The following is a 126704-nucleotide window of genomic DNA, read 5'->3' on the forward strand; positions in this document are numbered from 1 at the left end:
TTACAGAGCAGGTTGTTAAAGCGGCCAAGAAACTAGTCCTCAAGTCCAACTTCCTCTTGTCCTGGGTAAGCTGGGTCAAAGACAGAATTCTGCGGGGAAGAAAAAGGAATAGGGCCTTCAAGATGACTCAGCAGGCACAGACTGACGCCTGAGTTCAGTCCTAAGATGCAAGGGCACAACTGACTCCCATGAGCTGTCCTTTGGCTTCTGTACGTGCGCTGTGGCGTATGTTTACACCCGTGTATGTGTGTGCATGCAGACATACATGCAAACAAATTAATGTGAAAAAAAAAATTCTTTTAAGAAAAAAAAAAAAATGGGCCAGGCCGTGGTGGCACACACCTCTAATGCCAGCACTCGGGAAGCAGAGCCAGACGGATCTCTGTGAGTTCAAGGCCAGCCTGGGCTACAGAGAGAGATCCAGGACAGGCTCCAAAACAACACAGAAAAACCCTGTCTCAAAAAACCAAAAGAAAAAATTGGGACTGGGAGATGGCTCAGCACTTAAGAATGTGTGTACTGTTCTTCCTAAAGATCAGTTCAGGTGGTTGAACCACGATGTGGTGGCTCATGATAGCCTGAAGCTGCAGCTCCAAGGCATCCATGCTTCTGGTCTCCACAGGCACATGCACATCCTGTCCTCCCCCCCACCCACACACACAATATAATTTCAATAAAAGAAGTATTTTTCAAAAGATAGACCAGCACGTGCATTCCCAAACATCTCAACTTAGCTGCAGATAAAGTCATTCACGGCCTTGGATCGCACAGGAGGTCACTGAGGTGCTTGGAGGCAGCCTTGTGCTGACATCCACATTTGACGCTCTTCAAGGACCTTCTGTCCTTCTGCTTTGACAGTAAGTTTACTAGCTTGTTTTACTTTGACTCATCCTGAAAGTATTTTCTGCAGCAGAGTCCGAGGAGCAGGGTGCCTCTGACTGGAGCCCTGGCTCTAAGGGGGTGCTGGCGTCGCTGACAGCCCTGGAGTTTCCTGCTACTGACAACACACTGACTCACTCAGCAAACATCCTGACTTCTTGAACCAAGCACCAGAGGGGCAAACATCATAAACTGCTGCCAGGGATGGGAAGGGAAGGGGCTTGTGAGGAGGGCCTAAAGGGTTAGCCAGCCCTGCACACCCTACTCCAGCATGGACTTTCTGAGTGTCTATCTGTTGGACAGAGATGTGTCATCACTCCAAGTGTAAAGAAGAGGTTCTGGAAGGAGTCAACCCACAGGGCGTGGCATAGCTTTCCCCGACTCCCAGACAGCAGATCCGGCAGTGGCTCCATCACAACCTGGGTCTGGTGCTGGGGTTGGGGTGAGATGCCCAGAAGGACTCACTATGAAAAGGCTCAGTATAGCATCTGGCACCTGCCCATCCCACTCATGGGTTTCTGGGGCTCAGCACACAGATTTCCTAAAGCCCAGTGAATAGTATCATGTGCTACCACTATCCCTCTCAATCCTGTTATCACAGGTAATGAAATGACACCAATTTCATTCACAAATAAGGCCAAGGTAATATGGTGTGAGCGGAAAAACAGGAGTGAGACACGAGCTGGAGAGGCAGCAAGGATGCTGCAGGTCGAGAGGGGAAGCAGCAGACATGTTCAGGCCCAGGAAGAGGACTTGAGAGAAGGACCTAGCAGAGCCTCATCCCAGGCACAGAGTGCTGCCGGCCACAGCATAAGGGATGAGCCTCCAATTCGAGTCTGAAAACTGTCTCTGCCTGGAGAACTAAGATGCAAAGGACCCTTTCCCCTGAAAGTAAAGCTCAGAGGTGGCCGGGGCAAAGCAGGGCCAAGCCATGTGTTATCTTGGGATGAGCAGGTGGGTGCAGTGTATAGGGACCTGGGGCAGGACCCAGAGGTGCCTGTCATGCAGGTAAGGAATGATTCAGACCAGTAGTCACCCATGAACAAGGCAGGGGGTCCCATCAAGCTGGGAAGCAAGCTGTATGAGGAGCAGTCATAAGTCCTGTCTAGCAATAAGACTGGAGGGCAAACGTTACGTAAGAACTAGATGTTCTCAACTCACTCCATTCAGGATGTGTATTGGGCAACCAGCCCAAGCCCCAAGGAAAGCCAGGGTGGCTGCTGGCCAGCACCCCAGCACAGGGGTATTAGCAGCCATGCAACAACACCCTTGCTTCTTTTTGCCCCAGGCCATCCTAGGATTGAGTGTGAAGAGGAAGTCAGCAAACCCCGGGGTTATCTGGGGCTCACTGGACTTTGTTTAGACGTGGGGGTATGTCCAGGACTGGCTCAGCATCACTCAGGCAAGTTGGTACAGCACACAGGGCCCCACCAAGAAGGGACCATCCGTCCCGTGGGTCCCCGTGTACTCTGTAAAGCAAGGATCTCGGTGCCTATGTGGATGGGTGTGGTTGTTCCCTGAAGATTAAGCAATCACAGGCAATCAAGTAACCGACTTATATCTGTGATTTAAATTAAATGAAAGTGTTAGCTTGCCTTTGTAGACAATATTAGAGTTTTGTGCTAAATTTATGTAGAGTGTGTGTGTGTGTGTGTGTGTGTGTGTGTGTGTGTGTGTTGGTGTGTACTTTCCGTGAGTTCCACTCATCAGGCCTGGTGGCAATGCCTTTACACATTGAACCATCTCAATGACCTATAGTAGGATTTTTCTCTTTAGTTTTAATGTTTTTAATTTTATTTTATAGCTGTGAGTATTTTGCCTGCATGTGTATATATACCACATTTTCGGGCCTGGTGCTTGTGGAGGTCAGAGCCTTTGTAACTGGAGTTAAAAATGGTGTGAAACACCATGCAGGTGCTCTGCAAAAGCAACAAGCACTGTTACCCACCAAGTCGTCTTTCTAGCTCACCATAGCAGGGCTCTTAAAGGGACTTGAGACTGACGCTGTTTGATGTCAGGTCTGATGCTTGGTGTGCTGGCAAGATAGGTCATGCGTATTTCAATCATGAATGCATCTGAAAATGGAAGTAAAGCCCTAGCAAATGATTGATAGAGTTTACTGGGTTAGTAAGCACAATAAGACTGGTCAAATAAAGAGCCGTAATGTGACGTGTGCTGCTGCAATATAGTGAGTGTCAACCTTGAAAACTCATAGGTGAGGCAACCCTGGGTCCTATAAAACACAGTGACCCGAGACAGGGCGCAAGAGCAGGTGTAGGGACAGAATAGCTGAGGTGCTCCATAACCACTGGGTGACCTCTTGATATCCCCGTTAGCCACATGGCATAGCTCTCTTCCTATCCTACAGACTGGGGTCCATGCCCTATGTTTACTGTTGTCTTAATGACCTGGTGTCTTGGAGTGTCTGTACCATCAGCCAGGTGTGGCAGGGCAGAGAGGGTTGTCCATAGTGATCAGGAGACCTGAAGCCAGTATCGTAAGTGGGAAGAGATATTCAGGGAGCCACAGAGACATGGTGGGTGTGTGGAGAGCAAGTCTAGAGTGTTGGGGTGCATCAGGAAGAGCTGAGACCAGTAAGATTGTTGGGAGTCAGCCCACAGTAGTGTCCCTTCGCTTCAGGATGACATTCATCAGTACTGTCACATGCCTCAAGATGCTTTCCAAGACCTAGGAACCCAACCCTCAGCCAGCCCATGGGCAAGACAGCAGAGAGGACATGTAGACTCTGTTCATATCACTTGAAGAACACAGATGTGGTCCCAGCCTTAACCTAGGTGCCCCTGTGTTTCTTTGCTCCAGCCCTCTCCCTTCCTGCCTGGCCCTGCCCCCTGAAAGTCCATAGGTTCAAGACTAGTAAGAATAAAGATACTTTCCTTTGGAGGCCAGGGTTGAGGCAAGGGTGGGACCTAAACACACTCCATTCAAAGCTGCAATGGGATGCATCAAGGGATTTCATCTTGTGCACATGTCTCTCCCCCTACCCCTAATTCCTAGTATCCAAGCTGCGGACCCAGTGGTTTCTCACGTTTCTCACAGAACTAACCAAAGAACCCCCCTTTTAGCAAAAGATGACCCAACCACATCAAAAAGTTAAAACTGAGGGGCTCCCCACCCCTATTGCACTAAGCATGTCTTTGGGCTATGCTCTGTGGAGGGCAACCAGAGGCTTCAGACAAGGAGAAGAGGTACAGTGTGTGTCAGTGTGTGGAGGGGTAGAGTTATGACTTGGGTTCATTGAAGGTCTGCAGAAAGGCCCAGACTATGCTCTGGACATGGTCATAGGTATTACCACAGCTGGCCAGGGGACTGGGATGGGGAAAGCCACCAAGTAGTTAGTGATCCATGCACAGCTGTCTAGCTCAGAGCCCAGCTGTGAGGTGTCACTCTTAGAGCAGAAGAAGAAGCCAGGGGCAAGGATGAGTACTTGTGCCTGCAACCCCATGCTGGGTGTCCACCTAAGAGCAGAGGCTAGCCCCTACCAGCAAGCATGTCCCGGTGTGTAAGGTGCACATCCTAATGGCTGACTGCACCAACCCCACTGACCACCAGCAGTCTAATGGCTGTATAGGTTGTGATGTGTTTAATGATGGTATATTTCAAAACGATGGAAAAGAGTGAGCCTAGGACTTTTGCTGTTAGATAGTGTCCACTAGACATGACAAGGGAGAGGGATTTGTGAACTCTCAACAATGTGGTTGCCTCAACAAGACTAGCATAATGACAATACCGGTTGACATGCCAGCTTGATCAGGAGTAAGTCCACAAGGTCCTACCCCTAAATAAAGAACTACAGGTAGCCAGTGGTTGCTGGGAGAAGGAGAATCTGTTTCCTCCAGGGATGAGCTCCTACATAGGCTGTCCAATCTCGAGTGGTCAGTCCTGGACACATGTACATACCAGCCAAGCTAAACGAACTCTGTTGGGGCTGGAGACATGGCTCAGCAGCTAAGAACACTGGCTGCTGTTCCAGCGGACCCTGGTTCAGTTCTCAGCACCCACGTGGCAGCTCACAACCATCTGTCACTTTTTTGTTTGTTTGTTTGGTTTTTGAGACAGGGTTTCCCTGTGTTGCTTTGTGCCTTTCCTGGAACTCACTCTGTAGCCCAGGCTGGCCTCAAACTCACAGAGAGCCACCTGCCTCTGCCTCCTGAGTGCTGGGATTACAGGCATGCGCCACCACCGCCCGGTCCCCATCTGTCACTCTTTCAGGTGACCTCTTCTGGCCTCTGCAAGCACTTCAGTCACATGGTGCACAGACATACAGGGCAGGCAAAAATGTCCGTATTTGGAAGTCAAATAAAATACAAATATTTTAAATGGACTCAGTAGGTTATATATACACATGTGAGTATATATATATATTAAAAAGAGATCGTGAATTTGGGGGGAACACAAGGAGAGTTAGTGGGTAGGAGAGGGAGGACTGGAATGATATAGGTGCAGTGTTCATGTGTAAAGTTCTTTTAAAAATATAGAGAGAAGCCAGGCGCTGGTGGCACACGCCTGTAATCCCAGCACTCGGGAGGCAGAGGCAGGCAGATCTCTGTGAGTTCAAGGCCAGCCTGGGCTACCAAGTGAGTTCCAGGAAAGACGCAAAGCTACACAAAGAAACTCTGTCTCAAAAAACCAAAAAAAAAAAAAAGAGAGAGAGAGAGAGAGAGAGAGAGGAGGTGGAGAAGGAGGAGGAGGAGGAGGAGGAGGGGAAGAAGAAGAAGAAGAAGAAGAAGAAGAAGAAGAAGAAGAAGAAGAAGAAGAAGAAGAAGAAGAAATGAGTTAGAAATGCAGGAAAGCACACAATGAGCCACAGGTTTCTGTAGAAAGAAGCAATTAAATACAAGAGTCGACTTGCTATACAATTCTAGTCCTGGCCTCCCCTCCTCCCAAAAAATCTGAAAATGAAGAGGCAAGAAAAATGACCTCATCTTTGGAGGTACAAATTTAGGGGCAGAGGATACAGTGAAACTTCCAGAGATCTAGAATGTTTCATGGCTGGTAGGTGGCTCCATGGGTACATAAGAATGAAAACTCACCGTGCTATAAACAAATATTTGATTACACCTCATCTAAATGCACACATTGTTTTATCATCCTTTATGTCCCATAAAGCTGCCGACATAATAAAGACCGACGTGTCTCAGCTATAGACCATTAGCCAGGTGTGGCTAACAAAGACTGAGCCATGCTTCTGAGAAAATACGAGTGTAGGTGTCTGTGAGCCTCTGGGTCACATGTTCCGGACTCCCTGTTCAATATGCTGTTGCTCAGTACTGACTCAGGACCCAGCACTAGAACTCATACATGGGCCGATGCTCATGCTGTCTGCCTAAGACACAGTATGGCCTTTTTGAGCTCATGCCTGGGGCCTCTTTAACGGTAAGATCACCAATAAGAAGCACAAAAATGCAAGCTCATGCCCTAAATAGATAGAGAAAATTTCCACCTGTCCATTAGTGAGCCTGACTTTCTCAAGGTGTACATGTCTGTGAAGGACTGCAAATGCACTTCCAGTATTGATCTTAGGGCTGTAGATAAATCTCACTGAGTAGGCATATCCACAAACACGGATTCTGCAGTTCTGAAATGCTCTGATGTGTTGTGCAATATCCAAACACGTAGGATAGAGACCTCACCTGAGCCCAGCCTCTGGCTAACCCACCTGACAGGGCCCCCTTTCAAAGCAGATGTTTAGTCCTTGCTCCAACCTTCCCCCTCCCTGGGTCAGGGGTGAGCCCTCTCCAGTGTCTCCCTCCTGCAGACAAGCACTTAGGGGCTTTCGGAGCATTCATGCTGACACACAGGAGAAAAGGTGAATACAAAGGCTGCTGTGAGGGGTGTGGAGGCCTTTGCAAGCTGCACGGCAGAGCTCACACCAAGGGTATGGGCCTGGGGCCAGAACCAACGATGGCCTTCTCACTAAGGCCAAGGTAGCTGGACTGGTCTTGTCTGTCAGAACACCTGATCAAGGGTGGGTGGATGAGTGGGTGTGTGGGCATGCTTTCACTTACTTCATTCTATAACGGCATCAGAAGGCATCTCAGGGCACCCAGGAGGAAGAGAAAAGAAATGGTTTCAAAGGCAAAAGATAAAAAGCATCTCAGGAACAGAGATGAAGGAAGAAATGAAACCCAAACCTAGCTGTTGCTTGGGGTCCCAGGGTCAAGTATCCCCTCTGGGCCTTCAAGAAGTCACCTGCTGCACCTACTGTTTGTCTGGGCCCTGTACACCATGCCAACCATCCCACCCGGCTGGAAGACTTCTCTTTTGGAAACACCCACGCCTGCTCGCTTTGTTCCCAGCTCAAGCTGGCAGTACTGAGGTCTGCTCCTCCCTTGTTCCCATCACAGCTGGTCTCTGGTTCCTGATGAGGCAGTAGTGAGCTCTCTTCAGGCGGTGGCCCTGACATGTCAGCATGGGGCACACTCTCAGTGTGGGCAGGTGTATGGGCGGGCCTCTGCCTCGCTGTACTGTTGGCACAGGGCGTGTTTGGCTAGTGCATACGCACATGTCTATAGGCATCTAGTGTTGAGGTGTGAGAACACTCTGGTGCTCTTCCAGCTTCAAGGACAGATCCACACCCCAGGATATGTGCCGTCCATAGCGATGACTTCTAGAAAGAAATTCCTAAAGTCATATAGGGCCCTGTGTGCTGAGCATGGCCACAGGAGCAAATTTCTGAGGTTACTTCATCTTCCTCTTAACCCTTGGGTGCAGAAAGAAAGCTCAGGATGGGGTTGAGGTGCCTGGTGATGCAGAGGGTGGCAGTGGAGAAAAGAGAGAGAGAGAGAGAGAGAGAGAGAGAGAGAGAGAGAGAGAGATCAGGTATTGTGGCACAAGCCTGTAATCCTATAATTTCCCAAGAGCTGAGACAGGAAATCAAGATTTCTAGACTACATGGTACAACAACTCAAAAAAATAAAGAAAAAAGAAAATGGGGAGGGGCTGAGAATATCAGTCATCAACGCAGGTGGTGTTCCTGAAGCTGAGATTTCCTCTCTGCTCTGGCCAGAGAGCCCAAGCTAAGGTCCAAAGGAAAGCTCCAATCCTCCAGCATCCAGAGCTACAAAATACCAGATCTCCAACCCCTCACGCCAGCTACCCACTACCTACGTTGCCCTCTTCATCCTGCTCTGGCCTCTTGTGGCCTGGCCTGACCTTGGGGTGTAGCTCCAATGGGCCCCCAGCAGTGCCCATGGCGCCTGGAATGTAACCTGGTCCTTGGGTCCAGCCAACCCCACTCAGGGGAGAAAGCCTTGGGCAGAGGCCAACGAGGAGGAGTAGGGGTGGGATGGTTTTCCGCCTCTGTCGGGGCTACTGCAGAAGATCCTGGAAAGATGGCACTGCCCCTCACTGGGCCTCTCAAGGTGGCTCAGGTAGATAAGGAATGATGCTCAGGCTGAAGCCAGCAGGCCTGCAGGCTGGGGCTGAAGTCACATCCCTCCTTCCAGATAAATAAACACACCCACTGACCAAAGGCAGCCCAAGACAGAGGCAAGGTAACCTTGATGACCCCTATCCCAAAGGTGCCAGACCTAGGTAATATTAGGTAACCAGAATTGCAGTTCGGACAAGTCAGGAAGGTCTCTGTGCTGAGGGTTAGTGGGGCTGACTGGCTTCTTAGGTAGAAGCTACAAGGACTGTGCTTCTAAGAACAGCTGAGTCCCAGCACAGGAATGGCCACAGCTTACACCCCAGACTGGACAGTGGCCAACAGCCAGTCAGCGCCTGCCTTGGCAGGCTCTCCAGTGCACACCCTGCACTCAGAGGCCATCCCAGTACTGGCTGGCTATCAAAGGCTACTCCTGCCCACCCTGGGGCCCAGCCAGGGTTTCCAGGGATTGAGATGATGGGGCCAATCAAGAGACATTTACAGGCAGCCAAGGGTGGGCTTAATCCCAGGTGGCTGGGGAGCACACTGAGCACCCCAGGCATGAGATTATGTCCAGGATGGAAGTAGCTACAAGGCTAAACAGAGACCCAAAGTCCTTCAATCTGCCCATCGACCCCATGCCCTCTACCCAGCTTGGGGGATTCAAGACACAAGTGAGTGGAGATCCTTGATTCATGTTCATAAACCTCTTAGAGGTACTATTTCAAACTGGAGAAATTGAAGCTCCGCTGGGGTATAGCCCAGACTCAGGCCAGGGAGAGGACTTCAGAGCCTCAGGACAGAGTTGGAAACTGGAAAGAGCTATCTCCCATGAAGGATGAGGGTTGGGCCATCACAGGACTCAAGGTCAGCAGCCGAGAGCAGGGCTCGAGGGTTGGAGGCAGAGTGGGACCAGGGGTGGCGGGGAACCTGACCAGATGGCCAGCATAGGGGGCAGACCAGGAACGTTCTAGGGAGCCCCGGAGGGGACTGACAGTGGTATCCGAGGCAATGGGGTCACTCTCAGCGGGTCCCCAGCCCCGCCCTGGAATGTCCCACTCCTTCCAGTCTCTCCGCCCCTGCAGCCAAACCCGGCTGGGCAGGGCCTCCTTAGAGACCCCACCCCGCCCCGCCCCGGGCAGCACCGCCCCCCACGTGGCCGCCGCCGGGCGGGGCCGCACCTCCCCTTCCTCCCGCCCGCCCCGCCTGGCCCGCGAGCGCGGTTAGACCGTGCGGAAAGCAGCCGCCGGGCCGCCGCCCGCAGCACCAGACGCTCCGGCGCCAGGACCCAGGACCCTCTGCATCACCTCTCACTGAGCCTCCACCCGGTAAGTCTGAGGCTTGCTTCGGGCTAGTCTGGAACCCTTAGGGAAACTGAGTCTAGAGGCGGTGAGGGAAACGGTTGGGATTGAGAAGAGGGCTCGGAGCTGCCGCGTGTGCACCAAGGTAGCCAAGAATCCGGTCCCGCTCTCTCGGCTTAGACTACGGGCTGTTCACGGCGACGCCGCTCACTGCCCGCAGAGTGTTTGCCCAGGGTCTGACTGAAGGAGTTCCCCCACCTTGCAGCTACCACATCCTGACCATGAATCAGCCACAGTTGTGAAAATAAACTTCAACTCGAGGTCCGCCTCCCGGTTAGCACAGAGTGGGCTTGCTGCCCCGCCTTATTGGCTCGCTTCTAAAGATGCCCGCGCCCGTGGAATAATGCAGGCCATTGCATCCCACTGGCCGACCTGAGTGAGTGACACAGCTCTGTTTCTTGTGGCGACACCTGTCAACCCTATCCTGGGCAAGGATGCTGGGAATGAAGGTGATCTTAGCAGGAAAGCTGAGTGACCCCCAACTATGCCTTGGTGGATTCCCCAGAGGACCATGGGGTGGAGAGTGGTCTATAGGCCTGTCCGTCCAGGCCTCTAACCACCCAGGGCCTCATGTCACATAGCGGCAGGTTGGGCACACTAGGAGTCAGCGGCAAAAATGGCCCTGATCCTACCTGGGCTCCAGGTCAGTGCACCTACTCCAAAGACCGAACACCCACGCTGAAGCTAGTTGGGAAGTCCCTTCTCACTAGGCCTCCTGTGGCATTTGCTTTCCCTGGGCCTCAGTTTCTTCACCTGTACTGGAAGGGTGAGGACAGTGGCTCAGACATGAGCAAACATCTAGATCTCTTCAGGGTGTCACCCAGGGCAGGGGGCATTTGGAGAGCAGACACTTGTAGTAGAAATGGGTGTTTGTTCCAAGGCTGGGGACTGAGACTTCTCCCTGTCCCCACCCATTGGCTCAGGGGCAGCTGTTCAAGTTGACCTAGCAGGGTCCTCCGGGACCAGGTGGGAGTTGACCCTGCCCGGTTCTACCTCCTACCCCTTCCCTAAGGTAGAGACCTTCAGTCCAACACTACCAGGAGGGGCTGCCCTCCACCACCCTACCCAAGCACCACTGCTAGCAAGGGTTCTGCTCCTGAACAGCAATGAGTTAACCTTCAGGTGAGGCCCCTCACTTTGTGGGGGTGCTGATGGCTGTCGGAGCTAATTGCACACATCTCCCTGTGCGGGGACCTGAAAGCACCTACCTTAAATAGACTTGTTCACCTTCTACCAAAGTGCACTTGTTACAGAGGGGAAAGTTTTTGGGCTCCTGAAAGCTCTTGGGGGAGGCAGGAGAATTGCTACATGGTGGGTGCAGGCAGGCAGCTGCTGGCCCATTCTGGGCCAGAATGATGGTGTTTTCTGGAGTCAGCGGAACCCCTGGGCTCTGTGAGGGTGATGGTATGTTGGTTCCTGTGGTCACTACCTGACTCCCCTACTCTGTCTTGCACACAGCAAGTGTCTAATAAGTTCCTCGGCCAGTGGACTTCCTGTGTTGGAGAGGGCATGCCTGCCTCTTTCTAGAGTGAGCTTCAGAGTCAGTCCCCCCAGGCATCCCCCAGGGGCCATAAGAGAATGGGCTGAGGAGCATCTGGTGTGGCTAGGGAGGATGGACTCCCTGTCACTGGAGATGTGAAAATGGGGCCCTATTACGTAGCCTTACCCTGGTAGCCTGATCTACGTGAAGAAGGTCTTGTTGAGAAAGTTCAGACAGCCTGGGCCTTGAGCCAAAGTAGGATCTGTTCAGAGCTACCCACCTGCCCAGCACCCAGCACATGTCACCTCCAGCTGTACAGGAACTGGGTAGGGGAACGTGCCAGCTGCGCCTATGTCCCCTTATGCCCCTTTCCTAAAGTGTGATTACATAAGGAACAGGGCAGGGCTGGTCAGGGTCTCTGCTGGGGCCACCTTCATGCTCCCTCAAGCACTGACCCCAAGCCTGCTTTCCTTCTTCTGATGGTCTGTGAGCAGGTCTGTGTGCTGAGAGCAGACAGGCCGAGGGCTGACGGGACCCATCCGGCCCTTTGGCTCTCATGCCGTCTGGAGAGTATGAGAGCTACCATCTATTTTGACTAGAGGCCCTTAGGATGCCTGTGCTGTAGGCATCAATTCCTTGTACCCACGTCACCTCCTAGGAGGTGGTACCCAGTGATATGACATACAAAACTCTCATAACTTCTCTGCCCCTTATTATGGAGCTGTGAGGATGGGGCCCTAATATGTGGCCTTCACCCTGGTAGCCTGACCTAAGTGAGCAAGTACTCACCCCAGGACAGTGTCTTAGGATGGGGCACTATAGCTCAGAGAATCAGAAGGTCTTGCCCTGGTCAGGTAGCTCCTGCTGAGTCTCTAAATAGGGTGAAGCAAGCCTTCCTCTAGCCTCCCTCTCCCCCAGTGACTATAATTGGACCTGCTGACCCAGATCCCTGGGGCCTGAGCTCATGGGGCACTGGTTGGTACAGTAGAGTATGACTGAGGGGGGTGTCATAGTTCAGGTTCCTATTGCTGTGATAAAACACCAAAAAAACAACCTGAGGAGGAAAGAGTTTATTTCCTCTTACAACTCTCAGGTTCCATCGCTGAAGGGCAGGAACTCAGGCAGGAACCTAAAGGCAGGAACTGAAGCAGAAGCCATGGAGGAGTGCTGCTTACTGGCTTGTTTCTCCTGGCTTGCTCATCCTGCTTTCTTAGGGTACCCAGGACCACCTGTCCAGTGATGGCATCACCCTCTGTGGGCTGGGCCTACCTACATCAATCTATCAAGAAAAATGCCCTATAGACTTGTCCACAGGCAGTCTGATGGAGGCGTTTTCTCCGTTGAAGATCCTCTTCCCATATCAGGCTTGTGTCAAGTTGACTGATAACCAGTCAGGACAGAGGGTGTGCCCTGCATCCCAGTACCCTTCACCACTGTTTGCGGACAGGATGGCCAAGGCTGTTTTCCCGCCTCACCTTCATCATGGCTTTCCTTTCTATGGGAAGCAGACATAGGACAGAGGGAATGGAAGACTCCAGAGGAGGCCAGGTAGCCTCGGCCAGTCTCCTGCCTCTGGCTCACTCCTGTGGCATGTGGACTCCTGGAAGGACAAATGGGCTTGAGGAGAGCAGGCTAGTCCCCTGCAGAGGCCTTGGCAGAGTCAGAATCCCAGGGCAGCAGACCCTGCCAATGCTGTCACGGCATTCCACATGTTTCCAGAGCTGGACTTGGTCAGAGCATCCCAGATCCACATGGCTACTGTATTCCCATGGGCTTGGCCTCATCAGCGAGTGTGGCCTGCACTGACAGAGTTCAGGCTGAGTGGGGTCTGGGGTGTGAGGCTCTTCATGGGTGAGGGGGCCAATGGAAAATTCACATGAAGGAATGGAGCCAGAATCAAAGCCAAGCACTAGGCCAGCCAGGGCCCGGTGGGTCAGGAGGGACTCACATCCCAGCTTAGCATCCCTGACCATGGTAGGCAGAGGCTAGCCTAGGGCCCCAAGCCAGGACTATCTCACATAGGCCCCACCAGCACTGAACAGGATGTTGGCCCTTGCTGGGGGTTGGATGTGGCCTAAAAGCCATCTGGACCCCTCCAAACTTGGTAGAGCAAACTGGCATATCAGTGACTCAGTCTCCCTGCTGGCTGGTCCAGGCTCCATGAAGCCCCGGGCTGTGGTCCTCACGTGCAAACTCAGTCCCTCATCATCCCCATGTCCTCTTTCCTGCTCCAGACACAGCTCTACTGCTCTCTGTACCCACAGCAGGGAGGTAGACATCTGTTCCCGCCTGGCCCAGGCTGGGAGGAGGGTGCTACCTGTCCCACGCCTCTCTCTGCCCCACTTCATGTACAGACACGAGTGGTCTGAGAACAAGACTTACCTCTCTCAGGGGCACCTGCACAGACAGCCTAGAGCTACAGACAAGAGGGGCTGGCCCCTGGCGACCCTGCAGAATCCTGCAGCTGATTGCAGGGAGGTGGGCTGTCTCTCTAAGAGGGATCGGAGACGGGGGTCACCTCTGAGAAGAGTGAAGGGTAAGCAATAGAGATGTGGTGCTTGCAGGCCTGACAGTTGTCAGACGGACAGTGCTGGGTCAGCCAATCCATGCTGAGTGCCCAGAGCTCCCTGGTGACCGTCCTGGCTACTGCACAAATCAGAAAACCCAAGTCCAGAGTGGGCTGGCTCTTGCAGGAGCTCTGGTGTCCTCATTTTCCAGCCAGTACTGTGAGCAAAACATGCACCTAGGCTGAGGATCTTGCTCGCCCGGTTGGGCCTGACAGGCTCCCTGGCTGTGGGGCCGGGTGGCTGAGGAATGCTGAGCAGGGGCCCGGGAGACTGGAGCACTAAGCCAAGTAGATGGAGTCAGACTGTCGGGGCAGAGCTGACCCTGTGCGGTAGTTACAGTTAGAGTGGCATTATTTTCTGACAACCAAGTGACCGTGGCACTGGCAGTGACGGTGACGCGCTTGTCGTCCTATGGAGACAGAAACGGGAAGTCCGTAGGGTTGTCCAGCAGGTCGGAGGTGAAGCCCTCCTCACATGGGCACAGCCTTGTCTTCTCCGTGAGCCCTGGCTGCTGCCCCTGGCCGTGCTGGAGGACACAGCGCAGTCCTCTCTGTTCTCAGTACATCTTTGTTCTCCTCGCCCCTGGAAGGGAAGCTTGGAGCTGGACACTGGCAGAGGGTGGAGACCGTGGTCTGGCATGTGGGTGGACAGGACAGCTTTCCCATCCTGGGCATGGGCAGGGCTGAGGCCCAACTCTCTGAGGGCAGACCAGCACACAACACTTGCCACGTGAATCCTGAGGAAAGTCTGTCCTACCCAGGTTGGGAGAGGCCCTGCCAAAAACATCTGTGGGATCAGAGGGCACACGGGGCCTGTTGGAGGAGGAATTTCCAAGTATATCTGATTTTGGAGAGAGAGAACCAAAGCAGATGGATTCTAGGGTGAGGCTGAGATCCCCATGGCCACAAACCCCTGCATGCAACCCTGCAGTTGGGAGGAAGCTGAGGTTAGGAGCTGGGGTCAGTAGCACACTAGCCCACAGCGGTACCCTGCCTTCCCGTGGAGCCTGGCAAACCCAGAACCTCAGATCTGCACACCTCTCCTGTCCACTGGAGGGGCTTGGCCACAGGAGGAGCTGCCCAGGCCCCTGTGCTCAGAAAGTGCCCTCACGAAGGGCCACTAGATTCCTCTGTCCCCTATGCCTCTCTTCAGCCCCCAGAACTTCAGGAATGTCTGGGGGGGCCATGCTGTCCTTGTACTTCATGCAGCTGGGGAGACAGGCAGAGAAAGGGGCCTCTCTCTGGTGACATCGCAAGCCTGGGACAGCTGGAGTCCCCACATCATCCCAGAGCGGGTGGAAGTGAAAACAGCTTCCTGGCGTGGGTGCCTCCACCCTTCCTGTCTCCACCTTGCCTGAGTGAACCTCCTGCAGAGGAGGAGGACGGAGACCACCCCAGCCTGCCCACAGGACCCCAGCACCAGCTGCTCTGTGCACACCCTTCTCAGCGGGAGCAGGGCAGAGGGGAGCCCCCTAGCCCTAGCAGGCATTTCCTGTTTACTATTTCTGTGGCCATTCAGGCAGGTATCTTGGTGACAGTCCAAGTGTTAACTCTAGTTCAAGTCCCACAGCCCTGTCTGTTCTTTCCCTGACAGTGCCGAGGGCCCCTTCGTGCACACTTCCTCCTTGGGACCCTATATCCTGGGCCGTATACTAAGGTGGTCCAGTGCGATCCTCACTCTCCTTGCATACCATAGGGAACCCATTCTGAGCCACGGTGACAAGTGGAAGTGGGCTGTTGCGCTGCTTGGACAGCCACCGGGCCTTACACGTTCCATGTCTGTGGATGGAGGGACGTGGATGGATTAAGTCTTTTGCTCCCTTGAGGCCTGCTGTGCATATAGGCTGCCTTACCCGGAGTTGAGCCTTAGGCTAGCTGAGGTCCCCAAGGGGCTCACAGTCTGGTAGGAAGATGACCTACCTGCTGAGAACTGAGACTGGATGGGAGAGGAGGTAATAGGTTAGGGTAGGACAGGGGCTGTCCTTGAGCCTCAGGAAGCTACCCCGAATGTGTGCACTTCTGTAAAACCAAGGGTTGTCAAGCAGTGGAAAATCTGGGCTCCTCAAAGAGCTAAAAATACAGTGTGGCAGCCCCTGCCACCCAGTTCCGGAATCCCGCTTCTGCGTTTCTCCCTCCCACCCATGGAAGACAAGCTCACTCCTTTGTGTTCCCCCCAACCCTCCACTGGCTCTGAGCCCAGAAACACCCCAGGCCTTATTCTGGTGCTGGCAAGGTTCGCCCCCAGAGCTGCCTCTCTACCCCTAGGCAGCAGCCCCTCCAGGGGTCCCCTACCTAGCCTGTGCCTGCCCTAGCCACTTACCCCTGCATTGGCTCATCAGCTCCTCAGTGCTAGCAGTCTCTTGCAGGGGTGCAGATGGCAGCACCTACCTCCCCAGGGCTTAGGTGCAAAGCCTGGCCTGCTGCTCCTCAAGGGATACCTGAACTGTCTGACATATCTGAAAGTCCCAATGTAACTGGCTGCAGGGCCTTCTGGCTCCTGGAACTATATATAGTCTATGTTTCCTGGATGTAGCAATGAGGAAGTTGAGATGTGGGGTCCTGTGGCTCACTCAGATTCCCTAATGTGTTGGGACACTACCACCACCCTTTTGGGTGCCAGGGGACCCATGCAGGGCTTCCTGCTACTCTGTGTGCCTTGGTTTCTCTGTTTGCGTGGCATGCTGGGTAAGTGGAGTTGGTCCTCCACGCCCACTCAGCTCACATCTGATTACTAGGCAGGGGCGGAAGCCTCTGGAGTTCCATGAGTCAGAGTAGCTGCCCAGGCATGTGGGATGGAGGTGCGGGCAGCTCCATGCCAGCCTGGCCTAGAGCTTGTGGAGGAGGCAGCCAACTATTACTGAGAGCCACCCTCCCAGGAAGTGCCCTGAGGCCTGCAGGTCCCAATCCTCTCCTTTCTGGGAGTCTTGTCAGTGCTCAGATCTGGCTGGTCACCATAGACCCTGAGGGAGACCCCGACTTCATGAGTAGTCTGTAAGTGGAAGGCCTAGCCTGTGCCTGTAGAATAAGAAAAAGTAACCCTTAAAAACCATGTATGTGGGCCGGGTGGTAGTGGCACACGCCTTTAATCCCAGCACACAGGAGGCAGAAGCAGGTGGATCTCTGTGAGTTCAAGGCCAGCCTGGGCTACAGAGTGAGTTCCAGGAAAGCTGCCAAAGCTACACAGAGAAAACCCTGTCTCCAAAAAACAAACACACACACACACACACACACACACACACACACACACACACACACGCATGTATGTGGACTGGGGAGATGGCCACTGTTAAGAGCACTGGCTGCTCTTCCAGAGGACCCTAGTTCAATTCCCAGCACCCACATGGTGGCTCACAACTGTAACTCCAGTTCCAGGAGATCTAGCATCTTCACACAGACATACATACAGGCAAAACACCAATACACATAAAATAAAGACAAATTTTATATATATAAAAGAACCTTGTGTAAGATGGGCATGGTAGTGTGCACCTTTAATCCCAGTACTCTGTAAGTTCAATGTCAGCCTGGACTGTTTAGCCATTCACAGGCTAGCCTGGGGTACATAGTGATACCCTGCTTTTAAAAGAGAAAAAAAGCCCACAAAACAATAACAACACATACATGAGTAAAGGACACGCTGCCCTGAGCCCCTGGATCTAGGAATTTTATATGCAGAGGCCCCACCTACTGCAGTCTCATTAGTGCTGAGTGAACTGTGTAGGCAGATGGGACAGTCTCCGTGTCCTGGTCCCCATCTGCCCAAGTTTGGGCTGCAGAGCTAGCCCTTCCACCCTGGGATGCTGACTGGGGAAGATGGGGCCATCCCCTACACCTTGGGCAAAGCCAGGGTATCCAGCCCCTCTGAGTCTCTACCAGGTCACTTGGCCCCAGAGCTGGCAGTGGGAGGGCCGGTCATCCCCAGATGCCATTAAAACAGCTTCATGCCAGCTGTGGTGGCACACGCCTATACTCCCAGCACTTCAGAGGCACGGGTAAAAGGTCAGGAGTTTGAGGGGCAGTCTCAGCTACATAATAAGTTTGGGTCCAGCCAAGAGGACATGAGACCCTGTCACAAAACAAAACCAGCTGCAGGTATTCCACCTGTGCACTCTGACCCCTGGCTCTGGTTCCGTGTGGGTCCCACTGCCACCAACCCATTCTGCAGTGAGAGCAGAGAGAGGCCAGTGAATTTCCCTGAGACACACAGGCAACAAACAGAGAGGTTCCGCCCCAGCCTTGTTTGGTACCAGTACCTTCCTGGGTATTGTTCCCCAGGTCCCCCCCATGCAGGTGAGTCTTCTATGCAGAAGCTGTGCTCAGTCTGCAGTAGTGAAGGAGTGGGCCCCAGGTTTGAGAGCAGGTAGGAGAGGGGGAGCTTTGTAGTTCTGGGCGGGGTTGGGGGGCGGAGACGAAGGCTCAGGATGCCTCATGGAGGCCAGCCAGAAATGGGACACCCTATTGCTTAGATTTGCCTTTCTCTGGTTGGTCCTGAGTTGGCGCCATGGACACAGGTGATGAAGGCTGTCAGTCATTAATCAGGTCCCAGCTGTTGACCTTCCCGGCCAAAGCTGATGGACTGTGGAGTGCCCAGGTGCTGTCACAGTGCTGGGCCATGTCACCTGTGCACATTCAGGGTCATCCTACAGAGAGGTAGGAAGCCTGGCAGATGCCACAGAGGAAGGAGAGTGCTCCTCACTTTGGCACCCTGGTTTCCAGCCAGACTGGCTCTCCCAGGTGGACACAGTCATCGCTAGGGCTTTTGGGACATAGCCTGGTTACCCGGACACAAGTTGCCCAGGAAAGCGAGCATGAATCTCCAGGGCCCACCCCGACAAGCACAGGGAGGAGCCCATCAGGGAGTGAATCCACAGTCCTTGGACAGGGTACACACAGGGCAGGAAGACTGGGTGGTGCCAGAGGGGCAGTTGTGAAGCAAGCAGGGTACCCTGACCTTTGTGTCTGGGGGCCTCAGGCCTGGGGCACAGTGACTCTGCTGATCCTGTTGTCCCAGAAAGATTGGGTGGGTTCAGCATGAAACTGGGGCTCCTGGCCAGAGAACTCTGGATGCCAGGGGCCAGGTCTGGGTGAGTTCATACTCTGGCCACTCAGCCTGTGCCAAGGGGACAGGGCCTCTGGCCAATGGAGGCAGGGATGGGCGTGGAGAGGCCAGTTCTAGGCACCTCTTCAGGCAGCACAGAAGCTGGGGAGTATGCAGAGAATGTGAACACAGTACCAGACTCCCTTCACCAGCTTCGTTCTGTGATAAAGCTCCCACACCTACTACCAAGACGTACTTCAAGGGTGTAATGCTGCCCAAGAGACCATGTCCAGGCTGGCAGCTGGCAGCGGGGATGAGAAGTTGGAGTCAGGGCCCTGAATGGGTAGACAGAGGTGGCCGGAAAGTCTTGCGCATCTGGGTGAGTAGATTGCTGAGTGGCTGAAAGGGCCTAGGACTTGGTGGAAGCAGAGATCAAGGGTGGGACCCTGGGTTCCCCACCCAGTGAGGTGTAGCACAGGACCAGACTGATCTCCCTGGACATTACCCTTACCTACAGGCAAGAAGAACAACCCAGCCCAGTTTCAGGCAGAGACGCAGGGGAAGAAACTGAAGATAAAACAGGAGTAGCTGGATTGAAACCCACCAGTAGGTCTCCAGGCCAATCCCTGCTACTCACCGGGCTGCTTGTAAAAGGGACCTACTGGCCACCAGCATTTGAACAGGTGGAGAACGGGGAACCAGGCAGGGGCTCGGGCAGGCATGTTCTCCATCCGTGACACCCACCCAAGGCAGCAGGGCCTCAAGTGAGGACAGCAGACACCTGGGACCCAGAACCACACTGGCAAAGTGCCTGAGCTCACTCCATTCAGAGGATGGGCTTCTGGGTACCTCTTTGGCCTGAGGTCTCCCCTTCCGTGAGAGAGCTGAGTAAAACCCGATACCAGCCTCCCAGCATTCAGTGGGTTCCAGGAACACTTGCAGGGTCCAGAATTGTGAATGTGAGCATAGTACCAGCCTCCCTTCACCTGTTCAGCAGGTAAAATGTCTGTCCTGAGTCCAGTGGAGAGTGCAGGACTGGGCCCTTGGGATGGGTACGACTGTGGGAGTTTGTCCCACTAAGCCCTTTCCCTCAGTATTTTCCTCCCACGGCTCCATGATGCCTTTCGCAGATGCTAAATATAAGATCCCAGCCATACATGGTTGCAGGAGAGCCTGGGATGCCCCTGACCTTTGAAGCTGTCCCCAGGGGCTGTGAGGGGCCAGCGGGGCCTAGGAGATGGCCCAGGAGAATTGCATGGATGGAGGAGACAACAAGAGTGCAGTCTGTTTGTCTGCAGTTACTCTTTGAGGAAAGGCATGACTTGGAGAGTGTTTTAGGCCAGACTTGCTCCCCGCACTCTACTAAGTTGGAGTTAGGCCTGTTGCTAGTGAACCAGGTAAAACTCTCTGTGTCCAGGGACTTACTTTCTCTCTGGGTACACCCACCCACAGACAAGCCGAGACCAGGGGAAGCTGCCACCCCCTCCATTAAGCCCTGGGCACCACACTGTGTCCTCAGCCTGCTCCTGTGACTCGCCCCTCCTCCCACCCCCACCATCACCCCCACCCCCACTTTGGCTGTGGGCAGTAGGGAAGTGCCTGGAGCCAGATAAGGGAGCCTCAGAGATGCTGTTTTTATTGCACCATCACCATGATGCCATGGCATTCCAGCTAGTATGGCGGCCTGCTGCCTCCCCCTGGCTCTCCCAGTTGAACTGGGGTTTGTCAGGACAGCACAAGCTCATGCCTCCATACCCAGGCACAGGTCTCTAACGGAGCTGCCTCTCATTGAGCCTTGGGGTCTTTGTGCATATGCTACGACTTTCCTGTCTGTTATTCAATTCAGATGGAGCAAGAAGAGACCTTTGTCAGGGTCAGGAACAAAGTACCTGTCCCAACTTTCCACTATTGACTGGGCCACAAGCCAGAAACCTAAAAGAGAAACTGAGGCAGCAAACAGTGCCTCCACTTGTCAGTTATGGCCAAGCTGGCCTCCGAGCTCTTAATCTGTGGGTCATTTCTATCCTCTGGTCAGGCTGATGGCCCTGTCCTTCTCTGTTCCTGCAGTTCAGCAAGATGTCTGTAAAGGAAGGCGCGCAGCGCAAGTGGGCGGCGCTGAAGGAGAAGCTGGGGTCTCCAGAATCTGACCCCACAGAGGCCAACCTGGAGAGCGCAGAGCCTGAGTTGTGCATCCGGCTGCTACAGATGCCCTCCGTGGTCAACTACTCGGGCCTGCGCAAGCGCCTGGAGAGCAGTGATGGCGGCTGGATGGTGCAGTTCCTGGAGCAGAGCGGCCTGGACCTGCTGTTAGAGGCTCTGGCGCGACTGTCAGGGCGTGGTGTGGCCCGCATTGCAGACGCCCTGCTGCAGCTCACCTGCATCAGCTGTGTGCGTGCAGTCATGAACTCACAGCAGGGCATCGAGTACATCCTCAGCAACCAGGGTTACGTGCGCCAGCTCTCCCAGGGTAAGCAGTAGGCCAGTGTGTGAGGGCAGAGGGACCTGGGGGCTGGTCAGGGAAAGCTCAGCCCTCAGGTGAGGAAGGTGGAGACAGCTCACCCCATTCAGGCCACCTGAGGCCTTCCACCAGCTGCCTCTAGTGTGCTCAGTTCTGTGACCTTATGCTGGCTCCACCCTCTGGCCTCTAGGTCCTGGGTACACAGAACAGGTCCTCACATACACTGCTTGGCTCCAAGCCTGGTAACAGTGTAGCCACTGTCCTGCAGGCCTGGTCCACACCTGCTAAAGATATCACCCTCTGCCTTTCAGCACCATCTCTGGTCCCCACCCCTCTCTCTATACCCAGTTGGCCACCCCTGGCCACGCCTCCTGATTCTGCCTTTGCATACCTCAAGACCAGCTTTATCTTCTGGCTTATTGCAATGCCTTGTCTGTGACAAGAAAACCAAAGTAGATAGTAGTCTCTGTCCCTCAGTGGAAGCAGCTAGGTCCCACTGGGGCTGAAGACCTTCTATAGAGCAGTGACTGGTGAGATGGTGTCTGTGTGAGCAAGGGAACCAGAGGTTACCACATGTATCTAACCCAGGACCCACACCAACTGTACTCTGTCTCCCCAGCCTAGACCTGATTGTACCCCTCCATCAAGTCCTTTGTGGCTGTTCTCAGTACAGCCAGATGAGAAAGCACCCAAAGACTTCCTTTGCTCAGGATAGTGAAGGCAGGGGCTCACGGGATGATGAGGCATCCCAGGCTGTCAGGATTGCAATTGCTGTCCAGTTTGGAAAACATAGAACCTGGAGCTAGCTGCAAGGGTGGCACCAGACTGGGCTGGGCCAGGCCGGACCAGGCTCTGTAGACTCTGGAAACCTACCCTTGCCTTCAAGCCCTTTCCTGAAAGGGCCTGTCTGTGGCCCAAGAGGCAAAGTCAGGGTACTGGGAAAGATGGGTATGGCAAAGCCTGGGCCTGGAACTTTAGCTGGGGTTGGCATCCAAGGCTGCAGCACTGGATTCAGATCACAGGTGTGGTAAAGACCGATGGGGAAAGCGAGACAGTGGGCCTGCTGAGACGTTCCTGACCCTCCACAGCCCTGGATACATCCAATGTGATGGTCAAGAAGCAGGTGTTTGAGCTGCTGGCTGCTCTGTGCATCTATTCCCCTGAGGGCCATGCGCTGACCCTAGATGCCCTGGACCATTACAAGGTGAGTAGTGGGGGCCTGGGCCAGTGGCACCGGATCTGCTGGAGCATATCCTGATCCTGCCCAACCTACAGACGGTGTGTAGCCAGCAGTACCGCTTCAGCGTCATCATGAATGAGCTCTCAGACAGTGACAACGTGCCCTACGTGGTCACCCTGCTCAGCGTCATCAACGCCATCATTCTGGGTCCCGAGGATCTCCGCACTCGTGCCCAGCTGCGGAGCGAGTTCATTGGTAAGTGCCCTCACCTGCTGGCCAGGCATCTAGAAGACCTCCAAAGTGCCTCCTGGGCCACACTCCCTGAAGAAATGGGACCTGCAACAGATCCTGCCCCTACCCCACAGCCCCTGGGACTCCAGGGTAAGGCGCTGTTCCAGGGTCTGCGTCCTTCCTACCACCACCTCCTAGGGCAGATAGGACAGCAGTGCTGAGGGTTCTGTTTTGAAGCTGGCTGGGTGGTGGGGCAGATGGGTGGCCTGCTTCCAACTCCAGCTCTACTCCTTCAGGCAGTGGCCACTGACAGGCACTAGCTTGTGTCTAGACCTTGTCCCCTCTGGAACTTTAAGACTCCCTGATGGCCTTAAAGGAGGGAGAGGGGACATAAAGGAGAGTCAGGAGGCATGTGGCCAGGAGCTGGAGGCAGGGAGAGGCCAAAGGCAGTTTCCAGACTTTTCTAACCCCATCCATCCATCCCAGGGCTCCAGCTGCTGGATATTCTGACCCGGCTACGGTGAGTCCCTGTTGTGGCTGGCTGTAACAGCTGCCCCCTCCCCAACCCTTCCTTGGGGTTCCGGCCACCTGGCCCAAGCAGTGTCTCCAGAGGGCCTAGGGGTTTCTTCCAGGAGTGAACCTAGGACTCAGGCACTGCCCAGAGCCAGATTGCCAGGTTAGCTCAGGATTCAGATGCACAGCTGGCCATAGCTGTGGCATAGGACTTACTTCTGCTGACGGTTGCTCACCTCGCCCTGAAACTCGGGTGTAACACAGCCCGGAGTTTGTCTGTAGACCCTGGAGTCTCCAAAGGCAGCCCATGTAGTCGAGAACCCTAGTCCTGACTACAGTCAAGACAGACCCCACTGGGGGCTCTTTGCCTCCAAGAAGTCAGCATGAGCAACCTTACAGACTCTGCTGTGTGTAACTAGCCCAGTGCAAAGCTCTGGGGCCTGTCCCCAGGTGGGTAGTGAGGGGGTCAGTTATTGGCCAGGCTGAGGTGATGGCAGCACCTGGCACCAGTATACACTCTTGGCATCTGACTCAGGCTAAGCCCATCCCCTCTCAAGTTTCATGGTGGTCTGTCTCAAGTGTGATCTTGCCTGTGTTTTCTTTAACCCTCTCCATGAGGGCCAAACCTCACCTGTACCTGTCATGAGAATCTATGCTGCCCCATCCCTGAACATACCCAGGTGGCCCCTGGGCAGCCTGGCAGGGTGGGAGACTCAGATCCACTAATTACCATTCAAACTGCCCTTCTTGCTGCCATGCCACAGGCTGGCTGCGGCACACTGGGCCCGGCTAGGAACCCTGCCCAGTGTGCTCAGGGGGGCTGAGTAGAGGTAGCTACATGCAGCCTGGATCTGTGGGGAAGGGTCCCGTGGGACAGCAGCTCAACTGGTTGTCCTTGTCCCCTAGAGATTTAGAGGATGCTGACCTGCTGATCCAGCTGGAAGCCTTCGAAGAGGCCAAGGCAGAGGATGAGGAGGAATTGCAGCGTGTCTGCGATGGCGTCAACATGAACAGCCACCAGGAAGTCTTTGCCTCCCTCTTCCACAAGGTGGGGCTTGGCTGTCTAGGGCCAGGGCCTCTGCTTCCGTCAGATGGCCCCCACGATGGCCGGGCACAGAGCTGGGGTTGTAAGGCAGAGGCTGTGTTGTCCTGGTAATGGTGGCATGCAGGACAAGCCTCCAGAGGTCAAAGCTGTCCAAGTTGGCCGTGCCTTCCTGTGCCTCAGCTAGGCAGTCATTACTGGGGACTTTAGAGAGTTTCAGTGCCAGGTGAGGGGTCAGGAGATGGAGTTTACGCGCCCCCCAGTCCCCATCATTGAACATGACAGCTCTCATTTGGGGATGACGGTGATAGGTAGAAATTAGGGATGCCACTTAACATCTCATGGCATGTAGGGCGACGTGTTACCACCAGTAACACAAAGAGCTCTGCCTCTGAGTCACCCATCACAAGGACTTTAATGAAGTGAAGGGGCCATAGGATAGGATGCCCCCGGCCCACAGGCTGGTGGGAATCAGCCTGCCCACGGGAGGGGATAGCCATCTACCTGTCTGTTTTGGTTAACACAGGTGAGCTGTTCCCCAGTGTCAGCCCAGCTGCTGTCGGTACTGCAGGGACTCATGCACCTGGAGCCTGCTGGCCGCTCGGGCCGGCTGCTCTGGGAGGCCCTGGAGAACCTGGTGAACCGGGCTGTGCTCCTGGCCAGTGATGGTGAGAAGCTGGGAGGGCATGGCATTCGGGGCCACACAGCCTGGTGGGGAGACCTGAGGTCTTTGGCCGCGTCGTGGGGGCCCTGTGGGGAGGTGGCCTCCCTTTGCCCATTTCCCTCTCTGGCCCTCTCCCTTGACCTTGCATATTTCCTTCCTGCAGCCCAGGCTTGCACCCTGGAGGAGGTGGTTGAGCGGTTGCTGTCCATCAAAGGGCGGCCCCGACCAAGCCCCCTGGACAAGGCCCACAAGAGTGTCCAGGCCAACCTAGGCCAGAATCAGGGCAGTTCCTCCCCAAACACTACCACTCCCACAGCCAAAGTGGAAGGCCAGCAGCCACTAGTGGTTTCTACCTGCCAACACGTGGGCAGCATCCAGACCTCCAGTGATGACGTAGCTCCACAGCCAACAGCCCTTGAACAGGCAGCCTCACCTCTACCTACCCCACCGCTCTCCAGCTCCACCCCTGTACTCCCCTCACCCCCCCCCCCCCCCCCCCTGCCAGGCCCAGGGGCCATATCTCTCCGCCCAGCACCCCCAGCACCCCCTCCACCCCCACCCTTGCCACCCCCCTTGCCAGCCTCAGGGACCATATCTACTCCCCTACCCCCCCCACCACCTCCCCTACCAGGCTCAAAGGCCATATCTCCCCCAGCACCTCCGCCACCTCCACCTCTGTCTGACGCCTGGAGGACCCTGCCCCCCCCCCCCCCCCCACTCCCTGGCATGGGGTGCCCACCTCTCCCCCCTCCCCCTCCCCCACTGCCTGGAGCAGGCGGGATCCCTCCCCCACCTCCTCCCTTGCCTGGTTCCTCTGTCCCCTCTATGGTGGGTGCTGTGGAGGAGATCATTGTGGCTCAGGTGGACCACAGCCTGGGCTCAGCCTGGGTCCCCAGTCACCGAAGGGTGAATCCACCCACACTGCGTATGAAGAAGCTGAACTGGCAGAAGCTGCCATCCAATGTGGCACGAGGTGAGCCCATGTTCCCAGCCAGCCTCCGAGCGGGGTAGGCGCATACTGGTCATCTCTCCTGTGAGTACTCACCATTCATGCAACCACCTTTGCTCAGTGGGGACAGCCAGGCCCCTGTCAGGGCTCAGTTCTTATGTGTATTGCATGGAACTTAAAGCCACCTCAGAGCCCTGTGGGTCATAGGTGCCTGCTGCCAGAGGCCCTGCCCCGCCTTCCTCTGTAAGGCTCTCTGTGTAGTGCCCTAGGTGCTCAGGGAAGGCCAGCCAGCGAGAGACCAGGTCAGCTACCAGCGTGGATGTGTATGCCCACATGCATACACATAGCTTGACTACAGCTTGGAGGCTGGTCTCTGGGCTCCAGTTCAGTCCCCAGAGGCCTTGGCTCACCTGCCTTTGGACCCACAGGCCCACATTAAGGATGAGTTTCAGCAGGTTACCTTGCCTGTCTCCCCTGCAGAGCGCAACTCCATGTGGGCCACACTGAGCAGCCCCTGCACAGAGGTGGTGGAGCCTGACTTCTCCAGTATCGAGCAGCTGTTCTCCTTCCCCACGGCAAAGCCCAAGGAGCCCTCTGCTGCCCCCATCAGGAAGGAACCCAAAGAGGTAAGAACAGTGAGGGAGCCATCGCCTCCCAGGGTTGGAAAGACCCACCCTCCAGATACCAGCTAAAGGTTGGTTTTCTAGGTTACTTTTCTGGACTCCAAAAAGAGCCTGAACCTCAACATCTTCCTGAAGCAATTTAAATGGTGAGTGAGGGACATAATGTTGCTGCCAAACTTAGCCCCAGCCAAGCGGCCAGCTCTGCCCTGAGCCTCCCAGGTCTGCCCAGCAGTGCCCTCTACAGGCTGGTCAGGTCCATGCATGCTCCATCCCCAGGGCAGGAGACTGTGGATAGGTGCCACAGACTGTCTCATTTAAGATTCTATAAACTGGGGTAAAAGTGAGGCCCAGAAAATCACTGAAGGTAGACTCCTAGACCATAAGAAAGCTGTGGCCAAGTCAAGGGAAAACTATGCCCTGCCTCCCAGTTTCTAAACCCTTACCTAAGAGCTCCATGGATGCCCATCAGCCACCCCCATCTCTAAGCATGGCAGGGGACAAGGGGAAGTGGGAAATTCATGCTTCTCAACCTCGGTCCTCACCCTCTCCAGCTCCAATGAGGAAGTCACTACCATGATTCGGGCTGGAGACACAACCAAGTTTGATGTAGAGATTCTCAAACAGCTCCTAAAGCTCCTTCCAGAAAAGCATGAGGTGAGCTGGGGCCCAAATCAACCAAAGAAGTGGGGATAGCAAGGTCCTGACCCACCTCACCCCAGTGGAGAGCCGCTGGAAGGCTGGGAGCCCCCATGGAGCTTCATGAGGAGCCCGAAGTAGGCAGGTGTTGGGCAGGCAGACAACTGGTTCCTACGTGTGACATCCATGCAGATTGAGAACCTGCGGGCATTCACTGAGGAGCGAGCCAAACTGGCCAGTGCTGACCAATTCTACATTCTCCTCCTGGACATTCCCTGGTGAGCAAAGCAGCCCTGGGATCCTGCTTAGCCTGTGGGGAAGGAGAGCTGGAGTGAATAGAGCAGGAGCCAAGCTTGGGTGAGGAAGAAGGGGTCAGGAAGGCAGCTGCACACAGTCCCTAGGGCCCCGAGAATGAGTCATCTAGTCTGCATCTAAGTGTCACCATGTACCTCGTCCACTCTCAGAAAGCAGAGGCGGCCTCTTAAGTTCTGAGGCCAGAGTCAGAATTCTGAGACGCTCCAGGCCCCCTGGGCTGCCACCCAATTACCCAGGCCTTACTTCTGTCCTGGGGACAGGCCTAGAAATGTGCATGTTCCCAGGCCAGGCCATGGGGACCCCTCCCTCAGCCCATCCACCAAAGGCAGAGCATGTTCCCAGTGGCAAGCATGGTGCAGCCTCCAGGCCCTAACCCCCTGCTCTGCTGCACCAGCTACCAGCTGCGGGTGGAGTGCATGATGCTTTGTGAGGGCACGGCCATCGTACTGGACATGGTGCGGCCCAAGGCCCAGCTGGTGCTCACCGCCTGCGAGAGTGAGTGGGGCCCAGAAGCCTACGGGGCTGGGAGGGACAGGCCTGCCACATGTCAGCCCCTGTTATAGCCATGTCATGATGGCCACTGAGAGCTGGTAAAGTGCTGCCTTTCTCCACTGAAACCCATGGTCACCTCTGCGGCTTCCACATGGCACACATGAGTGAGGATACATAGTCCAGACTCGCAGGTGTAGTATACATTTAGATATATTCAGCTGCTCCCATGCAGACAGAAACACACGGCATATATACATAAGTGTACATGCCCCTTCTGTGAATGAAGAACGATGGGGACCTGCTTGGCCACCAGATCAGGGACACAGATGGGCTCCCAAGGACAGCTCACTTCTCTCAGGCACAGAGCCAGGAGTGTCCTTCCTGCAACCCAAGGAACAGGGACCTGAGAACTAGGGTGGCCAAGGATTGGAAGGGGCTCCTCTAGCATTCCAGAGTCCTCACCCAAAGAACATGTAATGGCCATATACCTTCCGGAGTTGAGGGTTCAGCAAATGTGGAACGTTGCAGAAAGTTGTTTTGAGACTCCCTGCACCTGTTGGTGAAGGAGTTCCTAGTCCCCCGTAGCCCCTGCCTTGTGTCCTCTCTGGTGCTGTGATGGGCCTGGGGTCAGGAGGCAAGGGAAGCAAGCACCCCCTGGACCCTGGAGGCTTTGGCCTTCCTTCAGCCCTGCCCATCTGTCACAGGCCTGCTCACCAGCCAGCTGCTGCCTGTCTTCTGCCAGCTGATCCTCAAGATCGGGAACTTCCTCAACTATGTAAGTCAGAGCCATCCTGTAGCTCCCCTCCCACCACACCCCGGGAGTCAGGGGACTCATCCCCTGTCCCTCACAGGGCAGCCACACAGGAGATGCAGATGGTTTCAAGATTAGCACATTGCTGAAGCTCACAGAGACCAAGTCCCAACAGAGTCGCGTGACGCTGCTACACCATGTGCTTGAGGTGGCCTCTGGGGACCCTGCTGGGTGGGGCGCCCCCTACTCATGCCACCCCCTACTCTGGCCTTGGGCCCATTATCCCAGAGACTGAGCCACAATACTGCCCATCCCTAGCAGGCCTTACCTACCACCACTACTTATCAATTGGAACAGGCCCTCTTCTCTCTCCAGGACATCCATCCATCTCTGGAAAGCAAAAATGTTAGAAGATAACAGGCCCATGGCAGGATGTTCGAGGCCCCGGGAGGGTCAGAGGGCTGGTGGAGGTTCTACCCAGGATTGTGCAGGGTGATATCCATAGGCTCAGTGGGGTCAGTAGGATCTTACTGGGAACATTGTGTTACAGGAAGTGGAGAAAAGCCACCCAGACCTCCTACAGCTGCCACGGGACCTGGAACCACCTTCTCAAGCTGCAGGGTGAGTGCTCCCGCCAGCCTAACGCCTTATAGCAGCTCAGGCCCCAACCTCTGATCCCAGCCTCCTTGCAGCAGGGCCTGGCCACAACTGGCTTGCAGCCCTGTGCCTCAGGACCCCCTACCCCAAAGAATGCTGACTCATTTTGGAACAGGACCGTGTCCGCTCTAACTGTGTGACTTAGATCAGAACGTGAAGCCTAGAAGGGATGAGGTCAGAGTCTGGCACAGCCTCTCTACAAAGTGAAACTTCACAACAGCATAAGCTAGGTCATGCCTCCTCATGATACAGATGAAGAAACTGAGGCTCAGGGAAGTGGTGTCATCATCCTGGAGCCTCACCACCCAGCAGAGAGGCTAACTGGACACCAGCTCCAGAGTCTATGCTCCCATGCTCCACTGCCCTGGGAGCTTTTGGTCCAGCAGCTGCCGGGCCTTAGGGCCAATCAGTCAAGAATGGCAATGGGTCCGACAGCTGGGCTAAGGTTCCCAGGTATGCCCAACATGGCACAGGCCCTGCTTCACCATGAGGGGCCAGTATCCTAACAGGACAGGCTGGTTTGAGTGTCCACAGAACAGACACCTAACTCACCACACAGAGCCCTCAGGATTGGCTTCTGGGACCTGCCGTGTGAACATTGTGATGGGCGCGGGGTCGGCAGTGGGGTGTGTGAAGAGGGCTAACATAGTCTCAGGGACTGTGCAGTCAGGGGCCCATTGTGACTGGTTGTCAGCTGATGCCTGATGTATCTTGCCAATCTTGCCCCTCGGTGCCTTTCAGAATCAACTTGGAGATCATCCGCTCAGAGGCCAGTGCCAACCTGAAGAAGCTTCTGGAAACAGAGCGGAAGGTGTCCACCTCAGTCCCTGAGGTGCAAAAGCAGTATGCTGAGCGCCTCCAGGTAAGCTGGGCAGTGGAGTCCGGTGGCTGGCCGAGGAGGCTTCCCAGTACAATCCAGGGAGGGACACAGACCCTGGGTGTCCAGGACCATGTGGAGCGAGTAGGTGGGTGAGCAGCTCTGCTGTGAGCACAGGTCAAGGGGACAAGAGAGCCTGAGTCAGCAGAGAGCTTCTCTGGTTCCCAATCTAGTGTTTCCTGCAGGGTATGGACTCCGTGGCCCTAGGCTAAAGCTCCCAGGTACATCCAGCATGCCACAGGCCCTGCTCTACATGGAGACCTCTGCCCAAGCGTCCTGTGCCCAAGGCCTCACCTGCATGATCCCCTAGCTCACTGGTAGTGACTGAGACTTATGTCCCTAGGCCAGCATTGAGGCCTCTCGGGCACTGGACAAGGTGTTTGAGGCCATTGAGCAGAAGAAACTGGAGCTGGCTGACTACCTGTGTGAAGACCCCCAGCAGCTGTCTCTAGAGGACACGTTCAGCACCATGAAGGCCTTCCGTGACCTCTTCATCCGTGCCCTGAAGGTGTGGTAGGCCCGGGAGGAGTTAGGGGATGCCTGAGACCAGAGTGGGGTTCCCAGCCAAGCCAGGCAGAAATTGCTCCTTTGTTCCCAGCTGTGGATAGGTATAGCTGTGAGCCCCACCCTACTTGTCCCTTGGTATACCCACTGTGGGTTACTGAGTTGGGTGGCAAGGCTCCTGTCTGTCTGAGCAGGAGAACAAGGACCGGAAGGAGCAGATGGCAAAGGCAGAGAAGAGAAAACAGCAGTTGGCAGAGGAAGAGGCGCGGAGGCCGAGGGGCGAGGATGGGAAGCCTGGTGGGTCTCGGGGGCAACTGGGAACAGTGACAAGCCTTGGGATCCAGGTGGGGTGCTCTCCCTCCTCTCCCGAGCCTTGCAGTGCTTCCCCAGCTCTCCTGGGGGCCCCTGGGGTGGCCTAGGGTCTCTGAGCGGCTCTCTGAGGTCTGTGGCTCTGCAGTCCGGAAGGGGCCTGGGAAACAAGAAGAAGTGTGCGTCATCGATGCCCTGCTGGCCGACATCAGGAAGGGCTTCCAGCTACGGAAGACAGCCCGGGGCCGAGGGGACACTGAAGCCTGCGGCAGAGTGCCTCCAGCAGATCCTCCAAAGGCCGCAGAGCCTGGTGAGACCCAAGGTGTGACCTTCTTCCCATTCCCTCACCGCTTACCTGTGCTTGCCTCCAGGAAGCCCTCTGGGACCCGAGCTGCTTCTACACACACTGCCCTGGAGACACTAAGGGGAGGTGAGGGTGAAGGCCCCATTGGCACAACTCGGAAAAGGCCTTCTGAGAGGGCTGTGCCTCTCCTGGACATTGTCTTTATAGCCTTTGAGTGGCCAGGAGATGTGGAGTTGGTGGTCCACTGATGGAGTGAGTTCAGGGCACCTGAGGTGTTAAGACAGGCAAACCTTAGGAAGGGCTCCACTACTGGGACTCTGGAAGTGGATGGTTTTTATGGCCTGTTGGGTATGGCCCTAGTCTCCTGTGTATGGCCAGAATGAAGACGCTGCCCCTGCTTTGGCCCATAAGAAACCTTCCTGAGGGTCCTTGAGATTGATGTTTGGAGTAGTTTAGGAAGGCTTGGGGTCAGCAACACGTCCAGGTTGGGACCAGAATGCCTAAGAACCTGGCCCTTGCGCTTCACTGATCTGTCCCTCCATCCACAGCAGCTACCAGCAATCCCACACAAGGCACAAACCACCTTGCCCCGGAGCCAAGCTTGGATACTACAGCAGCTGGCGAGGCACAGGGCTGGGACCTTGTGGACGCTGTAACCCCCAGCCCCCAGCCCTCCAAGGAGGAAGGTGGTCCCCCAGCCCTGGAGAGGCGTTCTTCCTGGTATGTGGATGCCAGTGACTTCCTGGTCCCTGAAGATGCCCTGAATGCCCAGCCCTCTGAGGGGGTCTGGCCAGTGACTCTGGGAGATGATCAGGCCCTGAAGCCCCTCGAGTTCTCTAGCAATAAGCCTCCTGGAGTCGAGAGCTCACACCAGGATGCTATGGATCCTGAAGCCTTGTGGGGTGTCCACCAAGCCAAGGCTAACAGCATAAGAGAGGGACCAGAGGATACAGCTGAGCGCGGCCACAGCACCCACCTCCCCTGCACAGGCCCTGGAGAGGATGAGGATGAGGCCGACACAGCCCCAGAATCCGCACTTGACACGTCCCTGGACAGGTCCTTTTCTGAGGATGCAGTGACAGATTCCTCAGGGTCTGGCACCCTCCCCAGGGTCCGAGGCCGGGTCTCAAAGGGGACGAGCAAGCGAAGGAAGAAACGCCCCTCAAGGAACCAAGAAGGTAACTGGGAAGTGGGCTGTGGTGAGCAAGCTGGGGGGCATATGGGTCTGGCACATGGTTAGAGCGGATTGTCCCACAACAGAGCCTGGGACCTCTCCCTGCCATCCAGCTGGTCTCTCCCCTATCCCTGCGGGTACTACAGGCTCAACCAGCGTCCAGGAGAGAGGGTGATTCAGTGGGGACACAGCACTTCACACAGAGGGCGGCTTTGGGGGCCACTGCCAGCATCACCCTCACCGGCAAAGTCCTGCCTTCACACCCCTTCTGCAGGGAGTGGAGCAGGGTGGCCCTGTGCTCTTGCTGCTGCGGGGTGGTTGGCACTAAGTTCCTGGGTGTCTCTGCCTTTGTCACCGTGACCAGAGAGTCTGGGCTTTGGTCTGGCGGTTTGTCTCTGCCCCTGACCAAGAGTGTTGGCATGGCTAGCTTGGCCCCCTCAGGTCCTACCACCCTGAGTTCAGGGCTGCCCACCTGTGATAAGCTGATGAGTGTGTTTCTTTTATTTGAAAGCAGAGTTTGCCCCTGATTCTGATGATAATAAAACAAAAAGGCTGTGTGTGATCCAGTGAGGTACGTACGCAGCCTGGCTTGTGCTGACTAATAGCAGCGGGTGCTGGGGCCTCAGCCTGCTGCCTGGCCCTCCTGGGCACTAACCTAGCTTCTCTCCAGCCCTCTGGGTATATCAGCAAGCCCCAACCTTGGTTCTTGGTGGTGGTGTCTTTGCTGTTCCTGCCTTGCTGGGGAAGGCCCAGCTGCCAAGCCTTGCCTGCCCAGGGTCTTTTCTTCCCCAGCTGGACACAACCTCAGAGCTGGACTCCAAATGGGTTTCCCAGAAGGGTAGATAAATCCAAACTGGGCCCCCTGTAGGGAGTGGGTACAGTGTGGGATCTTTGGGGATGACTGTTTCTTGGTCCTGCAGGACAGACTGAGGTTGTTCCTATCCGTGTCTTGGTCCTACCCATGGCCATGGTAACTCTGCAGCTTTACTAACCTAAAGTCCCCAGAAGACACCATCCCTCTGCATGGGGCCAGTCTTCCCAAGACTATTCCAGCTCTCCCATGGTCCAGGTTAAGGCCAAGCACACGTCCAAAGAGACTGTAAGGAAATGGATGTCTCAAGTAGTGCAGATGCTGCCAGAGGCAAAGGTGCATGAGCCTCCCCTCCCTGTAGCAGAAACAGTAAGGGGTCAGTTTAGATGTCAAGTCTTCCTCATATGTGCCATGTGGGTCTTCTAGACCCCATTCATGGCAAGACAGCCAGGGCCAGTGACCTGGCCCAAGAGGTTAGAGATGCTGTTGGACCAGCTTGGGCCCTGCTCCATGGCCAGACTTCACGGATAGAGAAGGCCCAGCTTATGACAAAAAAGCCTGGCCCTATCGTGAGCTGTGAGGCCAGGATGAACAAATGCCAAGCACCTCTGGCCATGCTCAGGGACCCTGGGTCTGCCTGGCACTTTGAATCCGCTGGCCACTAGACTAAAGTCTCAGGATCAAGGTACAAGGATGAGGGGTGTTAGTTCATTGTAGGCAAGACCCACAGTGGGGTCAGAACTCCATTACTCTTGGGGCTCAGCCTACACATTATGATTAATCCATATGAGTCTATTTAATGGGTAATAGGGATTTATTCCATTTCAAGAGGTCATGTACAAAGGCAAGAAGCACACCGCCTCTTTCAGACCACATAGCCCAAGGCCAGGGGCGGAGCAAATACCTGCACTGTGTTCTTCCCTCGATTTTCCAGTGCTGTTGTTAATCCTGCATATGGACTGCCCCATTCTGTAATGCCTTTTGATGGAGACCAGCTCCTGTATCCCTGGATCAGCATCCTCTCCATGCTGAGTACCAGACTTGCTACACCCCTGGCCTGGTTGTTGGTTAATTTCCCCACTCCCTGTGGATGTCCTGCTAATACCCTGGGTGAAGTTTTGACAACCAGCTGCAGCTCCACTCATTTCTCCACACTGTCTTGAGCAGATTCTCAAACTCAGTCCTCGGGGGGGGGGGGGGGGGGTGTGCCTGGAACTCCACCCACCACTGGTGGAAAAGCAGGCTTTTTAGGCAGCACAGAGTGTGGGGGGCGGGGTTCCCACAGGGGCAGGTTGGTAGCAGTTCAGGTATGTAGCTGCCAGCCCAGGGCCCTCCCTGGTCGGCACCCAGCCAGGGAGAAAGCAGGAAGGACCAAGTCCCAATGCAGGTTGGTGAGGATAGATAGTGGGCATGGGTCTGCGATGTGAGAAGTAGCCCACACGGACCCCACTGCAGACGGATCAAGCTAAGGTACCAAGCCTGGCTAGGACAGCCTCTACAGGAGCAGCCTGCTGGTATCACCTTGGTTCCATCCACTCAGATGAATACTGCTGCCCCAGAAAAGAACCTCGAGTCAGAGTGGACCTGGATGTGCCTGGGCAGTGGCAGTGAGACCCTGTGGTGGGTACCTATAGCTTTCTGAGAAAGGCTACTCCTGATATTGTCATTTCCTTCCTCCACAGGCCTCAGGTCCAGGCCCAAAGCTAAATGAGTGCCCTCAACCGCTCAGCACAGCAGCAGATGCTGGATGTGCTGCCTGGAGAGGCTCTTCGGGGCCAGGCTGGGACTGGGCCCCCGAGAAACCAAAACTCCGTGCCTTACCCAGCCAGGATCCTTGGAAGCCTTGGCTATTGATGTTTGGACTGGCCTGGCATCACCCTGGACCACCTGCACGCCTCTAGCCTCACAATCTGCTTTGCAAACCACTACCCACCCCCTATCGCATGCACCAGGGTGGGAGGGAGCCTCCTGTCCGGCTCTAGGGAGATGGGTGGGAGGGAGCCTCCTGTCCGGCTCTAGGGAGATAGGTGCAGACACCAGCAATGGGCTGCAACATCCCCAGCCTGTCTCCATGGCTCAGTTGATTTTTAGCTGAGTACTGTTTTCTGCATCTTTATTCTGCTGTGGCTGAGTTGGGGATAGTGAGGGCCTAAGGGAGGCTTGCTGGCAGTGCTTGGGTGGGACCTAGCTGGTAGGCCCCAGGGGACAAGACAAGCTGAATAATGGATGGTGACCACAGCAGCTGCCATCTCCCTCAATGTCTGCCCAGCAAGGAACAGGCTGCCCCTGCTCAGCCCCTTTGCCCCCACTCCTAGGTATGCACTGTTGAGTCTGGAGTCCAGCAGGCATTCTAACCAATAAAGATTAACCTTGTCTGCCATGGCTGTTGCATGTACACCATGGGAATGAGTGGTGACATTGTGGAGAGGGTCTGGCTCCTGTGGGACTCCCTGGTGGGACTACATGGAGGGAAGTGAGTGGGAGAAAGGCAGGGTGGGAGGTGCATGGTGGAAAGATGGATGGGTGAGCCAGTGAAGGTGTGGTGACATATGAGTGGCCAAGAAAGTCTACTCTCCTTCCAGATGTGGAAGAGGAGCAGGTGAGGAGGCACCAACCTGGAGTTTGTATCCAAAGGGCAGGACCTGGGCCCCGTGCACAAGTGATCTGGGTCTCCAGACGTAGTCATCACCCCTCATGCCCCGCAGCAGATAGCAGGGTGACACCTGAAGACATGAACTGACAGTCTTCAGCAGGTTGTCACCTGCCTTTGCAAGGGGCGGTGGGCTGGCTGGGGTGCAACAAATATCACAGCTTTCAAACACCTGAGTGGGTGATTGGACAGCTTGGTCATAGAGCATGGGGCCAGTGATGTCCTTGGGCAACAGTGAGCAGGTGCAGGCCATGTTCCTCAGAGACCCTCTGTAAAGGAGGGTGTGCCCTGTGCCCTAGGTCCCTGCCAGTGGGGATCCCAGCCCAAGAGGGAAGTAGGGACCTGGGGCATGGAGGCAATGTTGGGGCTCATGTCACTACCCGTGATCAGGCACCTGCTGGCTGGCCTGGCCCAGCCCTCTGGAAGCTGCTGGGTTGTCTGCCCCTCAGCCAGCGCAGAGTATCCCTAAGTACTATCTGGGACCCTGTTCCCAGATTCATAGGAAGGTCACACAGTGCAGCCACGCCTGGGCTCCCGATAGTCAGCTGTAGCCCTCCCTTGCTTCATTTAAACAGACTCAGCCACTCACCAGGCATCTGCTGAGGTCCTTGAGCTCTGGGGAGGTGGTGGTGAGAACTAAGACCAGACAAGGCAAGTGGTAAGCAGCTCCCAGCTACCGTGGCGAGATGGCTAATTTGCATACCGCAAACCTCACACCGTTTGCTTGCTTTCTTTACCACTGAGCTAAATCCCCAACCCACTGCAAACCTCTTTTGTCAATCTAAAGGCTGTATGAAGGTCAGCAATTATGATCAAAGGGGCTAAAAAGATGGCTCAGCAGTTAAGCACACTGGTTGCTCTTACAGAGGACTCAGGTTGCTTTCCCAGTACCCTCATGGCAGCTAATGCCCATCTATAACTCTAGTCTAGGGAATCTGATGTTCTCTTCTGGCTTCTGTGGGCAACAGACATGTCATGCACATGGTACACAGACATACATGCAGACAAAACACTCATACACATAAAATATTTTTAAAAAATCCATGATCAGGCCAGGCATGGTGGCTCACAACTTTAATCCCACACTGCAGGGGGATGGGGGGGAGGGGAATCAGAGGCAGGCTGATTTCTGTGAGTTTGAGGCCAGCCTGGCCTATAGAGTGAGTTCCAGGACAGTCAGGGATACACAGAGAAACCCTGTCTCAAAAAAAAAATAAATAAACAAAAAAAAAATTAAATTAAATTAAAATAAAATCTATGATCAAAGTTTTCCATTACCCCAGAATTCCTTCATACCCATGAGCATCTACTATTCCGGCCCTGCCCCTGCCATCTGGCTCTCGCTGGATTGGCCCATTCTAAGCATGTCATATAAATGGAAGCATGGAACACATTTCCTTCTGTGACTGGCTGCTTCCAGTTGTTCTTGAAGTTTGTGGGAGCAGAGTTTTACATCTCATGGTTGAGTCACATTCTGTGATGTGGCTGGATTGTGTTTCTTTTTTCCATTCAACTGCCTCTGCATGGGAGTCATTTCGGGTGAGGGCATGCAAATGCACAAAGAGCAGCACGGCATGCTGGCCTGGGGTGGACTGTTTTCATCTCTGCTGCACACACACACCTGGGCTGCAGGCTGAGTTCATGTTTAACTTTGTAAAGACTTTTCCAAAGCTGCTACCTTATTCCACCAGGGATATTTTTAATCTTTATTAACTATGGGGGTGGGGTGTTTGTCACAACATACATGTGGAGATCAGAGGACAATCTTGGAGAATTGTTTTTTCCTACCATGTGAATCCAGTGGGTGGAACTCAGGTTGCCAGGTTTGGTAGCAAGTGCCTTTACTATACAAACCATCTTGCAGCCCCTTGGGTTATTGTTTCTAAGCAGCTTAACTCTGCCTTCTCACTCTGGAGCTCCCAGATGTTAAAGTAAAACTGAGTTTTGCATTGTTGGCTTCTGGGTAGAATGCCTACCCCATCAGCCAAATCTGCAGAAGCCTCAAGTGAGGCCAGCATTTCACTGACCTGGAGACAGCTGCTCCCCCGGCCTGCCTTCCCCACTGCTCGCTGCAAGTCAGCCTAGTGGCGAACAGATGCGGAAGAAGCCCCCTGTGGCAGCTATGAAGCACCTGGCACCTGGCGGCTCAGGGTGCCAGTTCAGGTGCATTGGCTATAGGTGTCTGTGTGGCATGGTCTCGTGCTAACCCAGAGGGAACGATAGGTGATGCTGTGCCTACACACCCTCTCCCTAAGGCCATGCAAAACATTGTTGAAGCCACTTGTCTGAGGTCACAGAGCTGCAAAGCCAGAACTCCTCAAACTTAGTGACTGCTGCGCTGCCCACCACCCTGGAACGGGCTTGATGAGGGGGTGGGAGTGCTAATTCCGGCTGAGCCTTGTGACTGTCAGGGCCCCAGCTGTTGAGCTTGAGTGAAGCTATTTTTAGAAAAGCCTTCCCCCTCTCTGGGCCCTTGGCTATTTATAGTCCCAGGCTTAGGAGAGTCAGTGCCCCAGGACCCATCTAAGCCCCCATAGTAGATCCCTCTGAGCCCCAACCCATGCCTCTCACCCAGAACCCCAGGAAAGGGAGCCAGTACCCTTTCAGGCTTGCAACAACCTCCCGGAGGGCAAGGGCAAGACAGGGACTGAAGGGACTGTTCAGCATGGGCTGGTGCTCTCTCTCTCTCTCTCTCTCTCTCTCTCTCTCTCTCTCTCTCTCAAGACAGGGTTTCTCTGTGTAGTCCTGGCTGTCCTAGGACTTGCTCTGTATGTAGACCAGGCTGGCCTTGAACTCCCAGAGATCCTCCTGCCTCTGCCTCCTGAGTGCTGGGATTTCAGGCATGTGCCACCACAGCCCTGCTTCAACACAGGCATTCTTAATTCATAATCTCTCTCACCTGGACTCAAAACTCATTAACCCTTGCATCATTCTGCTAGCCTCCCTCCTCCCTCCCTCCTCAGAAACTGCTGTGCTCCACACCCCGCCTCCTATGACCCCTGTCCTCTCTTGTGCACCCCCACTCCATTCCTGCACCAGCTGTCTCTGCCCGCTCCATTTGACATGCATCAGCCCTTCTCGGGTATTCATTCCTGCCTGCCCCAGCCACTTCTCAGGGGGGCTTGGCTTGAACCACTAACTCTATATCTATCCCACCACAGCAACACTGAATGAGGTAGGCAAGGATCTGTGATCTGCCAATAAAGGCTGCAGCTCTCTTCCGGAGGTAGTGTCCAGACTCAAGTCCCTGACAGCAACAGAAGGAGGGCAAGTGTCTATGTCCCCATGTGAAACCGAGAGACACAGATTACAGTGACCTGCACAGCCAGGGAGGTAGAAGGGAGGTAGCAGCAGTGTGGCTGAGGCTGGCTGGGAACAGCCTCTCCCCCCAAGCTGGGGGGTGGGGGTCAGGCCCTCAGAGGGTGTGTCAAGTCTCCCTGGTCTTGTGACAGGCCTGGGAACTGGCCCCAGGACTACAAGGAGCCTGACCGTCCTATGAACCTGTCCAGGAGTCAGTCAGCACACTCTGGACGCACTATGACCGCCCCCACCAGGGGGTGGGGCAGTCTTCCCTGCCGCAGAACCTTCCTTTGCCCCTGTTTCCAGCCTAGACTGACTTGGGCTAGAGCAGGACATAGCAGTGCACCCAGGTGGGCGCTCAGGAGTGGCAGAGGCCGTTGCCACTGAAGTCTGGTGTGAGTCTCTTGGAAACCTGAACCCTGTTCTGCTCCTGTGTCTCTGAAGTTGCTCTGACCAGGGTGGTTGGGGGTGCTTCATCTTACACTTGGTACTGGAGTCCAGAGCTGCATGGCACCTCCACAGCATGTCCTGGGCCCGGAGGGGTGAGACTATGTGGCCCGGTGGAGAGAGGCTGTGCTCAGCTAAGGTGTCTTTCTGGGCGGCCCTCAGGAGACCAGCGCCCAGTCATGGCCTTGAGGTTTACCACCGGACAGCAGGAGATCCCGCGGGCAGAGATCCTCCAGGTTAGCGGCAAGGACACATTTGTAGTTCTGCCCTTGCTAACAGTCTCTCGCCCGGTGAAAGACCTTCGCAGTTCCTGCAATCCCAAACCCTAGTCCTGGCAAGCCAGGGGCAAAGGTAGTGTCCAGGTCACACAGCACTCGACCCACCTCGCGTCCCTGGATGCTCTGGGTCATTGCTTGCCCGAATTGTGTCGGGGCGTCGGCGCCCTAAGTGCGCGCCACCTACTACGACAGCGGCAGGGGCGGGGAGTGTGGCCGCAGGTCACCGAGGCGCGTCACCGCACGCGCAGGACCCGCCCCCGGCCCGCCCCCAGCTCTAGGCGGCCGCATTTAATGGTGCGAGAGCGCTGGCGGCGGCGGGCTCTCCTGTGGCCCAGCGCAGCGGACGGGCTAAGCCAGCATGTCGGGGACCCGAGCCTCCAACGACCGGCCCCCCGGCGCGGGCGGAGTCAAGCGGGGGCGGCTACAGCAGGAGGCGGCGGCGACAGGCTCCCGCGTGACCGTGGTGCTGGGCGCGCAGTGGGGGGACGAGGGCAAAGGCAAGGTGGTGGACCTGCTGGCCACGGACGCCGACATCGTCAGCCGCTGCCAGGTGCGGGCCAGGCGCCGAGTCCTTCCCCAACCCGCCCAGCGAGCCTCCCCCCTTCCCTGGGATCCAGACGAACCCTGTCCTCCTGTGCCCTGAGTGGGTCACTGCCCTTTTGGATTCCTCCCCTCCAGGAGCACCTTCCCCTTCCCCACTAAACCCTTCCTTCCCACACACACACCCTCTCACACAAAGCTCTTGTGCTCCCACCCACCCAACCCCTCCCCAGGGCAATAGCAGGGGCCTGAGCTAAAAATATAAGTTGCTGAGTAGGGGACATGGGATCTTCAGGGGTAGGGCGTTCCAGGGCAGTGACGGTGGGCCCTCTGGTGGGGAGAGCCCCACTGGGGTGAGTCAAGGTCCCCTAAGACATGGCAATGGCTATGAGCTGCTTTCTGGGCTGGGGGTGGCCCTGTTGAGTCAGCCAGGATAAGGCTATCACCCAGCTGAAGGGCAGGGGCAGGTGCCTGAAGCAGAGTTCAAAGGGGCCCTGGTTAACATAGGAAAAGGAGGAGCCACAGATTTCCAGGCAGGGTGACCTAGTGGCTGGTAGTGCTCTGAGAAGGCCCTAGACAGGCTTTGTGCTCTTGGCCAGCTGCAAACTGCTCTGAGCACTCACATTTGTTCTGACTGACTCTGGACAGTGGGTGGGTACTCTCCTTTGGCTAGTAGCCTGGTCTCCTTAGGTTCCTGGTGGTGCCACACTGCCCCTGCCACTACATTGCCTCAGGGCTGTCAGTCCTAGCACCAAGGGCTCAGTTTGAGGGAACATATCCTGTCATGATTGGGTTTGGAACCACACTTCCGAAATGCTGCTGACCTAAATGGAGGTGGGACACCTGCTGGAGTTCCTTCTACCTGGTTCTATGGCTTTCTTGCTGAGTTCCCGAGGAACTCAGAGCAGGAGTTCAGGCTTGTGGGCTCAGGAGGCAGAGCTTGGCTCTCTGGGCCACATCTGCCCAGCTGGGGATGAGGATTTCTGGAAAGTTTCCCCAAAAATGGGGAGATAGGCCACTCTCTTGTCCTAGCCACCCCTCTCTCCTGAAGTCTCCAGGTCTAAGGACAGGCCTTGAACCCCTACTCCATGCATGCTTTGCCCAGCTGTGTGTATGTATACTCCCATTCTCTGTAGTCCCTCTCTCCAAAGTGTCCCAGCCCCCACCCTTCCCTAGGGCCATTTGCTCCTGTGGTGCCTACGGCCTCTCCATACAACGTGCTGGCTCTGGTCAGCCCTGTCAGAGAAGCCCTGTGGTGTGCCTTGATGGCCCCAGGATCTACTTCCAGCTGTGGACACAGTTCTGGAGGGGATGGTCCCTCCTTGCTCTATGCCTAGGCCAACATGCCAGGCCTAGATCCCCATTACCTGTCAGGACCGGCAGAGATGAGAGCCAGCTGGACCACACCATCCACTCAGACAAGCCTTCTCTCCCCATTAGCTGACTCCCCAGCAGATCCAAACAGGTGTTCCCCTGGAGAACAAGGGAGCTGAGACATGTCTCCTTTCCAGTCTCTAATGAATTACATTGCAGGTCAGGAGCCTCTGATAGAGCTCCTTTACAGGTGGGGAAACTGAGGCTCAGAGTTGTGGAATGAAACTAACTGTCCCTTTGGGTCCCTTATAGCCTTTACCATAAGCCGCCATGATGGCACAGACCTGCCTTCCCCTGACTCCATGGAGAAAGCAGCTAAGCCAGAATTCCATCAGGGCACCACTCAGGCCCTCTGGAAGGCACTTCAGTCCCTTTTCCATGGGTCACTGCAAGCACTCGGTGATCCTGGCTTCCTGCACTTGTCCCTCCCCTTTAGTCTGCCACTGGCCTCCACATCTTCCCTGGTCTTATGTCCCCATGGCCAGCCCTATGTGATCAGAGGCTGGCAGGGTGGGGGGTCTAGGCAAATTGCCTCTGACTTTGGATGGGTGCATGAACCAAGTGAAGGTTCCAGGGGCCAGCATGAAGCCTTGGACCCACTGACTACAACAAGATTGCAAGTCAAGTTCCCCCCATAGCAAGCTGGCTACTTACAAAGGTTACAGCCAGCTAGGCTACTGGTTCCTTGGGCTCCTGGAGAATGACCTGGCCTAGCACCTGGGCTCATTGCTGTTCCAAGCGGCAGTTGTGATCCCAGGGATACCCTGGTCTCTGGCAGGCACAGGCCTTGCCTCTGCAATCTGTTAACCCTCCATGCTGACAGGCTAGCCTCCAAATCCAGCTTCCACGCCTTTCTGTGGTGGCAGACACTTGTCGCAGCTCTCCACCTATGCTGGGCTCCGAGTCGGCACAGCCCCGACAGCTGCCCTTCCTTCTTGCTTTGCCGTCTTGATTAGTTGGGGTCTCTGGGGCAGAAGGCAATGTTGAGCCCCCAGGCGCACCCTCAAGCTAGCACCTCTGACCTTGGGTCCTGCCTGCTTCTTTTCTTCGTCTCTAGGTCCCTGCTCTGACATGGTTCATGCCCCACCCCTGCTCTTGACGCTGAGAGCATCCTTCATCCACCCTGAATCTCTGAGGCTGCTGGGGGCTGCATTGTCCTCCCCCTTGGCTCCCCCCTCATCTTTCACCCTTCAGCCCCTTCCAGGCAAGTCCTTCTGACCTCCTGCTCAAGGGCATATTGCAGCTCCAGTCCAGCAGTGGCCTCTTGTGCTGGGGGATTTGTTCTCTCTTCCTCTTCCTTGGAGTCCCGGGCATCTCTGCCCAGGCTTCCCCTTTCTGTGCCCTCCATGTTCCCTCCTCTGCTGCCTGACTGTCCATCTGTGTCCAGCTGCTCCCTCAGATGAGTCCAATGTATGTGTTACCTCGTGGGCATCTTGGCCACCATCTCCTGATGCATCCCACTGCTCGTCTAGGCTCTTTCCTTCATCCACAAAATACTCTTTCTCTGATACTTGTGGCACCCTGCCTGGCACTGCCAGGCTGCCGTGCAGACCTGTTGGTATTTAAAACTCTCCTTCCATGTGATTGGAGAGTCAGAACCCTCAGGGTGCTAGGGCACGGTCATCTGGTCATGCTCAGTACTGCTTTGGGGGCTTACTTGGTTTCCACCATGAATCCACATACCGTTCCCATGTCTGAGACTTCTGTCCAGCTGAGGCCACCCTTGTGGAAAAGCTGGCCTCAAGCAGTGGTACACAGCCATGGCTGTGACCACAGGCATTGAGTCCCACGGTTTTCTCCAGCAGAGTAGCACTCTTAGAGCTGAAGTTCTGTGCCGGGACCTGCCTTGCAGTCTACTCTGCAAGGGAAATGTATAGCCTTGGATCTAGGCTGCTCCAGGGGCCTCTGGCCAGTAAGAGAAGCCACTGCTTTGTGCTGGGAATGCCTGGTGTTGATTCCAGAAGCAGGTCTCTCTATGGCTCTACTTGCTGATGGCTTTGATGGCTAAACAATATCTCCAGGAGAGGACTCTCAGAGTCACACAGCCCCACATCACCTTTACACTCTTGCCCAAATCTATTCCTCCTACAAGGGAAGAAGTAAGTGAGCTCTAGGTCTGTGAGCAGATCTAGAAAGGAAGTGAGGGCCTTGACATCCCCCCCTCTCCCCTCCCCCCATGGCCCTTAGAAGGTGGACCATAAGGGGAGGGGCATCAGCAGGTTAGAAATCTATGGAACCCTCTCCTCTGGCACAGGGCAGGTACCAGGGCAGGAGCTCTGGCAGGCATGGACAGGAACAGGACAATGACCACACTGTGGAGCTTGTAACATGTCAGTAACTAGGCTCAGTCCTGCAGGCACTTAGCACCTGTTCCATACAAGGCCAGAGTGGACAGAGGGGAGATGGGTACTGGGACAGCTTGTGGTGTGGAGAAACCCCTACAGATGCTGGAAGAGTTGGGGATGAGCTAAGGTAAACCAGAACCCAGTGCTGCAGAGGCCCTGGGAGCTAAACACCCGTTCCTTAGCCTGTCCCTTGGGCACACAACACACTAGCACATGTCAGTCACACAGAGCCCTTCTCTACTGTCCGTGAGGAGGACAGGGGTCTCCTAACTATCTCAGCCATCTCATAGTACCCTACCTGGGGCCTGCGGATATTAGACTAGAATAGGGACTGAGAAGAGCTGGGAAGGCAGGAGCCCAGAGCACCCCCGGTGGAAGGCAAAGGCCACAGCTCCCTGTCCAAGGACCTGCAGGTTCTGGCCTAGAGCACAGAAGTAGGAAAGGCTAAAGAAGGCCTCAGAGATGTGCTATCGGTTCTCTGCGTTCACACACATGTCTCCTGGATAGAGGGGTCCAGCCAGGCAGGAAGGTCTGTTTCAGGTCTCTGCCCAGAAGGGCCCTGGGTCTGTCCTGGAAGGAGATACTAGGACACAGCTGGCTGTATCCAACGTTGAGGTCCTCTGTTCAGCTCAGGTCTGTGCACTGATAGGGCCCTGGATAGTCAGGAGCTGTGTCCAGATGTCCACAAGATGGATGGCTGAGAAGAGCATTCTGGACATTGAGGTTGGAGCTCAGGGCTGTGGGGGTAAGTAGACTCTCCACCTACATGATAGGTATGGGTAGGCAGAGGAAATGAGAGTTGGTTTCTGCAGTGTATGTCCACAACTACTGCATATGCAGCCCATTCAGAGGATGCCCCTACAGGACCGGCACCCAGAACCCTTCCCAGCCTCACTCTGGAGATATTGGGTCACAACTGTAGGGCAAAGCAGAGGTCCGGACCAAGTCGATCTGGAACAGAATCTAGTCTGGTGCTGGTCCCTCTTTGCCCAAGACAAAGGTCTCTTGTCTTAAACTCTTGGACACCAGGACCTGGGGGTGCTGGGTGACCAGCCAGGCTGTCAAAGGGAGCTAGGGGGATTTCAGTATACACAGGGGCCTCAGCATTATGCTATGGAGAAAATCCTAGGAGGAGCCTGGAGGCACCAAGTAGTGCTACTGTGCCCACTAGGCTCCTTGATGCCCCTGATCCTGGGCTTGCAGCCTGATCTGAGCCCCTGTGGTACAGATATCTTGAGGTCTGTGCTTTGAGCTGTCCATGTAGCCATTCCCCTTAGCTGGCCAGTGATGAGAGGTGTCATGATGTACTTTGGGTGACCATGCCTCCAAGGACACTCACTGTTCCACACTATTTACCCAGTAAGTGGAGAGGAGCTGCCCTTGCTGATGGACCCAGGTGCTTAGCATCCACCTGCAAACATCGGCAGCTGGTCATCTTCCAGTGGACCTCCAGGAAGGGGGTCTGAAAAAGAGCTTGACTCTGACAAGCCCTCCTTAGGGTTCAGCACCAGTGGTTATTCTAAGCAGACGGCTCCCACAGTAGGGCAGGGCCACAGCAGGTCTTTGGGTTATTCCTGGCATACATTGGCTAGTGCCCACTTGGGCACTGCTGGACTCTTCCCCATATTGAGGGGTCAGTGAGATCCTGAGCTCTAAGATGCCCTAGAGCAGTCTGAGGCTGACACACCTCTCCATCCCCCAGAACTGGAGCAGAAAGTGGTACAAATGGTGTTTCCTCACTTGTGCAGATCTCCACAGGGTCCTCAAGAGCCTGCCCATGTAAGGGGGCTGCTGGGCCTCAGAAACAGAGCTGACCTCGCTTCTCCTCACCCCACCTCCCAAATGGGAGCCAAGTGTAATCTTCTATGCCAGGCAGGTCTGAATGTCCCCCACATTTTCAGGGGTTGGTGACTCCCATCATGCCCAGATTTTATTGAATGTCTGGACAAGGTTAGTAAAGCCAAAGAAGGCATAGGAGGTCTTGTCTCCGTCTCCATCAACTGTCCCTGGGTAGCCTGTCAGTCTGAGACCTCAATGGGAAAAGGGAAACTGTCACCCTGGGCTCCATAGGATTGCTGGAAGCCCCGTGTCCTGGGATAGTGTGTGCCTTAGCAATGGCCTGTGCCTGCTGCCTGGGTGTTGCAGTGGGCGCTGGCGCCGAGGTCATCTGATATCTGTTGGCCCATGATGCTCATGCCTGTTCCTAGGCACCAGTGTTTACCCCAACACAGACAGGCAGGTGCTTGCTGTCTGTGTTCTCAAGCCAGCTGACAGGGCCCTGGACACTTAAAGAGAGGTTGGGACTGAGCATCCCGCCTAAGGTGTCTGGGTTCCCTGGATCTAGCCATGGTGGAAGGCAGGTTGGCTACCTTGCGGTCCCTGGAGGCCTGCCAACCCAAGAAAAGCACATCACTCTAGGCTCTGTTGCAAGCTTGTCTTCTCTTGGGACCTCAGTGTCCCCATCTCTTCTTGGAGACCATCTTGAATGTCTCAGGCAGGAAACAGCATTGTGGGTGTTCACATATTTTGGGAACTGAAAGGGGGTGGTGGCAATTCTGCATCTGCTGTGGCAAAGTGGAACATGGCTGGAGTCCCCAAACTCTAAGGCTTGCCAAGGTCCCTTGTGGGCCTGTCCCAGTTCTGATGGTCCGACCTCACAAGCTCAGGTAAGGACACAGGCACATGTGCCCAGCTGATTGTGCCACAAATCCTCTGTTCTTCCCAGCAGCCCCTCTGCGCCCTTCCCCTTGCAGTTCAACTTCTAGTACCGTATCTGTCAGGCTCCATGCCATTTTCTCCTGCTCCATGGACAGTCTGGTGTCACCATCACCTGCTCACAGAGCCTGTAAGGCCAGACTGCCAAGCACTTCGGGTTTCCTGAGGAGCTTCCATCTTGTACCTGGAGCCACTCAAAGATCAGGAGCTCTGGCAAGTCACATTAAACTGAGGAGCCTCCCAGACGGTTCGTCCCCTTTACATGGCAAACAGCTCCAGCAGAATTGTGTTTCAGAGATTTCGGAACAGACTGCACAGTGTACCTTCCTAACAGTTGGGTGCCTGGGACCCGTGCCTGAAGTTGGCTTTGGGTTGACCCATCTGTGTCATCTGATGTCATCTCCATGATCATAAGTCTCACAGAGGGCAAGCAAGGAACAGGAAGCTTAGGTATACAGGTCTGGGGCCTACTCCTAAAACGTGTGGAAAATGAGGTCCTTGGAGGGAAAGCCCCTTACACAGGATCTCAGCCCCAGCAGAGGACCTGGTAGACATGACTCTGTCCATCACATTGTGCATAACAGGTAGTCACAAAGGGAGGTGAACCTTCACTGAGGGAAAGATGTGTGGGAGCTGAAACCGCTTCACTCTATCAGCCAGCTAAACAAAGTGACGTGTGCCTGGCCTGTGTGTCTTCTGGGAGATGGGGCAGGGAGGTGATCTGGAGCTGAGCTTCAGGGTCCCTAGGCTGAAGCGAGCTCAGTAAGGGTTGACCCTTACTGACTAGAGGCCAGACACAAGTGCTGAGCCCCATTGCACAATTAGGGGGACCACAGTGCTGTCTGCAGGTGGAATTTGGTACTGCAGTCCCTAAGTCTACTGGCCTTTGCAAGCCTGACTGCGGTTTATCTAGAACAGTTGTTTCCAACCTATGGGTCGCAACCCCTTTGGGGTTACATATCAGATATCCTGCATATCAGATATTTACATTATGATTCATAACAGTAGCAAATTATAGTTATGAAGTAGCAATGAAATAATTGTATGGTTGGGGGGTTACCACAACATGAGGAACTGCATTAAAGGGTCACAACATTAGGAAGGTTGAGAACCACTGTTCTAGAAGTACCACGTGCAGGGTATGAGGGGCCTGCCTGGCTTAGAGGACATCAAATCATCTTGGGAACTGAATCTGCCACTCTATACCAATCTGTGTGCCCATTTGCAGACATCATGTAGTATGGCCCTTCCACCTGTTCATGGCTTCAGCCTTACCCATTGTGCCTTGCCCCCACCCACCCACCAGCACACCCAGACTACAAGTTCCTGCTGGGCAGTGACCTGCTGCTAAGCAGCCCTGCCCCCAACCCCATGTGAGTGACAGGCTACCACAGTCAAAGGTAAGAAAGCTTTGGTGACCCACCACCATGGGCCTCTCTATTTTTTCTATGCCATCAGCAGCCTATGTCATGAGTCTCTGGGAACCTGAGGACACAGTGTCCAGGGTTTGGAGCTGGTGCTTCTGGTCAGGTGGCTGACTAATGGAAGAAGGATGCTGTAGCCCAAAGCCCAGCCTTGATGTTGGGCTCTCTCACCACCCTGAAAGCCCTGTCCCGGCTGGCCTACCCTGTCAGCTTGAATTCCAAAAAGAAGGAGCCTCCCTGGAACAGGGTGACCTAGGAACCACCTTTTCCTTTCATTTGTACCCCGGACAGGGCCCTGCTGAAGAGGGCAACAAGCTGGGCTGTGGGGTCTGGGTCTGTGTTTTCCATAGGAATTGATCCTCAATTCCTCATTACTTCCTTGTGGAGAGGGGTGCTTAGCAAGGTCCACCTGCCAAGGCTGCACTGAGTCCTGGGACCAGGCCAGGCCAGAGACTCTCCAGAATCAGACACTAATTCAATCCAAAGCCCTGACCACTGACCTGTATTGCCCAAGCCCTACCACTGGCCAACACTGGGGCCTCAAGCACCGTGTAGGGAGAGATATGGCTCCGGAGTGAGGCTAGGGTACTAGGCAGGCCCCTGTGGGATCAGCTTCAACACTCAGGTCCCAGCCGCTCATTCGCATCTCTGTTCCTAGGGGGGCAACAACGCTGGGCACACGGTGGTAGTGGATGGCAAGGAGTATGACTTCCACCTGCTACCCAGTGGCATCATCAACACCAAGGCCGTGTCGTTCATTGGTGAGTACCCCGCCAGCCTCAGCCTGACTTCCCGAACCAGGATCCCGGTGTGTCTGGAGAGTGTGGGGAGTCTCATACAAACCCCAGGGCTGGACCTTGGCCTGCCTACCCTGTGTGCTCACCTGGAGCTCCCTACCCAGAAACTGTCCTCAGAGCCTGCTCTCACCAGGAGTCAGAGGGTGCAGGAAAGCTCTGTGGAACACACAGAGCAGTATGGTGTGTGTGTGTGTGTGTGTGTGTGTGTGTGTGTGTGTGTGTGTTCAAGTTCATGTGTACGGGTGTATTTGTATGTGTGGAAGTGAGTGTGCAAAGTTGTGCCTTCAGAGTACATGGGCCTGGGAAGAGCCTGGGCACATTTCCTGATGCTGCCTGGCTGTTGCAGATGCCTGATGAGGCGTCCCTGCCCTTGGTCTCTCTAGTTGGTGCTGCAGAGGGCCCCCTTCTATCTCACCCACAGCCCCCTTTGCCCTCATTCTTGTAGCTCTGACTGACATACTTGTGGCTTATCTGACTCCCACATCTCAGGAAGCAAAGGCGAGGTACTGCCTGTCCATGGCCAGCGGATAGCACAGGTCTGGCCCATTGTGTAGGAGCAGAGGAAGGAAATCTGCAAGGTAGGGCTGGGGTGGGTCGAGTCAGAGCTCAGACTTCTTAGAGCTCCTCCCTCGAGTACACACTGTCTCTGGCCCTCCCAGTGCAGAGCCAGGAGAGAGGTGATGTGAGGAACCCCAGCTACCGAGCTGGCCTGTCTACCTGTGTGCTGAGTAGAGCAGTGGGCCAGGGGTGCTGTCCATCCTTTGGGAAGGCCACGGGAAACAACCTGCCAGCCTGGTTCTGCTTCCTCCAGAACCCTCCTTGGTGGGACAAGGCAACACCGTGGAGATGCACATGACCCAGAACACGTGCTGCCTAGCTCAGGGCACCAACAACTGGAGAGTGGCTGGCAGCTATCTGGGAGCTCACTCAAGAACAGAGGTGCCATGGTCACCACAAAGGCGCCCAGAGAAGCCACTCAGCAAGAGCTCCAGCTTATGTTGGCCCTCGGCTTGCGACACTCCTTGTCTCTGCTGTGGGGTTATTTCAAGATACTGTGGCATTTGGGTGACCTTTTGTGTAATCTCTGAGTCACTCTGATTTGGACTGGTGTCCCACCTCCCTCTGCCAAGCCCATGCCATGGCCAACCTCATGAGGCTGGCATAGGATTCCTCCTTGGGAGTAATGGTGGTCTCTGCTTGCTTGGAAATCTTTAGCCCAGACCCTATACTGGCATGTCACGTGGCCTTCAGCAAGGCCACCTTCCCCCTCTGAGCCTCTGTCTCTAGCTGTGTGGACTAACTCTGAAGATTCCATGTTTGCTTTTCCATGATAAAGCACAGCTGCCAGGGTGCTGGTAGGATTCTGGGAAACTTTAGGGTCCACATTTCTCCATGCCATGGTTCCTATTTTCTTATTTTTATATCATTTCAATAAATGGAACTGCTTCATTGAATCATAATTTACACATTATAAAATTTATCCACTGCAGGAGCTGAAGAGGTGGCCCAACAGTTAAGAACACTAGCTGTTCTTCCAGAAGACCCAGGTTCAATTCCCAGCACCCACACAGCAGCTCACAACCATCTGTAACTTGAGTTCCAGGATACTTGACACCCTCTTTTCAGCCTCCATGGGCACCAGACATGTTCATGGTACACAGACATGCTCATGTATATGCAGGCAAAATACCCACACATATAAAATAAAATAGAATAACCATTTTTAATTGTCCGCTGTAAAGGTACAGTTTCAAGGCTGCCATAGTTGATTTCAGAATGTTTCGGGACATTAGAATGCTTTGGTCACTCAGAAGTTCTCTCTGTCGGCTGACCTGCTATTGATGCTAATTATTGTCATTTAGGTGGTAGCTTAGATCTGTGGTGTTGTCTTGCTTTGCTTTGCTTTTTAAGACAGGGTTTCTGTAGCCCAAGTCAGTCTTGAACTTGCTCCAATGCCAAGTCAAGCCTTGAATTCCTTATCCTCATGCTGAGCGCTGGGTTGATTTGGAATTTTGAGACATGTAACCAAGACTGGTCCCAAACTCATGATCCACCTGCCTCAGCCTCCCAAGTGCACTTCATGCTTCTAATGGGCTTTAACCTGTTGTTCTGGGGTTAACTGAACAGATACAAAGTCACATCCCCTTAGAATAGAATGCGTTCTGGTGAGCTGGACAGAGAATGCTAGCTCTGGAGGCACACGTGGGGTGGGAGCAGCAGGAGCAGCGGGCTGTGGCATCTAGGTTCCTTCCTTGGGGCTAGAGAGAGTACTTCTTGCTAGGCTGACTTGGAGCAGGAGTCTCCTGGTTTTGGTTTTTGAACGATCATCTTGGCATCAGGTCCCAGCACAGCACCTCTGTTCTGGTCTGCCATGGTCACCAGGTCTCCACATGGAAGACATGGCCACTATCCTTGTTAGCTTTATGTTGCTATGATAGTGCACTCTGACTAAAAGCAACTTGGGAAGGAAAGAGTTTATTTGGCTTAATTTCCAGGTCACAGTTTATCATTGAAGGAAGTCAGGGCAGGAACTTAAGTAGGATCTGAAACAAAAACCATAGAGGAACTCTGTTCACTGGATCTCTCACTTTCTGGATCATTCATGCTCAGCTTCTCTCTCTTTCTCTTCTCTTTCTCTCTCTCTCTCTCTCTCTCTCTCTCTCCCTCCTTCCCTCTCTCCCTTCCTTCCCTTTCTCCCTCCCTCCCTGCTTACTTTCTTTCTTTCTTTCTTTCTTTCTTTCTTTCTTTCTTTCTTTCTTTCTTTCTTTGCTTGCTTTCCTTATCCTCATCCTCTTCTTTATTGAGACAGGGTCTTGCTATGTAGACCAGGCTAGCCTCAACTCATAGAGATCTGCCTGCCTCTTCCTCCAGACCACTGTGATTAATGGCATGTTCCACCACACCCAGCCTCAGCTAACTTTCCTATACAGCCCAGGCCCACCTGCTTAGGGGTGGCATCACCCACAGTGAGCTAGGTAGGCCCTCTTACATCAGTTAGCAAGCAAGATAATGTCCCATAGACATGTTTGCAGGCCAATCTGATCGAGGGAGTTCTTCAACCGAGGTTTCTTCTTGGGTGACTCTAGTTTGTCAAGTTGACAGTAAAACTAACCAGGACCACCTCCATAGCTGCCCTTGCCTCACACCAGCTGGGGGCTGGGTGGACAGCCTCCTTAGACACTCTTTTATTTGCTTGCATTTGAGGGTCCTCCAGGCCTCCTGGCTTAACATCCCACTTTCCTTAGCACTAAGAAACATCCCAGCATCTGACATTCATAGGTATTCATCCACTCACCCTTCGGAAGTCTTGCTAGCCTTCAAGATTTTTCAGTTATAACAAGCTGCTGCTACCATCAGGACAGGCTCAGTGCTCAGCCCCTTTGGATGAACACCCAGGATAGAGGCATATGGGGCCATCACACCACTGACTGCAGAACTCTCCATTCCCCACACCTACACTATGCCCCCGCCACTTCCCCTGGGTTCCAGAAGCTGCTCTTCTGCTTTCTGTCTTCAGGAGCATGGCACCTCAAGACCTCACCTAAGTGGGTCATAAGGCTCATGTCCTCAGTGTCTAAGCCCAGTGTCCCCAAGTGTAACTGCTGCTGTGTGTGATGGAGTGACCTTTTTCATCCATCACCTGGGTCTGGCACTTGAGCCTCTGGCCCCTGCTGTCTGCCAACACCGTTGGAAACAAATGTTCAAGACGTGGGACGTGATCCCACCCCTTGTGTTGCAGGCAATGGTGTGGTCATCCACTTGCCAGGCTTGTTTGAAGAGGCAGAGAAGAACGAGAAGAAAGGTAGGTCATCTGTGTCCTCGCCCCACGCACAGGCCCATGGCCTGTGAGGTTCTAGGCTGCTCACTACATGCTAGCTCTGGAGAGTGGAGAGCAGAGTCCCCACCAAGGAGCAGCAGCTTGGCAACCCAGAGTCTCCCAAACTGCTCCTGTTGGCCGCTGCTTTGGCATCTCCAGCCCCTGGAGTTTCAATGTGCTGGCCATGCAGGAATAAGGCTGAAGCAGGAGCTCTAGCATGGGTGTGCTGTCTTTGGGGTTTGGAGTCCAGAAACCTCAGTAATGAGCCAGTGCCAGGGCAGGGCTGTGGATGCTGTGCAATGCATGTGGTCCTTTGGAACCTGGGCACACACTTAAGCCACCAGTACTGGGGAGGACGGCCCTTGTTACCTGGGACTGCACACACCTGTGGTCTCTGCCATATCCCCACAGGTCTGAAGGACTGGGAGAAACGGCTCATCATCTCTGACCGGGCCCACCTCGGTAAGGTTCCCATGAGGCTCTGGGGATGGCCCCTTCTTGCTCCCTCTACCCAGAAGCCTTGCCCCTCCATGATACAGAGCTCAGGAGACCCCGGAGGGCCTGCCTGGTCCCATATACTGCTGAGCTTACTCTTTTTAATGAGCCTCAAGGTAGGATCTGGTCAAAGCCAGGGTCATACTTGGTTACCCCTCCTTTGTGGAGACTGGGACTCAGGAAGCCCACCCAGTATCTGCTCCCAGCCAGGGACCTGCTGACCCTTCTCCTGATACCATTCAGAAAGTGAGGTCCCTCACACACTTCTCCTCTGTTCCTATCCTGCCCGTGTGCTGGCTGCTGGCGACAGTGTTTGACTTCCACCAGGCAGTGGATGGGCTGCAGGAAGTTCAGCGTCAAGCACAAGAAGGGAAGAAGTAAGTTCCTCATGCTACCGTTCTTCCTGTTCCTGGGGACTTCAGTTCTGCATGCTGGTGGCCCCGGGTGCAGGTCTTGTCTGAGCAGGAGAGGGGGCCATCATCAGCAAACTTAGGGTCCCTTGAAAATAAAACCTACAAGAACGGCAGGGTAATCCAGCCTTGGGCTCACACGCTGACTTGGTTGGCTGCCATTGCTGTCTCCTGCCACAGCTGCACCTCCCCAACCGTGTACACATCCCTCAGGGAAACATGAAAAACATTGGCATGGCCCGACTGCCCCTGCTTGGCCAACAACCACCCCGGCACCCAATTCCTGCTCTTTCCCATGTGAGGTTTGCACTTTTGCCCATTCAGAAATGTTTGTTAAAACTCCAGATATGCCAGGGAGGCATGTGGGAAGCAGTCAACAGCCACACACACACTGCACAGGCACACAAAGCTCGCATACATGTCAAGGCACATTTGCTTATACAGTTGTGCACAGGAGCACTTGTGTGTATCTGCATGTGCACATGACACATGGGTACGCATGTGCCTGCACATATGCAGGTACACATTCACACTCACACATGCATACTTGCACTTGCATAGGTACATTCACACAGTGCCCATGCAGTCACATACATATACACTCTCACATGAACACACAGAACAAGCCATAGGTGGCAGCAGTATGTGACTTGGGGTCGCCTGTGCAGACCTCAGGGATAGGTGTATAGCACCAACACTCCTACCGTGTTCTTGCTGCTGAGCAGGAGGGCAGCTGGAGCACAAATGCATCTGCTTAGAGGTAGACAGGGGAACCCAGAACGCTCTCCTCACCTGCCTTGCCCCGTGGTGCTGTGTACTTAACCTGTCCAGGTGTCTTTACAGTAGCTGAGTTCCCAGACCCCACTGCTGCTGTTCGGTGGTCTCCTTCTGGCCTTGATTCATGAGGTGGACCCTGAGTCTGCCGGAAGCCGGGGTGGGTGGGCTCAGCAGAGCTCCTCAGCAGCACCCACTCCACATCTTTCAGCATTGGCACCACCAAGAAGGGAATTGGACCAACTTACTCTTCCAAAGCTGCCCGGACAGGCCTCCGCATCTGCGACCTCCTGTCAGATTTTGATGAGTTTTCCTCCAGGTAGGTCTGCCCACCTTCTCACGGCCCAGGGGAAAGACACAGAAAGGTGGTGGGGACATGATGGAAACAGAGCCCCCGGGTCCAGTGTGGGCCCTTGGAGGGTCACAGTGAGGGTTGCCTGCACAGATTCAAGAACCTGGCCCACCAGCACCAGTCCATGTTCCCCACCCTGGAAATAGATGTGGAAGGTCAACTCAAAAGGCTCAAGGTAAACTGGCCAACACTGGACCAGGCACTGGGGGAGTTCATGGGGGTGGGGCAGACCTCCCCTGTGTGGCAAGGGAGCTGCCACCGAGCACAGAAGTCCCAGACAGGCACTATTGCCAGCTGTCAGTTTCTGTGGGCTGTGTGAACCCTGTCCCTCTGCAGCCTCATGTGGTTGCATGGTCCTCTCAGGGCTTTGCTGAGCGGATCAGACCCATGGTTCGAGATGGTGTCTACTTCATGTATGAGGCACTCCATGGGCCCCCCAAGAAGATCCTGGTGGAAGGTGCCAACGCAGCCCTTCTTGACATTGATTTTGGTGAGTTCTCCACCAGGCAGCTCCATTCTGAGGGAGATAGGGCCTTTTGTGTCTGCCGGGGACTATAAAATCTCATGGAACAGTTTAGTGACACAGGCCACCTTCCAAGGCCACAATGCTGTCCATATCTACCACAATGAGCCCATTGTCCTGTTTGCCTAACTTCAGCCAGATAAGGGAGCATCAAAGGCTGAACTAAGATGAGGTTGAGAGGCCAGAAGTGGGACAAGAGAGCCTTGCAAGGCCAGGGACCTCATGTCCCCAGGCTCAAGGCATACCAATCTACTGCCCTCATTGTTGGGGAGGCCAGGCCACCTCAGTACAGGCTCCTCTGTGAGCCATACAGCACCCTGTGTAGGCCACTGTCCCAGATAGGCCCTCACTGGTGGCTCTGGTGATTCCCAAAGAGGGAATCCAACTGCCCTTTGCTAAGAAGGCACCTTGGGCCCTGGGTTCTGCAAAGGGTGATGGGTAGCCACTGACTATTCTGTCCTGCAGGGACCTACCCCTTTGTGACTTCCTCCAACTGCACCGTGGGCGGCGTGTGCACAGGCCTGGGCATCCCACCTCAGAACATAGGTGATGTGTATGGTGTGGTAAAGGCCTACACCACCCGTGTGGGCATTGGGGCCTTCCCCACGGAGCAGATCAATGTGAGTTCCAGCACAGAGATTGGGTGGGATATTTGGGGTTACATGGTGTCAGGTGGAGCTGCAGACATGCTGAGGGGACCCTACTGAACAATTCTCCATGTCCCAGGGTCCCAGTGGGATTTTTTTACAGCACAGGCTCAGAGGTGAGGGTGTTAGAGGCTTTGAAGGACAGTCTGTTCCAACACCATCAGCAACACAGTTCACAAAAGGTGTGTGTGTGTGTGTGTGTGTGTGTGTGTGTGTGTGTGTGTACGCACGCGTGTGTGTGTGTGTGTGTGTGTGTGTGTGTGTGTGTGTGTCTGTCTGTCTGTCTGTCCGTCCGTCCGTCTGTCTGTAACTCCATTTCTCCATCAAGTGTGTGAGGCCTACAAGGGGGAATCCCTCAGCACTAACTTAGAATTGAGGCTAAAAGCAGTGCCCTGTCTCTAGCTCTCTAGCCTTGGAGCATTTCTGGGAGCCGCTGAGGCCTCAGAACCTTCCTGGCTTTCCTTCCCTGACACCTGATTTGGATGAGTCACAGCTCTTGTCCCAGGAAAGGCAGGTGTTTGAGAGAGCCTGAGGAGGGGATATTTTCAGGGTGGGGACAAATCCTGCTTTCTGCCCTGAGTTGCAGGACAAGGCCCCACCCTCATTTGCCCTCACTAAGACAAGAGGAAGGGAGGTGAGCTGCCTGTGGCCCCACAAACAGGCTGGGCTTCTGGGGTGTTCTGGAAAAAGTGCTGCCTCCTCAGAGCCAAACTGGGGAGCAAGGCCCTGTGTCTGCCTCAGCTGCAAGGAAGATGGAGAGGAAGCCAGGAGCACAGGAGACAAGTGGGCACACACCACACCTGTCCTGGCCAGAGCCCAACGTGCCGGGCACAGACAGTCCTTTATTTCCACATAGGAAATTGGAGATCTGCTACAGAACCGTGGCCATGAGTGGGGGGTGACCACAGGCAGGAAGAGACGCTGCGGATGGCTGGACCTGATGATCCTAAGATACGCTCACATGGTCAATGGCTTCACTGCGTAAGCAGCCCTCTGTACACTGGCACCAAGGTGTCATCAAAGCTACATCACATAGGGATCTTCTCTGATCCCAATGCCCACAGGGCAAGTGGAACTCATCTCAGGGGCTGGGACCCCAACATCTGTATGGAGTCTTTCCATCCAACCAAGCCCCACCCCCAAGCAAGGCCAACCAGGGAGTAACATAGAGGCCATAGGTGTGAGGCAAAGCCAGAACAGGGACACTCTTCCATACGACCAATCCCACATCACTGTGATGGTCATGTGAGAGTTAGTGTGGAGCTGGCCGGGTGCTCAGCACAGTGTGGGACCAAGTGCAAGGTGAGGGTGATCCTGAGCTGAGGACCAGGGCCTGAGCAGAGCAGGCTTCAAAGAAGGGCATGTTTGGGAGGATGTGGAGGTGTTAGGTGTCCTGGCATTCATTCCGTAGCATGTACCCCCAAACATGGCTACAGGCTTTGCCTGCAGGGCTTGGGGACATGCTACAAAGTACAGGAGTAGTTTATAAGCCAGAAGGACTTGTCATTTCTAGAAGATTCATCCCACCGGAGGAACCCTGAGGAGCTGGGAGGAGGGACAAGCCTGGGTTGGAGAAGCAGACAGGCAGGCAGGGCTCTGGATGCCTCTAGCAGAGCAGGGAGACAGACCAGCCCCACAGCTCCCATGTGCCACTGGGAGCTGACTTAACAGTCCTGTGGATACAGAACCCCAATAAGAAAGGCTCCCTATGAAGGACCCTCCCACAGCCAGGAGGCAGAGGTGGGGTCAAGGTTGGGTAAGTTCCTCCAGCAGCAGCAGCGGCTTTCCAGGCGTCCCCGCCACCTTTGTGAGCCTGCAAGGGAAAGCCCCCAAGGATGCTCTCACAGTTTTCTTCAGGAGTGTCAGGGAGCACAGGGTAGACCACAGGGGGCCTCTGCAGGTCCGATTGCTCAGGACCTTTTCCTGGGACAGAAGGAGGTGTTGTAGGTTGTTGGCTTCCCTGCCCCTTCTCCAGCTCTGAAAGGGGGCCAAGGCTTCCCCACCAGCACTGGAAAGTCTATGCTGGCTTTGGAAAGACTTAACCAGAGCCTTCCTGGGTGCAAACAGAGCTGATAGGTAGCTAGAAGTAAACTGTGTGGCTGTTGAGTGTCTGAGGTCTTGTGAAGTAGATGCAGGGTGGCAAGGGTCTGCAACTCACATCCTGCCTGAGCAGGCACAGCCAGGTGAGATTATCTGTGAAGCCTGTTTGGAAAGGAGAGAGAGAAAAAAAGGCGGGGGAGGAGGGGGAGGAGGGGGGGCCTTCAGGACAAGGCAGTTTTGAGGAAGGCCAAGGAAGGCCACAGCCATATTGTACCGGTCCCAGCTCTGGAGCGATGCTCAAGCAGGTCCATCCTGGAAAAGTGGGCACCATGACCATAGCACTAGGCCCCACATGCCCTCTGCTACAGGGAACACACAGCAGGACCCCCAGGCAGAGGTGGCAGCCACTGGCAAGAGAAAAAGCCCAGATTTCAGGAATGCTCCAGCTGAGGGTGATGGATGGCAGATTCAGGACTCAGGCCCAGAGGCAGGTGTCCCATGCTCCAGCCCATTCAGTGACAGTATTTTTGGGGGGAATCACGTGATCTTTTCTGTGTTCAGTGCAAACAACAGGAGGAAGGGGTGGGAAAACCCGGACAGAAGCAATGGCGGTGCGCTATCTCTCTGTTCTGTCTCTATCTTGTTTTGGATGCAGGCTGGCCTTGACCAAGCTGGACATCTTGGATGTTCTGAGTGAGGTAAAAGTTGGCATCTCCTACAAGCTCAACGGGAAGAGGATTCCTTATTTCCCCGGTATGTAAGATGAGTCTGAGTTTTCCTGGCCATTCAGGACACTTCTTGAGCATTAGAAAAGACATGCACTAATTTTTAGGTGACTAGGGGAGGGGCTCGGACTCTAAGTTAGGACCACTGCTTGTCTCCAAAGACTGGCAGCTGCCTGGCTTTCGTCCCTCAGTTTCTTGGTTAGGCCTGGCCCATCTCTGGGCAACTCCAGGCCTTCTGGTGGCTTGGAAATGTCTTGGGCGGGGCTGGAAGGCAGTTGAGAGCCCACCCTGCCACTCACCCCAGCTTCCTGGGGTCCCTCACCAGCCTCTAAAAGCCCCCCCCACCCTCCGGGGAGATGAACAGCCCGGAAAGTCGGGAGTCATGAGCTGCTCTGAAAACACAGATCTCTATAAAAACATAGCGCATTTCAGATCAGAGACCCTGTGGGTGGATCTCTTTTCGTTGGTCATTTCTTAGTGCGGGGGCTGGAACTCAGGGCCTCACCTATGCTAACAGGAGTGTAGCCCCTGAGCTGGATCCTCATCCCTGGGTGGCATCTAAGGATCTGGCTTGGCTTCTGCACCCATGTGTCCTGTCCCTTGTTAAACACACTTTTCTTAAGCACTTTTTCTGGCTTTTAGTTTCTTGTGCATCTGGAATATGGCTCTCAGCCTCAGGTCAGAGGCACATCTTATCAGCTGAGACTCCCTCCTTGCAGAGCATTGTAGTCAAACTCCTCTTACCTGTCATCCCCCAGTAAGCCCTAGACTCAGTAGCACCCCTTAGCTGGGGGAGCCTTGTGCATCCTTGAAGCCAGGTCCTCTGACCTTCAAGTTGATAGATTCCTACTGGTGACTTTGGGCTCTGTGGTAATATACCAGGTAAGACACTGTCTGGCTCTGAGCCTTGAGAACCCTTATAGGAAGCTGCCTATCCAGAAGAGTCCATTACCAAGGAATGATGCATCTACTGTGAGCCGTGGTGCCCCAGCACGGAGCTGGCGGGGAGAGGGGGGAGCCCCAGGCAAGAAGAGATTCATGAATCTTTAAGGAGACCTTGACTTCGGGATTCTAGTCTTATAATTTCCAGTTGTGCCTCAGAGTTCCTCCACTGACATTCTGTGGACACTCGGCAGATCAGTTAGCCAGTGTCTCAGAACTGGCCATGCTTCCTGGCTCGAAGGGGCGCAGCCAATGTTTGAGCCCCACTACCACCCCTGTTCACTGCCCAATGCTGAAAAGCCAGCAGGGCAGCTTCCTGCCTGCCGAGTCACTAGGTCAGAAGACAGCCATCCCCAGAAGTAGGACAGCCTATGGGACCCTTCTGACCCCACTCTCTCCCACCCCAGCTAACCAGGAAATACTGCAGAAGGTGGAGGTAGAGTATGAAACGCTGCCTGGATGGAAAGCAGATACCACCGGTGCCAGAAAGTGGGACGACCTTCCCCCGCAGGCCCAGAGCTATGTGCGGTTTGTGGAGAATCACTTGGGTGTGGCAGGTGGGTACCATTGGATGCCCCAAGTGGCCTGTATCCCAACACAAGGCCTGGTGAGAAATAAGAACCCCCAGGTAGTAACCACATGAATGGAGAAGACAGGAAGAGGTGGAGGTGGGAACAGGTACCATCTGGGGGGGGGCACTTCCACAGCTCCAGGCAGGTTGGGGCCCAGTGACCCTGCCTAGGGTATAGTTCAGGGTGCAAAGAAGCAGGCAGGATGTACCTGCCCTGTGACTGTGGTTACTCTGTCCCCCAGAGAAGGACAGGATAGGGTGCTGCTTTCTGATGCCTGTGGGTGAATGGCCCATTATAGGGCCCACAATACAGTTTAAAATACTCCCCTTCTGGGGCAGGAAAGGTGGCTCAGCAGTTAAGAGCCTTGTTGCTCTTGTGTGAACCAGGGTTTGTTCTCAGTACCCACATGGTAGCTCATAACCATCTGTAACTCCAGTTCCAAGGGAGTCTATGTTTTCTTCTGACCTCTGTGGGTACCAGGCTTGTACATGGTACATATACATGCATGTAGCCAAAAACACTTATAAGATTTTTTAAAATCTAAAAATTACTTTAAGAGTATTCCTTGAAAAAATAAATAAAATTTGAATTCTGTTCATGGAAAAAAAATACTCCATTTGGTGAACAAACAGCCCCTTTGCCAGGGGACTGAAAAGCACAAGATGTAGTGTTAGGGACATTTTGTAACCTGTGTGTGCATGTGTGCAGAGGACAGCCTCAGGAACCAGGAGTGCTGGCTACCTCTTAGTATTTCTCACTGGTCTAAGTATTTCTCAGTGAGCAGGCTAGACTGGCTGGCCAGTGAGCCCCAGGGCTCCATCTCTACCTCCTCAGTGTTGGGATTACAAGGGTATGCCACCAGGCTTGGGCTTTTGGGATCAACTCAGGCTCTCGTGCTTACAAGGAAGCACGACCAACAGAGCCTTCTCCCCAAGCCCAGGAAGCATTTTTGTTCATTCTCTCTCCATTATGCACTTGGTTGCCCTTTCAGTCAAATGGGTCGGCGTTGGGAAGTCCAGAGAGTCCATGATCCAGCTGTTTTAGAAGCCAAGCAGAAGCCAGCAGGCCACACCACAGCGCACCACCGTGGGTGAGCAGCTGCAGCCAAGATCCTAAGCGGTACAGCCAATGCCTTCAAAAAGACAATCTGAAACCATTTCCCATACTTTTATTTTTCTATGTACGTCTTCAGCTTAACCCACTGAATTCTCCAGTTATTTTAAGTGTGTAAAAGAAGCACTGTGTATACCTTTTAAAATATGCTTCTAAAATGAGCCCAAGTGTTCAAACAGAGGCCTTCAATGACTGATTGTCAACGGTATGTGTTCAGTTGGAGCCATGTCATAATAAACACATACCCAGGAGCCACTGAGAGGTCATTACACCTGTCTTGACTTTGTCCTTACCACTTTTAATCACTAATGGCAACCCTTCCCAAAGACCTTGATGCCACTCCCAGGAGCTGTATGCCACCAGCATAGGGTCTGTGAGACCCAAATCAGAAGCAGTCAGAGCCAGGATTGCACAAAGTGCAACTTACTGAGGACGTATGTACACCAAAGCAGGAGGAGCTCATTTCCCAGGGTGTGAGAAAAGGACTTTCAGGGTGTTATGACCAAGGTGTCCTAACAGCTAGACTCCTACATTTTGGTGTCATGGAGCTACAGTGTTGTGCTTGCTCAGAAAATAAAACGCAGCAAGCCCAGGAAAGACAGACCTGGGATATTATGTTTCCCAGAACTAACCATCTGAGAACTACACTCCAGAGCTGCCAGGAATCCAGGAATAACAGTCTTTCCTGCCTCCAGGGACAGAGCAGTCCAGACAGCACCTTGTCATTCTAGCCAGACACACTTGGTCACGGTCCCTGGGAACTTCTCCAGACTGAAGCAGACAGGTCTTTTGTTTTTTGTTTGTTTTGTTTTTTGTTTTTGTTTTTCGAGACAGGGTTTCTCTGTGTAGCTTTGCGCCTTTCCTGGAAATCACTTTGCAGCCCAGGCGGGCCTTAAACTCACAGAGATCCGCCTGCCTCTGCCTCCCGAGTGCTGGGATTAAAGGTGTGTGCCACCACTGCCTGGCTAGCAGACAGATCTTAACTAGCACTGCTTCTGCCCTGTGCTCACTGGGATGCCAAGGAGCCACCTTGAATAATGTGCCAGAGTTTGGGGTACATTAGGCTATCACAGTCTAAGGACATCTCTTATTGTGTTTTCACCTCTACAATAAAATAACTAGGAAAAAAAAAACCTAAAAGGATTTATTTTGGGTCACAGTTTCAGAGACTTTAGTCCATGGCCAGACTAGCTCCATGACTATAGGTCTATGGTGAAGCAGAAGCATCATGGTGGAAAGGCATTTCATCAGGAAGGAAGTAGAGAGACAGGGTGGGGACAGGGATACCATGCACCCTTGAAGACACTTGCAGTGGGGTACTTCTTCCAACCAAATCTCACCCAAAGGCCTATTTGGCCATGAACTCACTGATGGATGAAACCACTGATGTTGTGTCATTATGATCCAATCACCCTCGATCATGCTGTCATCTGGGGACCAAGCCTCTGAGGAGAGACTTGGTGAATTCATACCAGACCACCCAGGAAAGGCTCACACTAAACTTCCCTGAGCCTATCAGGTGGGGTTAGAGATTAAGGCCTTTTTCCAGAGCTCCCTGAGGATCCAGCGGGAGGAAAATCACAAGAACATTCCTGAATAAAAAGACCCAATCCCTAACACTTTGGAAAGCTGCCAGTTTGCTTAGAAGATAAGCATATGCCCCCCTCCCTCTAACACATTCACAGGCGTACAGAACGTGAAGCCCCACTCTCAAGTAGCAACCAACACTGAATGAACATATATGCCAGAAAAGGCCTGATCCAAGGTTGTGCACAGAAACTAAATTCACCATAGCCAGAGCTTGCCAATGGCCCTGGTGTCTAACACCCAGTATCAAAAGGAACCAGCTGCCAACAGATGTGAACTCGAGGGAGCAAACTGAGAACTGTGAGAGAGCAGCCAGACGCAATGGTACACAGAATGAATCTCCCTGCGTGAGATTCTGATGCCATTTAGTGGGAGCTTTAGAAAAAGAGCAAGAAAGCCCAGGGTTAGAAATCTTAAACGCATATTCAGGCTCTGGCCCCCGTCTGAAGGAAACAGAAGAAGCTAAGGAATAATTATACCTTTCTAACTAGGAATGGCAGTCAGACATAGTGGAACCCCATGTCAGCTTACAAGGACTGCATTAGGAAGTGGGAAGCGGGGGGGGGGGGGGGGGGGGCACATTATCTTAATGTGAACAGCCTTCCTAGTACGGTTTCCTAGCCAGGTCTCTGCCCTGTCTGTCCCACTGGATTTAAGCCTTACAGTAGGAGACAAGTACATGTCTCCACATAGAGGTGGACTTCATTCCTTAGAGTTCTACAACAGGGAAGACCAACCACAGGGAAAGGAAGCACAGACGTTAGTAGTCACTTCTAACAGGTGTTTGTCATCAGGGCCCACCCTGCACACTTACTTGGCACTTGTTCTGTGTAGAATTGTGCCCCCTATTCATGTTGAAGTCCTAACTCCCATGACCTCAGAATGTGACTATCTGGACACAGTCTTTTGTTTGTTTTGTGTTTGGTGTTTTGAGACAGGGTCTCTCTACAGTTTGGACTGGCCTCGAACTCAGATCAGCCTGCCTCTGCCTCCAGAGTGCTGGGATTAAAGGTATGAACAACAAACACACCTGGCCCCTGGATAGAGTCTTAACGAGTTAAAATGGGGTCCTTATGGTGGACCTAATTCAAAGTACTTGGTGTTTTTTATGAGATGAGGACACTGACATCCATCCAATAAGGACACAAAAGTTTCCATCTGCAGATCGAGGAGATAAGAGGCCTGCAGAGAACCCAGCACCTTGATCTGAGACTTCCAGTCTCCAAAATCTGGAGAACAAACGCCTGCTGAGCAAGTGCCCAGTCTCCCGCAAAACTTAATGCACCTCAGCAAGTAGTTCTTACGTTCATTGTGTGTGGAAATACAAGGTCCTCAGCATCGCTGCTCGCCTGTCTGTGTTCACCATGTTAGAAGACCCCAAGGCAGTTTTAAATCCGCTCTGACCAGCGAACCCGCGGGTGACGCTGTAAACCCTCACCCAAGGAACGCAGGAGGAACTCGCAGGGGAAGATGGTGCCGGGATCCACCAGGAAGGGAAAGGCGGACAAAGAACGCCACCCTACTGCTTGTGACTCGTAACCCAGTAATGTCACCCATCACGGTGGCTTATCGACAACAGAGACATTCTGCTTTTCGCGCGCTGAGCCCTATCCCCAACTTCGCGCGGGTTTTACGCAGATCCCCGCCACACATCAGGTCCACCCCTGCTGTTGCCTCCCGCGCCACACCCTCCAGAGCCCCGCCTCTTAACTCTCGGCCTATCCCGAGCCGTGTCATGCACTATCCCCGCCTACCACCAATCCTCGTCCTATCCTGCGCCATGCCATGCGCAGACCCCGCCCCCCGTGCCAGCCCCTTTGGTCTTTCCCGCGCCCCTGAGTTCCACCCACTGCCTGCCTCGGCCTATCCCGCGCCCTTGAGCCCAGCCCCCCGCCTTTTCCCCGGCCTATCCGGCACCGGGCCCTCATCCACCCCGCCCTCGCCGGCGGGGTCAGCGCGCTGTGACGTGTGTTCAGCGCCCTGTGCGCAGCTGTGTTCTGTGTTTGGTACCCGCTGCCATGCCCAAGCGGAACTATCCGTTCGCTGATGCTTCCCCGCTGCAGCTCAAGGTCCATGTGGGCCCGAGAGAGCTGAGCCGCGGTGTGTTCGCCGAGCGCTACTCGCGCGAGGTCTTCGGTGAGTTCGGGGTTCCATGATAGGGCGGGCAGCGGGATACCCCAACTGGCCAGCGCGCCGCCGCGAACCCAGCGGCTTCAGGCCGCCCCCGGGGAAATCCGAGTCGAAGCCGAGTATTGCCGAGTGGTCCAGCCTGGTGCTGGACACGCGGAGGGACTGGGCCGGGGATGGGCGTGAAGGCGTGCGCTGCCCTAGGCCCTCTCCAGTGGACTTTCTAGCGGATTTAGGCTGTTGAACATTGCTTTGCAGTGATGACTCTTCTGGAGCAGATGCAACGCGATTTACCTTGCTTAGCGCAAAGTTTATTCCTGTAGTTTTGAGTGGTGCCGCTGTGCCTGTGGAATGCGCTGTCAAGCCCAGGCTTCAGAATTACAAACTCCCTATTCAGTCCCAAATGTGTAGCTGATTGGCCTTTTCCCTTTCTGCCTTCTGGAATGCAAACTCAAGTGGTGAGACCTAGGGGGCGGGGTGATAAGTGAAGTGTGAGAACTGAACAGCAAGGCGTTGTGCCCGCAAAAAAAAAAAAAAGTCGTGGCATTCGCTTTTGATGCCAGCACTCCAGAGGCAAAAGCAGGCAGATCTCTTGAGTTCGAGGCCAGCGCGGGCTACATGGTAAGATGTCTTAAAACAGAAATAACAAAATGTAAACAGGGACCAGCAGACGGCTCAGCCTGTTAAAATGCATTCTCTGCAAGCCTGACCCTGAGTCAGACCCCAAGAACACACAGTAGGAGAGAATCAACTCCTCAAAGATGTCTTCCGACGCCACACTCCCAATAAATAAGTCAAATAGTTTTTTTTTTTTTTCATGTAAGCATGCAGTTAAAAAGAAGACCTAAGTATAATTGGAGCCTAACAGCCTGGCTCTACCTTTTTAAGCACTTACATCCTGGAGCACTGGACAGGGCCAGTCCGAGCCAGCCAGGTCAGGGAGGGGTACTGGGTTCTGGGGTGTTTTATAGTAGTAATACAGGACACAATTTGAGGCCTGAAGGATGAGTACCAAGCCTCAGCCCACACTCTGGACTCTTTGTTGAGCCGAGAGTCCTTGAGGACAAAGATTACTCTTAACATTTCCCTTTTTTTCAAACAGGGTTTCGCAATGTATCTTAGGCTGACCTTGAAGTTTAACAATCCTACCACCTCAGCCTCCTGAATGCTGGGATGTGCCCCCACATCCACTCCCTGTCTTAAAATGGGAGGTAGCACTGAGTGTAGCTAGGCTGATAACAGCCACGCTGAATTTTTGCTTACTGCTGCTGCCTCTTTCAGAGACGCCCCTGGGTCTGCAGGTCTCCCCTGGCCATATGTGAGCATTTCTGGAACTAGCACAGTGTTTCACCCGGAGGTTCCCTGGGCCTGTATCCTAACAGAAAGCCACTGTTAAAAGTGTGAGCATCCTCTTACCCTGGGATGGTGGGTAGGAGGGCCTGGAAGGTTCTGGGAGACCTTTGTCGGGAGGTTGCTGTAGTCAGAACAGTTGTTCCCCGGCCTGACAATGATTGTAGGTGCTGTTTTGAACCTGTGTCTGTGTCCTGCCTCCTTTGGGCACTTGCTTTTGAGAATGAATGCTTCAGGGCCAGAGCTTTCTCTGGCACGATAAGACAAGCGTACAGGAGGATGCAGAGGAAGACACAAACCCTGTGAAGAAAGATGAGCCGTGGCTGCTGAAATAGGCCAGTGGAAGGGGTACCAGTGTTGAGCACAGCGTGGTGTGGGGGTTGGGCTGCAGGCTGCAGTGGAGCCAGAGAAGGGAAATGGGGAGCACATCAGCTTGGAGGCAAGGAGGCCCCGGCAGTGTCACGACTTCGGGAACAGGCACCAGGAGGGACGCTGTGCCTTATAGGGTCATAGGATGGCTGTGCAAGGGTTTTGCAGTCGACAGTGTTGTCTTTAGGAAGGATCTTCTTCCCCAGAAAGAACCAAGCAGCTCCTTTTCCAAGGGGCCCAGGCCTACAGAGATCACATATGGGGCGAAGGCTGTTCCATCATTGACTTGCCGGAGTCACTGAAGCCTGGCCTGGTGGGGGCCCCTCAAGCTGCAAGGGGACAGATGGTGATTGGACCTGATGGCCGACTGACACGGGGCCAAGCTCAGGCCTCGGAAGCTGGTGAGTGGCTGGCTGCCAGTGGTACTTACTGGCTACTGCACCTAGGAAAGACCTTGGCAGATGTTCTCTTCAGGGGCTTTGACTCCCTGGGCAAGCAGGGTCCACTTAGAGCAGTGGTTCTCAACCCGAGGGTCACAACGCATTAGCAAGTCTTTATCCAAAAATATTTATGTTACAATTCATAACAGTAGCAAAATGACAGTTATGAGGTAATAACAAAAATAATTGTATGGTTGGGGGTCACCACAACAGGAGGAACTGTATTAAAGGGTCACAGCATTGGGATGGTTGAGAACCACTGACTCTGATCCTGGTTAAGTTGAGCAAATGGCAGAAGGTTCGGAAGCTTCCTGCTGTTGGAAAGTCTGCCCCTCACAGACATCCAGGAGTGAAGTCAACAACTTCTAACTGTTGTATCAGAAGAGGAACAGGGCTCTCCTGCTATCCCATCTGAAGTAGGAACATGCTGGTCCATTGCCTGTTGAGAGATGCTCACATAACTGGTGAAAACAGACGGACCTCTGCTTCAGCCCTGAATCTGGTTGGTCCCAGAGGCAGCCCAGAAATCTCTTGGCTAACTAGTGAAAGAGACAAAGACACAGAGTTCTGAAAGAGAACTCCAGGGGAGAGTGAAGCCTTCCATACAGGAATAGGCAGCTCATCTGTCCTGGAGTTCTGTGACCAGTCCTGGGAATGTATCATGGTGACTCTTTAGTGCCCCAGTGGCTGCTAGGTCTCAGAAGAACTCAGTTGCTGGGGAAGGTAGGCGCGTACTGCCCTCTTTCAGTATATTTCCAGCCCTGACAACCTGGATGTTTTTTTCCTCATAGGCCTGCCTGGGACAGCACCCATCGCTTGTTCATCCTGCGTGAGATCTGTGGATGGGAAGGCGGTCTGTAGCCAGTGCGACCGGGCCCTGTGTGGACAATGTATTTACACCTGCTGGGGCTGTGGTGCCTTGGCCTGTATGCTGTGCGGCCTTGCAGAGTGAGTGCTTTGATCTGTGGGGCTGCAGAAGGCATGGTCTGTCTCCCAGGGTGGGTACTCTGTAGGCACCATTTGCCATCATGTTACAGGACAGGACTTGGTGATCAATGCTTTGCCCAGCTCTTCTCAAGACTCAGTGATCCTTTTGAAAGAAATCTGTGTTTCCCAAGTGTCTGTGGTCTACTTAAAACAGCTGCCTGGGCCTGGTCTTCTGAGTCCTTATTAGAACTCCAGTAGTCTACACTGTTCCCTAGCTTCAGTTTCTGTCCAGTGTGCTTGTCATTTGAGGATTGCCTCACACGTGCCAGTGGACACACATGCAGGTCAGGCCTGCCATGTGTGTTTCCTGGTTAACAGTGGTCTCTGTGGCAGTCTGGAAAGGGGTACTCATCCATTCCCTGCAGCCATCTGGGTCGGCTGTGTATTTGCAAGTGCTTGATGAGTGGGTGGTACTGCAGGGCCCCGCCCCCTGCCCCACCCCGTAAGGACACGTTCCACCCAAGGTATATGGAATCCAGACAAGCTCAGACCCGACACTTCTAGAACTAATGGGTCAGATGGAAAACCACACAGCACAGGGCAAACCCGTGCCGCCAGGGCACTCCGCAGTGGTGTGGAGGGATCAGGAGTGCTGTGCAGGGGTGCTCTGGGGGAAAGTCTTTGGTGCCCGCAGGGCTGCTCATGCAGAGGCTGGAAAGGAGAATCTGCCAGGCTGCCTCCCAGCCTCTGATGACGCTAAGTCCTCAGTGTTCCTGCCAGTGGTCATCTTGCTGCTGTGCCTTCATGTCACATCTGTGTATGTCTCATGACACCTGCTCACATACCTTGTAAACTAGAAAGGACTGGAGCCCAGATGTGAGGCCCACAGGATGTTTGCATGCTAGACCTCCTCCCAGAGAAAATGGCATCCCCCAACTGTCCCTGAAAGGCTTCTGTCATCTGAGTCTGTCTTACAACAAGTTCACATGCTGGGGTGTCCTGAGATTAAGGGCTTCAGTAGGTAGAAGATGCAACCGGCCTCTTAGGCGGCTTTTCTCTCTCTCTCTCTTGACAACTGTAGCTATGACGACGATGGTGAGAAGACGCTTTGCACCAACTGTGCTATGTTTGAAGCCTGACGTGGTGGCCATGGATGGCACGAGATGCTCACACTGAAGAGAGAGGAGGTGGCTTTTTTATACATTATGTTTTGTACCCCGGTAACACGTGAATAAACCTCTTTATATTTGCACAAGGTCTCCCGTTCATCTGTCAGCCATGCTGACGGCAGCAGTGACAGCTTCAAGGGCAAGCTTTCCCAGCAGCACGTGCCTCAGTCACCTTGGTACGATGAGACCCCTGCTCATTGCCCCCCACCTGGAGGCAAGCCAGGCCCAGAGAATGCTTTCCTGTCCTCACTCAGCTGCAAGAGAGGGAGGCAGCTGGGTCTCAGGAGTCTGGCTGCTGAGTGGTCACCTGTGTGGTTGGCCACCTCTCACACTGAATGGCCAGCCTTTTTCAATACCTACATAGCCAGACCCCAGGTGATTGATGAGCCCTTGCCCTCTGGGAGGTTTGACCCCGTGAAGTGTCCTGTTGATGCTAGGGTATGACAGTCCTCACCACATCTTCAAAGGTGTTTTTTGTTTTGTTTTGTTGAGACAGGGTTTCTCTGTGTAGCTAGCCCTGGCTGTCCTGGAACTTACTATGTAGACCAGGCTGACCTCAAATTCACAGAGATCTGCCTGCCTCTGCCTCCCGAGTGCCAGGATCAAAGGCGTGCGCCACCACTGCCTGGCCAGAGTTGTAGCTTATACAGGGCTTTGGAAGGAATTCACGGGAGGTAAGATGGCCTGGAAGGTAGTGGTAAGCCAGTCACTGCAGCCACCTAGATCTGCTACTTAGAAGTGCTTGGCCGGTGGGTGGGCAGACAGTGCGGAGCTTGCCCTGCGCTGTAAGAACAGCAATGGCTGCTGGTCCCCATACACATCAGTGAGGTGTGCCCTAGATGAGGTTGGTTCAAGCTTCCTGGTATGATTGGACACTTGGCCCATAGCCTGTCTGTAAGCTGGAGGCTGCAGGTGGAGAAAGGCCTACCCTGGCTGGGGAGAGCCCTCACTGCCATGGAGAATGGGCCCTGGCTAGTTTTGAGGGTTAAGTGGTGCTGAAAGCTGCTTGTCTGTAGACAGTGACCTGGAGGTGGGCCCATCTGGGCCTAGGGTTGCAGTTACGCTCCGGTAGCAGTGCTGGGGAGGAACAGCAGCCAGAAAGGGCAGCCAGTGAAGCTCTGAGGATGGGATCTGGGATACTTCCTGGAGTATGTATTTGCAGCAAGGGCTCACTATAGCTCTGGCTATCCTTGAACTATGTAGACCAGGCTGGCCTCTGCCTCAACAGAGATCATCTTCTGCCTCCTGAGTGCTGGGATTAAAGGTGTGTACCTATTGGTGAAATTATTAAGGCCACTCCACGTAGTTAAAAGGGAGGTTTATTTTGTGGGCTAACTTACAAATGAAGGGGTAGGTTGCAGGGTCTGGCAAAGGTATAGCGCAGTCTGGCGGTGTTCTCTGGAGAACTCTGCTTGATCTACCTCCAGTGTCCAGCGTCCCGGCACCAAGAGAGCGACCTCCTCTTGATCCTCGGTCTTCCGCTCCCTCCTCTGCCCTGCCTTGTGGGCGTGATCATTACCAAAGCCTCAATGGGGGTTGGAGCTTCCAGGCCAATGCTGGGATGGCTACCCACTACATGTACCATTATGCCTGGCAGTCTTCTGGATCTTAAACATTCTGAAACTGTCTTAAGTGCTGAAGCCATAACACTTGTCTGCAAGTGTCAGAAAGGAGCTGGCTGCAGGGGCTTGCAGGGCACCCACAGGAACCAAAGCAAACCCTATCCACACACCACACCCTCACTCCCGTGGCTTCTGATGCTGCTTCACCCTGGCCTAGCTTTCTGGCAGGCCTGTGGGCTCTCCGTGCTGTCCTCCAGCCTGCTCAGCTATGCTTTCTTTGCACAGACCTCCACTGTAGCTAGTCCACCTAGCTCACCAGCTAGGGTCATTGCACAGCCCCCACCTTCGGGCTGTCCTCATAAGCAGCTGGCTGGCCCTAAAACACCAGAGACTTGACTTCTGCTCCTGCCCCCCTAGGGTTCAGTCCATGCTTTGCCTGCTCCCCCTTAGCTCCCCTCACTTCCATGGCTGGAGGCTCTTCCTCTGGGTGTCCATATGGTTCGTGTATGTCTTCCCAGGTTGGGCTCAGAAGCATCCTAGCACCTTAATGCACAGCCCTGTTGGACTTTTGATTGCACCATTCAGAATATGATTTGTTAACCCTTCAGCTGCTGTGTAGGTTCCCAAGAGTTGTGACTTGGCTTGGAATGGCACCCTACATGTCACAGACTTGTATCTGCTCAGCATCCAGCCATGAGGTAGCGGGGACTTAAAAATGGTTTGTTTAGGGAGTGTATTTGAGTGTGTTAGTGTGGGTGCATGCATGAGTTTGCATATATGGAGTCAGCAATCTACTTTGTGTTGTTTTGGTTTTACTTGGTTTGGTTTTTGTTGGTGGGACCTCTCATTTGGCCTGGAGTTCACTGATTAGGCTAGGCTATCTGGCCAGCAAGCTTCAGGGAGCTGCCTCAGTCTCCCCAGCATTAAGATTACACTCAAATGCCACCACCGTGTCTAGCTTTTTTAAATGTATATTCTGGGAATTAAAACTCAGGCCATGTTAGCATGGCAGGCATTTTACCAAGAGAGCACTCCAAAAAGAACAAAGTACTAAGACATTAGACAGCACCCGGTGCCAGATAGTAACCCCAAAGAAGGGAATGAGGTGAGTGTTAGCTTCTGCCTGCAGAGCACGCAGCTGTGGTATGGGAGGGGACTCAAAGAACCTATGAAAAGGATTGAGATTTGGGGGCCTGGAGTTAGGGAGGCCAGAGTTTGCACACCAGATTGCCAGCATGTTCTGCACACTGGAGCAGAGCACCCTTGAAAGTGTTAATTTTTTTTTTTTTTGTTTTGTCGTTTTTTTCAAGATAGGGTTTCTTTGTGTAGTTTTGGTGCCTGTCCTGGATCTTGTGATGTAGACCAGGCTGGCCTCGAACTCAGAGATCCAACTGGCTCTACCTCCCAAGTGCTGGAATTAAAGGCGTGCATCACTGCTGCCCAGTTTAATTTTTTTTAAGATTTATTTATTTATTATGTATACAGTGTTCCGTTTTCATGTATCCCTGAAGGCCAGAAGAGGGCGCCAGATCTCATTACAGATGTTTATGAGCCACCATGTGGGTGCTGGGAATTGAACTCAGGACCTCTGGAAGAAGAGCCAGTGCTCTTAACCTCTGAGCCATCTCTCCAGCCCATGTTAGTGTGTTTTAAAGCCTGAGAGAGGACAAACAGCAGTCCACATTTCCAACAAAGAAAGGATATGGGCAGGATGCTCAGCAGGGTCTTCAGACTCCGTGGGCAGGCCTCCCCTCACCTAGCACAAACTGCCCGGCCTCTTCCTGGGGTGAAAGCAATGCCTGACAGTACTGTTGTCATCAGTACTGATGTGCAGCAGCTTCCTACAGGATTTGACTTTCCTACCTTGGAGGGAAGCTCTTTAAGACAGGATGTTGGGAGTGGGATGTGGTGAAATACTCCACCTGCAGGGAAGCTCCTTAAGCTCAGCAAGTAAATTCAAGGGCTTCAGGAAGTCCCTGAAACTAACCAGATTCACTAGGCCTATCCCTTCCAAGCATTCTCAGAGCGGCATAACTGCCTGGAACAAGCAAAGTCCCCCTGAGCTATTTATTGTCAAGGAGGCTCACTCTCCAGCCTGTTCAGCTGCCTATAGTTTGTGCAGTGTATTTGTGAGCTGTCATGATGAGCTGTCTTCTGAGTCACTTCTGTTCCTGTAAACAACCCTTCATATATTCTTGTATGCCACCTCTGTAAAACTCATTGGTTAACCAGGTTGGTCTTTGGCAGTATCTGTGTTTTGCTCTGTCATGGGTTCCCTAGTCAAGGTGAATAGACATTTGCTCGCATCTCCCTAGGAATAGTGTCGTACGAGTACTTAACCATATCCCAGAACACAACTCAAAAGACTGACACAATACAAGTACTCAACCATTATCCCAGAACACGAGTGCCACAATACAAGTACTCAATCAACCACTGTCCCAGAATACAATCCAAAAGGTCTTGGAACCCAGCCCCCATAAGATAAACAGTAAACTTTCCTTCCTCCTTTCCTGGCTTTAGTAGGCCATTTCCCTAAATGGAAACTATAACCATTAAGTGATTACTCTTCAGTCCCACTGGTGCCCACCTTGGCAAACACAATCAACTTTCTACAAATTGTAGAGTATTTTAGGTAACTCATTTAAGCTTTTCAGACCCTTCCATGGCTGCAGGTCTAGCTGCTCATATGATCTGGTTGTTATAGGCTAGGCTGAGTCTGCCTTTGATGAGGGCACCACATTTCCCAAGAGCATCCCCTAGATGCCCGATTCTTGCCTACAGTGATTCTGTCGGGCAGCTATATAAGTAACAGTATGCTCAGTTGACCATCACTATTCACTCCAAGAGCTTTACCCTCCTTTGTATGGTGGCATACAAAGCTGTTAAATGCCTGTGACTTCTAGACCCCTTCCTCCATGCTAGAGACATCCCCGAGGGGGTCTCATGGCAAGAACAGCCTGTGACATTGGCCCAACCCTGGCTTTAGCTGTGTGTCTACATTTCAGCCACTTTATCTAGATAATGAGATTTTGCTCTAAGTGAGGGTCACAAAGAACACTATTTACCATGTGCTTGCTCTCCCTCCCCGTCTCTGACAGGGTCTTGCCATGTACACCTAGCTGGGCTTGAACTCAAGAGATCTACCTAGCTCCAGCACCTGAGTGCTGGACTAAGGGTGTGCACCACCGCTTGGATCTCGTGCCTGTTTTCTATAGTTCCTTAGTAACTTCAGAGTATAGTGTGCAGTGCTGTATACACCCCCAGAAAGGCTCTAGAAGCCACCACTGGTATGGCTGTGGTCACCTATAGTAAACTTAGGCTGCTCTACAAGTACATATTCTCATCTTCCAGAGGTCAAGACAATCACCAAGTCCTATGTTTGCAAGCATCAGACAACATCCCAGTGAGGCCACCAGCCACTGGGCTCTGTACATGTGTAGTCCTCCATACCTGCAGGGAACCCAGTACCTAGAAAGGCCTCGAAATGTTTTACTGGGCAGTTACCCATCTCTTGCTGCAGTTCCACCAGTAGCCACCAGGTGGCACCAACAGCATATCCAGGATATCTTGGGAGGCTGCTTGGACTCCTGTCATGTCCATGCAAACCCAGAATGGCCCCCAGTTCTGTTCAGTCACAGATGTGACCTCAGCCAGGGCCTCCCAAGCTCTTTTTGAACTGTATTCCCAGCGTGTTGTTATCCTTCCTGGGATTCGGGTCCGGCTTGCTGCTCTGCCCAGACACAGCAGCTGGGGCTGGCCAGTGGCTTAGATACCATCCTTTGGGGAGGGTCAAGAGGAGAGGAGACTCAAAAACAGTCAGGACCCCACTTGTCCAGCAGTGTCTTGCTGGAGGGGCATCTTCCCCTGAAGGCTATCACTGCAGCCTCAGGGACCTGTGCCTAGCACCCACCTTGAGGTCCCAAGTGACCCTAGCCACATTCCTTCACCTCCAAACCCACAAACAGGGTTCCCACACTTCACACCATCCAGCAAAGCAAACCACAAACTTGAAAAGCATGTTTTATTGAATTTGGAGGGACAGTTTCTTATTATCATAGTAAAAATGCTGCAGTTGAATGCTGTAAAAAAGACATGGTGCAGCAATGGCCAGTGTCTGGCCAGGAGGGGACAGGCCAGGCGACAGCTGGAGAAGGAAAGCATCTGAAAGGACAAGTGCTAAGAGAAGAACTCATGGGAGGCAGACACTCCCAGTGCCCCCAAGAGCCGCCACACAGGAGGGGGGAGGCAGGCGCTCTTCTGTCACGGAGATTCAAACCCCCTACAATGCCTCTGAACAGCATGACACACAGCAACAAACTGGATTCTTGTTCCTCTGTCAACCCAGGTGAGTCCTGGCCATCCCATTCAGCCCTGGTGCTGAGGCTGCTCTGCCCTCTCCCACCCCAGAGGGAGAAAGCCAGCTAGCATACCACAGTGAGGTGCTTTGGTGCCCTCCAGTTGGACTTTGGCCCTGGACCCTAAAGACAGGTGGCGGCCAGAGTGGCCAGGTCGATGGGGGCAGTGACAGGACCCACCCAGACCCATGAGCCCACATTGCACATGGTCTCAGAAGTCCTTAATATTTTTCTACATGAATCTAATTGTTCTGGGCACTGAGGCCACATCTGGCCTCAAATTGGATGAAATAAATTAAGAAAAACCCCAGGATAATTTTCCTCCTGACCTGGCTGGGAGGTAGGCTGCTGCCCACAGTAGAAACATTCTCCCCTGGTCCTGGAGGCTGGCAAGGTTCCTCCCCAGCACATCCGAGAAACAAAACCATCAGCTAGAGATGATCCACGCGGGGCTTCTGGACTCGGTGATGCACAGGGGTGAGGGCTGCCTGCCGCCGGTCCCGGGCTCAGGCTGTGCCACTGGCTGAGTATGAGAACTGGGGGAAGTGTGGCCTCCGCTCGCTGTCTGCACACTCCATGCTGTCATCTGCGGGCGGGCCAGCCACAAGAGACGCTCAGACCCAGCCTCCGGAAGCAGCCCACCCACCTGCCACATAACGGAGGGCACAAGGAGGCTCTACACGTGGCCACGGCCACCCTGAGCCCTCACCCTCGGCCTAATGGCTACCATTCTCCAAAAGGGGCTTTTTAAAATGTGGGTTTGGGGCTGGAGAGAGGGCTTAGTGGTTAAGAGCACTGGCTACTCTGACAGAACCCAAGTTCAATTCCCAGTACCCACATGACATCCCTCAACAACCTCCTCCTCCAGTTCCTCCCCTCTCCCCAAAAGAAAAAACTAGAGTCAACAGAAGCTTGACACTGAGGCACTTGAGAGCAGGCTGGCCCTCACCTTGATCAGGCGGTGTGATAGTGATCATCTGAGCAGTGAACTCCTCATCAAAATACCTGGTATCAGTCTCAGAGGTGACCTGGGGCTTAAAAGGTGGGTTCAGCTGTGGAGGAACAGGAAAGGACTGGTTATAGCTCCCTTCCACACTCCAATTCACAATGTTCCAGCCCCTCTCCATCTCCAGGCAACACTAACTTCCTGAAGGGTGAGCCACTAGCAAAGGGTACAGCTCTAGATGAAACTGGGTAGGGCAGTGTAGGCAAGAAGGGGAGGGCACCTAGGGCAGCCCCAAAGGGGCACAAGGTGACTGTGCCCATCTCCCAGCGGCAGGGACAGCCCTGTCTCTTTTTATCTGCTCGTCATTTTCCTTGCAAGTTTTCTTAGAAATGGAGAGAGACTAGACTTCAGGTAAGCTCATTTGCCTCACTGACAGCCCAGGGAGAAGAGGCAAACTGGAAAATGATGTGTACATGGAGGAGCCAACACCCCATTGGGTCCCACAGGCAAGGATTCTCAACTACAATGCCCCCAAAATCTGGTGTGAGGGCAGTGTTACATGTCACCTCAAGAGATCTCTAGATGGGTATGGACAGGAGAGGTGTGCCATTCACACCCCCATATGATCAGAGGGCAGGGCTCCGGCTGCTGGTCCCATGTGGCCTAGAAAGGACATTGAAGGTAGGGGGCAGGCTGGATACACTAAAGGCAGGTTTGATGACAGGGTACCCACACAACATGTCTAGTGTTGGGCCCACATGCCATGCCTCATCAGCCTGTGCCAACTCTGCTCAGGAGCCAAAGGGCACCCCACCTGGGGATGAGTACGAGAGACTGCTCTCTGCCAGCGGCCTCTGCCATGTCAGAAAGACAGGTGCTGTCTGAGAGAATGGGGCAGGGCTCTATGGAAGCTGGAGAAACCTAACATTACCCCCGCCCGCAGCTAGCTTTCAGAGCAAAGACAGGAGTAAGGGCACAGGGTAGGCAACACGGGCACAATCAAGGGCCTGGACAGGCCTCGCAACTGGGTGAGGTCCGCAGGGTGTGTAAGGAAGGCGTGCACATCCCTGTGGCTCCTGCAGGGGCATGTGATTACCACAGAGCTGAGCCCATCATGGGCATCTGAACCAGTAAAAACTGAAGAGTGAGTGTTAGTGTGTGCGCGCACACGTGTGATCCAGAGATGGGCACAGTGGCCAGATGCACACCTTCTTCTCATACACATCTTGCCACACGATGTTGGCAAAGAAGCGGTGCTGCATAATCTCCTTGGCATCCTCGGAGCCCCCGCCAAGCCTGTGGGTAGGAGACAGGTCCAGAGCTCAGACAGTGCATGTGAGGGGACAGGCTCATGGGGATGCTCTCGGGGTGGGACTTCCTGAGCAGCTGTGGGTATCCCTTGGCTACCTGACCACCACCTGGGTCTGCCCTGGCTACATGTGACCGAGACTACACAGGGCAATATGGTGGGTACACCGGGAAGCGGTACTGTCCAGAGGCGGAGCTTAAAGTACTGGTGGCCCTTACCTCTGTGTGGGGTCCTTCTTCAGCAGTCCAGCCAGCAGGGACTTGGCCTCTGGCCCAAGTGTTCGTGGGAAGCGGATCTCCTCCATGAGGATGAGCTCGAAGAGGCGCTCATGATCCTGGTTGTAGAAGGGCAGGCGACCACACATCATCTCGTACATGACCACGCCCAGGCCCCACCAGTCCACTGCACGTCCGTAATCATTGTCCTCCAGCACCTGGATGGGGGACTCTGTCACCATGTGTCCAGGACACGGGGGGTGGGGGAACGCACAGGAAGTGGCGGGGCACCTCAGGGGCCAGGTACTCGGGCGTCCCGCAGAAGGTCTTCATGGTGGCGCCGTCCTTGATGCCTTCCTTGCACAGCCCGAAGTCCGTTATCTTGATGTGCCCGTCCTTGTCCAGCATGAGGTTCTCCAGCTGTCAGGAAGCCTCAGTTAGCGTGGCCAGGCCCCCGGTCCCCACTTCCCCCAGTCCGTGGACACACCTTGAGGTCCCGGTATACCACGTTCTTCTCAGAGTGCAGATAGTCCAGGGCCGACACAATCTCCGCACCATAGAAGCGGGCCCGGTCCTCGGAAAACACACGCTCACGGGAGAGGTGGAAGAAGAGCTGTGGGCGGACAGCGCGGAGGAGGGCTGCATGAGGCCCACCCGTGACCCACAAGGCAGAGGAGGTGAGGGACTACCCCCAAAGAGAACTAGGGGCCTGGAGACTAACTCAGCAGAAACAGCAACTGTGGGCTCACATGGCCAGGGGCAGCAGCACCATCTGTGCTGCGGAGAGGGTTCCAAGGCTCTCAGAGGGACAAGTTCACCCGGGAAGTGCCCAGACCTGAAGCTGCCTGGGGCCCTACCTCGCCCCCATTAGCATATTCCATGACAAAGCACAGGCGGTCATGGGTCTGGAATGAGTACTTCAGGGCCTGGAATGGAAGCACAGAGAGTCTTAGCACCGAGGAGCATTAAGATACTGCCCACCCAGCCAACCCCAGGATGTATCAGGGCATCTTAGTGTTGTCTCAGGTGTTAGTCCAGACTTCCTCGCAATCAGCAAATCCTTCTGCCTCAGCCTCCTAAGTGTAGGACTACAGATGTAAGCCACCATGCCAAATGGCGTATTTTAAGATAAGAAACATGGGTCTGGGTTCAAATGCAGGGCAAGATGGCTTAGAAGTTGACTGTACCAAGTTCTGAGGTCACCAAAAGCCTCCAGGTGGGGAGTTTGACCTCCAGCTTAGCATTTCTAGAACCAATGCCCTGAGCCATCCAGGAGCCTTCCCATCATGGACTACAGGTGGCCCTGCTTAAAGGCAACACCCCAAAATGCTGACCCTGGAGCCAATCAAGCTGCTATAACTGCGCTTCACTCACTAAACCCCGAGGAAAGCTGGTCTCCAGAGAAATCATCCTAGAAGATGGGTCTGAGAGAAGTTAGGGATGGAGAGTTTAAGCAACCCCAGGCTTCAGCAGAGTGGGATTCCAGTCACGCCTCCCTCCCTGCACACCACAGTTGTATGCTTCCCAGCTCCATGTCAGCACCTCACACACACCCCTCTACCAGTCCACCTAAAGCCTGGAAGCCCCTGTGTGTACACAAAGGCGGCAGCACCATGTGCCTGACCCACTCTACCCTACCCATCCCTATCTGACGGCCGCTACTTACTGTAAGGAAGGGATGCCTGGAGTTCTGCAGGACGCGGTTCTCAGTAAGTGTGTGGGCAACCTCATCCTGGAAGGTGGAACCAAGTGAGCACCCCTCTCCCCCGCAGTCCTCTCCCCCCCCCCCCTTTCCCCTGCAGTCCTCTCCCCCTCCCCCTCCACCCTGCAGTCCTCTCCCCCTCCCCCTCCACCCTCCAGTCCTCTCACCCTCCCCCTCTCCCCTGCAGTCCTCTCCCCCCCCCTCCACCCTGCAGTCCTCTCACCCCCCCTCCACCCTGCAGTCCTCTCCCTCCCCTCCACCCTGCAGTCCTCTCACCCTCCCCCTCCCCCTGCAGTCCTCTCACCCCCCTCCACCCTGCAGTCCTCTCACCCCCCTCCACCCTGCAGTCCTCTCACCCCCCCTCCCCCCTGCAGTCCTCTCACCCCCCCCTCTCCCCTGCAGTCCTCTCCCCCTCCCCCTCTCCCCTGCAGTCCTCTCACCCTCCCTCTCCCCCGCAGTCCTCTCCCCTCCCCCTCTCCCCTGCAGTCCTCTCACCCTCCACCCTGCAGTCCTCTCCCTCTCCCCTGCAGTCCTCTCCCCCTCCCCCTCTCCCCTGCAGTCCTCTCACCCCCCTCCACCCTGCAGTCCTCTCACCCCCCTCCACCCTGCAGTCCTCTCACCCTCCCCTCTCCCCCGCAGTCCTCTCCCCCTCCCCTCTCCCCTGCAGTCCTCTCACCCCCCTCCCCCGCAGTCCTCTCCCCCTCCCTCTCCCCTGCAGTCCTCTCCCCCCCCTCCACCCTGCAGTCCTCTCCCCCTCCCTCCACCCTGCAGTCCTCTCCCCCTCCCCCTCTCCCCTGCAGTCCTCTCCCCCCCCCTCTCCCCTGCAGTCCTCTCACCCCCCTCCACCCTGCAGTCCTCTCACCCCCCCTCCACCCTGCAGTCCTCTCCCCCTCCCCCCACCCTGCAGTCCTCTCACCCCCCCCTCCACCCTGCAGTCCTCTCACCCTCCCCCTCTCCCCCGCAGTCCTCTCCCCCCCCCCCTCTCCCCTGCAGTCCTCTCACCCTCACCCTCCACCCTGCAGTCCTCTCCCCTCCCCTCTCCCCTGCAGTCCTCTCACCCCCCCTCCCCCCTGCAGTCCTCTCCCCCCCCCTCCCCCCTGCAGTCCTCTCCCCCTCCCCCTCCCCCCTGCAGTCCTCTCCCCCTCCCTCCACCCTGCAGTCCTCTCCCCCTCCCTCCACCCTACCCTCCTAGTACCTTGGCGACGATGACCTCCTTCCTCAGGATCTTCATGGCATAGTAGCGGCCTGTGGCCTTCTCCTTCACCAGGATCACCTTCCCAAAGGTGCCCTTGCCCAGCAGCTTCAGGTACTCAAACTCGTTCATGGTCTGTGGGTGGCAGACAGAGCCCAGTTAGGGAGGACCCTTGCTCACCACAACCAGCCGATGGGGATAGATACCTACGCCACTGCCTTCAGCTCGACAGTGTCCAGAGGGAACAAAGCTCCAAGTTACCCTACAGCAAACTCAAGAGAGCTGGAGCCAAGACGGGACCACTCTCACATCTGCTGGCCTGTGGGGACCAGTGAAAGGTCTGTACAGTTTAGCTCGGAGGACCAGGGCTTGGGAGATGGTGGGCATCTTCATTTTACTTTTTCTTTCTTTAGTACAGTGGCTTCATGCCAGACAAGAATCCTGCCAACTGAGGTACATCCTCAACCCATGTAAGGGGAGCCAGAGGCACCCAGACCCCGACAGGGAACCAGTCAGGGATACCAGGTCCTTCTACAACTCTGGTAGCCCCAGCAGAACCAGAGCCCAGACTCACCACACGGTGCTTGGGCTTGGCCAGGGACACCTCCATCTCCTCAGCCCCCGAGTTGTCGCTGGGAGAACCTGATCGGAAGTCCATCGTCTCTTCCTCCTGCCTCTTGAGTCCATCAGCCACAGTCTGGATGGCAGTGGTCCACTCTTCCCTGCAGGGGTCAAGTGAGGCTTCAGGCACCAGCAGGGTCTCCGCCACGGCTTTCGCCTACCAGCTGCCTGGCTGCCTGGCTGCCTGGCCCGGAGGCGAAGCTGCAGTCAATCACCCAGAGCCTGGTCTGCATGCACTCAGGAGTGTCAGAAAATCTCAAGGAACTGGGGACGCTGATGCTTCTCCCATCATTTCGCCACCTACACCCGACAAGTAGAACAGACTAGTTCTCCAGAATGGGCTCAGCAGAGGCCTTTGGCTCTCACGCAAGCATGGCCTGAGCAGGGCGCATGGCCACTGTTCCAGAAGCCCCCCACATGGTCATCTCACCGCTCCTCAGGCGTCTCCACATGGAAGGTGCGCTCAATGACTGTGGTCCACTGCAGGCAGCGGATGATGAACGTGTTGGGCCTTGGCCGCTCTGTCTTCATCAGCTGGCATTCTAAAGGAGAGGCCAGGGGAGCGTCTACCTGCATACATCCACCTGCTTCTCCACGAAGCCCTCCTTACAGTCCTGGCCAGACACACCCTATCCCCCAGACCCGCCCTCCTATCTCAGGAAGGTGCATCCCATCCTCCCTTTAAAAAAATTATTGGGTTGGGGATTTAGCTCAGTGGTAGAGCGCTTGCCTAGCAAGCACAAGGCCCTGGGTTCGATCCTCAGCTCAAAATAAAAAGAAATCTGCTTTGGGGCTGGAGAGATGGCTCAGAGGTTAAGAGCACTGGCTGCTCTTCCAAAGGTCCTGAGTTCAATTCCCAGCAACCACATGGTGGCTCACAACCATATGTAATGAGATCTGGCTCCCTCTTCTGACCTGCAGGGACACATGCAAGCAGAACACTGTATACACAATAAATAAATAAATCTTTTTAAAAAATTATTTATTTGGGGGGCTAGAAAGATGGCTCATTGGTTAAGAGCACTAACTGCTCTTCCAGAGGACCCAAGTTCAATTCCCGACACCCATATGGCAGCTCACAACCATCTGTAACTCCAGTTCCAGGGGTCTGACACTGTTTTCTGGTCTCCATGAGCACCAGGCACACACATACACAAAGGCACAACAAACACCCTTACACATAAAATAATAAAATAAGAATCTTTAAGTCTTAAAAATTGTTTATTTTTGATATGGGGTCTTTGGTGTATAGCCCTGGAACACTCCACATAGACCAGAAACGTCAAACTATGGCAATCCTCTTGCCTCTGCCTCCTAAGTGCTAAGTTTACATGTTTTAGCTACCACCCCTGGCATTTCTGTTTTCCAAGGCAGGGTCTTGCTATGTAACTCTGCCTGCCCTGGTACTCACTATGTAATCTAAGCTGGCCCTGAGCTTGAGGCAATCATGCCTCAGCCTCCTGAGTGCTAGGACTACAACACAAGCTACCACACCTAGCTACATCCCCTCTCCCAGTCCCAATTCCCCTCAAAGAACAGAGAGCCAGTTGGGATGCTCTGCTCTGAAGGTGAGGCACTATAAGAAGGTGCCAGGCTAGATCAGTTAGCCCTGCACCATAACCATTTCTAAAGTTCCTCTTTCCCTCAGCTGCTGACCCCTATCTCATGCTGGGTCTTAATCGAGGGATCGAGGAACACTGATTTCCCTGGGGGTTAAGAGTGCAGGGCCCACCCACCCCGTTTGGTGCAATCACATAGAGAATCCCTGGTAAAATGGCACACCATGCAGCACCCACACCAGGAGCATACCCTGGAATATGGAAACTCAGAGCATGCACACCTGGTGCATACCTGGTGTATACATCTATCAGGGTGGATCACACAGACAGGCCCTGAGGGTCTGTATGCAGCAAGAAGGCTTCCTGGCAAGACTCTATAAGGCAGGAGGGGCTGAGGGGCCTCCCACATTCCATCGTCTGGGTCCTGGCAATGTGAGGGGCCTCCAGGCTCCAATGAATGAGCAGGGGGCAGTCTGCCAAGCCAGGGGCTAAGAGGGGCTTGAGGCCCAGCCTTGGGGAAGGCCTGTGACAACATGGAGTGGGGGATGGGGGTAGATAAGCACCCTGAGCCTTGTCCTCAGCACATCTGGGACAGCTTGTCAGACCAGCAGATGAATACTAGCACCAAGCTGGGGTCTTAAACCCTCCCACCAGAACCCACCTCCATGGAAGAGCCCTTGAACTGGCTTAAACACAGCCCCACTCAGCTCTGTTCCCTGCTAGGTATACACTGCCCACCTCCTGAGGCCCAAGCCCTGCTCACTGGCCAGCAGCTCCCTTGGCTGGTACCCATACCTACGTGTCTGCTCCAGAGGTCCCTTTCCTACCTCCTGCAACGAGTTAGCTAGGATTCCTTCCCCATCCAGCTGTCGAGGCAGCAACCTATCTTAAGGCTTAAGGCTCTGGAGCAGATCTGGGGCCTGGCCAAGGGAGGTGGATGCCCTGGGATCTGAGGCAGGTCAAACAGAGCTACCTACAGGGCAGGAGCATATCAAGAAGGTTACTAGGTGCAGAATGCAGATCAAGCAATGAAAGGCACACACTGCACCTCCAGACTGCAGCCCGAGGATGACCCCGGAGTCTGCTGTTAGTAACCCCCCTGGCTCAGACATGCTGCTACATATCACTATCAAACTCAACCACACCTACGAAACTAGCTGAGCCCTCGGCCAGTCCCAGGCAGAACTGGGCTGTCACAATGTGGCACAGAGAACAAGGACATAGCTTCTCAAGCCCCAAGCTCTCAAAGATAGTTTCACAGTGTCCCCAACTTTATCACCCTCACCAATCCTGGAGTAGGGCTGACTCCCACTGGCACTCCAGTAGGGGACCACAAGACCCACAGGGAAAGGGCTTCTGATGCCCTTCCCAGGGACAATTAAGAAATGGCTCCTAGGGTGTCACAGACTCCTAGAGCCGGGAATCCCTCCTCCTGCTGTCTACCCAAGAGCTCCCGAGAGTTCCCAGGGAATGCCCTTGAGTGGCTTCTGGTCCCTGTTAGAGGGATTCTGGTCAAGCCACTCTCTAAATCAGGTCCAGTCACCACATACTGGAACCTTCAGCCTTCCTAGCAAGGGCCCCCCAGGCCCAGCCAGAGCTGGCCCCTCGCCAGTGCTAGAGGAGGTGACTCAAGGCCAGCACTGTCCCAGCACCCTAGGACAAAACCTGGGGGCTCTCTTCAGGCTCCTCAGTGGGTGGCAAGGGCTTCAGCCTGCCTACTGCCCAGCCAGCTCACTCAACCCAAGCGGCTAGGACGCTTACGTGCCACGGAGAAGTTGTTGAGGGGAGACTCGCGCTGCTCCACGTCCTGAGGCCGCTCCTTGTAGCCGATGAAGGTGCCGTCATTCTTGAGGAGGAAGTAGCGTGGCCGCCAGGTCTTAATGTATTCCCCTGCAGGATTGGGGACATAAGGAGTTGCATGTGAACATTACTGCAGTGTCCCAGACTCCTGAGAGGACCCGGGCACGGAGATTCAAGTGAAGGGTGCAGTGCGAGGTGGGAAGGACCTGGGCCATTTCGGCCTTCCCAGAAGGCCCTGTCACTAGGGCGGAGCTGCCAGTGCATGCTGCTGGGAGCATCTTCCAGGGCTCTGTCTATGCAGCAGACCCAGGAGGCACCACAGCTGGAACAAGGAGGACTTGGGCCCGAGCTGAGACTTGGGCTGTGCCCAGCTGAGTCCTGGTCACCCAGGTACACAGGAACATCGTTCTCCCCAGTTCTGCAACATCAGCCATAAGTGGGAACCACACTCAGGAATCAGAGCAGATGTCCTCTGTGAGCTCCCGGCGACTGTCATTTTTCATACTGACACCCGGAAAAAATGTTTAATTTACATTTTGCCGAGCAAGGAGTCTGAACAACAGGGAACTAACTAATTAGGCAACTTCTTCATCTGAGGGGACACTAGGCTGAGGGCAGGAGGGGTAGCCCACAGGGCTGGGGTCCCTCAGCTCTATCTGGGATAAAGTCGGCACCTGGAGGGATGTGTAGTGAGCAATGCCTGGACCAAGCCACCTACCACCAGGTGCTCCAGGACACAGACCAAGTCACAGGCACCAGGCAGTGCACCTAATCCCGTTTCCACAGCCCCAGGGAGGCTGGCCGGCTCTCCTTCTCTACCCTCTTACGGTATGTGCCAAATCTAGGCGTTCTGAGTACACTTTTCCAGGTGAGATACAGGCTACCTAGCATAGCACACCAGCTTGGACCCTCCAGGCCCTCTGGACCTGCCAGGGCACAAGTAGCAAGGGCTCTGGATGGCATACTGCAGAGTTCTACACGTGAACCACCTCCCCATCTCCACCATCTAGTCCCTTCTTCCAATCGACGCCCTGGGAGGCATTTCCAGACACCAGCCTTGCTCTGCATGCTCCTGTGTGATCCTGCACAAGTCAGAAAGCTAAGAGATGAAGAAGAGAAGCGAAGAAGTGAAGAGAGCCACTACCAGACCAAGACCCCCACTGCAGGGGCTGGCAGCTATTAGAGCTAAGGATCCTGTCCCCTCATCACTGAAGATCTCCTAAGCCCGCCATCAGCACGGACAAAGACCCCAGCTCCACAATGGATAGGGCAGCAAAGAAGAAAGCCTAAGCTCCTCCTGACTCGGTAGCATGTGCCCAAATGTGGCTGGCGCTCCTCCAGGGCATAGGCAAGAATATTCTGCTTCTCTTCAAGGGCCACAGTCCACATGTAACCACTAGGACACCTGTAAACTGATTCCTGCCTCCCATCTTTACCTTCCAGAAGCCTAGCTCCCCAGCCCAACCACCTCCCACAGCTACTGGGTGCCTCAAAGCAGTGGCCAAAGCCAACCCTCCCTTGCTTAGGAGGGTCTTAGGCCTCAGCAACTTGCCTACACAACATGAACACAGAACAGGGTTCCCACCCAGCTTTGCAAAGTCCCCGGAGGCCCTGCAGGCACCAGCCCTGCTCCTGACCAGGTGCCACACACCTGCAAGTATTCACACGCCCAGTAGCCCCGCGACAGACCCCCTCCTGGCACAGTGCCTAGAAGGTGCAGGGGTAGGCAGGGGCTCTGAGTAATACAGCAGAGCCACTGGGGGGTGAGCAGCCCACCCCCAGCCTGTTCCTTCCTAGGCCACCCGCCGTGCATGCCCACCCGCCAGCACCAGTCTGGAGCTGTCGGCCCCTGATGGAGTACCTCCTATCTCACCAGCTGCTGCTCCCCGGGACACTAACTGAGTACGGAGGCTGATGAGCAACGCACCCGTGCCCCAGAAATCCATCTTGATTTACCAACTGCTGCCCACCCCGCTGTGCTCAGTGCAGGCCCCCACACGAAGACCACCACCCTGACCTTAAATCTACTACTGGTTCTTAGCCTACATGACCAGCCCCTTAGGCCAGGCAGATTCTGAAATGTGAACCTGGAGGTGCAGGCAGGGGCACTCACCAGACAGAGGAGAAGGCAAGTACCCAGAAGGGCCTAGATGCCCTTTCCCTCCCTGGCCACCCAGAGGCCACATGGCCAAGGATAAATGTAAAGTGAAGTGACCTCATCGGGTCTTCTCCCGTGGCGGCCTCCTTCCAGAGGAAAGGGGCCCAGCTCTGGCACACAGATCTCTTTCTTCGTCTCCTGCCTCAAGGTCTAGCCAAGTGGTCAGTGGGGTTACCTACTGGCTGAGGCAGCTACAGCCTGGGATGTGGCCTGCATGTTAATGAGTTCAGTCCAGACAGACCCCAGGTCCCACCCCTCTGCAGAACTGAGCCAACATACGACAGACAAATGCAAGAGGCAGCTACCCTGCTCCTTCATGGTTGCATGGGATCTAGGAATGCTCCTGTCCACTCCTGGGGTCTCTTTTGGGGACATGGACTTCGGCAAGCCTCCCTCCAGCTCTTCACACTCCAGCAAGCCATCCTGGCCTCCACAGAAGTGCCAGGCTCTGACCCACCCAGGCTCCTCTTGGCTCCCTCACCCCATCTGGATGCTTGATACCCTGACCCCAGGCAAGGCGGAGTCCAGCTGGAGAAGCTCAGCACCAGCTGGAGCCCTCCACCTGTCTACATAGCCTCTGGGAATGCAGGTCCACACGGCCCACCAGAGGTGCCCCGCTCCACCTGGAGTTTCCTTCCCAGGCCTGTGTTCACACAGACGTGGACAGATGACAAACGACCAGTGCCACCTCCACGGTGGGATCCCATGGCCAGATGCCCGCCAACAGCTCCTAATGAGCAACAAAACAGCAAACAGGGGACACCCCGGGCTAAGGCCAGCATCACAGTAGATCCGGGTCCCCACGAAGCAGATGTGCAAGCAAGTCCATCCAGAAGGTCTCACACCTGCTATGCAGAGATGGCAGCCAGTACCCACCCCACCCAAGGACCCATCCCACCTTCTTGCACCAAGGCCAGCACCTGGGAAGAGGCAAGGGCTCCCTCAGTCCCACCCACTCTTCCAAGACCAGATCCTATCCAATTCTGGGGGGAAGAGTACCCAGAGATGCCACTCATTGATGACCTCACAACGCATACCCTCCAGCATCTGTGTGGATTAGCCTCCAAGTCCCTCCATCAGGGCCTTCTGGACCTAAATCTCAGAAGGAAATGGGGAAGCCAGGCATGATAGTGCATACCTTTAACCCTAGCTTTCAGGAGGCTGAGACAGTGGCTTTCTCACAGTTCAAGGCCAGCCTAGTCTACATAGTGAATACCAAGTCAGCCAAGACTACATACAGAGAATCTGTCTTAAAAAGGAAAAAAAGAACTGGGCAGTGGTGACGCACACCTTTAACCCCAGCACTTGGGAGGCAGAGGCAGGCAGATCTCTGTGAGCTGGAGGCCAGGCTGGGCTACAGAGTGAGTTCCAAGACAGCTAGAGCTGTTACACAGAGCAATCCTGTCTCAAAAAACCAAATAAATGAGAAAAACGGAGGAAGAGCGAATGCTGGATGCTGGGTACTAGCACAGCACCTCCACAAGAGGCTTCCCCTGCTTGGCCTCCCACAGCAGAGCACTGTAACAGGGCATCATGACAGCCACGGCCATGACCTATACTTCCAGACCATCCTAGGGGACACCCATGTCCTAGGTACAACCAGAGTCACCACTGGCCTGGCCCGTGTCCTCATCACTGTGAGCACTTTCTCCAAGTCCCTGGTTCTTGGGGAAACTGCTGGATAAACACTTTGCCGCAGTGGTGGTGGCAGGCAGCAGCTGGCAAGGCGCCAGGCGGCACCGAGCTGTTTCTCCACAGCAAAGTGAGCCCCAGCAGGCCTGGGGAGCAGGCGCCAGCTGACAGCAGCGACCAAACGTCCCCCACCGCCAACACATCCATCGCACCGACAGCTGCCGGGTGCCCATTTACCTTCTCCAGCACATTGAGCAAGCGGTCTGCTGTTAGCAGCCCATCGGGGCCACTAGCCCAGCTCCTGCTGCCTTCTGGGCAGTCGGTGGTCAGCAGCTGGCAAGGTCATCCCCGAGGCCCAGCCTCCCAGGTCCCTCTGCAGGCCCTGCGTTCCATGTCTCTTGACCCCAACAGATTCAAAGCCCAAAAGCTGGGCAAAGACGGGGTGGAAGAGTGTGCTGCCCATGAGCAGGTAAAACTCCAGGTCTGGTGTCACCAGGTATAGCCCAGATTCTGCCTTTCTCAGAGGAGTGCTTATGTAGGTCTCATAGGGTGGGATACCAGTGGCCAGTCTGGGCCTGTAAAAGACTGGCACTCCACTAAGCCTGGGTGGGCTTTTGCCACAGCCCACAACTCTAAAATGTCACCAAGCAGGAGGTAGGGCTCACTGTACCCACCAGCTTTCTGGAGAAACTGAGGCTTAAAGAAAGGGACTCTAGAGGTCACAGAGGCCAAAAATAACCAGAGCTGAGGGACGGCCAGGACACCAACTGCCATCGGCAGGCCTCAGCTGAGAAGGGCCAAGATCCAGCAACTACCCAAGCACAATGCCTCACAAATGAAGTGATGGAGCCCGTGGCCTGCTGCTGCTCCAGGATCTACTTCACATGGTGGTGACTAGTTCTCCAGCCTCCTACAACCCACTGGGGGTATCATACCTCCCACAACTGCCACCTCCAACACACAGGGAGTACTGGTCCAGACTTTGGTCCACATAGCTACCTCCTCCTCAGCTTCCCTGGACCAGAAAAGAAGGCCAGACTAGAGCTCCACCCTAGAACACAACCCCAAGCCTCCTACAGTACTCAGATCATCTAATTCAGCATAGTCCCAGTTTCTCCACACACATAGCCAGCCCAACACCACATCAGCCATCCCCCTTCCCCAGACACAAGGCACAGCCGAGAGACCCCAACTGTGCTGAGTCCCAAAGGCTGTGCCCTCCTGTTACCTAGCCACCTCCCTCTCTACCTCCTTTGTGGCACAGCCCGTGAGGCCCAGACAGTCCTATAAGATGGCTTAGCAAGTAAAGGCACCTCCCCTCAAGGATCCACATAGAAGAGAAAATCAACTCAAAAGGTGTGCTCATGTGATCACCCCCTCCCCTGCATGTGTGTGTGTGTGTGTGTGCGCGCGCGCGCGCGCGCACGCGCATATGTATATATACACAGAGACAGACAGACAGACAGTCTCTCTCTCTCTCTCTCTCTCTCTCTCTCTCTCTCTCTCTCTCTCTAAATTTAAAAAAAAAAAAAGAGGCCCAGACAGAGCAGAAAGGATGTGCTGGGAAGCAGAGGCAGCCCCAGCCTTGCCTTTACCCCCCAGATACCAGAGCCTACATGGGCCAGCCAGAGCCTGGCCAAGGGCAGGAACGCCGTCTCTAGAACAGTGTCTTGGGGCCCACTACCTCCTAAGTTCTCTGCCAAGAACCCAAAAGGGCGAGGCAGGAAACTCACAAGTTCAGGCCAATCTGCACTACAAAGTAAGACCCTATCTCAAAAACTACTGAAGGAATGGAGGGGAGGGGAGGGGAGGGGAAAGTGGGGAGGGAGAAGCAAGACATCCAGAGGCAAAGGACAGGTCCCTGCAGACAGGCCACTGGAACTGAGGGGCTCCTGGCTGCTCCTCTGCCCATCTGCCTGGCCCAGGGCCTCCGTCCTGGCTGGGGAGGCTTCTCTGGGGAAGTGCTGGGTGTGGGTGGAGCACCAGCCATAGTGGGGTGGCTAGGACAGCCACAACTACTGTCACAGGGCGGGCCTAAGGGCTGGTGCTGGCTCCGGGCCTGGCCCGGGTGTGACTGGGCACAGAGGACTGCCAGCCAAGGACAGGACGGCTCTCCCTACTACCCCATGGCACTTCTAGGAACCAGCCTGATGCAACCCCTCAAGCTACTCCTGGCAGTGGGCCACGGTTCTACCTATCCACGTAGCACCCCACCTCCTTCTAAGTCTGTGTTCCTCTGTACAGTGCACTCTGCCGCCCTGCAGAACTGGCCGGTCCCATGTCCACACATGTTTTTCCTCACCGCCTTGTGTCCTCCATGTGGCTCAGCCCCAGGGACAATTCCATCTACAGGACAGTGGTCAGGAAGCAGAGAGAAGTGCTGCCCACTCTGGAGTCACCAGGCCAACAGTGACCCTCACACCCCAGTGGAGGCCGCCCAGCTTCCTCTTTCGTTGTTTGTTTTTAAGGGAGAACTCAACACGTTCACAAAACAGGAAACTCAGCCCCACCACCAGCCAAGACTCAGTGTACTGCCCACTCCACGGGTGGACCCAGGGCACTCAGTTGCCACCCTCTGTCCAGCTCTCTACCGGGTGCCACATGCTTACCTCTCTCTCAGGCCCAGTCTCCACACACAGCACCACTCCTGTCCCTAAATGTTGACCTGCCCACTGGGCTCAGAACCGTTGGCTCTCCCCAGAGACTCACTAATCCAGACCCAGAGCCCCAAACCACATGCCAGCCTCTCTCCACCCCATCGGACCTCCTCTACCTGACAGGAGTGAGAACAGCCAGGTGGTCCCCACCCTGCTAGGCCCCTCAACTAGTTTGCTGAGTGAGTGAGCCTACACTTGGCCCTACAGCTGGTCATGCTACCTACTCCAAACACACAGCCCCTTCATCCACTGTCAGTGTCCTCTGCTTCTCCAGACTCACCTCTTGTGGGCTGGGGGACACAGACAAGGGCTAACCTGACCACGTAGATGGCTATAGGTCAGCTCCTGTGCACACAGCCCACCAGGCATCAGGGATTTGGGGAACCACCTACAAGAGTAACACAGACAAGCCTGTGGCCCCAGTACATAGCTCCTTTGCAATCTGAAGACTGAAATCGTAGGTCAGACAAGTTCAGCCATACCTGCGATTTAACCCCAGCTTGGCTATCAAAACCCCAAACCTCCGCATCTGGGGACATATGACCAGCACTGGGCCTGGCATGTCCACTCTGGCAGGTGCTGCTGCTCTCCTCACAGTCCACCCACCTGTCCATCAGGCCGGCCACGCTGCTTCTGGCCGCCTTTAGCTCCAGCCCACTGCCTCCCATCAGTCTATGGGCCCCTTGTTGGACGCCCAGAGGCTTATCAGGTCCAGCCGCAGATCAATGTATAGCTAGAATGTCTGCTCTTGTACTGGGCACTTAGCTGGGCACCCTCTGGTCCAGAGTACAAATAGTCAGAGCTCCCAAGAGTGGTTTGGGGACCCTTCCTGAGGGGTGAGCTCCCAAGGGGTAGGAGAAACCTGGACCTCGGATCTCTGTAGATATGGAGTAAGGGGGAGGAACATCCTCTCTATATGCTCAAATAGCCTCGAAGGCATGGCCAGCACATGGGGAGCTTGGGAGTTCAGCCAAGATCCAATGTATGTGGCTCCAAGCCCCTGGCTGGACATGGGAGACCTAGCAGATGGATTCAATTCCCAGTCAGCAGTACTCTAACCTACAGAGTCAACAACGTGGAGGATATGGGGATACCCAGGTGTTCAAGGGATCATGGGACACTGAGAGACAATTATAGTAGCCTTCCTTCCTTGCCTACCCCAGCCAAGTCAGAGTGGCCTTAGGTTGGAGGTTGACCTAACATGTTCTGACCCCAACCCAAGACAGGGAGAGAGTTAGAGCCCCAAACCAAAGATGCAGGCATGAGTTGGAGCCCATAACATACACAGTTGAGGGTGCTCAGAAGGGAGAAATGAGGGTCACCAAGACAGGCTTTTCTCAGCAAGCAGCAGCAGGCCAAGCAGTGGGACATGGCTGGGCCAGAGCAGGACATGGTAGGAGGACCCAGACCAGGAATGGCATATGGCTACCATCACCGCCATCAGAGTCCTTACCACCCGGGCTGCGACCATGAGAATGGCCTGGCTCTCCTGGCCTGAGGCTGGTCACCAGGCAGCTGTCCCTAGAGGCTGCTGAGACTAGGAAGCCCCTACCCCACAGACAGGTGTTCTCTGTCCATTCCACCTGGTAGGTGTCGTGTCTAGTTGGGCCGTCCCACAGATAATACTCTCTTCTCCATATCTTCACCCATCCCCACTTCCATGCCATAAATGTGGAAATCAAGGCCTAAGGAACTCAGTGACCTTCTCCTGGGGAGGAACAATCACTAAGCTGCTAAACCAGGTTCAAACACAGCCTCTGCACACCCTCGAGCCTGATGTCCTGCCCCACCCAGCCTTCAAATGGCTCAGCCGTAAGGAGCAGTATGACACCCCAGGCCTCAAAAGGCTTCCTGCCTGGGGAATGTTCCAGTAACTTGAGGCCCAGCAACCTCTAGATCGGCTCTAACTCTGACAGCCATACACTCTACATTCGTCCATGAAATAGGCTGTGTACGGCCAGGGAGGGGAGAAACAGGGGCCAAAGGGGAACGTGTCCCGCTTGCAAAGAGGGTGAAGCGGACAGCAGAGCACAACCCAGGGATCCGAGCTCAGGAGGCAGGACACCTAGGGGGCTGGGGAAGGAGGCACTGGGGAGGTGGGAAGGCAAGGGGAGCAGGACAGACTGGAGCCAGACAAGAGGTACAGGTCACAGCCCTTGCAGAGCCCAGCACAGAATCTTCCCTGGAGCTGCCACAGTGAGACCTCTTGACACAGACAACCTTCTCCACCTCCCTTAGCTCATGGCTCTCGGGCCTGCTCTGCTAGAATTTATATCCCACATCTCATGTCCTAACACCAACTTCTGTCCCCAGTCTCCGTCTTCTGTGTCTGGGTCCTCCTCTGGCCACCAAGATCACAATTCCCTCTGCCAGAGAGCCAGAAGGAGTGGGAGCGGTGGCTAGCATTGGCAAGGATCACTAGAACTTCCGGTGGGAGCAGGTCTGCAGGAAGAGGAAGTCAGGAGGGGCTGAGATGCCTGCCCCAGGGCAAAAGCAAGGGACTGTCCTAGGGAACTGGCTTTGAAACTTACTCCTGGCAGGAGGAAGCTGGTGGGTATGCTAGAAGGTGAGGGGCCTTGGGAACAGCCGGTCCGTTCTTCAGTTCTCATGCCAACATGCCCCTGTTGGGCCCCTGCTGATGAGAAGCCCCCTGACTTCAGGAATCCAGAACTAAGGTGGGCACAGGGCCAAGCAGAGCAACCCTGCCCTGCTTGCCCTCAGGAGCCCTTGGGCAGTGCCCAGGCTACCAGCCTGCCAGCCCTGGAACAGCAGCCATGTCCTTGCTGCCTTCCAGGAAAGTCAGGAATGAGGCTGCAGCAGCTGGCCCCACCCCCAAGCCGCTCAAAGCAGGCCCTGCACAGGGCCTCAGCCTCTAGCCAAGAGGCCCCAGAAGGAGGCCATGACCTCCATACTATGGGAAAAACTGGGCCTGCACACTCCTCCTGAAGCAGGCCTAGAGCCCCATGGTGGGGAGGTGCCACTCCTGCCCAGCATGCCTGGACACAGCAAGCACTCTTTGATATGGCCATAAAGTTGCCTGTTGGGCCATTATAGCCCCCCAGATTCCATACCTGGGCAGACCCAGGCCCAGCCCTGCTCCCCCTGCAGAGCAGGGACTGACCTCGTTTGTGTAGCCAGCCCTCCTTCACAATGGCTACGTCGTTCATGGTATCCGTGGCCCCCACAGACCGGGGTAACCCAGGGATGCTCAGAGTGTCTTCTCAGCAGGCTGAGCCCAGCCGGCTTGGCCACAGCGTCTAAAAGAAGCCAAGAAAGCATGTGAGGCGGGGTCCTGCTTGGGGTCAGCTTTAGTAAGTCCCAGAGGACCCACAAATTACCCACATCCCCTCCTTTGATCCACCCCCCTCAGGATCCCAGGTTCCCCCTTCACCCTTACCCTGCCAGCCTGACTGATTTTATCTCAAAACACTGCTGTATAAGACCCACGTCCAGTAGAAGCTACATGCAGATCCAAACTGGACAGTCTAGGATGCAAGGCTGTGGCCAACCTCTACCTCCCTGGCCTCTGCTGGAACACTCCATCCCCAGAAAGGGGATGTTCCTGACAGGCAGCCAGCAAACAGTCCACCTCCTCCAGGCAGCGCTGACTGCTTCTGCTCTGCCCCACACTAGTGGGGGTGCTTGTTTGCTGGCCTTGTCCTGCATTCTCACCAGCCTAGTCTAGGAACGCCTAATGCAGAACACAGGGTTCCCACCTGCTGGGATTAGGAACACAGGAATGTAAATACTAAAAAGGCACAGGTAGAGTAGGTAATGGTATGAAGCAATGCCCAGAGACCTTCAGGGCAACACTACAAACCTCCTCAGGTGAAACCCCAGAGCCTCTCAAAATCAGCACCCTGTTCCTCTGAAGCTGCCTCATCCACTGGGGTAATGTGTACTAGGCATCTACAGTTTTGCCAAGCGTTCACCCTCCTCTGAAGCTGCCTCATTCCTTTGGCTAACATGTACTAGGCATCTATGGTTTTGCCAAGGTCTTCACTCTATACCAGGGACAAAGAGACTTCCAGACAGCTTGCTGGTAAGGAGCATCCAGAGCAGGGTGGTTACAGCCCACAGTTACAGCATTCAGCCCACACATGGGCAGGCAACATACAAGACCTAGGGTCCTGCAGTGGCCCACCCGCTAGCCTGTGACAAAGCCCACTCTGCCAGCTCATCTTGCAAAGTTCCACTGCTTCTTGGCTGGAGAAACTCCTGGGCAACCCTCAAGCCCCAGTTCTTACATCACCAAGTCTGGACACTCTGGGGAGTGCATTTGGGCATTCCTTTACCAGCAAGCCTGTGCTGCGGTCCCTCCACATGGGGCTCCTGTGGCCAGGCCCAGGAAAGACCAGAAAGCCACTGTGGAACAGATGCCAACTTGGGTCTACTACAGCTGACCCGGACAAGCCCCTCAGTCACCGATCTAGCCCGGAAGGCACAAGCTGGCACCCAGAGTCACCGTCACTTTGCCTCAACTGAAGCTTAATGTAGAACAAAAGGAAGACCCTGCTGCTATGTGTCACGCGCCAAATGCCGGAGTAGGAAAGACCACACTGGCCCAAGAAAGAAAGTACCTTTCCCTCAACGAGCAGGTGGCAATGGAGAGCCAGAGTGAAAAAGGTAAGCCAAGAAGGAACCCCAGAGGGTGACTGTCAGAGTGGGTGTGGCCTGGAGGCAGAGGGTTGGAGGGCAAGACCTCTCTCTGGATGTCCCCCACCCCCACCCAGACCCAAGGTCCGCTGATGATAGTCAGCTGTCCAGAGCCATGTAAAAATAAATCCACACGCATGGAGTGAAGAGACACAGCAGTTAACCAATGTCCACATCAAGCAGCCCTGAGCATGTCTCTGGAGGGCCTTGCCACAAGGGCATATGGTTGCTATTGTTAAGTCTTAAGAGTTCAACCCCTCTGGGACACTGGGCCCACACGCCCAGCTGGGGCCCCACCAAGGCGACTTGCCCTTCACTTGAGTGATGGCGCTAAGCAGTCAAGGCTAGCCACCTGGAGCCAAACCAGGGGCCTCGGGGAGGAGTTTGGCCACAGAGCAGAGGAAGGTTCCACCGTCACCTAACTTAGAAACCAGTCCTCTTTAAGACAAATCCATCAGTTCCTCCAGTATCCCGGATCCCAGAGGCCGATCCCACGCGTCCTCTAAGCCCCAGCCCCTCCAGAAACCACCTAGTCCAGGAAGCAGTTTCCGGGCCCAAGAAGGCTAGCAGTCTTTTGTGGGCTAGCCTGGGCACAGTGCCACCGCGCACAACTTTCTGTCCGTGGGAAATGAGTTCTCCTTCCGAGGGCCCTCCCACCACACGCAGGCCGCGGGGCGAGCCTTTCTCCTACCCTCGCTGGCCGAGTGCCCAGACAGCCCCAGGCCCCGGGGCGCACCGGCCCCCACTGCGCACGCTAGCAGCGCCCCTCTCCCGCGACCCGGCCCCGCGGGGCGGCCACCCAAGGTCACGCGGCGGCCGCCCGCACCCTCGCCGGCGTGGGCCTCCTGCGCGATCAGCCCGGCCCCGCGCGCTCCCCGCCCAGGCCTCCGCTCGGCCACTTCCTGCTCTGCTCGGAGGCGCGGCGCGGCCGGGAACAAAGCAGGGTGGCCGCGGCCCGGAACAGGGCGCGGCGCGGGCACTCACCGGGCCGCCGCGTGCGGGCGACGGGGCCTAGCCGGGCCGCGGCCTCGGGCGCCCGCCGCTCCGCATCCCGCGGGCGGGCGCTGGGCGGAGCCGGCTGGAGGCAGCGGCGGCCGGGCGCGCGCTGCTGGCCGGGTCTAGGCCGCCGCCGTGCCGGCCGCCGGGCGCTGCTCGGTCCGCTCCGCCTGTCCCGGACTCGCGTGCGCTGCCGCGCTGGGCCGGCCGCCCGCCGCCTCGGTGCTGCCGCCGCCGCCGCCGGCCCGCCTTCTCCCCGCCCCGCGCCCGCGCCGCCCGCCCACATCCGCCTCCGCCGCCCCGGGCGCCCCCGGCGCGGCCCGCGGCCAGGGCGAGGCACCCCGTGAGCGCGAGCGCGGCCCCGCAGGCGCCGCCCTCGGGTGGCCCCAAGCCAGGGCCACGCGGGTAACGGAGCCCCGCCGCAGATCCAGGGCTCCAGCTCCGGCCTAGGTTTCCCCGTTTGTGAACGAGCTGGCACTTGTCGGCCTAGCTCTCCAGACCCCACGGAGGCCGGCGTGGGGGAGTGGATCAGTTTTGACTTTCTCAAGAGGCCCAACTGTCCCCATCTTGGGAGCCGGGAGAGACCGGCTACACTGCAGGCCACACTACACAAAAAGGAAGGCTCCGGGGGACGGGGGGGACGGGACGGAGACACTCATTCGAGTCGGTACTGTCTGCCACAGAAGCTGATGGGGGACTCTGCGGGTGACAGGGAGAAGGGGACACACCTGGACATCCAGAGGGACCAGTGTGTCGTTGGGGGCAGACTCAAGGGTAGGGCTCAGCCAGCCAAGACCTCGCTGTGGACTCCGATGGGCGAGGCACGGGGGAGGGGGCGGGAGGGGCGGTTCCTTATAGTGTCCCGGAATTGAAGAGTCAAGGTGGCTGGGGCCTCTAACCAACCCATCCTCTCTTCAACCCCTTAAGCCTGCCCCAGCAGTTCCTGCGCAGAGCCCCTCCCTCACCCCTGAGGCCCAAACTGATAGCCCGTTTGTGAGTTTACCTTCGTGTGTTTGGTATTTTTTCCGAGGGGGCATTTTTTTGTTTTTCACCCAAGGGTCAGAGTTCACCTGGAGTGTAAACAGGAGGGTAGATTTAGTCCACGCTGGCGCCCAGAATCGAGTTGCCGCTAAAATCGGCGCTCCGTCTCTGCCTCCCAGGGCTGACCTAGGAAAAACGCCCTTCTCCGGGAGAACTCTCCTCTCAGCAGGGGACACACACTCTGGGGGCGGGGGGGGGGGTCTGTTCTGGGCTCTTCCTGCAACTCAGCTCAGAGCACCTCCAGGCGCTAAGTCAGAGAGGCCCAGCAGGTCTGTGCTGCTCCAGCTGTATCCCTGACCTGAGGGTTACCCTCGGAGACTGAGAGTCACACACACATCCATCATTCACCCAGCAAACTTTCACCCTAGGCCCCCTGGACCTCCTCCCCTGCTTCCCCAAAACCGGTGCATCACAGGGCTGAGCAGTGGGGAGTGGCCACTGGGAGCCAGCAGGGCGCCCTCTTGTGGAAGACATAGCAATCCCAGGCTATGGGATCTCTACTGAGTGATCTCTTCTGGGTGCTCTCCCTGGAAGCCACTGTTGCGCTCCTACCTGTGGTGAGCAGTTTCTGTGCAGTGCCGAGTCCTGCCTTTCCTTCTCTATGTCTACCTCCCTCTGTGTCCAAGGTCTTCCTGTAGACAGGGCCCGCACTTGAGCGGCTCCCCTCTTGGGCCTCCTAGACAGAGCCCTGCCTTACTGTGACTTGCAATTGACATGCTCTTACAGCTAGATGTTTCCAACAAAAACTGCGGTCCCTGACCAGGCCTCCTGCAGCTTCAAGTGCCTGAGCCCTGAGCTAAGAGGTCTGGACCCTGAGGCAGCTCCCAGGTCAGATGGCACCCCAGAGCTGGAGAGGTTCTGGACTGGTTCTGGTTCTGCCGCCTGTATGCCACAGACCACTGGCCCGTGGAAAAGGATGTTGGAGTGCCAGGTAGCAGAGCCCTCAGCACAGATGATGGACCAGCTTAAGCATATGGCGTGACCCTGCGGGTCTGCCTGGTCTGTCTTTGTACTCTAACTTCTCTGTCCTAAAGGCCATGTAGGGCCAGCAGGGGGCCAGGCTTTGGGGCATTGCTAGATGCTCAGTGTGGAGGAAGAAGGGCAAGGGGGCTGGTTGGTGTCACCATCACTTTCTCAAAAAACATTCTGTGGCAGGCCAAGGATCCATCAGTGCACACAGAAGCCATGGCCCTGGGAAAGGGACAGGGATGCACTTGCCTGACAACCTTTGACTCTCTACCCAGGGCCAAACAGGTGTAGAGAGTGGGTTGCAGGTCAGGAGGGACCAGGGAGGACCACTCTAGCTAAAGGGGTGACCTTCACTCAAAGATAGGAATGAAGAGGAGCCAGCAATGGATGGGGACTTTGGGAAAGAACATTCCAGAACTAAAGGTCTATCACCCTATAGCATATCATTCCCTAAAGTTAATTTTCATAGATTCTAGAGTGCCCTCTGATTTCCATATTGTTAATGGGGATTTTTTTTTTTTTGAGCTGAGGATTGAACCCAGGGCCTTGCGCTTGCTAGGCAAGCGCTCTACCAGTGAGCTGAATCCCCAACCCCGTTAATGGGGATTATTAAGGCTACAGGGCAGTGAATCTCAACCTGTAAGAGGTCTTGGAGAGACTCTCACAGGGGTCACCTAAGACCATCAGAAAACTCATATTTACATTATGATTATAACAGTAGCAAAGTTAAAGTTATGAAGTAGTAGCAACAAAAGTAATCTTCTGGTTGGGGATCACCACACGAGGACCTGTATCAAAGGGGTGCAGCATCAGGAAGGTGGAGAACTATAGCTACCGGGCTCAGAACCATACTAACCCTGGGAAGGGCTGAGGCAGAGGTAGGCTCCAGCCCAGGCAGGCCAGGGAGGGTCAGTAGGGTCTGGGCTTACCCTGAATCCATGATGTGGGCCATTCTTGCTGAGGCAGAGTAGAGGATAGTCAGAGGAGGGAACTGCCCTCCTCTGGCAAGGCTCCCAGGCTGGGGACAGCCGAGCTCTGCTGCCCCTCAGCTGTGCTGTGTCTGGATAAATGTGGTATGACTCTAGATTCCTACTGCAGTTGTCAGATTGAGGAAATAACTCATCTATCCCATCAAATTTGCATGTCAGAATCACTTTTTTCCAGGATGGGGAGTTGAGACAGGGCCTTGCCACGTAGCTCAAGTTGGTCTAGAACTCAAAATGCCCTGCTTGGGCCTCTGTTTAGTGTGACAGTGTAGTTTTCTTCACTGTAGAATCTAGGTCCTCCAGGGACCCTGGCAGCCCCGCAGTCTTCAACCCATCAGCTTTGAAGGCTCCCCCCAATGGCCAGGAGGCCCACCTCACACCTGGGTACTCTGTCTTGCATGTCTAAAGAGCAAGCTCCCTACACACAGAATGCCTTTGGCTGTTCTACCCAAACACCTGATCTCTATCCTGTCTACTGTAATCCAGCCCACTGGGGACACCCTACCCTGGTACAAGACCTCCTTCCCACTTGCCGTGGTGCTCACCCATCATTCCTGGCCCCTGGGCTTCCTGCAAATGCAAGGTGAAAATTCAGAATGGGCCTAGCCCTGTAAGAACCCTGTCCCTGCAATTTAGTGCTATAAGGACCCTCCCTCACCCTAGAACGGAAAACGAGTCTTGAATTGACAGGCTTGTGAAGCCAACCGGAGCAATGTCTCACGTAACTTCAAATGCCCTCAGTCACGGATGCCCTTCCACATACACCCTTGGGAGAGAAGACTTCCCAGGAATCAGTGCAGCCTCAATCCCTCCAAACCCAGAGCTCTTTTGTTCTTGCCATTTCCTTACCCCCAGAGAACCAGGTGTCTCCACTCATACCTTCCTGACCCTGATTCCCCCAGAACATCCAGTCCAGGGTGTCACCCCTCTAACACATCCTGTGACCTGACTGCCTAACTCTGGAGGTCTGCTGCTGCTCCTCTGTGGTTGTGTATCATCCACCCATCCCACCACACCTGCCCTATCCAGTGCCCTCGGACACAGATCTTAGTGTGCTTGGCTGCCAGCTCAGGGTCTGCAGAGGGAGGTGATCCTGTGTCAGAGACCCCAGCTCTGCAGCCTGTCCCAGCTACGTTAACCTAAGCTCAAGAGAATGGTTCCTAGGAAGAAATGAATTCTTTTTGAGATTTGCGGTCTCCCGGTAAGCGCACTGACCCATGTGCATCTAAAAGGGGCCTGAGGCCATTGTCCTGGCTATGCCATCAGTGATTGTGGGTGCACTGGTCCAGGGAGAAGCGGACGCCTAGGAGGTGTCCCTTTGTCCACCGGGGCAGTAGGGACCCCATGGAGGGCACAGAGGCCCAGGAAACAAGTATCGCGAGAGGGTCCCGCACCCCCTCCCGCCACAGAGAGCGCGGACTGGCTTCTAGCGGGACCGACCGGGTGGGGCGGACAGAGAAGGGGTAGCGAGGTGACCTCAGCGGTTCCGCAGCTCCGGGAAGTCGCCTGGCCCGCCCCCTCCAGCCCCAGCCAGGAGTTTCGCTCTCCGGGGCGGGGCGAGCAGCAGGCATTGCCCTGCCGGCCAAGTTGGTGAGCGCCCCGCCCGGCGCCGTCCGGGTCCCCGCGCCCTCCCGGCCGGGGCGCGTCGCTCGCAGCTCGGTGCTGTGCGAGCCGCACGGAAAAGCTTGCGGTACTAGCAGATAGCAGCGCGTGCTGCGGAGGTGAGCGCAGGGGCGGGTTCCCGACTCCGCCTGCCGCGCCGGCCGCTCCCCGCGGCCGCGCTGCCATAAATGGGGCCGACGGCAGCGGTGGCAGCTGGCGGCGGCGCGGGCGGGCGGCAACTCCGGCGTCGGGGGGCGCGGCAGGCGGGCGGGCGGGCGGGCGAGGCAGCTAGAAGTCCTGACTTCTGTCCGCTCGGCTCGGCCCCTCCGCTGCTCCCCGAGCCCCGCCCCGGCGGCAGAGCGGCTTCTGTTTACTTTCGATCGAGTTTTTCCTGCTCCGGGCAGGTGCCCGGGCAGCTCGGGGTTGGCGGTTGCGCGCGTCACTCCCGCGTCTCTCTGCGTGCTGCCTGCACCCGGGAAGGGCGCGTCGGGGCTAGCGGCGGTCACGGCATCCCCGGCGTGTTGACAGGCGTCCCGTTTGTGCCCAGGTGATGACTGTGGCGGCATGGAGTTCCCGGAGCACGGCGGACGGCTGCTGGGCCGCCTGAGGCAGCAGCGCGAGCTGGGCTTCCTGTGCGACTGCACTGTCCTGGTGGGCGACGCGCGTTTCCCTGCGCACCGCGCTGTACTGGCCGCGTGCAGTGTCTACTTCCATCTCTTCTACAGGGACCAGCCCGCGAGCAGCCGCGACACGGTGCGGCTCAACGGCGATATCGTCACGGTGCCCGCCTTCAGTCGCTTGCTGGACTTCATGTACGAGGGCCGCCTGGACCTGCACAGCCTGCCTGTCGAGGACGTCCTGGCTGCCGCCAGCTACCTACACATGTATGACATCGTCAAGGTTTGCAAGCGCAGGCTTAGGAAGAAAGACCCAGATCTGGAGACCCGCGCTCTGGGGACAGAGCTTCCTGGTCAGCCACCGTACTCCCTGCCTTCCTGGTCCCCTGACTTCTGCCAAGCTGCACCAAAGGCCAAACCCCCATTTCTAGGAGTCAAGGCTGCTCATCCCCTGCCAACATTTGGACCTCCATCTTGGCAGGTTACAGGGGAGTCAAGTGGGGCCCTGGATCTGTCAGTGAAGCCTAGTCCAAGACCAGAGCAGGTCCACCCATCCTGCATCCTCCAGACACCACTCTGCAGCTCGATGCAACAAGGGGCCCAGCCTGTGGTGAAGGCCGAGCAAGATTCATTCTCTGAACAAGAGAGCAGCAGTCCTCAGAGTACCAACAGATCCCCACCACCAGTCTATGCTTCTGCAGCCCAAGGTCTGGCCGTGGACTTGGAGCCGCTGAACGTCCAAGGGACAGGCAGCCAGCAGCTTGGGCTGGATGCAGAGCCAGTGGTGGACAGTGAGGAGCTGGGTCCCAACAGGCACCTTTGCATTTGCCCACTGTGCTGCAAGCTGTTCCCTAGCACCCATGCACTGCAGCTGCATCTCAGTGCCCACTTCCGAGAGCGGGACAGCATCCGTGCCAGGCTCTCTCCAGACGGGGGCCGTGCCTACATGCCCACTCTGTAGCAAGACCTTCTCTTGCACATACACACTGAAGAGGCATGAACGGACACACTCTGGGGAGAAGCCCTACACATGCGTCCAGTGTGGCAAGAGCTTCCAGTACTCACACAACTTAAGCCGGCACGCTGTGGTCCACACACGGGAGAAGCCCCATGCCTGCCGCTGGTGTGAGCGCCGATTCACACAGTCTGGGGACCTGTATCGCCATGTCCGCAAGTTCCACTATGGTCTCGTCAAGTCCTTGCTGGTGTGAAGTGTTTTTCTCTATCCCCAAGGTGGAGGAAGGGATGGGACAGGGTCTCCTGAGTGGGACTCTGGGACAGAAGAAGCAGCCCAGGTGGGTGGAAGCCCTACCCCAAGGTGTGCAGGCTGTACCTGCCAACCTGAGTGGATGCTGCTGCTTTTTGGATGGGTTACCTCCCCCTACCCTTCACTCTCCACCTCATACCTGAGCCCAGGTTGTATCCTGCCCAGTTAGGGACACTCTTCCTCAGTGTCCTTTCCAGAAAGGTTCTAGGGGTGTCCAACCTGCCCATTTGCTGGGTCTGGGCTTCTCAGTGTGAGGTAACAGTTTTCCTCTGTCCCGGGGCCTCCCTGACTACCCTCCTGGGACACTTGAGAGTGTCCTTGTGTGCCTAGTGCCATCATAGAATGACTTGCATGTCAAGAAAGTCATTAGTGCCAGTGTCTAACAGGGTGCACTGAGTGAACAGGCCACTCCTGGTGAGTGGCAGCAGGAACTCCTGTTGAGAAGGCCTCAGGCACAAGAAGTACCAGCAGGGGCCATGGAGACACAGCTGGCCTTGCAGGAGGCACAGCTCCAGCGGGGACCCTGGAGCATCCTGAGGATGGCTGAAGCTGACGTCCCTGGAGTGCCTGTCACTGGGGTAGAACAGAGGTCGGAATTTCGGGCAAAGAAGGAAATTTGGAAATGGGTCCTCTTTATATCAAAAGAGCCTTTCAAGGCCACCATATGTCTGCTACTGGGTGAGGACTCTCCAAGTGTCCCCTACTGGGGTCACAGGGCTGGAGATGGCAGATCTTGCCATGAGCCATGCTTCGATGATGCTAGCTCCGTTGAAGCTAATGCTGTGTTCCAGCAGGCCTGACCCTGGGAGTCACTCTCCTGCTTGCTACGGGTCTCCCTGAAGCTGTAGTCATTCCTAGGCACCAAACACAAGGCCAAAGCTTGTCCAGCTTAACAGGAGCAATGTTTGCTGTGCCACCCCCTGCTGTGGGGCACGGGTAGGAGCAGCTGTCACAGGGAGACGGGAGGCAGGCCCCCCTTCATCTGCAGCCTTGGAAGGAAGGCTGGCACCCTTGGAATGTGAAGGACTTGGTCCTCTGCCTTTGCTGTGGACATGGGCCACCTCACTTTGACCACTTGCTGGCCCAGAACCTTGATGGTTTCAGGAAGGGGGTGTGGCAGGATGGGGTGGCCTCCACCTTGCCTCAGCGAGTGGTCGAGCGGCCTGAAACAGTCTGCCCTCTCCCAGCAGGGCTGTTTCTGATGACTACAGTGGCCCAGAAGACAGAAGTGGGCCAATCTAAATCATTGTGTCTTCTGCTAACACTTGATGTATTTATTTGCTTGCTCTGGAGTGACATGACCGTTGGTCTCCTCAAGGTGGAGAGAACCATTGTTCATCTCCTAACCATCTCTGTGCTCTCCTACTGTGTCCACAACTGGCCTGGGAAGCTGGCGCCTGCCCGTGATGCTCCAAGACTGGAGGTTGGGGACAGGTTGCCATCCTGAGAGCTGGAGAAGAGGCGATGAGCTCCTGGCTTCTAACTCCACCTGTGATTTATGACCTGAGGTCTTGGTCAGTCGGTCGGTCCGTGTGTGTGTGTGTGTGTGTGTGTGTGTGTGTGTGTGTGTCTGTCTGTCTGTCTGTCTGTCTGTGTATCTGCAGTACTACAAGTGAGCAGGCCGAGCACCGCTGTGTTGGTTTTCCCCGAGTGCCTGCTTTCCTGGGGCAGGGAATCTGCCCTGAGTCAACACTGGACTCATTGTCTTCAGTGCAGTTACTGTGAAGCTAAGAAAGAATAAGTGACTAGTTGTAAGTTTATATATAACTGGCACCTTTCAGGTGCCTGTATGCATATGTCTGACACACTACCTGTGTGGAGCGCACAGGAAAGGTGTGTGTAGAGTCCAGGTGCATTCTGCTGCGTGAGGTTTCTAGGGCCAACTCAGCTACTGTCCCTGCCTGGGGTCTCGCTGCTGCTCTGCCCCTGGAGGGACCACTGGGAAATGACTCCACAGGCCAGCTCTTCCTGCGTAGGTTTAGCTAGGATATTTGCACAGCCCTGCTTGTGGTCAGCCTGCACCACTCCTAGAAATGAGTGCTGTCTTCCTATTTCACACGTTCTGGCGGTCACAATGACTGTGTAATAAAGCCAACCACAGGTGAAGATGGCTGTGGCTATTCTTGGGGTTAGGAAAGGTGGACATGGCTGGGGAGTGGGGGTGATGAACAACCTGAGGACTCAGCCCACAAGGTACTTATGCCCTGTGGGGTGAGTGGACTCGACAGGCACCAGCTTTCCCCAGCTTCCCCCTCCCCCAGGGAGGCAGAGTGATGTGAGGAAGGGGCAGGATCCAGGCTCTCCTACCTCTTCCAAACCATCCAGACAAACCCAAATGTCTCTACTTTGGTCTCTTCTCCTTCCCCCCACATCCCCTCCACTCTTCTTTCAGGGTGGGGCTGGCCCAAAGGCTTGTTCCCCTCACTCCCTCTGCAGTGGGTGGCTGGGCTCCAGGCTGATGCCTGGGGCCTCGGCCAGTTCCTCTACACCTCCCCGTGCTAGCCATTGAAGAGGAGTACAGATGTCCCCCGAGCCCTGCAGCCTGTATCTGCCTTCTTACCAGGCTTTCGGGCAGGTGGAGTGGAGCAGTCTCAGCAGGTGACATCAGCTTCATTCTGCTCGGGCCAAGTTCAGGGAAGGGTGGGGGCTGTGCTTGTCACAGGGGCCCTGAGGTCAGCCTAAGCTGGCACCGGAAGGTCCTGATAGTTCCTGGGCCAACTCCTGGACCTTACCCAGTTTGGGCTCCAGATGTAAGTCCTGGGAGGAGGTGGCTGGCTCTCCTCTGCCCCACACTCACTTGCCTCCCACTGAGCCTGGATGAGAGCCATTGTCCTGCAGGAGGCCTGTCTTGTTCCCAGTTGAGCCCATGACTCAGCCCAAGCTTCTTCCCGTCCAAGGGAGGCAGCCGCTGTTGCCAAACCATGGGAAAGAGAAGAGGGGGTCTTGTTCCCTGGGAGGAGAGGCCTCTGGGGCCCCTCTGGTCTGCTGGGTGTCACTAAGCTTCTTGCTCTATTCCTGGGCAGCATGGGCCTTTTGACACCCTCCCAGGAGGTATCCATCTTGACCAGTTGGCCAGATGGTAAACTGAGGCAGATAGAAAGGCTTGGCAGTAGCCCCCAGCCAATGGGGGACAAGTCCAGGACTTGCCTGCCTGCCCCAGTCGTGTCCAGTACCTCAGCTTGGCCCCAGGGGACTGGCACTCAGCATGGCATCAAGAACAAAGCTGGAGGAAGTGGAGAGGTGTCCCAGAGTATCCCCATGAACCTGCGAGGGAACCACAATGCAAGGTAACCCAGAACAGCGGTGCAGGGGTGAGAGGTGATGTGAGAAGTGGGTGTGGGAAGCCTTGGGAAACAGGTGGGGCAGGGACCAGCTGCTGCATCCTCCACTTCCCTAGCTCTTGGCCTCAGAGGCACTGAGCCGTCCACCACACAACATCCACTTGGTCCCACCCCTTTCCGATGGACATCCTCAAGGAAGGTAGGACAAACACACTGCAGGTACCGTTCCGCACTTGGCTGAGCGTCAAGCCCCTCTGCCTCTGTCCTGGTCTTCTGCATCCATTCCCAGCTCCGTCCCATTTTCTCTCCAGACAAGCCCAGCATCAGTCGTCATCTCCACTCCCACCTCTGTATCCACACCGCTGCTTCCACATCATCCCTACGCCCCCTCCTACTGCTTCCACCCCCATCACCTCCACCATCTCCATCTGCCTCTGCAGTGTCTACAACGCCCATCACCACCCTCCACCACCATCTCTCCCGCTCTCCGTTCCTGCCTCACATTACCATCACTTGTCTCCTCTAGCACACCGCCACCGTCTCACCTCTATTACCGTCTTCTCTAGTCACTAATTCTACCACACTGAGACCAGTATCACTTCCACCACCTGCGTCTTCATTACCTCCACCACCTCCACTGCCTCCATAACCACCCGATCACTTCTACCCCTCTCCTGTCCAGCTGCTGCCGCCATCACCTCTGCATCCATCACTTCTCCCTTCACCTCCATCTCCACTCCCTTCACCTCCATCTCCACTCCCTTCACCTCCATCTCCAGTCCCTTCACCTCCATCTCCAGTCCCTTCACCTCCATCTCCCATCACCTCCATCTCCACTCCCATCACCTCCATCTCCACTCCCTTCACCTCCATCTCCACTCCCATCACCTCCATCTCCACTCCCTTCACCTCCATCTCCACTCCCATCACCTCCATCTCCACTCCCATCACCTCCATCTCCACTCCCATCACCTCCATCTCCACTCCCTTCACCTCCATCTCCACTCCCTTCACCTCCATCTCCACTCCCATCACCTCCATCTCCACTCCCTTCACCTCCATCTCCACTCCCTTCACCTCCATCTCCACTCCCTTCACCTCCATCTCCACTCCCTTCACCTCCATCTCCACTCCCTTCACCTCCATCTCCACTCCCTTCACCTCCATCTCCAATCCCTTCACCTCCATCTCCACTCCCTTCACCTCCATCTCCAATCCCTTGACCTCCATCTCCACTCCCTTCACGTCCATCTCCACTCCCTTGACCTCCATCTCCACTCCCTTCACCTCCATCTCCACTCCCTTCACCTCCATCTCCACTCCCTTCACCTCCATCTCCACTCCCATCACCTCCATCTCCACTCCCTTCACCTCCATCTCCACTCCCTTCACCTCCATCTCCACTCCCTTCACCTCCATCTCCACTCCCTTCACGTCCATCTCCAATCCCTTCACCTCCATCTCCACTCCCTTCACCTCCATCTCCACTCCCTTCACCTCCATCTCCACTCCCTTCACCTCCATCTCCACTCCCTTCACCTCCATCTCCACTCCCTTCACCTCCATCTCCAATCCCTTCACCTCCATCTCCAATCCCTTCACCTCCATCTCCAATCCCTTCACCTCCATCTCCACTCCCTTCACCTCCATCTCCACTCCCTTCACCTCCATCTCCACTCCCTTCACCTCCATCTCCCACTCCCAGCACCTCGAGCTCCACCTTCACCTCCACCCCCAACACCTTCATTTCTCCCAGTACCATTTCCCTAGCTACCATCTTCACCATCATCCAACACCATCACTACCCCCACTTACATCACCTCCATCATCGTGGCCATCACCACCGTCACCGCTCCCCCGTGACTGCCACCATCATGTCCACCACCTCTGCCACCACCACCAGCATCACCTTTATGAAGGACCCACTGACTTTAGGCCAGCAGATTTTTTTTTCAAGACAGGCTTTCTCTGTGTAGCCCTGTCTGTCCTGGAACTCACTCTGTAGACCAGGCTGGCCTCGAACTTAGATCTGCCTGCCTCTGCCTCCAGGTGCAGAGGTGGTGGAATTAAAGGCATGCACCACCACCCATGTTAAGCCAGCAGTCTTCATAATCTGCAAGCTGAGAGGCAGTTGGCAGATGGAGTAGTCTCCCTCCTATGTGGGGCTTTAGTAACTGTGTTTTGCTTCCCTGTCCTCCATGTTTTCTCTGAATCTCCACTCCCACCCAACCCCCTTCCCACACAGTTCGTCTATCCCCCTGAAGCAGGCCTGTGCTTCTCCCCACGTATACTTACTAGCACTCCTGGTACACACTATGAAGGAGGCTCTCTCTGTCACAGTGACTTCCATGCCACAGGGGCCTCCTAGCTCAACCCATCAGGTTCTGTCCTGCCTCCTTGCCACCTCTTCAGAGTTCTCACTTGAAAGACATGACGGTGGCCTGCCACCTCCTGTGCCTGGTAGGCATGGGATGACAGTGAGCAGCCAGGCTGCTACAGTCTGGAACACCCCAGGCTGAGGACACTGGCACTGGGATCTGGGGCACACCAGACCAGACACAGCATTGGATGTCCCAGGACCTGCGATGACAGTCGTGTGAAGAGCACTGCTGTTGAGCATGCCTTGACTCAGTCCACCTCCTGTGAAAGCCACCTGTTCCCCTCCCCTTCTCCTCCTCCTCCCCCCCCCCCGTGGACAGCTGCGGCATAAATGATGGGGTGACTTATGGCTATAGTGGGGTTCAAGGGCTGCAAAATTGCCTGATGTAGAGGGCTAGGTAGTTGTGGGCTCTAGGCTGGCAGTATGTCAGAACCTCTAGGACAGAGGAAGGTGGTCCAGAGGCCCTGCAGCCACTGAGGACATCAGGCCAAATGCAGTGGTAGTCAGGCATGCCTATTCACCTAGCTCCATGTGTGTGTACTAAGCAGCCCCTCAGATAAGCCAGTGGATCTCACCTCCCTGAAAAATGGGATCCTACAGAAAAGAAAAGCTTACAGAGGCACTGGGCTTGTTGTTCTGTTCCTGTGTTGGTGTATTCACTGGCCCAGCTTGCCATGAGTCCAACAGACAGGGCTCTGAACAACAGACATGTTTCCATTCCCAGAGGCCAGAAGTCCTAGAGCAGGGACAGTAGATAGCCCGGAGACCTCTCTCCCTGTGCAGACTGAGTCTTCTGTGTCCAGTCATCCTTATGTGCATGCCCTTTCTTAGAAGGACACATTCACATGGAACCAGGACCCACGCTAGTCTTTTTAACAGGCCTACCTCCAAAAACAGGTACCTAAGGTCCTGGTGGCTAGGACTTTGGCATGAGTTTGGGGGTGGGGGGCACAACTCTGTCTGCACACTTGGTGTTTCAGATGAGTGTGGGAGAAGAATACCACCTGGAGTCACAGGTCCAGGCCCTCCCCGGCTCCACCGGACTCACCCCCAGTAAGACTTATTGGTATTCTGCCAGAGTGTAGGGCACTCCCACAGGCCCCCCGTGCACTGAAGGGAAGTGGAATATTTATCTCTTCCCCAAAATGGACCCCAGGTCTGGCCTCTCTGCCTGCCCATCCAACCCACCGTGGCTTGCTTGCCCATGTCCTGCACCTCAGGGCAGGTGACCAGGGCGTGTGGCACGGAAGAGGCCTGGCATGCTCCTGTCTGGACAGACTCCACCAGGCAGAGTAGGAGGATGGGGGAACATCTCCAGCCTACACTGCTTCTCACCTCCTGTCGTCATCTGATGAGGGCCCGGCTCTCGGCACTCCATCCTTTCCTTCTCCCGACCCCACATCAGTCCTCTCAGCCCATGCAGCTCATCACCTGAATAGCCTCCCCTCCTGACGTGGGGTCTGGGCATCCTTTGCTCCCAACACCAGTGGTCTGGTGCCAGTCTGTGATCTCACCATCTTTAGCCACCTTTCTCCTCCCTCTCTTTCCCTCCTCAAGTGAGGTGCCACCACAACCCTGCCCTAGCTTGCCCCCAGGTTTCATGCCCCCACCCCTGACACATAACCTGGCCAAGTCAAAGTTCTAAGTGGTCCCAACATTTTCTCCAAAGTCCATCTCCGGCAGAGGGGACAAACATGTCCAGGACATATGACAGGCATTCTGCCTCATTCACACTGAATACCACAGAGGAAACATAAAGATTATCCTTGTGAGGAACGGGCAGCTCGGGAGCAGCATGCTGAAATAACCCCCTGGATAAAATGATCAATTCTGGACAAAAATACACATGACAAAAAGTGACTTGAAAACACTGGTGACAGTGAGGTGGCAGGCAGGCTGGGAGAAGCCAGCACTGGGCAAAGGGCCAGTGGCCACAGTCTCCCTCACGGCAGTTTGTGTGCTTGGTGTTGGGTGCTGCACCTGTTGTGGCTCCTCTGGGAATGTCCTCGGCAGTGACTTCTGTTTCCCTTCGCTGCTGGCACTCTTGATTCTAGAAAGGCTACAGGCTGCATCTATGTGATTAAGGTGTTCACTACTAAACAACCTTGCCCAGATTATCAGGTGACCTTCTGATAACATCAGGGGTGACAGACACTGTCTCAACTTCGATCCTGTGCATCAACAACACCTGAGATGAGGAAGTCCTTGCTGGGTGCAGAGTAACTCGACCACTGTCCCACTGCACAGTTCGCGTTCCAGAGTTCCCCGAAATGGGGCTTTGAGGGCAACAGCCCACTTCATCTTCTCAGGAGACAGACTTGGATCCAGCAAGTTACAAGAACAGCCAATAAGGCTGTGGGGGGAAAGTGTTCCATTTCTCTAACTACCGGGAAATGTAAATTAGCACAAGGAGGTGCCACCACACCTCAAGATGAATGGCGGTCACAGCAACAGCAGTGGGGCGCCAAAGCCTGGGATGCTCATCACTGCCTTCTGGAAGGCTCTGGAAAGGACATGCAGCCCAGGCTGGCTTTGAATTCACGAGTCTCCTGCCGCAGCTTCCTTAGTGCTGGGATTACAGGCATGTGCTACCATGCCCAGCTTCGGCAGGCAATTTGTAATGAAGTTAAATTCTACTCATGGGTGTTACTTAGGAGAAAAACTAACGTGCACCCTCAAAAAACTTAACACTCAACTGCTCTAGTCAGTATTGCCACAAAACGGGGAAGTACCTTCACAGACATCACAGAAGGCAGGATGGCGACATTAACTGCAGAACAGGAGGAAAAAACAGGGGACAATGAAAAGTGACACACAGGAAGTGCATGGACCCTGCTGCAGGGAAAGAAGCCAAACTATGTACAGACCGAGGCCCAGTGCAAGCATAACAAGTCGGGCAGGAAGAACAGAAGCAACAGGTACTCAGGGCAGAAGGCGAACATCCACTTGCAATATTATGGGCTACTCCTGAGCTGACATGATTTTGGTCTTATAGGAAGGTGTTACATGAGTCTATCCATTGGTTAAAATGGACATGATAATGCAGGTCCCCATGCACTAGAGAGTGGCAGGAGAAGGCTACTGCGGTCACTGGTGGGTATGCAAGGTCTATGAACTTAGAACTCTGGTGTAGCTCGAAACGTCCCATAAATACTTTAGAAAACACACAAAGATACCATTTTGTAGATTGGGAGAGATAAAACAGGATATCCCACTTGGTCTGCTGCAAGACACCAACCAAGCTGGGAAGCCAAGAACAAGGAGCATTCAAGGTCTATTGAGGGCAACCATCCGTGAGCTCATATGAACAGAACACTAGCTCACCTCCTCTCCTCACAGGATACCAGTCCTATCACAGGGACCCCATATCTATGAGCCCATCTAAGCTTAACCACCTCTGCTAAGCCCAGCTCTCAACACCATCGCCTGGGGGCTAGGGACTCAGATTTGGGCATACAAATACAAACTTCACGGTAGGTTTTATGATACTGGGGTATCAGCACTCATCATTTGGAAGAAATCTGAGCACAGCCATCTACACAACTGCACAAGTGCTTTCCTCCAACAGTCCTGGGCATCAGTGCCATGGGTGAGTGTGCAGAGAAGGAAACGACTTTGGCATAATTATGGTTATTAGAACATTGTTCAATATAGCAACACTGGAGAAGACCTGAATTCCCACCAAGAGCATAGAACACAATAGCACCATCAAAACTAAAGTGCCAGGCTGGAGAGCTGGCCTGATAGTTACGAGCTGTTCTGCTAGAGGACTTAGGTTTGATCCCCAGCACCCACATGGCAGCTTACAAACGTCTGTAACTCCAGTTGCAGGGGATCTGAGGCCCACTTCTCTCCATGGCATGGCATGCAGACAAGACACTCAAACACATAAAGTTAAATCTAAAACAAGTGCCCTGTGATAACATCCAAAAAAAAAAAAAATACTACCAAGTGAAAGGGACTCTATGCTCTTCTTCCTTCTTGCTGTGATAAATTATATGCTGGATTTATATGCTCATAAATACACATTTATACATGCATGCAGTATTTCTGGACAGGTATTAAGGAAATTTTGGTTGCACTTCAGGGAATTTGGCCCCTGGAAGATAGAGTCAGCCCTTCATACCTCTGCACCACACTACCAAGTGTCTTGTACCATTTTGATGAATGGAATGAAAACCTTTACCCTGATTCTACCTCTGGGTTTCTGCTACAACTAGCAAGATTTTTCCCACGATTGGCCAGTTGTGTACTTTGTATTTATTTCCCCTATTGTGACCTAGTCTTAGTTAGCACTTCTATTGCTGTGGTAAAACACCATGACCAAAAATCAGCCTGGAGGGGAAGGGTTTATTTTTAGCTTCAGCTTCACACAACAGTCCACCACTGAGAGAAGTCAGGACAGGAACTCAAACAGGACAGAAACCTGGAGGCAGGAGCCGATGCAGAGGCCATGGAGGGATGCTGCTTATTGGCCTGCTCCCCATGGCTTGCTCTTCCTGCTTCTTTACAGCACCCAGGACCACCAGGGCTTGTATCACTCACAGTGAGCTGGACTAGCTCACATCAATCATTAATCACAATGATAACCCAAAGACCTGCCTTCAGGTCAATCTTGTGGAGGCATTGTCTCAATTAAGAGTCCCTCTTTCCTGCCAGGTGGTGGTGGTGCACCCCTTCGATTCCAGCACTTGGGAGGCAAGGGCAGATGGATCTCTAAGTTCAAGGCCAGCCTTGTCTACAGAGCAAGTTTCAGGACAGCCAGGGCTACACAGAGAGACCCTTATCTGTAAAAACAAAACAAGCAAAAAGGAAGGAAGAAAGGAAGGAAGGAAGGAAGGAAGGAAGGAAGGAAGGAAGGACAGACGGACTGACTCCCTCTCGCCAGTTGTCTCTACTTTGTGTCAAGGTGTCATAAACTGGTCAGCACAGACACATACAGAACTCTCTCACTGCCACATCCAAAGGTGCATATCATCAGATATGCTGTGTGCGCCTCGCTTTTCTCACACAAATGATCCCATGACCCTGTGTTTTCGTATGTGTGCACATATGGAGGCCAGAAGACCTCAGGTGATATTCCCCCGGAGCCACACTGCCTTGTTTTATTGCTATTTTTGAGAGCAGTTCTCTCACTGGCCTGGGGCTCCCCAGGCAGGCTAGACTGACTGACAAAACTCAGGGACCCACCTGCCTCTATCTCCTCAGTGCTAGGATCACAGTGTGCCGCTCTGCCTGCTTTCTGTTTTGTTTTTAAACACAGGTTCTGACTGAACTCAGACCATCACACTCACAAGGCAAGCACTTAGCCTGCAGAGCTAACTCCCCAGGCCAGCCCTGCAGCATTGGGCTTTCTCTACCACATATTTATCCAGTTTTGACTGCAAGCAACTGTGCAAATACTCTTCACCAGTGGGACTGCTGGACTAAGGGAAAGGCACTTATAATCTGCCCACACAAGGGGTATAGTTTCCCTGCAGCCCTGCTTTCATTAACAAAACAGGGAATTTCTAAATCTGACAGCTCACCACAGTGGTCATTTCTCTCATTATGGAATTATCTTTTTTCTAGGTTCAGGGATCCCTTGTATTTTGTCTGGATCAAGTCGGTTCGGCTCCTACAACCACTTTCCTATTGAGTTTTTAGAGGGCTTACTTCTTCTTTTTTGTTTTGTTTTGTTTTTTCAAGACAGGATTTCTCTGTGTAGTTTTGGTGCCTTTCCTGGATCTCGCTCTGTAGACCAGGCTGACGTGGAACTCACGGAGATCCACCTGGCTCTGCCTCCCGAGTGCTGGGATTAAGGCAGGTCTTACTTCTTTGACAGGTATTCTAATCCTCTGGACTGAGATGGTAGGTGGTCAAGCCCAAGCTAGGACCATTCCGAGGAGCAACATCACATGTTAGAACACACACTTCAACTAACAACCTTTGTGTAAATGTATGTGGAGATGTTGGGTCCTCTCCCAGTTCTGCACCCTTCTGAAGCCAAGCTGCACACAGTGGGTGGCTGTAACAGATTCCCTTGCCTGCACTCATTCCATTTTGCTTTGGGTACTCTTGGCTACTTCCATGCTCATTTTCCAGGTGACCTCTGGAATCAGTGTGTCTGGACCATGGAGTAAAGCTGCTCTGGGCTCTACTCCCCTTCAAGACAGCTCCTCCCAAGCTCCAGCACCCCGGCTCCTGAACCAGCACCCTTCTGGTTACCTAGTGAAGCAGAGCCCTCCTCACCCCCCTCCACTCTTCCCAAGCTTTGTTTTCTTTCCACCAACCAGCAGCTCCTCATGGTTTCTTCACTATATTCAACCTTGTCTCTCATAGGCATCCCTGGGCCTCAGACCTGGCTCTCTGGGGCCTGCTCTGACTTCCTAGGGACATTCACCCTTCCCCTTGCGACAAGCTCCACCCCTTCCTGCCGGGGAGCCTCCAAAATAGACTTCTCAAAGGTCCAGAGAGTTCAGGGGTCCTCTCCTCACCTTTGCACCGTCTTATGGTTGGGAAGGAAGTAGGCTTCTCTACTTTCCATTGCCTGTCCTGGGCCTCGGAACTGGGGCCAAGGTCCTTATAGCTTGGGATACTGAGAAACTGGGGGCTTGGGGACCTACGGGATTGGGGGCCTGGGAAGTTGGAGGCTAGGTATCTTAAGGCTTGGATTTCAGGCAGCCAAGGATCTTAGGGCTTTGGAGTATGGGAAATTGGGTTCCAGGGACCTTAGGAGGACTTGGGGATCCGGGGAGTTTGGGACCAGGGACTTTAGGAATCTGGGGGCAAAGACCCTTATAGAGGGACAGTCACCTGCGAAGCCTAGCTCTATGCCCATCCGGCACTAAACACTCAGACCGCTCGGGAAAGATCGGAGGGAGCCCCCGGGGCCAGAGGGTGTGACGAAAGTACGTACTGCACGGCGCGTGCCGACCGGCAACTTCCGCCGGACAGAGCCCGCACAGCCCTCCCCAGGACACCGTGGCGACAGCAGCAAGCTTCCCCTGGGCGACTCTGAACGGCCCGGGCCTTCCGCACACCAGCGGCGCAGGCGCACTCCTCCCGCGTTCCGGCGTCACGCGGGCTCCGGGCGGTGTCGTGCCCAGGAACGCCGGGCGGAAGCGCGAGCCTTGCCGAAGTGGTTCCTGGCCGGTCCGCGTTTCTTTTGGCCACGCGTGCCTTGGAGCGTCCTCTGTCCTCGCGTGGGACTTGTTCATCTTTGTGTCTGCAGAGCTGTCAGGAGTCGCTGTGGGAATGACGAGGAAGGAGGGAAGGCGACCGGCTGGAACTTGGCCCGTGTAATCTTTAAAGATTGCCTCCCTATTCTTGGGACACCGAGGCCGCCCTCGGACAGCAGAGCTGGAGGCATAGAGGAGCTGCAGGCCAACTCTGTCCTTGGTGGAGGTCAGAGGCAGATTGTTGGTGTAAAAGGAAACATCTTACCCCAAAGAGAGCATGTTTATTGTGGAGCCAAGTATGAGTGACCGCCGGGAGGTAGTGGAGCACGCCTTTAATCTCAGCACTTGGGAAGCAGAGGCAGGTGGATCTCTGTGAGTTCAAGGCCAGCCTGCTACAAAGTTCCAGGAAAGGCACCAAAACTACACAGAGAAACCCTGTCTAAAAAAAAAAAAAATGACTGGCCACGGCGAGGGTACACAGATCTGGTTACCCTCATACCGTGTTCAGTGTAACAATTCCATGATATTTTTATATCTACAGAGCTAAAGGAAGGATAAGGCATTTCTACACTGGTGTGATTGTCAGGTAGGCAGGTTATAGCAACCTGGGTACATCACTGCTGTAGACCTCAGAGACTGATAACATTTTTAGCTGCTGGATTAGTGGAAGCTGGTGTGTTCTGTTAAGACAATCCAAAAGGATTTATGTCATAGTTACAAGGATGTCAGGTCAGACACAGAGTTGGGCTATGACTGGCTAATGAGGTGACAAAAAAATAATCCAAGACAATTCAGCTCCAGATCTGAAACATTCCAACTCTCCACAATCATGGAAGGCCTACTCAGTCCATCAACCTTATAGAATCTTTTTTGTGGGGGGCAGGAGGAGGTTTCAAAACAGAGTTTCTCTGTGTAGCTTTGGCACCTTTCCTGGAACTCACTATGTATCTCAGGCGGGCCTCAAACCAACAGAGATCCGCCTGCCTTTGCCTCCCGAGTGCTGGGATTAAAGGCGTGAGACACCACTGCCTGGCTGAGCCTTGCAGAATCTTTAATAGAGATTTCCCTTCCCCAACATAAGTTCACAACAGAAAGCCCATGAAGTGATGATTTTAATCAGCTTATGTTTTATGCATGTCTCATGCCCCCTCTGGAACCTCAATCATCACAGATAAGTACTGGCCACCGTATCTTTTTGCTCAGCTCTTGATTGTAGGATCTGGGGTGTTCTGACCCTGGCTCCAGCATTGCCCATAGCAATTCCCACTTACAGCAGAAAGGACCTTCACACGTCCTGGTCTATGGACAGGACACCTTCAGTCAGCCTGGGTGGGTTCACTGTGGGGAAGGTGTTTGTCCTAATTACTTCTCTATTGCTGTGAAGAGACACCATGGCTAGGGCAACTTATCAAAGAGAGGGTTTATTGGATTAGATTCCATGACCATCATAATAGGGAACATGGCAGCAAGCAGTCAGCTGAGAGCTTACATCTGATCTACAACCATGGGCTTTTGAAACCTCAGAGCCTGCCCCCAGTGACACACCTCCTCCAACAAGGTCATTCCCCATCCTTCCCAAACAGTTCCATCAACTGGGAACCAAGCATTCAAACTTATGAGGCTATGGGGGCCATTCTCATTCACACCATTACAGTGCTCATGGTATTGAGTGCTGTCGACCTACTATGTCCTCGCCATGATGCTGCAGACAGCTGGCCAGAAGTCCGGAAGGGTATGGCTTCTTCTCCAAGGTGGGAAGATTGATATGGAGGGAAATTCTGACCCTATCTCCAAAGGCCAAAACCCCTGAGGTCTAGGAGGAAACCTATAATCCTCTCAAGCACCATGAGAGCTAGCTGTGATATGGACTGAGGGGTCCTGAAAGGTGTTATAGCCCCAGATCCCAAAGTGATGGCTAACACCTCCTCGACATGTCTCTGTACTCAGTCCCTTCATCTCTGTTCCCACAGCTGCACCCAGAGTCTCCAAGCCTCTTCTTTCTCTGGTTCTTTCCAAACAGTAAATTTAACCATGACACTCACTTGCTTTAAACCCGTTAACTATAGGACATGAATGATTGGGTGGTTGAAGGTTCATCGTGTGGGTGGGTAGGTAGACTGATGGGTTGTGGGTGCATGAATGAGTGGATGTATAATTGGGCTTCGCATCGTTTGGAACCAGTGCGTTGGTTTCAGGCTAGCATGGTTGGTGGGACCTCAGCAGCCCAGCTGTACCAGCATGTTGTGTAGTTATTTCCTCCAAATTGAAACATCCCCCAAGAGAGGAAGGAGAATCCTAAGTTAATGAAACTTACAAGACTCACAATTATAAGTCTTAAAAGGCCACCTCCTCCTGTTTATGTAAGTGATGAATAATGACCAGGGAGGAGAGCACCCTTGGAGTTGCATGCAGGTTGGGCAAGAAGTTCCAGGGATGAAGGTATATGAGTGGTCACCCATGCTGGGGTGGGCTTTTTGGTTTTCCAGCTGCCTTTAATTTACTTATGTTCCTATAAGTAACTCCTCTAAAACAAATTGGTTTACCAACCTGGACATAGGTAGAATTGTTTCTTTAGTCTGTTGGTGCCATGTCTGGAGTGAATAGATGTGTGCTCATATCTCTGTAGGAAAAGTCACAACACAAGGCTTTCGTCTTTACAATTCTGTGGGTTTTCCCTGTGACCTCAAGAGGGTTGCCACAACTCTATACATCACACCATAGTCAACCTAGAAGAGAGAAAAGACAGTGACAGAAAGTCTTTTATCAGGGAAACAAAATTCCCAATGGGCTTTGCCTACACCTGGTACCTAGAACCAAGTTGTAACTGCACAGTCCAAGCAGTGGCCACTGGGCTGCCCCAGTGTTTACAGTGAGGGGTGAGCAATGCCAGTGGGGCTGATGGTGTTAGGGATGTTTGTGGATGCCCCTGCCCATCTCCTTTCGGTGATGCAGCCTGTATTTTCATAGCTTACAGGAAGTTCCTATTGTTCCCACTCACAGAATACTACATTAGATTTCCTCTACGTTGGCTGATTTTCCCCCGGCTGTATTAAAACACTTGGCAAAAAAGTGAGGAAGGTGGGTTCTCCTCTAGCTTATGGCTTGAGGGTATGTAGACACCATCACAGAGGGGAGTATGTGCTGTTGTAGCCATGGCTGCAGGAGCGTGGGGCAATTAGCATGTTGCATCCTCAGGAAACAGAAACATGAATGCTGGCTGACTGCTCACTTTCCCTTTTTTTTATGCAGTCCAACCACCACCCATAGGATAGTCCCACCTTTGGGAAGACCCTCACAGGCATGTCCAAAGGTGTCACCTAAGGGATTCCCAATCCAGTCAAGCTGACAATGAAGAGTCAGTGTTACAGCTTCCCCTTGTCACGAGAGGCAGCTCCTTGGCTTGTTCTGTGGTGAGAGCCTGGTACCAGGTCATTGGGCTGACAACACAACTTCCCTGCTGTAGTTGGTCCTGGTCAAACCAGGCAATATATTTCTGCAGTTGGTGGTATTAGGGATGGCAGGGCAGCTGGCCTATTACCAAGGCCATTGCTGGCAGGGCCCTGGGCATTGCTCTTGGAAACCTAGCCTGGTCCATGAGCCGTCCCATAAATCCCGAGAAAGTCACTTTCTGTTTATCCAGAGGGAATTCTGTGATTTGTGACTGCTGTGGGTTGACTTATGTCTCCTGAATGCTGTAGAAGTCTTAGCCCCAGCACTGTGCTAAACCTGATTTTGAAATATGAACTATGATCTTCGCAGAGAGATGGCCAAGTTAATGTGAACTGATTTTGCAGAGGACCTGAGTTCAGTTCCTACAGGGGACCCAATACCTCTGGTCCCTGAGCCCCCTGCACACACACACACACACACACACACACACACACACACACACACAATTAAAAAATAAATCGTTCAACATCATTTTTTAAAAGGGACATCTTGATGCAGGCGAATGAAGTAAGAGTGCTGTGTGTGTCAGTCAGGCCTCCCAGATAAACAGAAGCAATGGGCTGGAGAGAGAGCTAAGAGATGAGGTATTTTATGGGCATTGGCCTATGTGAGTGTGGGGACCGAGAAGTTCCCACACTCTGCCATCTGCAAGCCAGACAGGAAAAGGCTGGTGCGGTTCCATCAGTCTGGAAGCTCAAGGGCTGGGAGCAGGGTTGTAGTGTCCAAGGACCAGAGGTGAGGGATCCCTCAGTTCACACAGAAGCCAGAGACCTCCATTCCTTACACTGTTCAGAATCTCCTGGACTGAATTGTGTCAGCCACACTGATGAAGGCAATTGCTCTAGTTCAGTGCCAGCTTTTCACCATCACACTGTGGAATTGTGCTCTGCCAGCCAATAGGGCATCACTGAGCACAGCAGATGGACATGGGGACAACTGAGGCAGAGACTGAGGTGCTGTGGTAAGCCAAGGACAACGGGCTTGGCTGAGAGGTGGGAAGAATCCTCCAGGGAGCTAAGGTTGCCTTGACCTCACTTTTCCAGTTTATAATACAGTGCTTTCGTGTTGTCTGAAGCCCAGGAGATGAACAGCACATCCGAGAACCCAGCCCATGCCAAGCAACTGTGTCCAGAAGCAAAAAGGAGGGGTGTGGAGTTTGCTTGATGCTTGAGGTTCCCTACAAAGTATCCAGGCCCCTCACTCAGGCTTCCCATCTACAGCATCTCCTGTCCTCACCCCACCCTTCCATCAGCTTTACCATCCCTGCCTAGTCTATGGAGCCCTTGACCTCCTGGAAAAGACTACAATAGTCAGGGAGGAGGTCATGTCCTCTCATCCCTGAAATAATCTCTGAAATACCTGCAGCATGGGTTTGACTCCCCTTCAATAGAAACTGGTCTTAGGGACCGTGCTTATGACAGCAGGTGTGTCATGTAGGGCCTGAGTGCTCCCTTCACTGGGATTCCTGAGAATGGGAGGACTTCTAGAGTAGCAGGCACCCAAGGGATAGGAAAATGTTCGACAGCAGCCTCAGTGTGCAGCGATCAAGATCCAGACCTAGACCTTTCCAGAAAGGTCACTTATAGATTTGCTGCAAGTTAAGAGGAGTACCAGGTCCCCAGAGACTAGTCACTGTGGGTGATCATAAGCCAGCAGCTACGGGCCCTAGCCTAAAGAGCAAGAGAGAAGCAGATTGGGGAAAATATGCCACCAACTGTGTGGCCCTTCCAGTGTCCCTGCTCAGCACACATCAGGGCAGCCTCATCTCCCACCACTTACTCTGTTTGGCCCATGGTCTTCTAAGGAAGGAGCAACGTACTCGAACCTGAACAACCATCCCCAGCACTGCAATAGCCGTTTGTGATTCTGAGGAGATGGGACCAAAGAAGGCGTGTCTCCAGCTCAGTAAGGGGCTCCAGCCAGGAGGGCAGGAGGCCTGGGGACTGGGGACCCCTAGTGTGGCCTAGAAGAGGGAGCGTTCTCTTGGCTGGAAGAGGATAGAAGAACCTGGCGGGCTAGGCCTAGGGATGGACTGCAGAATGTAGGCATTGCACCACTCTCCTTCAGGTCATGGAGGTGCCTAGTCAGCTCCTGTGCTCCCTTTGAGGGCAGCAGCCACATATGCATGGCCCAGAGGCTCACAGGGCAGAGATCTGACCTCTCGTCTCCTTCCTGGAGGCCAAAAGCAGAGCCACTGCCTTCCTGGCTGTCCCAGGCTCCTGTCCCTCCTTCTGTGCTTGCTCAGTCTTGTGCTGGTAAGAAGTCATGCCAGAGCCCCTTCTTCATCCTCTCCATTGCTGCCAGTGTCCAAATGTCCCGTTTTCACAAGGACACCAGGCACTTGGGATGAGAGCTCACCTGATTCCTCCTGCACCAACCGTGTTCCCAGACAGTTCCAAGACAGTGGGGCTAGGACCACAATATGAAAGTTTGGGGGACACATTTATCCTCTTTACAGCTCCCCAAGATGGTCTTTGGGCATGACTGTCCACCATGCTTACATGGTTGGCATTTCTTAATAGATGGTTGGCCCACACCCTCATTAATTCAGTCTCTGAACCCTTGGGTTCTGTCTTTGTGGGTGCCACATTTGACCTTTATCTTTGAACTTGAAAACATCAGGCACACCCCAGCATCCTGGGCTCTTGACACAGTGGGGCTCCAGCTGTGACGCTGCAGTCATTTCCCAGGCTGATGCAGAAGCGCCTTCCCCAACTGTCACTTCTACAGCACAGAGGGAGACCTGGGCAATGAGGGCTGCCTCTGCTCCAATGCAGGGAAACAGTGCTGGAAGACTGAGGCCAGGAACTGACCTCCTAGAGCACAATGTTGTTGGAGTGGGGAGGATAAACCCTCTGTGATGCTCTGGTGGACCCCAAAGCTGAGGCCACCTCTCTCTTGTTCTGAGGAGGAAAGTATAGTCTTTGTCAATTCCTTCTTCAGAAGCATGTCACCGGAATGATGTGGCCTCCCAGGAGGGCTGTGCCTAAGCTTCTGAAGACCCATCACACCACCCTGCCTTTGGGCACAGGGCAGGGCGAGGCTTGAAGCTCAAGACATGAGCTTCTTCCACTTGCATGCCTCTTAAGTGACCCCTGGCTGCAAATGCCATTTGTGGAAAGATTCTTGTGAGGACCATCAGGGAAGGGGCCCAGCATGCTCTCCCAAGGGAACAGGGGCACACATAGCTTTGCTGTTGTTGAAATGTGCTCGGTGCCACTAGAAGAGGTGGGGACAGGCCTCCTTCAGGGCACAATGCAGGTGAGGACTGCAGCAGCTTATTGACAAGGTACTGGCATCCATCGTGTATCATTTTGTCCATCCAGAAGCCCCTCTGCAGGTGACGCCTTTGGTGGCATTTTCACATAAAGATAAATGTCCTCACTCTGTGCACCTCAAGAAATTTGCAAACCTGTCCCCCAGCCATGCCCCATTTCCCTACCTAGAAGCTATACCTCACCAGCCTGTGGAAATGCCTTTTCTAGAAGATACAGCAGACTACCAAGGCACTTTCTGGATGCTTTCTCCATGCCAGGGGTTGCCCTCTGGCATGGCTTCTGAGCATTCCTGGATAGGGTTGCTCTACCAGGGCTAGTGCCAGCTTCCTTCAGACCCTTGCCTAGACCAGTTCAGTGTTTTATTTTGCTCTTTTTGTTAAGCAGCCAAATGGGTGCCCCATGAGGCCGCACACATACCGAGAGACGAGGGTAAGCACCACACCAGGAGAGGGACCATCTGCCACTGCACTGCTGTGCCTTCCGGACCCTCTCGGGCCTGGCTCACGCTCACAGTTTCCCTTTAATGACAGAAATGCTGCTGTGCCTGTTTAATTTTATGTTTGTGTGGATCAAATATCACCCTGCCAGCCATGAGCAGCTCACAGAGACAGTTGGTGTTTGGGGCTCACATCTTCTGGACCCAGTGGCCAAGTCAGAGCTTGATGCAAACGGACATTTGAATCAAGAGAGCAGGGCCCCTCTCCAAACTTCGAGCATCTCTCTGTGACTCTCCTGTTAAGACAACACCCAGGATCCACATTTTCTCTGGCCATTGTGCCTCCTCTAGGTCACAGGGCTCTTGCAGCAGGACAGCCTGGATTCTGGCCCAGACCCACAGAAAAGCTTCTTCTTGCCCAGTTCCCACTGCTTCGCGTGCTGCTCAGGATCACCCCTGTGCAGCACCCGTGGATCGTTTCTCACGAAGGAGGCACAGATTGTGGCCGTTTGTCTTTTACTTTGTGGGGAGGGGTAAGTGGAGACCGAGACACATCACCCCCGAGAAGTCCATTTCTCATACCCTGTTGCAGGCTATTTGTTAAGGACTTCATTGGGCTGCTCACTTCCCCCGGGGCAGGTCCGAGTGGGTTGACACAGTAAGGAGTGGGCGCCAAGAGATGGGAATGTGCTGAAGGCTCCAGTAACTGTCCTGACAGAAAGCAAAAGGTAACCCAATCCTGAGACAAGGTCACCAGAGTGCCTGATGCCCCTCAGAGGGAAGAAAAGTTCTTTCTGATTGGCTGTATTAAGACTGAAGAAAAACAAAACCAAGGTTAGTTAGTAATTGCATACGGGGTGCTAAAAGAGAGGTGGTCTGCTCCATAAGGATGGTGTGTACAGGTATACACCTACAATCCCAGCACACAGCAGGCTAAGGCAGGAGGGCCTTGGGTTTGGGGCCAGCCTGGGCTACAGAGTGAGGCCTTGTTTCTAAATAAATAACTAGCACCCAGAACAGCTGCCGTTGCCTGGCTCTATGATGGTTACTGCCACACCAGTGCCACCTGCGTGTCACAGGCAGAATCACGCCGCAGGTGGGTGTTTATGCATTTCCTGCAGCTGCTGCTGAAACGCATATCCACAAACCCTGTCGCTACAAGTGGCCACTTGGTTCTCTTAGGCTCTGGGGATGAGGAGGCAGGAGTCGTGTTGTATGGCTGATCCTGCTGGAGGCCGTGGAGAGACTCCACTGCCTGCCTTCCTAGAGGCTCCTCCAGGCCCTTCCTGTAGCTCAGGGAGCCAAATATGCACTTCATGCCAGCTGCCGAATACACCTAACTTCAACAGACTTCAGATCTAGGGAGTTAACCACAGGGCTTGTCCAGGAGTCTCTAGACCCCTGTAGGAGGGCTTGAACCTTTTGACACGATGTTCACAGTCCTCCACTCTGACCTTGGAAACAGGGTGAGTTCCAGAGATCAATTTAAGACCAGGACATAACGACCCCAGAAAAGCTGGTTATTCTTCCCTAGTCCACAGTTACCTGGACAATCATCCCAGACAGTGGCCATTGGCCCCTGGAGAGGTTTGGAAGGAGGTCCATAGAGGATACCAGTGACTCCATCTCAGAACCCTTTTCCTCATGTCTAGCCTCTGGGGCACTAAAGGGGCTTTGGGTCTGTTCTGGTTTATTTATTTATTTATTTATATTTTTATTTTTGGTCACTGTGATAAATACCATGGCTAAAAACAACCCAGTGCAGCAAAGGGTTTATTTAGCTTACACTTCCAGGTCACAGTCTATCACTGAGAGAAGTCAGGGCAGGAGCCCAAGCAGAAACCGTGGAGGAACACACCGGCTCTCTCACTCTCCAGCTCATGCTCAGCCAGCTTTCCTGTATGGCCCGTACCACCTGTCCTGGGATGGGGCTGCCAGCGGTGATTCCACTTCAGCCTACCAGCTAAGCAAACTACTTCCTCTCAGTGGTGAGGTTTGATCCATGCCCACACAGGCAGTCTAACGGGCACACTCATGAAAATGTCTGCCTGTGCAGCCACCATCTCCTCCTAGTCTGACTTTACAGGAACCTGTTTTCGCAGATTCCAACCAACACAGAGCAGCAAACTCATGCAGATCACTTGGCTGAGACCTTCGCTGGTGGCTGAGAGGCAGCAGTGGTTCCATGGGTCTGAGGAGGGCAGGTGTGCACAGCAGTAATCAGGAAGGCCAGACTTCTCACAAGGCTGCTGCCCACAGTCCTGGTGACTGTGGTAGTTACGTTTGCAATGCAGTGGCAGGAAACCTAGCAGAAGCAACTTGACAGAAGAAAGCTGTATTCTGGCTCACAGTTTTCAAGGGTTCAGCAGTGAAGGCATGGTGGAGAAAAGGGGATCATGATGGAGGGAGGGGGTAGAAGAGGCTGTTCACAATTTGGACTAGGAAACAGAGGGCATGACAGGAACCATTGCTGTGGACATTATTTTAAGATTTGTTATATTCATTTATGCTGTGGACTATTTGTTTAATGATGCAAAGATGTGTTGCATTCTTTTACGTTGCATTTATTTAACTCTGTGAAGCTGCATTACTTTGCCTGTCTAAAATACCTGATTGGTCTAATAAAGAGCCAAACAGCCAATAGCTAGGCAGGAGAAAGGACAGGCAGGGCTAACAGGCAGAGAGAATACATAGGAGGAAAAATCTGGGAAGGGGGAAGATCGGGGAGCAAGAAAAGGAGGAGAGGACATCAGAGGTCAGCCACCCAGCTACACAACCAGCAACAGAGTGGGGAAGAAAAAAAGGTGTACAGAAATAGAGAAAGATAAAAGCCCAGAGACAAAGGATAGATGGGGTCATTTAAGTTAAGAAAAGCTGGCTAGAAACAAGCCAAGCTAAGGCTAGGTATTAATAAGGAAGAAGAAGGATCTAAGTTCCCTCGGAGGTATTATTTGTGGTCATCTAAAAGCAAATAATTGGGGCTGAAAGATGGCTCAAAAGTTAAGGGCACTCGCTGCTCTTACAGAAAATGTGATAGAGTTTACAGTTCCCAGCAGCCACGTGGCAACTCAAAACCACCCGTAATTCCAGTTCCAGAGGCTCTGCCACTTTCTTCTGCATCTCCAAGCACCAGGCATGCACACAGGTGCACATACATACTCTCGGGCAAACATTCGTACACATAAAACAGAGAAATCTTAAGAAATAGTAATAAAAGCAAGTATCTAACAAGTGCAGTTGGGTGTTCTCAGAAACCAAGAGCAGGTGGCTTACCCAAGTCCCCGCCCCACCCTCCCCCACATCCCCACACCCCCACCCCCGTTTCAGGAGGGAGCAAGGGAAGGCTGCCAAGGTGGCTGCACAGGTGGATGTCTAGGGTTGGGTGTATGAAAAGGTGGTCTGGCGATTGGGGACTGGCTAGGGA

At 54.5% G+C, this 126704-nt stretch overlaps 5 protein-coding genes across 11 annotated transcripts; 4 read left to right on the forward strand and 1 right to left on the reverse strand.

The window, feature by feature from the left end:
* The first annotated feature begins 9443 nt into the window (after nt 1-9443).
* Nucleotides 9444-35581, forward strand: Inf2 (inverted formin 2). 7 transcript variants are annotated; one of them, XM_036206056.1, is made up of 24 exons: nt 9444-9594; nt 20779-21178; nt 22258-22373; nt 22445-22604; nt 23067-23100; nt 24000-24141; nt 24662-24803; nt 24963-25772; nt 26229-26374; nt 26456-26517; nt 26923-27025; nt 27200-27285; nt 27717-27817; nt 28519-28589; nt 28666-28773; nt 29116-29186; nt 29964-30084; nt 30443-30607; nt 30798-30900; nt 31061-31234; nt 31765-32394; nt 32477-32561; nt 32905-32961; nt 34884-35581. In XM_036206056.1, the coding sequence occupies exons 2-23, from the start codon at nt 20788-20790 to the stop codon at nt 32915-32917; spliced, it is 3834 nt and encodes a 1277-aa protein (XP_036061949.1). In that variant the 5' UTR covers nt 9444-9594; nt 20779-20787; the 3' UTR covers nt 32918-32961; nt 34884-35581. The 7 variants fall into 7 exon arrangements, with proteins under 7 accessions (XP_036061949.1, XP_036061945.1, XP_036061950.1 ...); XM_036206052.1 differs by lacking the exon at nt 9444-9594 and adding an exon at nt 19023-19090 and having other exon boundaries at nt 31768-32394; XM_036206051.1 differs by lacking the exon at nt 9444-9594 and adding an exon at nt 19024-19090.
* Nucleotides 35582-40118: 4537 nt separating this feature from the next.
* Nucleotides 40119-61750, forward strand: Adss1 (adenylosuccinate synthase 1). Its single transcript, XM_036205753.1, has 13 exons — nt 40119-40426; nt 48933-49035; nt 52811-52873; nt 53300-53350; nt 53694-53760; nt 54779-54886; nt 55013-55094; nt 55283-55409; nt 55908-56062; nt 56946-57070; nt 58785-58882; nt 60204-60353; nt 61360-61750. Exons 1-13 carry the CDS (start codon nt 40235-40237, stop codon nt 61410-61412), a joined length of 1374 nt encoding a protein of 457 aa, XP_036061646.1. The 5' UTR covers nt 40119-40234; the 3' UTR covers nt 61413-61750.
* A 3209-nt stretch (nt 61751-64959) lies between these two features.
* Nucleotides 64960-69533, forward strand: Siva1 (SIVA1 apoptosis inducing factor). The gene is made up of 4 exons (XM_036206131.1): nt 64960-65204; nt 67121-67315; nt 68146-68302; nt 69363-69533. Exons 1-4 carry the CDS (start codon nt 65087-65089, stop codon nt 69418-69420), a joined length of 528 nt encoding a protein of 175 aa, XP_036062024.1. The 5' UTR covers nt 64960-65086; the 3' UTR covers nt 69421-69533.
* Nucleotides 69534-75019: 5486 nt separating this feature from the next.
* Nucleotides 75020-97078, reverse strand: Akt1 (AKT serine/threonine kinase 1). The gene is made up of 14 exons (XM_036206115.1): nt 96802-97078; nt 94283-94418; nt 84676-84804; nt 81786-81897; nt 81309-81456; nt 80738-80869; nt 79507-79572; nt 78698-78766; nt 78328-78453; nt 78132-78260; nt 77844-78058; nt 77525-77612; nt 76320-76422; nt 75020-75956 (listed from the first exon to the last, which is right to left on the reverse strand). The coding sequence occupies exons 2-14, from the start codon at nt 94326-94328 to the stop codon at nt 75877-75879; spliced, it is 1443 nt and encodes a 480-aa protein (XP_036062008.1). The 5' UTR covers nt 94329-94418; nt 96802-97078; the 3' UTR covers nt 75020-75876.
* A 4622-nt stretch (nt 97079-101700) lies between these two features.
* On the forward strand, nt 101701-105401 carry Zbtb42 (zinc finger and BTB domain containing 42). Its single transcript, XM_036206205.1, is given in 2 exon segments — nt 101701-102959; nt 102961-105401. Coding segments are annotated over 2 exon segments (1263 nt in total). The 5' UTR covers nt 101701-101975; the 3' UTR covers nt 103240-105401.
* Nucleotides 105402-126704: the final 21303 nt, after the last annotated feature.

Source organism: Onychomys torridus, chromosome 14 (assembly GCF_903995425.1).
Source record: "Onychomys torridus chromosome 14, mOncTor1.1, whole genome shotgun sequence".
Taxonomy (NCBI): domain Eukaryota; kingdom Metazoa; phylum Chordata; class Mammalia; order Rodentia; family Cricetidae; genus Onychomys; species Onychomys torridus.

Excerpts from the sequence above, each read along its gene's own strand:
- Inf2 (XM_036206051.1), top strand. The coding sequence starts at position 19,025 with ATGAGAAGTTGGAGTCAGGGCCCTGAATGGGTAGACAGAGGTGGCCGG. Across the intron at positions 27,818-28,518 it reads GGTGCTCACCGCCTGCGAGA|GCCTGCTCACCAGCCAGCTG; the intron begins GTGAGTGGGGCC and ends CATCTGTCACAG. Across the intron at positions 30,085-30,442 it reads AGTATGCTGAGCGCCTCCAG|GCCAGCATTGAGGCCTCTCG; the intron begins GTAAGCTGGGCA and ends TTATGTCCCTAG.
- Akt1 (XM_036206115.1), bottom strand. The coding sequence starts at position 94,328 with ATGAACGACGTAGCCATTGTGAAGGAGGGCTGGCTACACAAACGAG. Across the intron at positions 84,805-94,282 it reads GGGCTGGCTACACAAACGAG|GGGAATACATTAAGACCTGG; the intron begins GTCAGTCCCTGC and ends CCAATCCTGCAG. Across the intron at positions 77,613-77,843 it reads AAGAAGGACCCCACACAGAG|GCTTGGCGGGGGCTCCGAGG; the intron begins GTAAGGGCCACC and ends TCCTACCCACAG.
- Siva1 (XM_036206131.1), top strand. The coding sequence starts at position 65,087 with ATGCCCAAGCGGAACTATCCGTTCGCTGATGCTTCCCCGCTGCAGCTC. Across the intron at positions 67,316-68,145 it reads AGCTCAGGCCTCGGAAGCTG|GCCTGCCTGGGACAGCACCC; the intron begins GTGAGTGGCTGG and ends TTTTCCTCATAG. Across the intron at positions 68,303-69,362 it reads ATGCTGTGCGGCCTTGCAGA|CTATGACGACGATGGTGAGA; the intron begins GTGAGTGCTTTG and ends TGACAACTGTAG.
- Adss1 (XM_036205753.1), top strand. The coding sequence starts at position 40,235 with ATGTCGGGGACCCGAGCCTCCAACGACCGGCCCCCCGGCGCGGGCGGA. Across the intron at positions 49,036-52,810 it reads CAAGGCCGTGTCGTTCATTG|GCAATGGTGTGGTCATCCAC; the intron begins GTGAGTACCCCG and ends CTTGTGTTGCAG. Across the intron at positions 57,071-58,784 it reads ATGGTCAATGGCTTCACTGC|GCTGGCCTTGACCAAGCTGG; the intron begins GTAAGCAGCCCT and ends TTTTGGATGCAG.